The sequence below is a fragment of the Trachemys scripta genome, chromosome 2, assembly GCF_013100865.1.
Source record: "Trachemys scripta elegans isolate TJP31775 chromosome 2, CAS_Tse_1.0, whole genome shotgun sequence".
Lineage (NCBI taxonomy): Eukaryota > Metazoa > Chordata > Testudines > Emydidae > Trachemys > Trachemys scripta.
In genome coordinates, this window is record NC_048299.1 from 230531565 (window position 1) to 230675743 (window position 144179).

The following is a 144179-nucleotide window of genomic DNA, read 5'->3' on the forward strand; positions in this document are numbered from 1 at the left end:
AATTAACAAGGGAACATGGTGAATTAAAATCAAGGAAGACAATAACATATTTGTTTAAGTTGGATACATTTAGGAGAAGGAATGTAGATTTGGTAGGAGTGAAAGCTTCTCCAACTAAATTATCACACATAATCTTAACTATTTTATTTTTTAAGTTTAAAGACCATGAAAATGGCATAGCCAAACTGGAAGGAGAGATTGGCCAGACACAGGACAAATATCCCTGTGCACGGGAGGAGCTGTTGGAAGAGCAGTCTCGGCTCAAAATTCTCCAGCTGAACTTGGCTGCAGCATAAAAACAGATAAAACACCACATTGCTCGGGTAATAGTCACAGGTATAATAAGTGAACTATGATTTTAGTGTTTGGAGTTGCATAGTAGCTGTTTTTAAGGATTTTCCACTGGATAAAGAGATATAGTTTAAATAATATTAACTGTAAAATCCACATGAAATTCAGAATTCACCTTCAACACAAACATCAGAAATATTGCAGAAAATAAACACATTCAATAAAAAGGAATATTTCTTCTTTTTTTAATATGATCATCTGAATTAATGGTATTGGGTTTTTTAAAAAATCTACCTTCTCATTATGATTATACAAAGACTTATTTTCTAAAAAAGAATCATATTATGATGATTTATTTTATCATTCAAGAGTGTGCTTCACAAACATATAAAAGAGAGGTTCTTGCCCTGAACAGCTTAACATGTAAATAAAAATAAGTGATGTGTACAAAGGGAGAAATTAATAGCAAAGGAGGACAAAAAATGCAATAACAGTACAGGAGTTTGCTTTGGTGGTTTTGCATGTGTCTTGGTGGAGGGTTTGTTCTCTGGATTATAGTTAAGGAGTTTTTGTGCTTTTGTTTGGTGGGGTAGAAATGAGTCAAAGAGGGAAGAAGGCATGAAAAAGCGGGGGAAGGGATGAGTATGCTGGCGAGTGAGGGGACAGAAGTGAATAGAAAGAGAAGAAAAGCAGATGTGAGGGAGGAAGGGAATGTTTAAAAGGATAAGAGATGGAATGAGATGCATGGTGGCTTGGGAGGGTGAGGTTTGTCAGAAAATGGAGTTTGGGAATCTGAGATGTGACAGGAGAACACTCACTTCTCTCAAATAAAAAATGTAAATGTAAAGTCCAGAGTTCTGTTGACATCCGGACATTGCTAGGGTGTGCAAAAACCTCACTACCAGCTTCTTGCCGGCCGTGGTGCCAAAGCTGGTGGGTGCTACAGAAGCTGGAGCTTTAAGGCTACTGCAGATCTTTTCCTGACAAGTGTGAGGTTCTGGGCTCTGGGATCCCCAGAAGGCTTTTGGCTGATGGAGTGAGGGTGGAGCAGGGACCAATCATTGCAGGCTTTGACTCACTGTCGGTTTTGCTGGGGAGTGGAGATTCAGGGGCTGAGACTTTAAGATACTCCCTGAAAGTTCTGCTGCTGTTTCCGAGTGGCAGGAGTCTGCTGGGACCTTGTGCTGATCTCTCACTCTGCTTCCTGCTATGCTGCTGCCAGAAGGGGACCAATAATGACAGGTATCTGCTGTATTCTGACTAGCACAATGTGTAGATTTCTATGCATGAATATGTCTTATTTACAGTACTTATTTACAGTACTCCTTCAATCACAGGATGTGACTGCAGATTGATTAGACATACCAAGGATTCTGGGCATATTTATACAGCCTGTGTTGAAGCATGTGCTGGTGCAACTTCACTGATTAGGGATCTAGGTTAGCTGGATTAAAGCCAGCTCGGGTATTTCTACTCAAACCTCAGTCATGCCCCATGAATGCAATATAGACATACCTTTTTGTTCATTAAATTCAAATTTTATTCTGTTCTCGAGTGAACCTCACTTCTTGCCCAAGTAACCCTAGAAACACCAGGTGTATGCATTCAAAAAGTATTTGAACACTCAAATGAAACCTCGGCTATAAGTCAAGGAGAAGATATGCTTTTCATTGTAGTCTGCAAGTGGCAAAGGAACTTGTATCTTCATTTTTATTTAAGATTCATTATATACTGCTGCTCTAAAAATATAAATGAATACATGTCATCAAAACCTTTGAGTAAATACATTTTAACTTTAATTTCCTAATAAATATGTATGTTTTAATATTTATGATGTATTTTTGGTATAACTTTTGTGGTAATAAAAGTATCAGTAAATGCTTCCTATTATAATATTTGGCCTGTTTAGAAAAGTTTTTTAATGTTCGGGTTATTTTGTGTGTGTGTGGGGGGGGGGTGTTGTGGAATTTATCTAAACATAAATATTCAGTGAAAGCCATACTCCTGGACTATATGCAGTTGCACATTATAGTACTAAAACTATGAATGTACGATAGCATACCTACATTTATAAATATTGGATCCCCTTTTCTCTGAGACAAATCATGTTTCTTTTGCTGTTGGATGCAACCAGTCCCATTAAGCTTTTAGTCTAACCAACTTTGATCTTTCAGAAGCAACGCATCTTGGAGGTATAGATGGAAGAGTTTGTCATTTCTATGTCATCTTTCCTTCTTGCAAGGAGTTCAATAGAAAGGACTTTACAGTTTGAATATGAGAACTTTTGGTCCATTTGAATCCATTCAAATGGAACTTTTAACTGCCAGACGTAAATATTGCTTAGTTACAGAAGATCATAATAATTTATAGATTTTTAAGCCCAAAAGGAACCATTGTGATAACCTAGTCTGACCTTCTGCATAACAAAGGCCATAAGATTTCTTTGAATTAATTTTACTTCAAGTCCAATAGCTGTGGTTAATCTAGTGCATATCTTTTAGAAAAACATCCAATTTTGATTTCAAAATTTCTAGTGATGGAGAATCCATCACAGCCCTTGGTAAGACATCCCAATGGTTAGTTACTCTCACTATTAAAAAGTTGCACCTTATTTCTGGCCTGAATTTGTCTAGCTTCAGCTTCCAACCATCTTGTTTATACTGTAGTCTGATACATTGAAGAACCCTCTATTAACAATTTGTGGACCCCATATCAGTACTTCAGATAAACTTCTTAAGTTTCTCTTTGATTATCTAACTAGACTGAGCTCCTTGATACTCTCACCATAAGGTATGTTTTCCAATCCTTTAACCATCCCTGAGGTTCTTCTCTGAATCCTCTCCAGTTTTTTAACATCCTTCTAGAAGTATAAAATACAGCATGAAAGTGTACTGAATACAGGGGTAATATAACTTCTCTTCTCTGACTCTATATTCCTGTTTATACATCTAAGGATAGCATTAGACCTTACAGCCACAGTGTAGAACTTGGCGCTCATGTTCAGCTGATTATCAACTATGTCACCTAAATCCTTTTCAGAGTCACTGCTCTGAGGCTAGAGTCCCCCATCCTGTAAATACTTCACAAAGGAGGCAGACCCCAGATCCCTAGGATAAAGGGGAAGTTGGTTGCAGGACCTACTTTATGCTTTTCCACCCTTACCATTACTGAGGAATTTGATCCAGAAAATAAGATGAGAACAAATGACAGTAATAGTGATAATTCCTCATTGGTCAAGGAGACCTTAGTTCTCAGACCTTATAGAGATGACATGGGAGCCCCCACTTCAGCTTCTGTGAACACCAGACATCATCTCACACGGTCCTCTTCTTCATCTGGACCCAAAATGGCTTCAACTCATAGCCTGACTATTGAGAGGGAAGTGCTGAAAGGTCTCTCTCTGTCCTCAAGAGTCATCCAGACATAGCTTTGGTCTAGAAAGATATTGATACTAAAAGCATACTCCTCTCTCTCTCTCTTTCTCTCTGATCCAGATTCAACAAATGGTGCCAAGGGCAAAATGCAAATACCAGAGATCCTGGAATTCCATCCACTTTGGATTTTCTCCAAGAAAGCATAGACAGAGGTTTCTTTCTGCAGGATCCTCAGACTCCCTGGGAGAGAATCCACAATTAGCCTGATTCCTTTGAGCAGTTCAAGTGGAGGGGGGGGTATAGCTCAGTGGTTTGAGCATTGGCCTGCTAAACCCAGGGTTGTGAGTTCAATTCTTGAGGAGGCTGCTTAGGGATCTGTGGCAAAATCAGTACTTGGTCCTGCTAGTGAAAGCCAGGGACTATACACAATGACTTTTTGGGGTCCCTTCCTGCTCTATGAGATAGGTATATCACTCTTCCAAAAATGGGACCTTCTGCTAGTTTTGATGGCCCTGATAAGCCATCCCTTCAGTGTTGGCTTTTTATTTATCCATTAAGAGTGTTTCTTGGTAGCTGTCAGGTCTGCCAGGTGAGTGTCGGAGCTGGCAGCCCTATGTATATGAGAGCCTTACTGTGTGTGCCATGAAGACAAGTGGTGCTCAGGACACCAGAATCCTTTCTTCTTAAGGTAAGTTGCTCCTTCCACACTTTCCAAGAGGTTGTGCTTTCTTCACTCTGTCCAAAACTACAACATCCAACTGAAAAGGGGTGGCATGCCTTAGATGTCAGAATAGCATTGAAAATCTATTTCAAGTGTACAGACTCCACAAGAAGATTGAGCTCCCTATTTGTGTCCTTCCACCCAAAGAGACAGGGACTCAGAGCTTCCAAGTCCTCCATCACTACATGGATTAAACAATGTATCATGGGAGCCTACAAATCATCAGGAGTTCCTGTCCTGGAAGGGATCAAGGCACACTCCATGAGATCCTTAGCCACCTCAGGGGTGGAACAAGGAAGTGTGTCTACTTGAGAAGTTTGCAAAGCGGCCACTTGGTCTACAGCTAACACCTTTATTAAACCCTACAAGGTGGACCTTCTATCTTCTGTAGAGGTCTCCTTTGTCAGCAAGGTACTGCAGGTGGCATCCCAGAAATAATATAGTTCTTTGAGCGAGCTCATAAAAAGGGGGATATTTATTTACCAAACTCTTGTTTTCATAACTTTCCCTTTATTTGTTCACTGCTCACTATTTCCCAGATGTCCAGATTTGTGGGAGATGCTGGGCTCCAGAATAAGAACATTTCTTGATGATGATTTCCTTTCTTCTAGCAATGTCCCCCACAATTCTACCCACTCTAGATGGCTAATGAACACCAGAAATTAAGTGGAATCATTACCATCGGATCGGATTTCGTGGGTTATATGTACATAGTTATTTTATTGTCTCCGGAATATTTTGGTAATAGTGGTATGCAAGTTTTACAGCTGGGAATAACTCATTTGGCAGCAAGCTGGAGCAGAGAGGGTGTGGCCAGAGCGTGCAGAGCCAAAATGCTGATCTGTCTCCATGAAGCTGCAGAGAGGAGAGCAGCCCAGACTGTGGGAGATACTGCTAGCAGAAAGGAAATTATCAATAAGGAATTCTCTGTTTACACTATTTAGAATCTACATCTTCAAATATTTTATATGTCTACATTTCCCTTAAGAACTTTAGCATCTTAGCATTCCTCTAGAACCTTTTTCTTCCAGAATAGGTGAGGGGAATCTGTGGAAAGATACATGCAATTTCCTTATGTGTAAATGAAAGTTTCTAAAAGTACTGTTGCATAGATACATGTTCATACCTCCACTATTTCTCCTGTCATATTGAGTACCCTTTTTGCTTATCCTCTAGTTTAGAACTTAAGTCCATGTTAACTGGAACATGGAGAATCTGATGCATTTTGTAAATTTATGCATCTTGATTTTTGACTAGCGGTTCAAATGGAGTTTCCAGAAAAATCTAGAAGTTAAGAGAACACTCCTTACTTATACAACAGTAATCACAAAACCCAAGCATGTTGATTTATAAAGAATACTACCATGCAAAATCTGTACTTAGATATTTAATTTACCTAGTTGTGAGAGATGATGCAAGGATGTTAGAAGCCCCTTTGACAAAATTGTGTTTAGGCCCCCACAAAACTCAGGTGTGCACCATTCTGACCTTCTTCCCTTGTTCTAGGCCTGGAGATCTGGCCAGCATATGGGTGTAACTTACACATATCTTTGCAAACACCTCAGATCAAAGGTGAGATCTAGTGACCATACAGCTGAGGAAGTGGTTTCAGAAACCATCTGTATGAATTGTCTAATTGCTATACATAATTTTCATATTCCTAAAAACTTCTTGGATAAAAATAGATGGTGGTCAGTCTTTTCTTTGGAAAAAAGTCTCCTTCTTATAAAAACATAATGTAAATTGTTCTGCTGCTTCATTTTCTGACTTTGAAGAAATTCTCCAATACAATTTAGAACAACTGTGACAAAAATCTTCATAATTTTTCTGCTGGCTTTTGTTTTTTGGGGGAAAGAGAAAGTATTTTATACCTTTTGTCACATAAGAGAACACTGGAGTTGCATTGAGTCTGTACTGTTTGGTGATGAAGAGAGACATTGATGCTAGCTTAGTTTACTCTAAACCTAATATGTTAACGGAAAAGTCTGGAAAAATCTTGAAATATGGATAGCAAAATATTTGTATGCGCAACATTAAAGTACCTGAGCTATAAATGAAAACCCAACCTTTTATTCATCAATGTTCACATTTACTGCCAAAGGCAAGTTAGAATTTCTCAAATACATGTTTTTTTTATTAAAAACGGGAAAGAGGGTAACATAACTTATTAATATGTAAACACAGTTTTATATACAGAAGAAATTGTACATTTAAGGCATTAGATCAGAAATTACAAAGTATGATCTCATGTGCATTTTATTTTTTGGACTTATATTTTTGCTTTTGCTCATTAGGCAATAGGTAAATGGCCTTCCTTGAAGAAGAGCTGATAATGGCCACTGAGATTTGCTGCAAGCATTGATTTAATTTTTCTTCTTTTGTTCAAAGGTTGAGTTTTATGATGAAACATTAGCAAAGCTGCAGAAGGAGCTGAAGCAATCAAAAGAACAGCTCATACAATGTACTAAAAATCTGTATTCTACAGAACAGAATATTCAGGCTTTAAACATGGAAATAAATTTATAGGAAAGAAATCAGAGTCCATTGACAAGGTAATATTCTCTTATCAAACTGTATTTTTCATCCTGCAATATCTTATCTCTTTAAAATAGTAAATGCTGTACACTGTCAATATAAAATGTTTAAATAACTGCTAATTCTAGGCATCAGGAATAAAATATACATTTTGGTATAAAGAACAGTTAGTAAAAAATATTCTTCTTTTTCTGCTGGGAATGAATATCTATGAAGCAATTCACATTATTGGGTTACAGATCCTCACATTTGTGACCTCAGAAGCTGATTAAATATTTGATCAAATTAAAAACCTCTAATGATGTTTTTCTTTGGTTGGTGTCCCCACTTTAATGGATTTGCAGATAGGTGCCTGGCAGATCCAGTGTTCCAAATGTCATCTCTCCCTTTTCCTCTCCATTCTCTCTCTCTCTCGACCTCTTCTTTCTCTGATCATTTTTCTTCCTTATTTTTAATGTCTTGGGGGTTGGGGTGGATTGGTTGTTTTTTACTTTCTACTTTATTGTTTTGGGTTTAGATTTTATGTTTTTCTCCTTCTCCAGTGAATCCCACCCCTCAACAAGGCTACATGCTGTTCTATGTATCAGAGTGGAGTGGCTCTGTAGGGGCAAGCCACGTGTGTATCCAGGGTTGAATTACAGGAGGGGGGAGTTGAGAAGCTTGGATGATTAGTCTGCTTCTTGAGCCTTCAATCTGGTACATGTTAATTGCTCTCATGGCCAGCTGCATTAAGCAACAACATGAAAGTGGGTATGGCTATTGGTTTAGCTTTCACTGAACCACTTGTTGCTTTACCTACAGCTACAGGAATATATCTGTAGTTTGGGGTGGGCAGATTTGAGGTCTTGCTGTTTTCCCCTTTCTCCCCCACCCTATCTCTCATTACTGTATGGAATAGCTGACCATCCAAAGGAAAAGACCATCCCACTGGCTGGAAACACTGTCCTAATGAGACAGTTTTAGCATATTTCTTAAGATGTGTATATAGCTCACTGTCACCTCTTAACTAGTTTAATTAATTATTTAGGGTGAGTTCTTGGTCCTCCTCTTTCCCCACTCCTCTGTGCCTTTCATCAGCATCCTCCTCCCTGCCATGTGCTTCCCCTACCCGCAGTTGTCTTCTGTTGAGTTGTCTTCTTGCCAGGATGTTTAAAATACTTTTCTGCACTGGCTCACTCACATCACTGGCAGTGGTGTGGATGTGCACTGTACAAGCTTCTAGTCCATGTAAGATCTGGGCTGTTGGTCTGCCTCCAGAGGCAAAGAATAGAGTGGTTGTCTGACCGTGGGCCTATGTCTGTGAAAGCTGAACACTGCAAGAAAAAGAAAACTGTGTTGGACCACTGGTAGCATCTTTGTAGGTTAGACATCAGTGAAGAATGGAGAGAGAGAAGGTGGGAATAAAAGGAGGCAAGGGAAGAGAAGGCCTACTGTTTCTTCCACTGTAAACAAAGATCTCTGAATACTGTCACTATGGTGGCCTACCTGGCTCTCTTTTCAAAACAACTCAAGCCCAATGTCTTGCTTTGCACAGAGAAGATTAGACTTGTGCCCTCTTACTGCTTAGCCACAGTCTTCTGTGTAAGTACAAGTCAACCGGTCACCGACTCTTTTGTCTGAGGGCAGATCAGAGCAGTGGTATCAGAATGTGGACCACATGACACCAAAAATTTAGTAAGCCCCATTGCCATTACGTTTCTGCATAGCCTTCAAACACTTAATTCCATTTCTCTTAGATGGATGTAAAGAGTTTGCAAATTTTGTTGGCTGTTCAGCTTCAGAGAAATACTTTATGCATTCTGATAATTATTTTAATAATACTACAGCATTCTTGTTTGTGAAAATTGTGTCTCTCGTAAATTATAATACACATTTTATAATGTGTATGTTTATACTTTATCTCTTGTTTAAAGATGCCATTTCTTTTCTGAACATTCAAAGAATACATTCTGAACATTCAAAGAAAATAGAAGGAAGCCATCAGCAGAATGATCTAAGCCAGGATACTCTGTTCCTTATTTACAGAACCCCAGATCTTCTTTTTTATTTTTCCTCTGGTGTTGAGTTATCATCATCCTGGGATAAAAGTTTTGAAATAAAACTATTTAAAAAAAATCTCTCTTCAAATACAGTTTTGGGCATTTAAAAGGACCTTCTCCCATACAATTTTTATCTTCCTCTCATTATTATCATTATTCATTATGAATTTGCCACTCTTCATTCTGTACTCTGCCCTGATACCTGTTCTAGGTCCTAATATGTTGCTACATATTTGTAAGTTGAATAATTTAAGTAGTGTTAAAATAGATTTAATTGCTGTCAGAAAAAAAATCAAACCTCAGTTTTGCAGATGCCCGAGATGACTAAATGATTTTGTACGCCCACCTGTAAATCCCTCCCTCACAAAGTTCACAGCAAAGTTCCACTGGACTTTTTCAACTACACCACAGGAGAATCACAGCATATTCAAGAAAAGAAACTCTCAATTGGTCATAAAGGAAAATATATGTATTTATATTGGAATTCAGTTTTAATGATCACTGTTTACGTTTATTTCTCTGTATTGAACAAAAGGTACTTTAAAACCTTTTCCCCATTTATGCCAAGGTATTTGCCCCTCACTTAAACTAATCAGTAGGTATCTGATCATAAGGAACAGATCTGAAGTGATTTTTTTCATTATTTTCAGAGGAAGGAAAAATATTTTACATTTTGAGGGGTACTTGGTTGCAGGTAAAGAATGCACAGCTTGTTCAGAAAGTCAATTTTCTTACTTCCCTGCTTTGGCATTAAAATATTTAGTAGAATTTGTTATATCCTTGCAAGACTAAATTTTTTCTTATATTAATTGATCTGATTTTTAAAGTTTATGGTTTTATGGTAAAGTATATAGTGATCATTCAGGTGTATTGATCAAAACAAGGACTACACAAATTGTTCTTTACTGTAAAATTCCATTTGTATTTCTACAGTCTTTCTTGGGTCACTTCCCAAAAGCGTGTTCAATTTAAATGAAATGGAAATATTCCCTTTGAAAGACCATTTGACTCGTGACATATCTTACTATGCTAGTTTTGACCATTGTTAAAATGGCATAAAACTCACAGTGAAGGGTCTATAGCAACCTCCTTGATTCGGACTTCACATAAACATACCCAACATTCTGGCATTTTATTCAATGTCCAGAGGAACCTCATCTGATTTCAGGACTTTGAAATTTTCTCAACTCAATGGGTAAAAGTATTACACAATTTTAAATAACAAATAATATTCATTTCAGAATAACATATAATAATATGCAGTTTAATGAAGAGTTTCAGGAGCTAAGAATGAGGTCATAATATAGTCCTTTGGTCTGTTCTTGATCTAAAATTCTTGTTGTAACCTCTTCCTTCAGTTCCTGCAACTCTTCACTAGGCTGGTCAAAAAAACTCCAAACAATATATGTTGCATTTTCATCAAATATACTTTATAAAGCTAAATTAAAACTTAACAAATCTCTTAGGTGTATCAATTAACACAGTTTAAACAAGTTAGCCTTTTCAAAATAAAATGAAAATATTTGGTTCTAGAAAAAATAGCAAAGCTTTTGTAAACCATTGGGCATTTGGAGTTTTGAGAAGCTCTTTGTAACAGTGTTGTTTTTTTTCCCATTTGTTCCCTCTTTACTCAGCATCTCTTATTCTCCAGTTCTTCAGGCATCCTTTCTGGATTCTCAGATGAATCCGCTTTTTCCCTGGCCCTTCCTTGAATAGTTCTGATCCCTAGCCTCCTCCAGGTGAATCAATGGCAATGAAATCCCTAGAGTTTCCCATAGTTTCCAAGTTATCTGATCTCTTCTGTCATTGGCTTTATTTTGCTAGCTGGGTATTCACCATATCTCAGGTAGTCAATTGCTCTCCTATCTCTTCTTATCTCTTAATTGTTCCCCGATATATCCCTCCATTCACTGGTTCTTCTCAGCTTTCCTCTCTGGTCTGCAGCTCTGATAAATTCAGTTTTATTTTAAAAGATTGACTACAACTGGCATTTCTTATCCTAGTCTTGTTCTTGGGTCTGTTCTTGATTTAGAATTATAGCTGTAAACTCTTCCTTGGGATGTCAAATACATAGGTGTCACAAAAAGAAAGATAGAGGGGGCACAATTTGTTTCTTTTTCCCTTTTCCTCTATATATCTATAAATATTGATTCAATTTTTAAAGGGGCAGACATTCTTTACATCCATTACTTTTCATTTCAATTGAATTTGTGTTGACCTCTCTGTGAAAAGTGTGCTTACATCACACAATTCACCATATTCACACAATTCACCAATTATATAGCCATATGTGAATAAGATCACAAATTAACATGCAAATATCATTGATAGGTCAACATCCTGTACCCAATTGGGAAAAAAAAAACAAAAAACAGAATCCCTCCTCCTATGGAATTAAAACATTCAATGGAAAAATCATAAATGGGGGAGGGATAGCTCAATGGTTTGAGCATTGGCCTGATAAACCTAGGGTTGTGAGCTCAATCCTTCAGGGGGCCATTTAGGGAACTGGGGCAAAAAACTGTCTGGGGATTGGTCCTGCTTTGAGCAGGGGATTGAATTAGGTGACCTCCTGAGGTCCCTTCTAACCTTGGTATTCTAAATGGGGTCTCCTTAAATGAGTGGTAGCTATCTAAAAAATTTAATAAGTCGAAGAGCACTCAAGTACTGAGAACAACACCTCCCTAAATACCAGTAAAACTCAGTCTGTGTAAATGTGTGTGTGTCTGCATTCCACATACTGTATATAAGCAATTAGTATTATATTTATTACTTTTGGATGAATATAAATGAAATTCTGGAAAAACATTAGCCCATATGATACATCTGTCAAATATTCATTGTGAACAAATACTTCTTATTGTCAGAATCATGGAGGTACTTGGTCTGATGTAAGCATGATTGGTCTTTTTACCTCTTCCAATTTGGATAGCACTTTTCCTGCATTACTTGGCAATGTTTGTTCACCACATCTAGCCTTTTGAACATGGACTTCTGCAGGACTGATAGCGCTCATTTGTCATAGACTATTTTTGCACTGATAAGTAAATCTTGAGTGCCCTTTTCTGGATTGCTGAAGTTATAACCATTTATTTTGCACAATCACCACTTTATATAATCTATCTATTATTCTTGTAGGGTATCTATCATTGTGGTATCTAAGCACTATACAACAATTAGAGATAGCACTTATTGTGTCCTAAATGGCAATATTTTCACCTTCCTTTGTTCCTAGTGTACATGATTACATATTTATTATTTATTTTGTTTTCTCTTCTTCCTTTGGCTCTCCAATCTCCCCACTTTTTTTTAGAATTAGGATGTTCCATTACAGAGGGAAGACATAGTTAAGAGCTTATAGTCAGTTTAACTTCAGTACGCAGAAAGATAATGGAGCAAATAATTAAGCAATCCATTTGCAGATACCTAGAAGATAATAAGGTGATAAGTAACAGTCAACATGGATTTATTAAGAACAAATCCTGTCAAACCAACCTAATAGCTTTCTTTGACAGGGTCACAAGCCTTGTGAATGGGGGAAGCGGTAGATGTGGTATATATTGATTTTAGTAAGACTTTTGATACTGTCTAGCATGACCTTCTCATAAACAAATTAGGGAAAAACAACCTACATGGAGCTACTATAAGGTGAGTGCATAACTGGTTGGAAAACTGTTCCCAGAAAGTAGTTAAGAGTGGTTCACAGTCAAGCTGGAAGGACATATCAAGTGGGGTCTTACAGGGATCAATTCTGGGTTTGATCTGTTCAATATAATCATCAATGATTTAGTTAATGGCAAAGAGAGTACACTTTTAAAGTTTGCAGATGATACCAAGAAGAGTTGCAAGTGCTTTGGAGAATAGGATTATAATTCAGAATGATCTGGACAAACTGGAGAAATGGTCTGAAGTAAAAAGGATGAAATAAGGACAAATGCAAAATTCTCCACTTAGGTAGGAACAATCAGATGCACACATACAAAATGGGAAATGACTCCCTTGGAAGGAGAACTGCAGAAAAGGAGATGCACATCATAGTGGACCACAAGCTAAATATGAGTCAATAGTGTAACACTAGAGTTCAAGAGGGCGTGAAACCGTTAAGAGGTAAATGGGTGAGGTCCGCACCCGGTGCCGCTCTTGGGGGCCCAAGCCTGTGGACGGTGTGAGGCCGGTAGCGGCCCCCGGCGCACCAGGACCGGGTCTTCTTGGAGTCTTCTTGGAGTCGGGTTGCTCCAAGATGGTGGTAAACTCCATCTAAGGCTAAATACTGGCACGAGACCGATACTCAACAAGTACCGTAAAGGAAAGTTGAAAAGAATTTTGTAGTGTAACACTGTTGCAAAAAAAGCAAATATCATTCTGGGATGTATTAGAAAGAGCATTGTAAACAAGACACAAGAAGTTATTCTTCCAATTCACTCCATGCTGATTAGGCCTCAATTGTAGTATTCAGTTCTGGGTGCTACATTTCAGGAAAGATATGGAAAAATTTGAGACGAGCCAGCGAAGAGCAACAAAAATAAAGGTCTAGGAAACATGACATATGATTGGAAATTTAAAAAAAATGGTTTGTTTACTCTGGAGAAGGGAAGACTGAGGCAGGACATGATAACAGTTTTCAAGTATATAAAAGGTTGTTACAAAGAAGAGGGGGAGAAATTGTTCTTTTTAACCTCTGAGGATAGGACAAGAAGCAATGGGCTTAAATTGCAGCAAGGGATTTGACATTAGGAAAAACTGTCACTGTGGTTAGCCATTGGAATAAATTTCCTAGGGAGGTTGTGGAATCTCCATCATGGGAGATTTTAAATAACGGGTTAGACAAACACCTGTCAGGGATGGTCTAGATCAGTGGTTCTCAAACTTTAGCAACCCAAGAACCCCCATTTTGATTTAAATTTTTTGCGGATCCCCAACCCCCCATGCTCAGCCCCAGGCCCTACCCCCCCAGCCCCAGGCCCCACCCTCCTCCACCCCTTCCCCGAAGGCTCCACCCCACCTCTTTTCACCCCACTGCACCCCTACCCCTTCTCTTCCCTGCCTCTTTCTGCCCCCTCCCCAATGCTCCCCCAAATGCACCCCCCGCTCCTCCCCCTCCTTCCCAGCATGCCAATGAACAGTTGTTCCCCAGCGTGCAGGAGGCACTGGGAGGGTGGGGGAGGAGTTGATCAGTGGGGCTGGTGGTCCCAGACATGATTCCACCCCCTCCCCCGAGTGCACCCCATTCCCACTCCTCATCCGTCCCAGAGCCTCTGGCACACCGCTGAACAGCTGTTCAACAGCAGGATGCACTGGGCGGGGGGGAGGAGGAGTTGATCAGTGGGGCTGGCGGACCCCCTGCAGTACCCTCGCACACCCAGGGGTCTTCAGACCCCATTTTGAGGAATGCTGGTCTAGATAATACTTAGTCCTGCCTCAGTGCAGGGGACTGGACTAGAAGGCTCTCAATGTCCCTTCCAGTCCTATGATTCTATGATTTATAACAGAACAAAGTCCATCTGATCTCTTCTGTTAAGGTATTCTACAACAGGGGTCCTGCTGCAGAAAATACTCTACCACTTTCACCCCATTATCCTGGACCTAATTGAAAGCATTCCTGTAGTGAATATGTAGCTGTCTTGGAGAGTTGGACTGGATAGGTGTTCTCTGACGTAGCTCAGATCCAGTCTGTGACATATATTATAGGTTATGACTAGACTAGAATGTTACATTCAATCCAGTAAGGGTGAGCAATGCACGTAGAATGTAAGACTTTGTGTGTTCCATGTTGAAACTAAAGAACATATGGACAAACATTTTTTCGTGACAAAATGGACTCAACACATCTTAAAACAGTATGAGTAGAATTCTGAAATGGTGCATGCCTACTTAACTGTTTGTATGTTGACATAATATAGATTTGTAGTAGGCAGAGTTCACAATCCTAAACCAAATGTTGATGCACTAATCTACATGACAGGAACTGTGATAATTAGTTGCCATGCTTGAAAAAGATATGGACAGATTCAGTGTGGCTAGGTGCAATCAGTCTTGAAATTAATGCATAGATGGAAGAGACACTTTTTCATTATCACCTACTTTGGGGGAAACAGTGGGCACAGTCCTGTCAGAGTTCAGACTGATGGATATAGATACAAATCATTTTTATATGATCTGCCTATTTATTAGAATTGCTTTCCTGCTCTCTGTATGAAAGTCCATGATGCATTACATACTGAACTTCCCAATTTTCAGACTGCTGTTCTCATTGCAAGAAATAATGAAATGGATTCATTACTTTATTCTTGAAATATTCTGATTTATTTTTGGATATAATCTCATCACTGATTTCATGTACCCTTCTCCTGTCTGATTCACTTATTTTACAGCCTGGGGAACTTATATGTACTATACAGATTCATAAGAATGTTAAATAAACATTGTAAGAATATATACAGAAGACAGGAACAGTTGAAGTCCAAAGGTTTTATCAGCATTGGTGGGGACTCACAACTAATGAAGTCACAAGAAACCCAAATTAATCCCAGCTACAGGACACCACTGTTTCTGTATATGCCAAATATTGTGCAGAAACAAGATAGAAATGTTTTAGAGATTCTTTAAAAATAATCCTTCTATATAGACAGGTTCCTCAATTACCATGAATCCAACTGTCCAGACACCTGAGACAGAGCAAAATTATAACTAGTACTTTTACAAACCTCTAAAATAGCTTTTTTCAATTCATAATAATGCCATAAATGTAACAATTGATATGTGGGGAAATGTGAAGGCAAAAAAGAAAATGTTGTGACTTCTTTGGAAAGGTGAAAATTAACCCTACTTCAGTGATATAAATCACACATTTGTAGTTCTGATTAGTCACAATAGATCAGTCTAGGCATGAAGTGTCCATTCTGGACCTCAGGCCAGGGTGACTTGGGAGTGAAATTCTACTTTTTTTTTTTTTAGGAGAAAGCAGAAAATATCTCTACATCTGGTTGTTTAAAAAACAAAGCAAAACCTGTCTGAAGCCACCCAGAGGTTTAGTGTGACAGGAAAGCGAAGTGCAGGAGAGATGGACAAAGATGTATGATAAATGCAATTACACGTGGCTATCACCCTCCCATACATGAGGTCTATCATAGTACTTTTGTCCTTTACAGCTAGTTTTTCTTCCAAGATTGATGGGAATTTTGCCTTTTCCCATTCACCATACTTAACTGTTGTCAGTGGGGTGTCACTTCTTCTTTTGATTTTTCCCCATTTTTTTCCCATTGTGTTTCTTCTCCTGCTGCATTTAAGGCCTGCACTATTTGATTTTATGCTGCTCATCTTTCTTGATATTGGTATTAGTTGTTCTCCTATGAGGAATTTTCCCACTGGAGTTTTGTTGAGCTTTTTGACCCTTCTGTTTTGACTGGGTGCTGTGCCAGGGAGAGTGTGCATATCTAGATGCTGGGTGAAGGGCTGATTGAGTCCACTAAACAAACCCCTGCTTTTGCAGGCTCCTTCAGGGAATCAACCACAATGATCTGGAGTTCTTCTGCAATATGTTTTGGAACTAGACACATTCCGATGCTCTGTATGAGCTCCATACAGGAATAACTGGGTGAAATGTAATGGATTGTGATATACAGAAGGTCAGACTAGATGATCTAATGGTCCCTTTTGGCCTTAAAAAAGCTGTGAATTTACTCAGCCCCCCGCTGCCATTTCTGTGGCAACTACTAATTTCTGTTACTTGCTGCAAGAACTCATAGTTACAGGATAGCAGTACTTTATGTGTAACTACATATGATAAAGGTCCTTGGGAGGAGCTGTTGGGCCCTGTCTCAGTTCCTGCAGGACCTGGTTCCCTACATGCTGCATGGATAGCAGTCATAGGCAAACTGTCTTCCTGACCCTGTTCACAATGCAAGAATTCAGGCTTCTGCAGGTATAGGGCAGGAGACTGGCAACTGTATATGCTCTGCAATTCACCTATAGAACCAAACATCAGGACAGACAGGGAATAGAGTGTCCTCCACTGGTATTCACTGGCTAGTGGAGAGCCTCAGGAGGAAAAAGGAAGATAGAGTGTCAGAAAGACAAACACACCTATTATGGTGCAAAATCCTTCACCTCAGTCCTGTACATTCACCTTTAGACTATAGACTCTAGGGGTGGTGTCCTGTCCATTTAACCCATATAGGTCCTACAGCAGGATGATCAGATAATATGATGATGATGGCAGTATACGAATTAGAATAGCATAAACTCACCTGGGTGCCACTTTGCATTCAGCTTTCTTTTCTGGGTTATACAAGATAACCACTGCATTCTTGCAAAGTGTTCTCTACTTGTTTCTAAACCATTTTAAGCATATGTGTGCAGCAAGCCCAGACAGTTGGGTTTCAGTGGAGCTGGCAGTATTCTGGGCTGTCAAAGAGTAAGAAGGTGTGAATAAAAAAAGTAGGGGAGAAGGAGGAACAAGATTCAGTCATGGGGCAGACTAGAGTACTGGCATTCTGTTTCAAGTAATCATTGATTCTAGCTTTGATCTTCCTCCAAACTTCAAGTGGCATCCAGGCATATTTCTTCATGATCCAATCCTCCACAATAGAAATGACATTCTCTGGCAGTGGCTGTCAGTATCAGCCCCCTCCATATGACATCCTGTACATTTGATATTAATGTGAGCAGTTATCATTCGCTTGAACAGCTCCAGAGCAAATTTTGCAGGCTTTCAAAGCTATACTGAAGAGCATCTCTCTTTGGGAATGGGGATACTAATGACTGCAGGGAAACTTAATAACCTTGGGTTTTCTGATTGTCCAGTCTTATTAGGCAGCTGGGCTTTAAGGCCTGTCTAACAAACAGGCCTTATTTAGCCCATATCTCCCCCTATCTGCCAATCTAATAATTCATTGGACCAACTTCTATTGGTGGAAGAGACAAGCTTTTGAGCTTCACAGAGTTCTGTAGAGCTTGTATCTGCCACAAAAAGAACTTTTTCTCCAATAAATTATATGTCACCAAACTTGTCTCTTCCTCTAATAAAAAATACTACCTCATCCACCTTGTCTCTCTCATATCCTGGGAACACAGCTATGACAACACTTCAAACAAAATATAATCATGCAGCATAGAGCGTATGTATCACAATTGCCTGGCAGTGCTTCATCCTTCAGCACAGATTGGGTGTGCTTTCTACAACACTTCTCTAAGAGTTATGAGAAAATACTTTGGAAAAGACATCCGGAATATTCAATTAAATGTATCATACTTAAGCAGTGAATTAGAAGTCAGTCAAATTATTTCCAGATGCCTTCATATACTTACAACAACGCAGATGCAAAGTAAAAGAAAGTGTTATTTCATTGGTGTCTGTCATGGTTGCAAGAAACAACACTGAAAGAACCTGAGTGATTTATAAAGCACACACAACTTCCATTAACTCTTGAAATCTCAGCTATGCAAATACACACTGGTACCCCATTTGCTCAACATTCTTATTACACAATATCCAGTGCGAATAACTATGTGATTGGATTTCCAAAACAGACACATATTTAAAATCACCTATGGAAATGCTTACACTTATCTACCACAATGGACACAGAATGACTGAGTTTGGAAATCCAAGACAAAGACTTCAGCAACAGGTGATTCCCAATAAAAATAAAATATTGGGCTTACAAAAGAAGGCATATAAGACACTGCTATAAATTCAGTTTTTGTTTATGAGAAGGGGTCTTTTTAACAGCCTAACCAGTGAACTGTGGAATACTAGTGTTCTGACAGTTAACTGATCACATAGTTCTACCATCTAATGACTCAGCAAGTTGTGGTATCATCAGTCAAGCTGCTGATACTGCTGTTACACCTTGTTACAGCTCTTTACAAAATAAACTGGTGGAACTGTAAGAGTTCTAGAATGGTGTGAATGGGTGTTTTTCCTGTGTGAACAATAGCAGAAGGGTTATTTCAGTACAGAAAGTTGCCATCTTGAGTACTGGCAACTCCTGCCATTTCATTTCCTTCATTTGCCTCTCATAGAATTGTAGAAATGTAGGGCTGAAAGGGACCATCCTGTCCAGTCCCCTGTGCTAAGGCAGGACCAAGTAAACCTAGACCATCCTTAACTGGTGTTTGTCCAACCTATTCTTAACAACTTCCAATGATGGTGATTCCATAACCTTGTTTGGAATCCCGTTGCAGAGCTTAACTGCCTTTATAGTTGGAAAGTTTTCCTAATAGCTAACCTAAAGCTCCCGGGCTGCTGATTCAGCCTATTACTTCTTCTCTTACTTTCAGTGGACATGGAGAACAATTGATCATAGTCCTCTTTACAACAGCTCTTTACATAGTTGAAAACTGTTAGCCGGTCTCCCCTCAGTCTTCTTTTCTCAAGACTAAACATGCCCAGTTTTTTTTAACCTTTCCTCCACATCTTTCTGAAAGTGTGGTACCCAGAATTAGACACATTATTCCAGCTAAGGCCTCACCAGCACTAAGTAAAGTGGAACAATTACCTACAATGTCTTATATACAACACTCCTGTTAATATATCACAGAATCATATTAACCTTTTTCGCAATTGCATCACATTGTTGACTCATATTCAGTTTTTATATAGACCTATGACAGGGTGCTGTTGGCAGTTATAAGTTGAGCCTTGTGGAAGCCAGCATCCTGGTCACTTAGAACACCCAGGGCACTGGGTATAGTTAGAGTAGGTGGGCCTTAGTTAGTTTGTTTTGGAAGGGTGGAAGGGATCACTTGCACCTGTAGGGAGCATGATGAGCTAATGAGGTTATTCGCTCACCAATTGGATAACTCTGAGAAGAAAGCTAGCAGTATAAAAGGCTGAGACATTGAGCAGGAAGGGGTCTGCACATAACTGCTGCTATGTTGTGATGTACCTGAAGCATAAGCAATAATAGAGACACTTGGTGGAGATATTCTGGTGAACTGCGTGTGCTGCTTAATTCACAAAGATGGCATACCAGTCACGGTTTCCAGCAGTCAAATGGGGAAGCTCCACCCACCCCAGATCCTTTCAAGCAGTACAGCCACTTAGTCAGTTATTTCCCATTGTGTAGTTGTACATTTGATTTTTCCTTCCTAAGTGAAGTACTTTACACTTTATTGAATTTATTGTTAATTTCAGACCAATTCTCGAATTGATCAAGATCATTTTGAAGTCTAATCCTGTTCTGCAAAAGTGCTTGCAAATCCTCCTATCTTGGTGTCATCTGCAAATTTTATATGCATACTCTTTACTCCATTATCTAAGCCCTTCATGCAAATTTTGAAAAGTACCAAACCCATAACTGACTCCCAGGAGAACCCTTTAGATATGCCTTCTCAGTTTGACAATGAACCATTCATAACGATTCTTTGACTATAGTCTTTCAAACAGTTGTGCACCCACTTTATGTCATTTAATCTAGACCATATTTCTCTAGATTGCTTATGAGAATGTTACGTGGGACTATGTCAGAAACCTTATTAAAATCAAGATATATCAGATCTATTGCTTTCTCTCCCCCATCCAGTAGGCTAATAACCCTGTCAAGGAAGAGAGTGGATTGGATTGGCATAATTTGTTCTTGACAAATCCATGCTTGCTATCACTTTAATAAATTAGACATTTCCACAAATGACCTCCCCCTGTGACCGTGGTCGGCAGTAATCCCATGACTTTGAGTATGAGATTGTATACCATCACCAGTGAGCCATACGGAAGCTTTGAGCCAGCTATCATTACCTAGGGGTATCCTGATTACTTAGAAGAGGAACAATATTCTCCCTAAAAAGATCATGTGCTTGAGCTGCCAGAAATAACCAAACAAACTCCTAAAGAAGCACATCCTCTACTACAGCAAAGGTGTGCAAGATGCTTATCCAGGGTTGAGGTGGTGAGGTGTATTTATCAGAATTGAAAATATTTAAAAATAAATAGGGGACATTGAGAGTAACAGTGTCATATTGGATGGGACATGTGTAGGAGTACCTGTACTAGCCTGATAATAGGTATCAGGGAATTACATGTGGGACATATGGCTATATCAAAACTGAACATGTTTGCAAGGAGTTATTTTTGATTGTCTGAGAATGAATACAGATATATTGAAGTTGGTATTAAATTGTTTTCCATGTCCATTCATCTTCTTTGTCCCCCTCATTTCCCTTCCTACATGTATTTTCTCCCTCTTCCTTTTCAAACTGTTTACCTCTCTTCTTGTTCCCAACAACACCCGTACAGAACTTCTGTTTTCTAACTCATCCCATCTCTATGTCCCCACCCACCCCACTATACCTACATCACCTACTCACTCATCTCAGTGAACACACTTACTAACAATGATGGGTATTAACACAGCACCGGCTGCAGAGAACTAGGAATTGTGGAAGTGGGAAGAGGTATAGAAAAGAGCTTTTTCTACAGTCCGTATTTGGGGGTCTGGTTCTACCTCTTCTCTCACTAGATTCAGGGGCTGGTGCAACTTCTTAATTTTTCATTCCCTCTTCAGAGGATTGAACCTGGGGATGGTTGTCCCTCTTCTGATCTAGAGAATGGGGCTAGGTGTTTAGTCCAGCAGGAACAGCTAAAGGACCACGGGCTTTCCTAGTCCAGCAGGAACAGCTAAAGGACCACGGGCTTTCCTACGTGGTTAAGGAAACAGTAGCTGAACATATACAGTAAGGAGCAGCAGCCATTGGTGGCCTTGTTCCCTTGTCTCCTGTGTGAGAATGTCTCTGCTGCTGCACACTCAATAGCCCACAGAGGGACAGAAGTACTAATAATGCTAGTAATGTTGCTGAGGATTTATATAGCACTTTTCATCGGTGATCTTGATCCATGTCACAGAGGGTGGGCAAGGAAGTGAACTGATGGGAGTAGACTGATGGGAATAACACCCAGGTTCTCTGACTACCTATCCTTTTGACCCTACTTTCTCCTAGTAGAATGATTTTTGCCTGCCCTCATGAGGAGGGGAATTCATCAGCCTTGCTGCTTAGTTAGTATCCATTTCACCAACCAACACCTGATCCAGTCAGTGCTGTGATTGCTATGAGGCAGAGGTAGGATACAGCTCTTTCCTTCCTCGCTGCTGAAAAGCCAAAGGGGAGATATGAACCAAGCTCCTAAGAATATAAACCTTTTTGCTCAGCTGAACAAAAAAAAAACAATGGAAACTACCTCCCTCCACAGAGATATCTTGAGTCTCTATGAACAAAATGAAAAAGCAACTAAATCAGAGTCTGCCCATAAGATGAAGATGGAAAATTGTAACTCTGAACTGAAAAAAATACAAGGCATAAAGATGGTGACTAAGGAAGCAGTCAGGTACATACAGATGTTTATAACCTGATTATTGGAAATGCCTATGTTAATTCTTGCTCATTTGATTTTTTATAACACACCAGATAGGTTTCTTTTACGTGTATGATCTTCCCCACTCTCACTCAAACCTAAAGCCTTACTCCAGTGGAGGGGTGAAATAGTGATGCCCCCGTAAGGAGGAGCTCTAGATGAGTGTGGCTGCTGTGCCACATTTTCCACTGGAGCAGCATTTGCTCTCCTTTGTGCCCCAAATGCTCTGTTGGCTGGTTCTGATAGGAACAGTCCCATGACTCTCCTCCTTTCTACCCCTCTGAAGTCCAGTGTCAGCAGTTCTCCTGTTCTCTGAGAAACTGACTCCTGTGCAGGGCACAAAAGTAGCGAGGATTCTTTTAATTGTTCTTCCTGCCACTCCTTTTTTCACACCTACACAGGGAGTGGGCACAATCTTGAACTGATGTTCAGCCTCCAAAGTAATATTTGACCCATGTCACTCATAAGCAGTTAACTTTTCCCCTTGATCTATGCAATACATGTACCAGGGCTGGGTGCTTGTTTCTCATTCAGACCACTAGAAACAAAGCAGAAGAAGCTAAAATTAGGCATTAATAATTCATTACATTTTTTAGACATTTGTTTCAGTTAAAATAAAATAGAACTGCAGACATTTATTTTGTAGCCACATAAAATAAAAATCAATACAATCTTAAGTTGATTAGATCAATAAAGTATGATCTCACAAAGGATTTTACTAATCTTCTTCCCCAAGCTAACTGATTTCAAGAAAGCAGTTTTTGCATACATCTGTGTGCTGCACCACAGTATAGAAATTGTAATTAGACCTGGTTTCATAATAGCTACAATTCTGTGTAAGTAGCTCGCATTCTCACCCTGCTCTGTTGTGAACCTATACACAGTATTACTTTTGATCCAAACTTACTTAATTCTTAAGGTTTATCTTTATTGGTAATTCTAATAACAATGATAAAAACATAAACCTGTGACTCCGGCTATGTCTACACCAGTGGTTTTCAAACTGCGGGTCATGATCCAGTACTGGGTCATGGAATGTAAGGCACTGGCCGTTAGAAGTCAGATTGGTGGGGCTGCCCGGCTAATGCAAGCTAGTCCCTATCTGTTCTGAAACTGTGCTGCACCCTGGAAGTGACCAGCAGCTGGTCCAGCTCCTAGGCGGGGGGAGGAGGGAGTGCTGATCTCTGCGCGCTGTCCCTGCCCCGAGCACCAGGTCCGCACTCCCATTGGCTGGGAACCATGGCCAATGGGAGCTGGGGGGGGGGCGGTGCCTGCAGGCAAGAGCAGCGCACGGAGCCTCCTGACCCACCTCCCCACCTAGGAGCCGGACCTGCTGCTGGCCACTTCTGGCACCACAGACCGCGCTGCGCCCTGGGACAGGCAGGAAGAATGCCTTAGCACCCCTGCTCTGCTGCTGACCAGGAGCCGCCCGAGGTAAGCAAATGCCCCAACCCCGTGCCCCAATCTCCTTCCCCAGCCCTAAGCCACCCCCAAACCTAGTGCTAGATCAATGCCTCGCTCATACTGTTAGACGTAGATTGTGTTTCTCCCTAAGCTTGACTGGAGTTTTGGCATCTCTGTTAGAATTCAGCAAGCAATCAAGGTGTGAACTTTTTTCAGGCTGCCATCTTAAGCTCAGGATTTTCAGATTTCATTAAAAAAAAATCCAATACTTATGGATGCCACAAATAGATTTGGAAGTGTGCAAACCAATGCGGTGATGTTTTCCTGAGTCCACAGAAATCCAGAAACAGTTCTGAGAGGTGAGACCTGGCCCCTTCCTCTCAGGACCCAGCAACTCAAATGCCAAATGACAATAATATAAATGTGAGCATTTTATCTATTTCATTGCTGATCACAGCATGTAAGAAAGGATGAGAGTAAGCATATTATGCTGATCTTTACAATGTACTGGAACTGTTCATTCCCCAGGTGTATCTAAACATCTATCTCTGAGGGGGAGCCAAGTCTTAGGAATTTTGCAGAGTCCACATGCTCATATTTTGAGCATCTTCACAATCTGGTGTGAGTGGCATTTTATTTTGTCATCCCAAATTGGCTGAGCTTGGGAAAGTACCACCCCATTTTTTACAACTCAAATTAATAAGACTGTCACAGACTTTGGTAAGTTGGCTCAGGCAGGAGCAGATGGAGGCTGGAGTAGAGGCTGGCTCAAATGAAAAGAGGAACAGTTAGAGCAGGAGCAGGCTAGAGCAGGAGCAAGGGCTCTCTGTTGAAACTACTGGCAATGGGAGCGTTCCCTGCCAGGTAATGATGTTCAACCGAGGCTGTTTCCCTTAGGACCCTTGGGATCACCAGGGTGAGTTGTAACTTCTGGATTGGTGGAACCCTGATTGAATGGCCTGGGGCCTATAACAAGACCTGCAGGTAATTGCCTCTAATGAGTCATCGTATTCTCTGACTCATCAGGATTAAGCAGACTGAGACTCGGAGGTAACTCAGGTTTAGGCAGGCTCAGGCTCACAGGAATCACAAAGACACACCTGCTTCAGTGACTCAGCATCAATTTATCATCTCCCTGCTGGGTTTACAAAACCAACAGGGTGGCTCATCAGAAGATCTCTGTCACCTTGTTACATCCACAGTGTGGGATTCAGGATGAAAGAAACTAAGTTCATGAAGTTTGGCTTCATGGTAGTTTTGCTTTGTATTCAAAGTCTAGTAATGAGTTGGTTACACAGAATGAGCTATTGTATAGATAAATTTAATATATTCATGTTTGTACTGAAATTAAAGCCACATTTAATCAGATCATTTGAATATTAACAAAATCCACAAAGCCAAGATTTTTGAGATTTATAGTTCGGCAGAGTCACCACAGATCTTACAAGAATTTCTACAGCTGAACAATAGAAATTGCATATTGAAAAATTACCGTGCAGTGATATTACACCTATTTTTTTGTACTGAGTAAGAAAACAGGAAATTCGGTGTGTTCAAGTTCCACACCCACACTGACTACCTCAATAGGGAGTGGAGAGAAGAATCAATGTGGAAGGATACATCCTGGTTTAAGAAAATGTGTCCTATGACTTTGAATTTAATCTGTCCTAGAATTGTAGCCACTGTAGAATTGAAGTCGCAACCAATTTTCACATAGTTAATAAAAGCAACCCACAAATTGAAGCTGCAGCTACAAAAGATTATTTTTGATGCAGCATTAGTTGGAAGGCAGATTTATTTATTAGCAGTACCTCTTGTAGCTTCCTTTCCCTCTCATGAAGTGTAGAGGCTGCAATTTCAGTTACTCCGTTGTTAATTCTTCTATAACTCTCCCACAAATGCTTTAATGTTAATCAACCCTGTCTCTGTGTAGTGGCTGGCTGTCCCCCTAACACTGCAATTCTATTCATATTGAATTCTATTGCTGCATTTAAGGGGACAGTTGGCTAGCACGGGGAAGATAGGGTTGATTGATTACACTTCTGTGCAAGAATTACAGTAGAATTACAGCGGAGGTGCAGAAATTGCAGCCTGCTGCTCCGTGGAAGAGTTTGAATAGAAATGGTGCTGGGAAAATGGGAGTGCACCCGCTAGAGGTATTATTAATAGTTGTATAAAAAAAGTCTCCCTCAAATTAAACCTCATCCAAAAGCAATTTTTGAAAGGTATGTTGATACCAAAGTTTTGTTTTAAAGTAATATAGTATTTGTATAGAAAAATTTCATTAAAAGACTGCATTCTCCCTTAAAAATATCAAAAGAAATATTTTCTAAAGACAGTAGTAGTGTAATACTATTTTGGCAGTAGTACACTGCAACTTCGGTTATCTAAATATCATGGGGTACCATAAAATTGGGTAATTGAAGTTTTGTAAGCAGAAATGGTTAAAATGTGTCCATTAAAATGCACTTTAGCATACAGTTTTTCATTCCAGTGGCAATTTAAAAAACATCCATTCCTAGTTCCCTTAAGCTGTTTTTGCTGTTTATAAGTTTAAGCAGAAAATTAAAAAGCACATGTTTTTTGGGGGGTGGGGGAAGGAAGGAGAAGCTTTCACGTGTATTATTAATATTCACAGGCTAATTCACTGACTTCAAAAATGAAATATTGCAGGCAGTCCTTTGTTTCCTAATGTCTTTTGGTAGCAGTTTAAACAAAATGTTAATGCTTCTGGGTTAATAAGTTTGGAAAAATTGCTTCTGCAGCCCATATACTAATTTTCTTACTTTTCCACTATATATTGTCAATACATTATGCTGTAATGCACTGTAATGGCTCAAAAGTCTGTATTAACATAATCATGCTATATATTGATATATACATTGAAATTCACAGAGATATCATGTATGCTATGAAGTGAGATCCATTTAGTAAAGGAGTTATATTGTGTACCCATCAAATGTGTTCAAAGTGCAAAACTATTGCAGTGTGCTACTGTTTTCAGCCATTTCCATTTCATTTCATGTGGTAGTGAAGGTACATGATAACAAATATATCTGCAGCACATACTTCCAACCTAAGCACTTCATTGTCCTTGTTCCTGAGACTTCTTGCACTTCTGCCCAGCTGATTGCACTACTTTAGCAGTGTTTGTTCCTCCTTTATGTTATTTATATTATGTCTTCTCTGTTCGTTTCAGCCAGTTTTGCTCACTGACATAGAGGAGAGTCTGAGAGTACTCATGCTGCAACCTGTGCCTTGGACCCAGGGCCAGCAGTAAAGTATTAGGTTCATTCGTGATGAAGATTGTGGCTGCCTCTCTCAGAGAGAGCTGATCACCTACTGTTTTAAGGAAACAGTACTGCAGAGTTTGGTCACGACTCCATCGCTTGACATTGATGATCTGAAAAGCTATCATATAGTATCCCATCTTCCAGTTTTGAGTAGGCTGTGAAAAAGTTGTAGCAAAACAGACCTTGCAGCATCTAGATCAGGTGTTCTCAAACTTCATTGCACCGTGACTCCCTTCTGACAACAAAAATTACTACACGACCCCAGGAGCGGGACCAAAGCCTGAGCTCACCTGAGACCTGCCACCCTGGGTGGGGAGCCAAAGCCCAAGGACTTCAGCCCCAAGCAGGGGGCCTGTAACCTGAGCCCCACTGCTCTGGATTTGGCTTTGGCCCTGGGCCCCAGGAAGTCTAATGCCAGCCTGGCAACCCCATTAAAATAGGCTTGTGATCCACTTTCAGGTCCCAATCCACAGTTTGAGAATCGTGGTTTAGATGCTTCAGATCCCATTGACCATTGTTAGTCTCCACACAGATGTCTTCTTGGCACACAGACTATGATGGCTGCAAAGGCTGATTATATGCTTTGTGTATGAGAAAAATATCATGTGTCTAGTCTGATATTAAATGTATCAGATGCTCTGAATATTATTAATCATGAAGTGTTCAAGTTTAAGGCCAGGAGGGGCCATTAGATCATATAGTCTGACCTCCTGTATGTACAGACCATTACATTTCACGCAGTCACTCCTGTGTTGAGTTCAATAACTTGTGTTTGACTAAAGTATATCTTCCAGAAAGGCATCCAGTCTTGATTTGAAGACATCAAGCGATAAAGAATTTGACACTTCCATTGGAAGATTGTTCCAGTGGTTAGTTACCCTCACTGTTAAAAATTTGTGCCTTATTTCCAATTTCAATTTGTTTGTCTTCAGCTTCACCTATTGGTTCTTGTTATGCCTTTTTCAACTAGATTAAAGAACCCATTAGTACCCAGATATTTTCTGCAGCCCAATGTATTCCACAGTTCTGCTGTGCATGAGTTATTCCCATTCCGAGTGCAGTTCCATGTGCAGTTCAAAGCGGCAGCACAACCCGTGCTGGCTATGTCCACTTTTCTCTGGCTTGCTGCCAGATCTTCTGACTCTGCATCTGCCGTCCATCACATTTCTCCTTGCTCCCGACCTCTCCTTTTCCTATTTATTTTTTTCACTTTTTGAGTAGTAGTGAGCAGCTTTCTTTGTATTCTCTTCTCCTCCTTCTCCTGGACCAGGTATTCAGCAATGCAGTCACTGAAGCCACACAGATTCCCTGCTGCAGCTTCTCCTGACTCTGCCCCCTTTCAGGGATAACAGAGCAGCCAAGCAAGTCTACACCCAAAGGGTGCTCCAATTGCAAAGCAGCTTTAATAAGCTCCACAGAGGGTGAATTATGACCTGCTCTTTCTCAGCCAGCTGCCATAGCACTGATGGGGCACAGAGCTTTGAGTTGGACAGGCATATTGGCACCCCATCCTCCCAAGAAGCCACAACTCTACCACCAGGAGAGACATAACAGAACTGCAAAGCACACAGTTGGAAAAAATTCCAACAAGCCCAAAAAGTATGCAGATTCAGACTCAGATCCCTATTTTTCTAGCAATGAAAGAGAATTATCAGACTCAGACAAAATGCATGAAAGCTTTTTTTTTTCCCCTGAGAAGTTTGAAACCATGTGCAAAAAGGTCATAGCCATGTTACAGATACAACCAGAGCAGGCTTTGAGGACAAACCTCGGAACAAATACTTTCCTGCTACATTGTCTCCCAAAGTAGAAATCCCATTGATCTCAAGGTGGAGTGAGAAGCTCCTGAAAAGGGTAAATACATTAACAGGCACATTTTCAGATTCTACAAGCTCCGGAGCGAAAAATATCATCACTGATGTGCCTAAAATCAGTGCTGCTGTTGCATCTCTTGGAAGGGATATGGTGATTTCACCCAAAGTAGACTTCTTTCCAAGAATCCAATAGATAGGAAGGTGGACACCACCCTCAGAAGGGGTTTTGGTGCTTCTTCAGCCACTCTCAGAGCATCTCTGGAAGATACTTATATTGCTCAAGCCACAATGTCCTTAGAGCCCTTCAGGGCAAAAACCAAACGAACTTTAAGTCTATATTTAGGAAAATCACCCTAGCAACAGCATTCATGCCAGATGCTTCAATGGATACTATGAGGTTTTTGTTTTGTTTTGTTTTTTGCCAGGGCCACAGCAACTAGCTCTGGAGCCAGGAGACACACTTCATCCCTGGAAAATAGATACTCACTCCAAACAAGTCCTATGCTCCTCTCAATTCACAGGATCTCTCCCCCTTGAAGAAAAATGAGATACAATAAGATAAAATTTCATAAGATAGTGGCTGAAAATGTGGCTAAAACAAAACAGTCCCGCTTTTTTCCAGTTAATATTTTAAGAAGGCATCACAGACTCACTTTCAGACAGAGTGGCTCCTTTCTTCCAACTTCCTCCAAGAGGTTCCAGAGAAAAGACAACAGATATGTCAAGGGAAAACCTTGGAGCTGAGGAGTGAGTAGAAAACTTAGAGGAGCTCCTGCAGCCTCCAGAAGCCCTTTATGGAAATGAGTGAATGTGTCTCTGCCCAGACTAGAGCTTAGGAGACAGGATTTCTCATTTTCAAGATGAATGGTTTGCTTTAGCCACAGACAAGCGGGTGTGTGCGAGAGAGCTCAGGGATACAAGCTTCAGCCAAGGGCTCCACCACACCCCTTCTTCATCCAATCTCCAGTCAACACTGATCCCGCCAAGTACAAGCTAGTCCAGAATGAGGTCTCCTACCTAAGGACATGGGATTGAAAGAAGGGCTTCCTCCAGAAGAGCATTTCTCAGGGCTTTATTCCATCTTCTTCACTGTTCAGAAGCACACTGGAGGAGTCAGGGCTATCCTTGATGTTGAACGTCTCAACAAATGGATGAAAAAAAAAACAGTTCTATAGGTGTGATAATGACATCCCTGTCTGAAGGGGATTCCCTAATCACCGTGGATTTGGCAGACACTTACCTTTTAGTGCAGCCCTCCCACTGCAGGCTTTGATATTCGCTTATGGCACAGATCACTACCAGTACCAGACACTTCCATTCAGTCTCTTGTCAGCCCCCTGGGTATTTAGGAAGATTCTGGTGGTTATGATAACCAGACTCATGTCCCAGGATATTCGCCTGTATCCCTGTTGGGATGACATTTTAGTCAGAGTTGCATCCCAAGCTGCAGTACTACAGTGCCACAGATCAGACTCTGGATCTTCTGTAAGCACATGGATTTATAATAAACAACAAGAAAGTACCTTAAACCACTCAATAAGGATCATTCACCTGTGTGGGGAGATAGACACATCAACAATGCAGATCTTCCCATCATTAGACAGATTCCAGAAGATTCAGAATCTGATATCCATGCAGGAGCCCAACCATTATTGAATGCCTTCTGTTACTGGCCCTCCTGGTCTCATGCATGGGGGTGACCCCATGGACAAGATGATACATCACATGCCTTTAGGTTTTTCTTCTGAAAGTATGGGACCGCTGTCCAGAGCACATGTGACTCCAGGTCCTTGACTCCCTGAGATGGTGAACAGCCAGCAAAAACATCTGCAGGGATCTTTCCAGACCCTCAGGTTCTCATCACAAACACCAGTCTGAAGGGATGGTGACCACATTTGGGATGCAAAATGGGACAGGGCACCTGGATACTTGAAGAAAGGAACCCAGCATCAATCTCTTAGCACTCACGGTAGTCAAACTAGCTCTTCTGAAATTCCAGAGCACCTTGGTTGGAGGTCAATGGCCTTAACTAGTGACTCATGGAAAATGGGGCATAGATGAGAACTAGGTGGTTAAAGCTCATTCCAAACAATAGTGAAGTGATAATGGCAGGTTGAGGAAACAACCTGAAAAGAAAATAGATGAAATTATTCTTCCAGTACTTAAAGAACAAGCTGAAGCAATTTCAGAACCATTAGTAATGATTTGTGAACTCATAGAGGATGAATGAGTTCCCAGAGGAGTGAAGAAGAGCAAACATAATACCTATCTTCAAAAAGAGAAGGGGGAAGATACAGGGAATTACAGACCAGTGCACCTAACTTTGATACCCAGAAAGATACTGGAACAAATTATTAAACCATGAATTTGTTCAAACCTGGAGAATAATAAGGTGATAAATAATAGCTAACGTGGTTTGTCAAGAATAAATGATGCCAAATCAATGTAATTTATTTTTTTGACAGTGTAACCTAGCCTAGATGGGGGGAAGCAGTAGATGTGTTTAAAAATGCTTTTGACACTATATGACATGATACTCATAAACAAACTAGGGAAATATGGTCTAGATGAGTTCAAAACTGGTTGAAAAACTGTACTCAAAGAGGTAATTATCAATTGTTTGCTGTCAAACTGAGGGAATGTATGTAGTTGAGTTGGACAAATGTCTGTCTTCAATCCAGTAGTATTCAATATTATCATCAATGACTTGGATTATAGAGTGGAGAGGATCCTTATAAAATTTGTGGATGACACCAAGATGAGAGGGGTTGCAAGTACTATGGAAGACAGGATTAGAATTCAAAATGATCTTGATAAACTGGAGAATTGGTCTGAAATCAACAAGCTGCAATTCAATGAGTGCAAGGTAATATACTTTACAAATCTAATGCACAAATATGAAATGGAGGATATCTAGGCAGCAGTGCTGATGAAAAGGAACTGTGGGTTATAGTGGGTCACAAATTGAGCATGAGCCAACAATGTGATGCAGTTGTGGAAAAGGCTAATATTCTGGGGTGTATTAAAAGGAATCTTATATAAGATGAGAGATAATTGTCCAACTCTATTTGGCACTGGTGAGGCCTCAGCTGGAGGTCTATACCTACTTCTGGGCTCTACACTTTAGGAAAGATGTGGACAAATTGGAGAGATTCCAGAGGAGAGTAACAAAAATGATAAAAGGTTTAGAAAACCTGACCTAAGAGCCAAAATAAAAAAAAAAAAAGGGTATGTTTAGTCTTGAGGAAAGACTGAGGGGAGACCTGTTAACAGTCTTCAAATATATAAAGGTTTATTATAAAGAGACAGCGATCAATTGTTCTCCATGACTACTAAAGTTAGGACAAAAAGTAATGGGCTTAATGTGCAGCAAGGGTGATTTAGGTTAGCTATTAGGAAAAACTTTCTAACTATAAAGAGAGTTAAGCACTGGAGCACATTACCTAAGGAGATTGTGGAATCTCTGTCACTGGAGGTATTTAAGAACATTTTAGACACACCTATCAGAAATAGTCTAGGTATACGTAATCATGCCTCTGCACAGGGGGATATACTAGATTGTTTCCTGAAGTCCTTTCCAGCCCTACATTTCTTTGATTCTATATCCCTGTAAGTCGGGTATAGACTACCATTGGTTACATGAGAAACAAGGTGGGTTAGCTGATAGCTTTTATTGGACCAACTTATTGGTTACTTGAGGTGAGTTGATTACTTGAATTTACAACTTGGATTGTTCTAGACCTCCAGTTGTTGTTGGATTATCATATTACAACAATGACCAGAAATGTTTTTTTCCCCATCTGTACCAACTTAAGTAGTTGCAACCTTTTCTTTCCAAATGTGAACCTTGTTGCTGTTATCCATGTCTACATTACCTAAAGATTAGGCCACTGCAATGCACTCTGCACAAAGCAATACCTTGAATCTATTAGGAGTCTGAAACTGGTGGAGAATGCAGCAACCTGCTCATTATGCAGAATATGTTGCTGGAAGCTCATGACACCAGTACTCTGGAATCTGCCCCGGCTGACTCTTTCGGTTTCACTAAATAGACAGTTAATGTGCGACAAGGTGGGGTGTGAATCTACAGTGCACCAGCTTGTCGTGCACAAGGACCCTGCTACCATTAACTAAAAGTTCCCTAGTGCACATTGATCTATTGAGGTTTCAAATATCAGTAAATCAAAGTGCACTAGGGAACTTCTAGTGTATGGCAGAAGGGATCCACACAGCCAGTTAGTGCATGGCAAGCTGGTGTACTGTAAATTTACACCTCAGCTTGCCATGCACTAACTGTTTAGGTAAGCCCTTCATCTCCAGGTGAAATTTAAAGGTGTTGGGTTTGATTTTTAAAGCCATAAATGTCCTGCAACTTGCTTTAGTTAGGAGATTGCCTTAGTTTCTCCATATGCAAAAAGGGGATAATTTTACTTATCCTCCTTTGTAAAGTGTTTTGAGGATTTAGGGATAAAACATGCCATATAAGAGCTAAGTATTGTATATTTGTTTATTCTCTCACTGTCAGGAAGAATTCTCTGATATCCAGCTTAAATTTTTCCTTTGTTACTTTAATCCTATTAACTCCTACTTAAATCCCTGTTTACCACACTGAATAATTCTTCTCTAACATTGGATTTACACCCTCAGATTTTCATAGACTATTATCATATCCCCTAATTTAGCTATCAGTTAGCCAAGCTGTAATATACATATTTAGCATTTTAAATCTTTATGCAGACAGCTGTCCCTCCAGCCTCTGACAATTTTTATTGTTGGTCTCTGAAACCCTTCCAGTTGGTCAGTAGCTATTTAGTATTGAGATACATGGGAAAAATAGCATACATTCCAAGTCTGGTTGTTCCAGAACCATATAAAATCTCACAGAAGTCAATAATGGGTGCTGGACTGGGCCCAGAAAGAAGGAGTATTTACCTTCCTGTCCTATTATGGGATTCTTTCACTTAAACCAGCGGTTCTCAAACTTTTTTACTGGTGACCCCTTGCACATAGCAAGCCTCTGAGTGTGACCCCCACCACATATAAATTAAAAACCCTTTTTATATATCTAACACCATTATAAATGTTGGAGGCATAGCGGGGTTTGAGGTGGAGTCTGACAGCTCGCGACCCCCCCATGTAATAACCCAGTGACCCCCTGAAGGTTCCCGATCCCCATTTTGACACCCCCTGACTTAAACAGTACTAAATTCCATTGACCTTTTTTCACAGCTGTATGATATTACAATCTCCATGCCTAATTTGGCTGTTTATTATGACCAGGATAATGATTATTATTATTTTCTTAATGTATGTAGTACTTGTATTAATGTAGCACCTAGGAGACCATATTATGTACCAGAAGCCCGTTGTACTAGGCACTTTAGGAATACAGAACCAAAAGACTTCCCCTGCCCAAATTGCTCACAGTCTAAATACACTGGTCTACAATTTTTGAGAAGTCGTCTGCTTCAGAGATAAAATGTGCTATTTATTATGTATTTTGATGTGCTGAATTCAAATATGACAATTAAAACAACTGATTGGCTACTGTTTCTAAAATATTTAAGTTTTTACATTTTATGTCTATGTATATTGTGTAAATTGTAAACCTAGGTCTTTTCATGTGTTTATGGTTGCTTTACATGATAATATTTCACCTGTCCTGTTTATGTAACACTTTAAAAATCAGCAAAAGGGTTATAGAAATAAAATTTATTATGAAACAAAAGGCAAAAAACTATTATGTACATAGTTTAGTCCTATTCAGTGTCTACTCAGTGCTTCTTGGCTTGTCTCTTGTATTCATTAAATGGAGCATCTCTTGTCACTGTCCAGCAATAGTCTGCAAGCATTGATGGGCTCCATTTGTCCTGATAGCGTTTCTCCATTGTTGCAATGTCCTGGTGAAATCGCTCACCGTGCGCGTCGCTCACTGCTCCGCAGTTCGGTGGAAAAAAATCTAGATGAGAGTGCCAAAAATGTATCTTTAGTGACATGTTACAACCAAGGCTTTTGTATGCCTTGAGGAGGTTTTCCACCAACAACCTGTAGTTGTCTGCCTTGTTGTTTCCGAGAAAATTTATTGCCACTAACTGAAAGGCTTTCCATGATGTCTTTTCCTTGACATGCAGTGCATGGTCAAATGCATCATTTCGAAGAAGTTCACGAATCTGAGGACCAACAAAGATACCTTCCTTTATCTTAGCTTCACTTAATCTTGGAAATTTTCCACGGAGGTACTTGAAAGCTGCTTGTGTTTTGTCAATGGCCTTGACAAAATTCTTCATCAGACCCAGCTTGATGTTTCAGGGTGGTAACAAAATCTTCCTGGATTCAACAAGTGGTGGATGCTGAACACTTTTCCTCCCAGGCTCCAATGACTGTTGGAGTGGCCAATCTTTCTTGATGTAGTGGGAATCTCTTGCACGACTATCCCATTCGCAGAGAAAACAGCAGTACTTTGTGTATCCAGTCTGCAGACCAAACAAGAGAGCAACAACCTTCAAATCGCCACAAAGCTGCCACTGATCTTGGTCATAGTTTATGCACCTCAAAAGTTGTTTCATGTTGTCATAGGTTTCCTTCATATGGACTGCATGACCAACTGGAATTGATGGCAAAACATGGCCATTATGCAGTAAAACAGCTTTAAGACTCGTCTTCAATGAATCAATGAACAGTCTCCACTCATCTGGATCGTGAAAGATGTTGAGGGCTGCCATCACACCATCGATGTTGTTGCAGGCTACAAGATCACCTTCCATGAAGAAGAATGGGACAAGATCCTTTGGACGGTCACGGAACATGGAAACCCTAACATCACCTGCCAGGAGATTCCACTGCTGTAGTCTGGAGCCCAACAGCTCTACCTTACTCTTGGGTAGTTCCAAATCCCTGACAAGGTCATTCACTTCACCTTGTGTTATGAGGTGTGGTTCAGAGGAGGAGGATGGGAGAAAATGTGGGTCCTGTGACATTGATGGTTCAGGACCAGAAGTTTCATCCTCTTCCTATTCCTCGTCCGACCCAAGTGAGAATGATTCTGGTGCATCAGGAATCGGCAGTCCTTCTCCGTGGGGTACTGGGTGTATAGCTGATGGAATGTTTGGATAATGCACAGTTCACTTTTTCTTCTTTGACACACCTTTCCCAACTGGAGGCACCATGCAGAAGTAACAATTGCTGGTATGATCTGTTGGCTCTCTCCAAATCATTGGCACTGCAAAAGGCATAGATTTCCTTTTCCTGTTCAACCACTGGCGAAGATTTGTTGCACAAGTGTTGCAGAATATGTGTGGGGCCCACCTCTTGACCTGATCTCCAATTTTGCAGCCAAAATAAAGGTGATAGGCTTTCTTAACCATAGTGGTTATACTGTGCTTTTGTGATGCAAAAGTCACTTCACCACAAACATAGCAGAAGTTATCTGCACTGTTCACACAAGTACAAGACATCTCTGCTCACTTTGGCTAAACAGAAATGTGTCCCTTTGCAAAATCAAACACTGACAAATAAGAGAGCACGACACTGTATGATTTCTAGAGCTGATATAGGGCAATTTGTTCAGCAGAGTGGTGTAAGCTTCGTTATGATTGCATCATCCATGACTTCTAGGAATAACATGATGCAATTCATATCATGTATGACGCAATACCAGCTTCAAATTGCATCATTCATTGTTTTGCCTAAAAAGCAAGTACTGTCCAAACCCAGTCATCGATTTATTCATAGATCCAGTCAAAGATGTATTTTAGTCATTTCTGGTTTAAATTGAGATCCCTTCCCTTTATAACTCACTTATCCTCCGCCATTCCCAAGTCAAGGGTCGTATATATTGCCCCAATAGCATATCTTTAAAACTACAGCCAATCAACAATTTTAAGCATCATTTTCGTTCTCAGTGACCCAGAATTAGTAAAGTTTGACTACATTTATTTCGGAAGCATTTTGGCTGTAGTGCAGTGATATAAGACAAGCGACAACAGATGGATATAGACAGATGGGGGGAGTGTAAGAAAATGAGACAATATTGGTCAGCATGACAGGCAGTGGTTTCAGACACCAGCAGTCGTATATGCCTTTCTGTCTCCCACTGAATCTGTTTCAGATACTTTTCCTCCAACTGTATTAGCTTGCACTTTTAAATATTGAATCTCATTTCATTTTCTATGTTTCTAATCTTTCTAGATTTTTATTAATTCTCTGTCCTGATTGGTCGTCCTCTGGTTGCTGCATTCTCATTTCTCTCTGCCTATTTCTCCCATCTGTATTGCATTGTCTCTCTGCAGTATTCCTCTATCTATGTGTATAATCGAATGTACAAGTACAATAATACTTAGCACTTATATAGCATTATACAAACTCTAAGTATTCATCACAACAGCTCTTTGATGTAGAAATAAAGTGTTATTTTCTTTATTTTGCAAATGAAGAAACTAAAGCAGAAAATGGTGACTTGAACAAAGACACAAATGGCCGGTTCTTGGATTAGAAAACAGGAGTTCCTTGCTTCCAGAAGTGTAGTTGGCCAATTGCACCATGCTATCTTTCACATTACTGAGCTGCTCTCAATCATTATGGCCAGAAGTAACAGTGGAACTGCAGCAAAAGGCTTCAGTGTGTTCATAGGCTAGCAATGAGGAGGACGTTCCTGGCAACCCAAGAGGAACCACTCAGCCACAAATTGATCTTGGGTTCCCCCTTCAAAAAATGAAGAACCTGTGATTGTGGGGTTCATGGCCCCCAAATCCAACCTTACATAGAGAGGCTAAAAAACAAGCCTTTTGGGGGAATGAAAGTGGGTGGAAATGACAGTGTGTGGGGAAATGGCAGGAAATGATTTACAAAAGTACTTGTTAAAAAAAATTGAAGTTAAGAATAGGTTCAGTACTAAACAGAGTAGTGTCCTACAGCTTGTGCCCCAATGGCTGGATCTGTCAGGCAGCTTGTCAACAGTGATATTGGCAGGGGTCTGAAGGAGCTTGAGGGATGAATCCAGAGTACTTGCCACTCCATGGGTACCATGAGGACTTCAGCTGTTTGCAGGTGGCGGGAGATAGGATGGTGGAATCTCAGAGAAAGCGGTGAGGCAGTTATGGCTAGAAAGGTTCTAGCTATTGAGCAGGGCATGAGGACAGGAAGTCTTATCACGGGTAGAGTGATGTGTTATGAGAAAATGAAGGGAAAGGCAGACTGCCATAAATTTTCTTTTTGTTGAAAATTATTGATAACGTGTATAGGGAAAATATTTTGTAATGATATTCAGTAGAATTCTAATTGTAAGATTTTCATATCACTTAATTTACAAATGGCATTCCTGCTCTGTTGCCTTTAAGAGGAACGAAATGGTAACCATTGTAACATTATGACCAAGTTCCTCTCAGATGCCTTGTGGAAATATATACTGTGGTGGGTCCTTCTATGGAGTTTAAAAGATACTTACCCATTTTTCCACCAACCTTCTTACATACTTAACGCATCTTTTTGCTAATACTTGGGTCACTCACCAATTTTTGTAAAATATGAAGCAGATTTTCAGACATTTAATGTAAGCACATCTATTTTCATTTGAACATAGGCCTTTTGTATTTGTGTACAGGGTATTTGGGTATTTTTTTAACTGAATAGTTTTCATTGTTCCTGTAAATTTAGATGATAGTAATTCTGTTCTGTTCTATAAGCAAAATACCTTATTAATCTCGCTATAGCATAAGGTGCATGCTTTAGTGAAAACTAGATCAAAGCAATATATTTCTATTAACTAGACATTTCCAGTAAAGGTAAGTCAGCTCCTGCTCCCAGGAGAATTTCTGAGCATAATATAGAAAGGAAATTTTGAAATGTTGCTCTGTTTGAACTAGAATAAGAGTGCATCTAGTGTAAACACAATAGGAATTTTCTCTTGTGTTTCTTAGAATTGCAGTATGGGTTTTGTAGAGTGATATGCAGAGCTCTCTGCATGGTTTTATAATTGAAACATTGTTGTATGTTACAAGATTCAGTTTTTGATCTCTTCTTCATAATAGAGACTCTTTAATCTTTTTCTCTCTGTTGCCTCATTTTGCCTTCTCAGTGTATTACGCATGCTGAATACCATTATTGCTTTTGCTTATTAACTAGGGATGGATTTGGAAAAAGTAATTTTGTGCTGGCTTGATGTAGCAGAATAAGCTGTCAAACATCATACCAGGTGACAGTGTGATGTCCTTCTGTGGAGCTGCAGCACAGTGTGTGTTATAACTGGAAGGTTATAGGTAATCAGAGAGGATTACCAACGGCAGCTTTATTAAATATCTGTGGAGGTCTACTGTGGCTGTGGCCAGATAATATGAGCTTCTAGTATGAAAACAGGAAATTATTAATAAACTGGATTGGCTGTTCTGAATGCCCTTGCAAAAAGTTTATCTAATTTTATTTTCCTGGGAGATGAATGTCAAGTATTAGATTTATTATTATTTAAGGTGCAGGCCTTTTATTCTTTGAAGTGATTCCCTTTTAATTTGTTATATTTCCCTGGATGTTTGATGATATTAACATTGTTTAAACCAGAATGTTTCTATTCTCATTTTCTAGTAAGTAAATTTGGACAATTCAGAATTCACTGTTTTGGGTTTTTTTAAGTGTCTGATAAAATACTGTTCAGTGGTGGTTGAAGCAGCATTCACGTTCATGTAACTCTTTCTGCCCCGTGTTTGGTTTTATGTATTAAATGTACATTTTTATGTATATTATTCTTTCATCTTATCAATTTTGGACAGCTCTATTGTACATTTTCTTAAAGATTGAATAAGTAAAACCAGTTTAATCCAACATTTCCCCCCAAAATTAACATTGCTTAAAGTAGAAATTATAGATTTATTTGTGTTAAATTACTGAAACACTTCTGCATAGAATTGTAAATTACTCTTAAGAGTCTGAAGAAATCATATAGTCAATTTAGATACACCTTTATCTCTTCAGAAAGATTAAAAATGTAGCACCTTAGGTTTAGCACTGTGAAGTTTGACAAGCATTGAAACAAAAAAAGGAAGTGTAAATTTTACTAATCAAAACATCTGTACTATGCAGCCATTTACATTTTCCTATCAAGACATGAGAGAAATGTTAATTTTAGACGACTCTTTTTATGACCTATAATTACTGTCATTAAGAAAGCTCTGGAGACTTACAGGGAGCTTTGACTGAAATACAGTTTGACATGTTCTATAATTAATGCTGAATTAACGTGCTACAGTATGTGCCTCAGAAGAAAAGGTTTCTTTTACTCAAAGAGAAGTCAAAGAAATTGTATTCTAGTAATGCCTATTAGTACCGCTATATTTAAAGTTATGTCACTGGTTCCTATATAAAGCCTATTTCTCTGTAGCTTATCATTTGGTTATAAAAATGTACTTTGGGCTCAGACATGAGCATATAAGATCTTAACATATAGTTATTGTATTTAATTCTTTATTTATTTATTCATTCATTTATTTACTTTGCAAATTACGTTAAATATTGATTTGATATCATTTAGGTTATACTTGTGAATAAAATACAGATTTTTCAGGTTCCCTCTGTTGAACTTGCTACCAACAAAAATGGTAAACATTATGCTACAAACTTTCAGTTTATTAGTACTTAATATGACCCAGTCACTTTTGAGACCGAGGAAAAACATTGAAAATTGCTAAGATCTAATATTTACTTTTAAACAGATGATGGTGCGTGCATTGCAAACACTGCTCATAATAATTTGTACTATGAGAGGCCATAAGGGTTCTGAAGAATTCATTGCAATGTTTTGGTTGTGATAGATATAGATGTAGTGCATAGTGAATAATTCAGATCATGCTTTAACTGCTCTTCTTACTACCGTCTTATAGATGGAGTCACTGTGGATACTTCCAGAACCTAATGATTCTGGATATAGGGAAAGATTTTTTATGTTTTTTTTTTAATAAAAATGGCCATAAATTTCCTTTTAAAACACAAATCATAAACAATTCACAATGTAAGGGTTCAGTCTTCCAAGCCACACAACAAGTCCTTACTCATGTAAGTAGACGTATTGATTTAATGAGCTTAATACTCTGAGTAAGGGTGAGATTGAGCCATTATGGTTATAATACATACTATTAACCGAACAAATTACTGTTCTCCATACATTCCACACGAAACATGAGTCACTGGCAAATAAATAGTATTTTTTTTTAATATCCTTGGGAGGATTCAAAAAGGAAGAGACATTTATTCAAATAATAGTAATATCATTGACAGTTATATAGCCGGGACAAAAATTTATAAAGGATATCAACCCTCATACTTCAGGACATTATCCAGTCACTAGCTCCCACCATGGGTTAATGTCTTGAAGCATGAAGGGTTGATATCCTATATAAATTTTTGTGCTAGCTAATGTAACTGTGGTTGATAGGACTATTACTCAAATAAATCTCTTCCTTTTTAGAATCCTATGAAAGGAATTTTTGGAAAGTATTTATTTGCTATTAAGTAATATATTTGCTCAAGAATATATTGTGGCAATGAGTTCCACAGTTTAAAATATGTAAAAAGTCTTTCTTTTTATCAAATAGAGCCCAACTGATATTTCACTGTACCAACCATTATTTTATATACTTCTCTCATGTCATCTGTTATTAATCTTCTCTTTAAATAAAGCAGTTCTAATCTTTTAAATCTCTGTTCATATAAACGTCTCTCTCTCTCCGTGTTTCTGATAATTTTATTGATCTTCTCTGGACTTTTTTTATTTCTGTTATATCTACTCTTTTTGATGCAGTGACCAAAGCTGGACATGGTATTCATGGTGAGGACATATAATTGATTATCATAATGTTGTTACACTATTTTCAATATTATTTTATAATCCTTTCTTAATAGTCCTTAACATTTTGGACCAGATCCTCAATTAGTGTAAATCGATGTGGCCCTACTGAAGTCAGTGGAACTATTTTGTTTTTCATCAGCTGAGGATCTGGCCTTGTATGTGCTTTTTTGCCTTCAACTGCGCGTTGAGCAGATGTTTTCCCTGAGTCGTCCAGAATGACACCCAGCTGTTTTCCCTGTGTGATTATAGTTTATTTAGAACCCCAAAATGACAAAATATTTCTTCCCACATGCATTACTTTGAATTTGTTAACAATGAATTTGATCTGCCATTTTGCTGTCCAGTTGCCTAGTTTTGCTAGGGTTTTGTGGAAGTCTTCAGTCTTCTATGGTCTTGTCTAAATTTTTAACATCTGCCACATCACTGTTCACCCCAGATCATTAACTATATTAATAATATATTCATATGACACTAGTCTTAGTGAATCATTGAGGCACCCCACTATTAAATTCCTTTCATGTTGCATATTGACCATTTATTCCTAATTTTTGTTTCCTACCTCTTAACTTGTTGCTAATCCATTACAAGCCTTCCTCTCACTTTTTGACTATTTTGGTTTCCTTAACAGCTTCTGGTGAGGAACTATGACCACACTCTTCACGGTTCAAGACAAACCACCAGGCAAATCCAAGAAGGGTGCAAAAGTCCACAGAGTTTATTGAGGCAGTTCCCCATACACCCCTGGGCATGGTTCACTACAACAATCTCATGAGGCTCCTCAGGCCTGTCCCAAACAGCACAGACAGCCAATAGTCTTTATGTAGCAAAGCAAAGAAATAGTCCCATGAAGAAAACAAACTCAGTAATCCGGTGCCAAGCCTACTTTCCTCCACAGTCTGCAGTATCTGCAAAAGTTCTGGGCTGGTCCTTTCCCCAGAAAGGAAAAGATTGGAGATCTGTTCTCCTACCTACTCAGCTAGCTACTGAGCTATCCTCTTCCCTTGTTAACTGCCACTTCATTACTTGACCGCGAGTGCAGGTGTAGTGGGGCGGGGCTGAGTGGGCCCACAGCTGTTCATTAACCCTTGCTGGTTCAGTGTGGGATTGGTATATCTCATCATAGGAACTTTAGCAAAGGCTTTTTGAAAGTCCAAATAAATTATATCCACCAGTTCTTCTTTTATTCACTATTTTCTTGACTCACTCAAAGAATAATAATAGGTTGGATAGGCAAAATTTTCCTTTACAGAAGCTGGGATAGTTTGTCTGTCATATCATGTTCATCAAGGTGTTTATAACTCTTTAATATTTTTTCTCAGCTAATTTACCTAGTACTGTAAAAAAACGCACTGGTTTGTAAGTCTCAGGATTAACCCTAATGCCTTTTTTTAAAGACAGATATAATACTGACTACCTGCTAGTCTACTCAAACAGTGGCCAATTTTAATGATAACATTATTTATTTATTTTTATTAGCACTTATACATTAGTAGGTTCAAGATGCATGAAATAATATTGAACAGATTATGTATGTGCAACTATGTTAGACCTAGGCCCAGATTCTTAAAAGTGTTTAGGCGTTGCTGCGCTTGGCATTGCAACACTTAACTACTTTAGTAGCTTAAATTTCATTTTCAAAAGTCTCATTCCCAACTGTCAATGGGATTTTAGCGCCTAAATGCCTTTTGAAAATAAGATATAGGTTCTTAAGTTACTTGGGTGTGGCAACACTGAGCGCAGAAATGCTTAAATACCTTTAAAGTTTATTTATAGTCATTAAAATGCATCTTTAATTTTTGTGTCATCATTAAAGATGACACTAAATTACCTTACCCCCCCCCAAAAAAAACCCCATCCAGATCCAACAGCACATCACCTGAAACATAGCTTACCTCAGAGGCTGCCTCTCTCTGTGTGTGGTACCACAGGAGATTAGATGAGATGCTCAAGCTACAAGAGCCTCTTGGTTTAAGCCTAATGAGGCTTGATGTAGGGAATTTTCTCTGAAGGGTCCTCAAATGGAATTTGCTTCTCCCTTGGTCTGCCAAGGCTGAATTTGTTGACATTCTAGTCTCACTGCAAAGCTTATCTTTTTTCCAATTTTTGTATGTGCACACAGATATTTATATAGGCACATTTTTATATAAATTATAAATAAGTGAATGTCCAGTTGTTGCAAATGCAAGAGTAATGAGCCCACAGTCTATGCAATCTTCTTGTGGTGGAAAGTACAAGTTATATAGCATTGCAGATCCAATTCAGCAGCCGAAAAAGCTATTGGTGTCACAGATGCAAAATCACTATGAAAATAAGACAGTAGTTGAGGTGTTGTCTTATTTTGATCACCTTTGCCTCTCTAGCTTTTTCTGATCCCCAGAGAAGGCCTCTCCCTAGTGGTCAGCTCCCTCCTGTACCATGTGGTACAGAAAGACCTCAGCACCCTGTAGAGGAATAGACTGCAAAGCAGCAGTAGCAGGAAAAGCTTGGACACATCTTCAGACCCCCACTGATATTAGTAGTATCAACCTAGCTCATTGTTCATTCAGGTGAAAGTGGCATGGGCAGGAGGACAGGGAGAAGGTGATTGTCAGGAGGGATGTGTGTGAGGGGGAGCATGGCAGATAGGCAACAGTCACAATAACATGGTAAGAGGGGAGAAGGAAAGGAAGGATAGTAAGTCAGGGATAATTAAAGTAGGAATGGGCAAACCTGGATGTTTAGAAAACAAATCAGTATAAGCAAGAGTTAAAACAATGAGTAAATAGGTAAGGGTTACATTTTAAAAAGAGAAAAATAGATATATAAAAATTATTAATAATTAAACTAGATTATCAAGAAAAATAGGCAAGTGTTTAAAATGCCTGAGTTTTATAATAATAGCAATGCAAGTTATAAAGATTTGTAGAGGTTAGTAAGTCTGGGGTAAGGAGCAATGATAAAGGCAAATAGGTCAGGGTGAAATAAAATGAAAAGGAAAATGTTTTAAAACTAACTTTAGAAAATGGAACGTATGTTGCACCATTTTCCTCCTCTTGTCTATGTGTTGTCTGTTTATAGCCTGATCTTGAATAAATATATGCATGTGCTTAATGGGACTAATCCTGTATGAAAAGTGGCTGGTATGTAACTGTTTGCAGGACTGGATCCTGCCTACATGTGCATCTGTAAAACATCTATCACACTTCTGGGCTCTTTATTAATACCAATAATCAATACATTGCAGACAGCAGGGTTCTAATTCATTTTGCAAAAATAATTTACTGGTTTCTCTATCTGTAAAATGGGAGAATGAATTTGACTTTCTTCATAAAGTCTTTGAGATCTTTGGATAAAAGTGCTATAAAAGAGCTAAATGATACTATTTATTTATTTATTTATTTATTTATAATATCATCCACTATGTGTTAGTTGTTTCCAAACTCTTTAGAATCATAGAAGATTAGGTTTGGAAGAAACCTCAGGAGGTCATCTTAAGGACAGTCGCTTCTCTGAAAAATTTACAACATAAGGGCAGACAAGTAGACAGGGTTTACGCGAAGGGAAATAACAATAAGTATTAATATACAATTTATATACGAGTCAACTCAATTCACCATGAGCAACATGGCAGAAGTGGGTCTTCAAGAAAAACTTAAATGTGGACAGAGAAGGGGCTTTTTGCAGATGGGTGCATAGAATTTGAAGCACATAGAGAGGGCTGTGGAAGAAGGCATGGAGGTGATTGTGTTAGAAGCTGAGACCATTGGCAGAATGGTGGGGACAGAGCCAACATGAGGCTTGACAAGGGGAGGTTGAGTCAGGAGGGGCAGAGTTATGTCGAACTTTGAAAGTGGTGAAAAGAAGCTTAAATAAGATGCAAAAACACTTGGGGAGCCAGTGGACGGGGGATTCAGATAGGAGAATTATATGATCAAACCAATAGGCAAGGACGATGAGTTTAGTGGTTGCATTTTGTATGGATAGGGAAGTAATATACGTGTGTTTGGGAGGCCAGAGAGGAGGAGGATGCAACGGTTAAGTTAGCATATAATGAGGGCCTAAAGAAGAGATTTGGTTGTAGGTATGGAAAACAAAAAAACATGGATCTTGGACGCATTAAGGGAGGGAGAAGCAGCAAGATATGACCTGGATGTACGGATAAGAGATAGGTAGGAGTGAAGAATAACCCTGACATTGTGGGTCTTGGCATTGGCAAAGATGGTGGTGCTGCCAACAGTGCTAGAGAAGAAGGGAAGGTTTGAAAGGAAGATAAGGAGATCCATTTTGACCAAGTTACATTTTAAATGAATGACTAAGTATCCAAGAAGTGATGTCAGAGAGAGAAGCTGAGATGAGCGATTGGATGGAAGGAGAAAAGTTAGCTGTGGAAAGCATGATCTGTAAGTCATCAACATTGAGATGACTGCTAGTACCTGCCCAACTGATACCATTACTAGTATGTGCAGAGTTTATGTCCATATTCCAGTTTACAGAGTCCCTTGCATTAATTTCTTAGTAAGAGGCCAGTCAGATTCTGTAAAAGACACTGAGGACCACTGTCTCTGTTCATGGGAAAACAAGTACAGAGATGAGTCCAGGTACCTTTTTATTTCTTTAACTTGTATACAAAGATTATGTTGTAGTGAATGTACATATAGCACTAAGAAATATTCTATATCCATTTTAACTGCATGTATCCCAGTTCTAGATTTAGAGATTGGGAAATTTAAATGTGTGCATGAACTGCAAGGAAGAAAGTGTTCACTTTTCAGGGTTGTGAAATTAGTTATAAGTTTTTTATTCCAAATGAAATTGAAATGCTCTAGCAGAGGGCATAGATGTTGCTAGTGAAAAAAGATGATTTGACCTGCCATCCTTTTATGCTACATGGTCTAAAAGCTATTCAGAGGCCACCTTTCTTCTTGTGAATTATTACATATTTTTTCCTGTACGAGTCTGGCTACCAGTTCAATTTTCCCTCAGTTTCATCCTCTTTGTCTGGCTATACCAAAAGAAGGACAGGAGACATTTGACATGGGTTTAATCAGGTCGCAACTTTATTATTAGATGTCTGGGACTACCCAGCCGATAAAAGTGTACAGTGCAGGTAACCCCATGTATATTCCATAATTACCTAGGGGGCTTTTACCAGCATAATACCCACAACGGATCTAGACCAAACCTGGTCTGTTACCACCTAAAGGGGAGGGAGGGTGGGTGCTGCCTCAGCCTGCTCCATGCAAAAGAGAGGGTTAAGGCACAGGATGCCCCTTTTAAAACCCTCATTTCCAGGGGATGAATCAGCGACCACACTGACCCTTTTGCAGCAGTTTTCATCTCCTCCCAACCCCCAAGCCATAAAGCACAGTTCCCTTCATTCGGCCAGCCAGCCAAATACTCCCTCCCCCCCTCTGCCCCCTCTTCCCGTCCTGCTTAAAGATGCAGGGCAGTTATTTTGCCATTTCCTCAATTAGACCTGCCTCTAAGAAGCATGCAATATGCAGACAAATGCACCACACCTATATTTCTCTACCATCTTATTTCAGAGAAGAATGTATGTTAATGAACAATGCACACATTGCTCCGAGTGTATTATGAAAATATTTTAAATGAAAATTTATTCTGCATCAGTGTTCATGGAAGGAAAAAGAGAGAAAGAGAGAAAGAAAACCAACCAACCAACCAAACCTTAGTTTTGTGACTAAACAGAGAAATAAAGGTTACACAAACTGTATACATATATAGTTGCTTACTGCTGTACTAAAGTTTAATAAATCATATATTCTTTTTAAAAAATATTTTCATTTTTTTTTTGCTGAATAACATGCATTTCTGACTAAATTATCCTCACAATACAATATTTGTTTCTTCTTGGATAGAACACCCAATCAGGAATGCAATAGTTAGAGCAGCTATAATATGTTGCTTGCTCTGTTAAAATCATTTTAAAACTAACCTTATGTCACAAGTCCATATTTTTTCCTAGACTCTTGTTCAGTATAGAGTAGAACCTTCTTGTGAGTGAAACTATCACTAATCACAGATGAACAAAGATGTGTCCAAACATATTAAGAGCAGAAGCAGAGATATCCCAATGCTCAGATAATGAATTTTAGCCCTCTCTAGAGGAAAAGTTTTCCTGTCTATATTCTGGCAATGTTCCAAGACTGGAGAGAAAATAGTAACTCCATATGGGTACTGAAAATAAGCTAGTGATGATTTAAACCAACTAGAAAAGAGAGACAGTTCATTTCTTTTTCTTTGTGCCAAAAAATGTGAAGTGCAGCATTTAGATTTCTGCAAGATTGTTGATATTTATAAAATACAACGTGGTAAAGCATTTGTAAGAATTTTTAACAATATTTAGAGGGTGGGCTTTACATTTAAAAAAATAATAATCTACAGTTAGAAGACTAAGCAATTTAGAATGTTTTTTTTTGCCTTTCCTGAGACAAAATAAATAAAGATTGTATTTTTGAAGATTGTGAATTTATGTTGCATGACAACCCAAATAAATTTTAAAATAGAGATTACTGGATAAAGCAAAATAAGTCACATTTCTCAATATTTATTTTTCTGTCCATGTTTTTCACAGGTGCTTTTGTACCCTGGAGAGCCATTTAGGTTGCCAAAAGAATATGAGGTTTGGTATTCTTATGGCATACTATAGCTCTGGCATCCATAAATTGAAATACCATTAGAAAACCAGATCTCACATTATTTCTCTCCAATGAATGGCTCACCAAGACATTAAAAAAGCCTGTGAGGATCATAAACGCCAGTATATTAGACCTTGTACACCTCCTTGCATTTTCATGATATTATAGCTGTGAGTGTTTTAATCTAGATTATAATATGATAAATAGGTGTGGTGTTGTAAATCACTTTTAAACATGTAAATATATATTATAATATAGCTAAGGACTTTGGCCTCTGAGTCACAGTTTTTTGTACGGATACTCAGTCTTTCATGCATGTTTTTTAAGTAGGGAAAACTTCAGAGGCCGGATGTGTATGAAAATATTCAACTAGAGTCCTAAATAAAATTTTCAGTATTGTTATTTATATTGACACAGCACCCCAAGTGTACTAAATTATTTCCATGCTATGGTGCATTACCGTGTACTGCAGACACGGCCTAGACTGACAGAAGGGGTTTTTCCATTGGTGTAGGAACACACCTCTGACCAACATAGGTTTCAGAGTAGCAGCCGTGTTAGTCTGTATCCGCAAAAAGAAGAACAGGAGTACTTGTGGCACCTTAGAGACTAACAAATTTATTAGAGCATAAGCTTTCGTGGACTAAAGCCCACTTCTTTGGATTTGTTAGTCTCTAAGGTGCCACAAGTACTCCTGTTCTTCTTTTTGCTGACCAACATAGTTAGCTTGACCTAAATTTTAAGTGTAGACCATGCCACAGCAAAGTCACAGCTTCTGCTCTGCAGAATATACCTTCTAAAAATTTATCTTCATTTTTATGAGTGGGCTTGATTTGGTTGAATCAACTGATCTGAAAGATTTTCTTCCCCTTATTACAGAGGTCACTTCTAAAATCTTTCAGTTGGTCTTTGCAACTAAATCACATTGCCACCATATTTGCACACAGTACAGGGAATACTGAGAATAACACAGTAATGATCTCTGGTTATGCTTTTCAAGGGGAAAACTGGAACATTAAGGGCAACCAACTGTATCTTAGAAGTAACTAATTTTCCTTCTGTAAGAAAGGAATCCCTGATATGCTTGATGCTTCTTACATATAGGATGGTGGTTTCTTTTGGATATATTGCTCTCGATTACATTTTAGGAGATCAAAATCAGTTAAATAATAAATGTGCCCAGTACACAACATAACATATTGTAAGTAAAATTTATAGCATGCTGCTGCTTATTTGATACAGATTTGTGACAAGAGACAAATCATATCATGTAGAGAGCCAGTATAGTGCTATATTATAGTATGATTCCAATTACAAAGTAAATTGTAACTCTGCAGTGGCCATTTTATTCTGCTGGTGCACTGGATGTGTGAGGGGGTGGGACAAATCTCTGCCTTGTCCCCAGCCCCACTCACCCAGCTGCTGTGAGGGATTGGGACAGCCGATTGGCCAATTGGGTGGTATGAACTCACCAGTCAGAGATGCCATCTGCCATTGTGGGATCTGATCAAAGCTGATTCTCTCCTCTGTCAAGCAGAGACAAGCATTTCTGTCCCAAAAGAAGAAACTATTGCTTTCGTTCAATCTGCAATCCTGATAGAGTTTTGGCCCATTGGCATCTAAAAGCATTGAGATATTTGCTGGTGTGGGACTAGATTTTTGCTGGACTTTCTGATATCCACTGAGTTACAGCTAAGTTTTTCTTGGGGTTGAGAAGTAATTTTTCCTTGACCCTTGTGGCTAGGGTTTTGTGTTTTTTTTTTAAATTTTGTTTTGTTTTGTTGTTGGTTGACTTCTCTAGAGCATTTGGCATGTACTGCTAGAATAATAGGCCAAAGGGTGCCATAGTGGGTGTTTCAGTAGATGTTGCACTGCTTAACTTGTGGGCAGCATTCAACTTTGAAGGAGTCCTGAAGTGGTAATGGTGTAAGATGTGGCCACAGTTTATGCCAAAAACAGAGTACAAACTTGGGGGATGGAAGGATGCAGAAGGACCTTCCGTACCAGGCATAGGATGGCGTATCCTTACTTTGTGCCAAATTCTTCAATGGAGGAAGAGACTGAGGGATTTTATTTACAAGTCTTATCTCATTGCATTCAGCCCATCTGAGATCGTTGCTCGTTGTATGGATGTGTTATGGAGAGCATTGTGAGGAGGTAACTACATTGGACTAGTCTAACTATTGGGGAAATGGGTGTTGAAATTTTGTTTTTGTTTAAATAGATAATAAAAGTTACAGTCAGCTACTTATCTCATAATCTGTGTCGAGTATTTATTTGCTGATGTCAGCTAATACATTAAAATTGACCCAGAAAAATAGCCATGAATGTATTAAAGACCTTTTGAGTAAAGAAGAGCAGCTGGTATTATCACAAACAGAATTATGAACTCTCTGAGGCAAGATGAGACACAGCACCAAAAGAGGTGCGATATTGCTAAAACTGTTAAAACCACCAGATAGCTATGAATGCATAAAACCTAGGAAAGGATTCTAGTGAACCAGACTGCTAACTGCCTACCTCCTATTCTTTCACTTTTTAATTTAAATGTAGAACCTCACCTAGGCAAAAATGAAGAGAGAGAAAAGACTTTGCCTTAAAAGAAGTTTTTTTTCCCTATAACAGAAATTGGAGTAGATACCATGGGAAAGAAATGCAAGAAACAGCAGATGCTATGTGTCACTTTTACAGTTGTTGACATAAAGTAGCAGTTTGAGTTCACTGAAATTCAGTATTGTATGTTTATGTGTTTATTTAAATGGCTATAATGGTATATTTTTGTTTCTTTAAATATTTTATTATTTATGGCATTTATGTTTTAGAATTTCTGCTCCTATGTCTTTTGTAATGTTCGATTTTCAATAGATTTATTTATTTTAAGTTGAACACAAATTGCACCTTTATACCACAGTTGACAGAAGGAAAAAATAATGGAGGAAGGAAGAGTAAAATATGTTTCCGAGATGAGTAAATGCTGACTGCCAGTGCCCTTTGGAGGAAGGTAGGCCTGGCACATATCTACTCACTTAGTTTTCTTCATGGGACTATTTTTTTGCTTTGCTACATAAAAGCTATTGGATTGTCCGTGCTGCCTCGGACAGGCCTGCAGGGCCTAATGAGACTGTTGCAGTGACCCCTGCCCAGCGGTGTGGGGGAACTGCCTCAATAAATTCTGTGGACTTCTGCACCTATCGTTTGTCTTGGAACCTGAACAGTGTGGTCACAGTGAGTATGACTTAATGAGATCTTACTTTTTCCTATTATTGCAGCATATTCTATTATAGGCCAAGTATGGAAAGCTATGCCATGTCTAATGGCAGACCAACATAATTTTTATGTCACTTTTCATAAATTAGGTGAGAGATTTTATTTACAGCGTTTTTTGTAAATTAAAAATACATTTTTTTAACCAGTGCGAGAATGAATTCTGCTCTGACAGGGTTCCAGTTGGGTGCCATAGAACTCAGAACCAGTTTCAGCTTCCCTGGGTATCCTAAGAATTCTTTGGGAAGTAGGGCAGGTGAACACTACAGTGTAGAGCTGAACAGCTAACCAAACAGGATGAATCTAATAAACTATGAAAAAATTGTGCTCTAATTTGTAGTGCTCTAACATTGCCTCCATGACAGCATCCCCTAGTGGTGAATTGCCATATGGCAGTCTGGAAGGGCACAGTCATGGCCTCCATCCCTGGGCAGGGATTGGACTGTTGAATACCAGTAACTGTTACCTGACTACCTTAGCGGGGAATCTTGTAGATTACATGAGGATCCTCAGGATTCATGTTAGTTTTTCCAGCTACAGAGCCTAGATGTGCTATGAAGGTTCTGGGGGCTCAGCCACAGATATAAGCTAAGTCAGCATTTGCTTCATAATAACTCACTTAACATAACTTTTAATATGAGATATTGGATGCTTTAACACTACATTAATATAGTAAAACACCACTACTTTCCCTTTATTCACATGAGAGTACTATTTTCAAAGAACTCCAACAATTTAACTAAGCATATTTTTAATATGCATGTCATACTACTTGATGTAATACTAGGATTGCCAACTTTCCAATCACAAAAAACCTTGCCCCACCTCCTGTCCCTCCCCTTCCTGAGGACCTTCCCCTGCCCTGCCCCTTCTCTGAGGCCCCGCCCCCACTCCCTCCATCCCCCCTCCCTCCATCGCTTGCTCTACCACACCCACCCTCACTGGACTGGGGCAGGGGGTTGGGGTGCAGGAGAGAGTGAGGGCTCTGGCTGGGGGTGTGGGCTCTGGGGTGGGGTTGGGGATGAGGGGTTTAGGGTGCAGGAGGAGAGTGAGGGAGTTGGTGTGTGGGAGGGGGTGATGGCTCTAGCTGGGGGTGTGGACTCTGGGGTGAGGCTGAGGATGAGGGGTTTGTGGTGCAGGAGGGGGGTTCTGGGCTGGGGCTAAGGGATTTGGAGTGCAGTAGTGGGCAGGGGTTGGGAAGGGGGTTAGGGTGTGGGAAGGAGTGTGGGCTTTGGGAGTGGTTAGGCTTGGGGCTGAGGGGTTTGGAGTGTGGGAGTGAGCTCAGCGCTGGGGCAGGGGGTTGGGGTTCAGGAGTAGGTGCTGGCTCCGAGAGGGAGTTTCAGTGTCAGATGGGGCTCAGGGCTGGGGCAGGAGTTTGGGGTGTAGGAAGGACTGAGGGCTCCAGATGGGGGTGTGGGGTCTGGGGTGGGGCTGGGGATGAGGGTTTCGAGGTGCAGGAGGGGGCTCTGGGCTGGGGAAAGGATGAAGGCTCTGGCTTGGGGTGTGGACTCTGGGGTGAGGCCTCATATGAGGGGCTTGGTGTGCAGGAGGGGTCTTCGGGAGGGAGTGGGGGCTCAAGGCTGGGGCAGGGGTTTGAGGTGTGGGAGGGGATGCAGGCTCTGTCTGGGGGTGTGGACTCTGGGGTGAGGTTGCAGATGAGGGTTGGGGATTCCAGAGGGAGCTCTGGGCTGGGACCAAGAGGTTTGGAGTGCAGAAGTGGGTTAGGGTGTTTGGAGGGGTGCGGGCTCCAGGAGGGAGTTTGGGTGTGGGATGGGGCTCAGGGCTGGGGTAGAGAGTTGAGGTGTGGGAGGGGCTGCGGGCTCCAGGAGGGGACTCAGGGCTGGGCAAGGGGTTGGGGTGCAGACTCTGGGAGGGAGTTTTGGTGCAGGATGGGGCTGGGGTAGGGGGTTGAGATGCGTGAGGGGGAGGAGGAGCAGGCTCCAGGAGGGGGTTCTGACCTGGGGAAGGGGGGTTGGGTTGTGGGTGGGGGTTTGGGATCCAGTCGGGTGGTGCTTACCTCAGGCAGCTCCCAGTCGGTGGTGCAGCGGGGTGAAGGCAGGCTCCCTGCCTGCCCTGGCTTCGCATGGCTTCCAGAAGTGGCCGGCATGTCCAGCTCCTAGGCGCAGGGGTGGCCAGGTGGCTCTGTGCAGTGCACTCTTCCCGGGCCTACAGGTAACACACCCGCAGTTCCCATTGGCCATGATTCCCAGCCAATGGGAGCTGTGGAGCTGGCGTTCAGAGTTGGGGCAGCATGCGGAGCTTCCATGAGTGCATCTGTCCCTAGGGGCCACAAGGACATGCTGGCCACTTCTGTGAGCCATGCGGAGCATGAGCAGGAAGCGAGCCTGCCTTAGCCTTGCTGCACCGCTGACCGGACATTTAACGGCCTGGTCAACAGTGCTGACCAGAGCCACCAGGGTTCCTTTTCGACCAGGCATTCCGGTCAAAAAACGAACACCTGGCAATCCTATGTAATAGGGAGTGGAGACTGGTAATTTACTAATGTCTTATCTCCATTTTTGTGGCAGAACATACAGTGCTTGTTTGGTTTTAATACAATATGGGGTTAACGTGTTAGTAAATGATCAGTGAAGGCAATAGAAACAAGTTAAATAATAATCATATACAGTGTTTGTGCTTGAAATGGTTCTGCTGGTTTAAAAGCTTTTGCTATTTTGAGAAAGAAAGAGAATTTTTCTATATGTATAATGGGGAATATTGGTAAAAACTCTCAAAATGGAAGAAACATTTTAAGTCCATCCACATAAAATATATACCAAGAAAAAAGGTTTCAACCAGCCCTACAGAAAAGTAAGCATCCTACTTCTCAACAATTCTCTCTTTCAGGACCAATGCTGTCTATACCGGATGTGAGCTCCGACCCTAACTGACATATATTTACTTGCTGCGTAATATAGCTCTCAACTGAACAATAAATGTATGTTCACCATTTTCTTATCCTCTACAACTTGTCATAAAAATACTCCTAAAAATCATTTTGCTCATTTCTTTTTTTATTTGGACTTCACAATTCCTTAATATATTTTGCACTGTATAGACTCTGTACTTGGTCTGCCTTAAATGTACTATCTTCTTTTACATAATGGTGAACTCTTACTCTTCCATACCGGAGGACATGACCCTTGACCTAAGAAGTTCAACTATAAGTGATTTAGCTTCCTACAGGAACTTCTGGGTGAAACTGGAAGGTCAGACTACATTATCACACTGGCCCCTTTTGGCCTAGCAATCTATGACTCCATAAAACATCACCATCTTTTAGGAATTTTTTTTTAACACACTTGCTATTTCTTTATCCTCTAATTCTATACTAATACCGCTTAAGGGTCAAATCTTTCTTTTAACATATTTCTACTATGGTCATCTTTTATCAGCTCTTTTAAGTTAATTGAACTATCCTCTCCAGTTAAGCCTAAAAGTGCCTTTTCTTCTACTAATTATTCTTTTCACTTGGCGAATCTTATAGTATTGCTATTTGTTTTCAACTCATCCTCCTCAGCCAAATCTCATTTTAAAAGACTTCTGTATATTGCTCCTTTATATCCTTACTTAGTCACATTGATCTCTCTTGTCATTTTACTTATATAGTCTTAATGCACATGAATATTAAATATCGTCTTCAATTGTTTCTTGAATATTTTCTTCTTTTCAGAAGTAAATGTCTCAAACAGAATAAAAGCTATCAAAATTCCTTAGATCAAATGCTTTGAATTAACACAAACTAGCTGTCCTTAAGTAAAAAACTACTTGATTTCATTAATACTGGCTGCCATTTCTACTGCAGATTTCATTCTAGTATGATGACTACATCCTAACATGATTCCCAAGTTTCGTTTTGTATTATCACATTTCTGAGGCGTAGGTCTGAAATAGATTCTGGAAAAGTCAGCTGTTTAACAAACCATATAATCAAGAAATCTAATTTACTGTTAGAAATGTTGTGTTTCCCTTTTCAGTTTTCATACATTTATCTAATTCATTATTATTGAAGTTAAAATTTTCCGATGACAAGAGTACTGGCCCACTTCCAGATTTCTGATAAATGTAAGATATGTATTGATTTATTTTCTATATCTTTGCAGTTCATTGAGCTCTATTATGTGGTTCAAAGCCATCCTTTTCTTCATTACAAGGGTGCAGCCTTTAAAGTTCCAATCCTGCAAACTGCTCCATGTGGGAGGGAGGACCTAAGTGACCACAGGTCACTGCATACAATTCCCCATCTTGATTCAGATGACCTGACCCATAGGCTGTGTGGGCCACATGTCTGTATTAAGGATGAGGGAGGCTGTGAATTGTTCCATTACACGCAAAATATATGAAATCCTTCTGCTCCTGGCAAATTTCTAATGCGGACCTTAGGTGGGCAAATATCGGGCATCCCACGCTGCATCAAAACTAAACAATACATCTTGGATCCTTTTATTGTTTTAGCTACTAGCCATAGTGTCTGTGCTGTGGTAGCCAAAGCATTTATTAAATTTCTGTTTGCAGACTCAAAATGATGGCTTATTAGTATTCCCTGATGTGTTCTGTCTTTCTTTAGTCTCACCATGTGGTAAACTCTGGATCTATAGAATATACAGTATGTTTATTACTTGCAGGAACATTTTGAACTTTTGAAACATTTCCAATGCTGTTTGTTTTACTTATTAACTCCCCTTATTTCTCTGTATGGTAAGTAAATAGATGCAATCCACCTGTTTTAGGTGTTAACTTAGTTGTAGTGTTAGTTTTTTTAAAGGTATATTTTGGAGCTGGGAAACAGTGTTCCTATCCAGATTTCAAAAAAAAATCCTGTCTAGAATTGGTGTGATAAGTAGAAACTGCAAAAATTTGCATGAACTGAAAATCCAGGAAAAAAATGGACCAGGCCAATAAAACATTTGTTTCAATATTTTCAAAATGTTTTATTTCTATTTTCACATATTTTATCTATTTTCAACCTTTATTAAAACTATAAATCAACTTAAATTTCAAAACAAAAAGGAGGGGCTGTTCTGAAATCAAAACTTTAAAAAAAATGTTTTTAATATCCTGCAAACAGTTTTGATTTTTACAAATTTGCATTTTTTTAACAAAGTTTAGTCAGAAAACTCCCAACATGTTCTGGTATATGACTGCTGAATGTTTTCTCTAGATATATTTGTTATACATACTGAAGCAATATTTGATTTAAAATTTTCTCACTTTTTGCTGATGCAGGTTTATAAAAAATAATTCTAGTATTCCTCCACTTATCAGTGGTGATGTGCATCTATAATTCTTGTGTTTTGCACACACAGCATGGCTTTATTCCCCAAAGCACAGCAGCAAAGAAAAACTTCAATAATTAAGGGGAAAATATACAATATGGGTTTGTACAAGCAACATACTAACCCCCTTTCCAAATGTCCCTTCTCAGTTCCCATAGTTCTTCTTCGAGTGATTGCACATGTCCATTCCAATGTAGGTGTGTGCAGACCTCATGCACAGTTGTTGGAGATTTTTTTCCTCAGCAGTACCCATTGGGGCAATGTGAGTGCCCTCTGGTGCCTTGCACCGCTGCACACCATTGTCCCTGAACCCCCTCACTTCCTTTCTACTGCCAGTGACAGTTGGAGCTGCAATGTCTATATTTACATATCTTCCCTCCATTAGTGTACATAGTACCTGTAATGTTAGTTTTTAGTCTTGTACAGTATATTTGTAAATAGTTAGAAGAATAAGTTTTAGAATAGTATTTTTTTGTGTAGGGTAATCGGTGCCTGGTTGGGTACCAGTCTCGATACTGGTCTAATGTCTCATTCTTCTGACTTCAAGGCCTGTCGTTCATGTAACAGGTCTATGCCAGTGAGTGAGCCACATCCCAGCTGCCTTAAGTGTCTGGGAGAGGTGTCACAGTTGTAGCGTGTTCAAACCCTGCTAAGAAAGGGACAGGGCTGCCAGACTCAAGTGCGTGCTTATGGAGTCTGTGCTTCATCCACCATTGGAACCTTTCCACTCTGAACGGGTACCAAGCACCCGTTGGTTAAGAGTGCTCCCCCTGTTATGATTGAGTCCACAGGCAGGTCCACGTCAGTGGTGCTTAAGAAGAGACTGCATAAATCTCTTAAAGATTCAATACTGGGCACTGAGTGGACGCAAGGACTCGGAGAGATGCTCAAAGAAATCTCACCAGGAGCTGCGGGTGGCCATGCCTGCGGATGGTCTATGTAAACAACCTGTCTCGTGGCCTGCCAGCGGATTACCCTGACAGGACGCGTGCGGCCCACCACTGCATTATAGTCTTTAAAAAATGGCACAGTCTTTAAAAGTGATAAATTTGAGCTAGTCTTTGAAAAAATATCACTTCAGTGAGTAATGAATTACTAATTCCACAATTACTTTATGTGGGACTAGTAATACATTGCTTGTGATTTAAAGTAAGTAATTACTTCAGTCAAAATTCATTACTAAGTTATGTAATTCTTTACAAGCCATATTTTAAAATTCAAATCATTTTGTTTTGTTCACTGTAATAAAGTAATTCTGGAATTGGTTATATATTTGTCACTCCTAAAAGTAGCTATTTTTATTACAAGTACTTTTAAAAAAATATATTTTTGGCCAATTTTTTCAAAACTGATCAGTGATTATTTGGGTGTCCACTCTGAGCCTCTTGAAAGGGGAAGGGCAGGAGATAAACATCTGAAAGCTGCCCTTTGGGATACATCAAGTTGAGCAACTAAAAACTGAGGCACCCAAAATCACTAGTGACTTTTCAAAATCTTGTCCTTTTTTAGTATATTTGGTATGAGAGGGGAAGAGACACCCTTAAGGCCAGATGGCATCTGGCTCTAACAGGGCGATGCAGTGGAATAAGAGGGAGTAAGGGCTCATTTATACAGAGACTTAGTGCACAGCAAGCCAGGGTGTAAATCTACAGCAACCTAGTCTGTCATGCTATAGCTGGCAATGTGGACCCTGCTGCCACACAGGAGAAGTTCCATCATGTTCTTTGACATATTTCTATTTCAAACAGCAGTAAGTCAGAGCGCACTACAGAACTTTCAGTGCAGAGCAGCAAGGTCCACAATGGCTTGTTACAGCAGAGCAGGCTAGTGTAGATTTACACCCCAGTTTCCCATGTGCTAAGTCTCCATATAGACAAGCCCTAAGATTCCCCATCATAGAATTTCCCACATCTTGGTTTGGAGCCCTCAATTCCTCTATCCAGTGTAGTAACCAAATATATAAAGAAAAGTGTTGGTAAATTGCAATGCTGCCTCTTCATGGCCCTTTCCCTTTGGTGCATTGCTTAATAGGGTTATAATAGAGGGACACTTACTTCCTTTAGCTAAAAGGATTACATTACCACACTTTTTTTCTCATCTAATATATTGACTAATATACCATTTTATAACCTCCATTGGCTCTTCATCTTTGTAAGATAGTATGCTCTCCACCTACAGGAAATTGGAAAGGAAAGAGAAGAATCCTCCATAGCACACCATAGGCCTTGGTGGCTGCAGACCATCTATGCTTTCTCTAGCATAGTGTAAATGAGATGAGTGGTGTCATGTGCATCTCCAGATGACATTTTAGGGTAAATGTTTTTCTCTTCTCTAAAGATACCTATCATCATAACTGAGGCCCAGTCTTATAAATGAAAGAGCTCTAGTTTCTCTGTAAAAACCAAAACACAAAACTAGATCAGTGAGAAACATAGGCAAGGATACTATACTTTAACAATAAAAATATATTTTTTTAATTGAAGGCAGGGCAGGATTAAGGCTTAAGCACCCTTGTCTCGGATCCTAGCTCCTTGAGTCATGTGATTATACCAGAATCTAAGCTTTCCTCTAAAAAAGTAGATTTATTGCAAATAAAAGGGCTCAACTACATGGGAAAGTTATATTGATATAACTGATTAAACTTTCCTATGTAAATAAGCCCTGAGTATAATCAAAGCAGCAATATCTGCCTGAATCTGTAGACAGCCTGAAACAATAGCTCTGAGATGTGTGAACTGCCCTGTATCTGAAAATGTACTGCTCCAGGAGGTCTTGCTAACACACTCCCATAAAGGACTCTGTGGAGAAGAGTGCAGTGGGCCCAGCCCACTCAAGCAGATACACCTTAACTGCTGAGTTAACTATTGTGGGGGAGGAGGCAGCTGCCATCCCCACCTTTCTGGGGCCCCTATTTTTCCTGAGGAAGACACTGCCACCCTGGCAGAGTTAGGAGGGCTCCCTGCCACTAGAACGCCAAGTGTGGGGTGACTCATTGTGTGGGCGCAGGGCTGAAGGGTAAAACCAAGAAGGGCCCTGTGTCGTGGTGTTCCTAGGACTCTTTTTACCTTAATGAGTGGATACAATTTAACTCTTAATTATTCATAGATACATAGCTTTTTTTGGCCAAAATGGATCTGTGTGGCATCTGGTCTGATCTCTTGCATAACCCTGGCCATAGAACTTAAACCAGTGATTCCTACATTCAGCGTGTTGAATTCTAGATGAGTTAGACTATATTTTTGAAAGACATCCAGTGAGATTTAAAGATTTCAAGGGATAGAGAACCTACCACTTATTGTTCTCTGAAGATGTACATCACAACAGATCATCACTCCCCTCCTCACCACAGATTTGAAGATTCTGTAATTTTCAAATCTCTCTATAATTACATTTCTTTTTATTTGTATGTTAGAGATTTTATCTTAATCTTTGAAAGGATTTGGCTGTTGAAGTACATCTGTGGCATGGGTTAGGATGCAACTGTCTGCTTGAACAAATGATTTTGACAATATTTAAGCTAGGTGGTTTTTCCTCCATTACATTCAGTGGTGTAAGCGTGGATGGTGGTCTTTTGTGATTTCTAGCTACAGAGAACATCAATTACAGGTAATTGATTCTTATTCTTTCTGCTAAATGTATTGATTTTGTTTATCTCATGAGCAGTAAAGTGTTAATTCAACTGTAATGTCAGCAGAAAGGTTGCAATGTCATAGAATCATAGAATGATAGAAGATTAGGGTTGGAAGAGACCTCAGGAGATCATCTAGTCCAACCCCCTGCTCAACGCAGGACCAACACCACCTAAATCATCCCAGCCAGGGCTTTGTCAAGTCAGGCCATAAAAACCTCTAAGGATGGAGATACCACCATCTCCCTAGGTAACCCATTCCAGTGCTTTATCACTCCCAAAACCAGTGCTCCACATGAGGCTTGAACTCTCAACCTCAGCACATCTGTCCAGGTACTCCTTCTCCATTGAACTGCAACTCTTCTGTACTGAAGAATCCTGCTCTTCTATAATCAATCCTCAGTCATAAATAGATAACTTGTTAGAGACACAAGTGCTACTTCATTATTGTGACTAAATATAAAAAAATATACTTTAAGGAAAAATCCTACATTGAAAGGAGAGGAGTTGAACAAAATGACCCAATACAGGTTTTTCCATCTGCTGTTTCTATAATTATCTTATTTAGTAAGCTACTTCTGCAGTTGTGTCACTATCACTTTTTCTACAACTATTTTTTTCAAAGGAAAGGTTTAAGAAGAAAGATCAGAGATCAAACAGGATTTTTGAATGGTGTATGGTTACATGTTTGGAGTCAAAATTTTTAGGGGAATTAGAGCACCATAAGTTAATGTCCACACTCACCCTTTTTCTAGGGTTTGACTTTATTGGTAACTCAAAACAGTAATACAACATTTCAGCCTAAGCTTCCTCTCTCAGTGTGGCTGTCATTAGGATTTCCCACCCTGTCCAACCTCCTTAGTTGTACCTACATTTCTTACATCCCAGCTAAAGTTAACAAACTACCTCTGCCATCATAAATCTGCAGAACATCAGGATTCTAACACCCACTGACAGAGTAGATCAACAGAAGAGGGCCCAGCCACCCTGTTGCAATGTAGTAACTATCACCAGTACTAATGTTAATGCCCCCTGGAATTTAAGAACTATCCAGGAAAGACTTAGTTTCTACCCTAATGGAGTATAACACAGGAATTAACCTGCACTATTCAGTTTGAATACTTCTAGTTGTAATTCATCCCAAGTAGGCACAGAGTCACAGCAGAAGACAACATAATTTCTGTAATTAAATTGTGGAGGATAGTCCATCAATCTTCAATAAGAAAACAAGTTAAAAAATAACTTTTAATTTTGCTGCTCATCTTTTCCACATTGGGCAGACACATTATAGATATAGAAGCCTCAACAACCATAAGGGGAAGTTTATTTCCAAAAGCCATGATTCTGGGAGGTGCCGAAATGCCATAGAGTTCAAAACTTTGGAATAATACAAAATCAAGCCTACTGGAAATAATGGCAACTCATATCAAAGCTGCATCAAAACTCAATGGTGAATTCTGGAAGACATGTAAAAATGTAAGTTGCAGTTAGGTGACCGATAAAGCAGTGTATCTTGCACCAATGTGACATTCAGTAGGTATGCAAAACAGTACCATCCCCCTCCAATTAGTTGGTTTTCCTAGTACTCACACTTTCTGCCATCTCATCAGGCAAGTTTGCGTTCTTTTGGCACATCCATTGAATACCATCTTTGTGGAAGTTATGCTGCATTACCAGCTATACACATCTTCCAATGTACTTAGATTGATTATGCAACTTATCCCACCATGGATACCACTGAATTTGGCCAGATATGTTGTCTTTGGACTAGTCTGTCAGTCTCTAGATGGGAAGGCCTTTGTTAATGCCCTAGCTTTCTATTCTGTTACTTTGATTGAATAAGTCAACTTTCAATCATGGCAACTATTGTGAGTCAAGAACTGAGTGGTGATGAGAGTTTACTACATTGGTCCACAAACCTGTATAATCATTAAATGCCATATCTGCTCTTCAGCCACAAGTAGCCTATCCTTCAGGAAAGCAAAAACCTTAAAATCTGACAGGAGTCTAAATGTATAGTATTGAACAGTTCAGTAGTCGTGGGAACCCAGGCGTCAGTCCCTGCAATGAAATGGCTAGAGTATTTGAAATCACTGCCAAAATATTTGAAATGTGAAGCACCACATGTGGCAGAATGGGAGCCTTAGATTCTGCATGAACAGTTGTCAACTAAGATTCAGCCTTCTTTTTTCTAATCAAACTTGAATACCATGGAAGGAGAGAGGACCTATGTGCAGTGGACTAATTAACTAATGTCTCTTTTATTCAGAACTAAGTTCAAATTCTCTCTGAGGACATAAGTGAAAATGAATTTGATGTTTTAATCTTACTCCTCAGTTTATGTACATCACAAGGGAATAGACTCTGTGTTCTTTTTTAGTATTATATATCTTTGAAATAGGCTGTGTGTAGCTGAACTGGTCCAGGAGCAGTCCAGAGGAGTAAATATAACAGTTCCTTCTCTGTTCCACCTTGTTCCAGGGGGAAGTAATGTGCATTTTGTCTGTATAGATTGCTGAGCTCCTCCTACATCAGCTCAACTCCACTGGCAAGTTAGGGGCGGTGCAATCGGGACTCCACTTATTCTACCTCCCCCTATCCACTCACTTGCTCACAGTTGGGAGAGGTGGCCTTGAGGAGCTTGATCTCTGCTGCACACCCCGAGTGACAATCCAGGGAGGTCACATGCCAAGGGGTAGGGAAAGGTGTTAACTCTCAATTACATCCCTACATGGTACAGTTTGGTCCAAAGTTACTACACAATACCACGGAATTTGTAATCTCTGCTCTAATAACCCAACAGATTAGGATTGAGGTACAATGACAAAGAGAAGCTCGTACTCATGTCTTGTGGTATGGTTTACTCAAATCTCTATTATAAATCCTTCATTTTTGAGCTCCAAATTTACTCACAATTTTTTAGCAAAGAAAACACGAGAGCATTGCCAATGATTGCATTTCAAAAGTCTAAGAACAAATGTTTAAAATCATGCAACCCCTAAGTCTACTCCCATGGAGAATTATTTTGTTTTCCATATCAGTTGGTTTTCTCTCTCTTTTTAGGCAGAACACCTCCAAAGTGAACTAAATATATTTACAATAATGTTTGACACAGCAAGTAGAGAGGTAAGTATATTCTACATTAAACTAGTTTCCCTTGTACATTTTAAAAACTTGTATTTGTAACCATTTTCCAACCTAGCAAATCACTGTATTTGTGTCAACATCAGTTTGACATATATTATCTCCTTTGTCAGTACCTCAGGTAATCATAACTTGTCAGATACTAAGCCCTCTTTTTAAATTTCTCATAATTATGAAAGCAACTAGAAATAAATTGTGTGGTTTAATAATACATGATAATGTTTTAAAGATCTTTAAATAAATAAGTAAATGGCTTCTGCAGCATTAGTGTAATCTATTATATAGCATTAATATGCATAACAGCTCTCAGAAGAGTAAGAGGATATTATTTTGATTTGATTTTAATTAGATATATATTGTTTCTTCCATTATATATTACCCACACTAATACTGTAAGAGGCTTTTATGCATATTTAGAGATTTATTGCACTCAATACTTTTAAACATCACTGGTGTCATACTAGTATTTTGAACAATGTTCACAAAGCCATCCTAATTTTGGAGGAAATTTGTGTTGGTTTTAAAAATGATAAAACTATATTCCCACTTGAAGAAAGCCGTGGCTTTAAGTGTGTACTGTCATTTGAAAAATATGAGTAAGTTTATTGTTCTTAAAGATCTGCAGATGGTTTGGTATCGAAACCATTTCGTTATATGGCTAATATGAATGACTAATTCTATTACAGCCAACTAGATTGTAAGGACCAATACTTTCTATCACTTATTCTTCATATAAGCTTTAATATAGTGATCTGATGTACAATATGTTTCTTAACGAAGAATTTTATTTCTAAACTAGATTTTTTTAAGATGATTTTTGTCTTCAGGACTAAAGGTTCAATTCTGCACCATTGAAATCATTGGGAGTTTAGCCATTAACTTCAATAGCAGTTGGATCAGACCCTAAATTCTCTACCTCTAGGAGTGAGAGAGACAGTAGACAAATTTGATAGCTGGCCCTTTCAAGAGTCTGCCAACAAGGATACCAGTAGTGGTGTTTCTGTGATCTGAATACATAGCCATTAGGAACTGAACTGAGGTTACCAAATCCTTTTCAGTGGCTTCAAATATCTAGCAGATGGTCATGACTTTTGGTCACTACTGACCTGAGTTTAATTCAAACTGATGATATAAAGGGAAATGGCTTGACATCCTGTTTCCAATCGCTGAGCCATCCAGTCCCCTAGTATTCTAGATTTTATGTTCTGCTGAACTGTGCTAAAATACTTCTCTGCTTTGACATTCTTTGTTATCTAAATGCTATGAACTAGCTATAAAGAAATACGTAATAAAATATATAAAAAGTAAAAAGAATACAGTATTTAAACTGAAACATAACAAGCTGTAAACTTTCCATTCTTATAAAATAAACCTGATTTCAATTAAAACAACCTCTGGAGGTAGACTAATGTATGTTATAATAAACGGGTAAATGTAAGGCGTGGGAAAAGTTCAGACATTCCTTCCAGCATATTGAATCAATTAATAGCATGTACAAGGAAACCCTGATTATTTGAAGGAGTGGAGAAAAATGACTTGATTCTTTACAACTAGTACAGACTATTATTAGTATTCCAGATAGAGTGTGTTCTAGGGAGTCCATCATAAGCTTTGATCTGTCTGCATCCACAGCTGGAAACTTTGCACCAGGCTCTGGAAGCAGCACGAACTGACAACAGTCGCCTCCATCAGGAAAGTGAGTTAGTGGTTGCAAATGTTAATCAGTGGATCAAAGAACAAAAGTGAGTAAAATTGGGCCTTTTTTAAAAATCTGATTTCATTTCCTATGGCCCCAAACAATTAAAGCATTCATAAGAACACGCTTCTCAACTTACTCTTATACCTTTTATCTGGAGCTGTGCAATAGTTCTTTATATGTGTGCTACCATTTTTTTTCATCATGACTTTTATGTGCTTTAAAATTAACATAAATGGTCAAAAAACAAATAAATTATCTTAAAACGGACCCAAATTTTCAATGTTGTTAATAACAAATGACAAAGTATAATAGAAATCTGTAGATAAGAAAAATCTATATATTCTTAGGTTTTAGGAGCTTCTCACAGATTTTGCTCATCTCCAGAATTGAAGCTTTCATTTTTTTAAAGTGAATTTTCTATCATTTATGCTTCTGAAGTTATCTTTTACAATGCAAACTGATGTACTGTTGTCTTAAGTCTGCAAACAAATGAAAAAATGGTATAAAATAGAAGTATAAACGTCACACATCAGTTTCATAGATATTTATGTGGCTGTAATTCCGAATATGCATAACCGTTTAAAATTAGACTGAGTATTCTTTTGATTATTTGAATAATTTAAATATTTGCCACTGTCTTCAAAAGTAAATTTAAAAGGCATCTGTAGTGCATATTTGTCAGGTATAATATACAGTGTTGTTGTAGCCTTATCGGGCCCAGGATATTAGAGAGACAAGGTGGGTGAGGTAATATCTTTTATTGGACCAACTTCTGTTAGTGAGAGAGACAAGCTTTCAAGCAACTTAGAACTCTTCCTATGGTCGGGAAGAGTACTCAGAGTGGCACAACTAAATAACTAAATAATGGGCCACTTCACCTTGAATGGTCCCTTAGAATGTGTGCTAACTATTTATGCTATCCTATCAGTTGGATCTTGTATTTAGCTGACGCTCTGGCCATGTCTACACTTACTGGGGATCGATTCTGCTGCAATCGATGCAGTGGGGGTCGATTTAGCGGATCAACCACAGAGTGCTCTCCCGTCGACACAGTGTGGTGTAGACACCGCAGTAAATCAACCTAAGTTATGTAGCTGGAGTAGTGTAACTTAGGTCGACCTACCCTGATAGTGTAGACAAGGCCTCTGATTACCTTTCCCAGACTTAAACAAGAGCTCTGTTAGCTTTAAAGCTTGCCTCTTTCACCAACAGAAGTTGGCCCAGTAAAAGATATTACTTCACCCACCTTGTCTCAGATAAAACATAACCAGTTACTTTAGTGCAGCTCATGGCTTATTGTAAGTTTCCATGCAAGTTTGTCCAGAAACAGGAATACTGATCACTTTAACAAGCTAATTGAATAACCCTAGTTTTGTCTCAAAATGACATCTAGTACTTGAATGGATGAATAAGCCCATATAAGGAATAGAACACCCTATAGAAATTTCACATATTTGGAGAATTTTTTTTGGAAAATCTTGTCTGTGTTAACGCCTTGCCCACAAAAATTGGAAGATATTATATGAGCACTGTTGCAGTTTTGGGAGGATTCTTGACATAATAGTAACTCTTGATATGTGGCATCAGGATTTGTCATACCCCTAGCAGTCACCAACTACCACACTGTAGTATCTGTAGTATTTAAGAAATGTACTACCTTTTAAGTAAGAAAATGGAAAAATACTATTTTCCAGCAAGTAGTCTAAAATGGCATTTCATTTAATATCCTGTAAAATTTAGTGCTTCACTTTCACTAAACTTTTTTTAAGCTGAATTTGAGTGTGTTCTAAGTATAGAAAAGGCCACCAACAATTATCTTCTGCTTCCACCTCCCATGTTTATTGAGTATTTGAAATAAACTTCTCAGAGTAATACTACTATTAAGCAAAAACAGCAACCATTTCAAGGCATCATTAATACTACCCTAGTATCTTTACTAGTGTCAATCTCTCAACTCCATCCAGCTAGTCCAAAACTTCTTATGATCCATTCCTCACATGATTCCTTTTAGACTTATTCATGCTACACATTATAATCCAAATACATGCTCAGAAAGGGACGATTTCAAAAGTAATTTTTCAAACAGACAAAGAGTCAAACTCTTCAGCATGCTGTGGCTGCTTCACACTTTCCCAGTGATGCAAAGTAGTCTCAAGATGCAAAGCAGTTGAAACAGACTTGTGCATTTGGTCCATAATCTTGGTGCACTTTCTTATGCTAGGAAAGGAGTCCTCTGCTTTCCTTATTCTTGTTTTCCCTTTTGATTGAGATTTTGCCTCTCCCATTTCTCCCAAAACTAGATTCTTTGTGTTTAAAAATAAAACCGATACTTCATCTTTGAATACTGGTCCCTATGCATATTCCACATGTGGGTACACATGCCCACCATGCACCTGAGATCAGAGATTTATATCAAATAGTGTCTGTTGGTCCGTGTCCTCACAATTATTCTCCTTGTGCTCTGAACCAAAGGTATAAAGGGCAGTTCCTTCTTACCGCTGCATGGCCTGAGTCAGAACCCTCTGTGTCCAGAGATTTTCTCTGTGCTTCCTTCTTCTTCAGACTTGTAAATAGTTTTTAGTATTTTAGTATAGTTAGAGTTTTTAATCTTAGTATAGTATAGCATATAACTTAGGGCAGGTCTACACTAAGGCTAAGTCGACCTAAGTTACTCAACTCCAGCTACGTGAATAACCTTAGCTACGTGAATAACCATACCTTGGGTCGACTTACTGCGGTATCTACACCATGCTGGGTCAATAGGAGAAACTCTCCTGTCAACTTACCTTATGTTTTTCGTTCCAGTGCACTACTGGAGTTGATGGGAGAGCGATTGGCCTGGTGGATCAATCGCTGCGCGTCGATCCCCCTGGTAAGTGGAGACAAGCCTTTAGTTTTTGACCACCTCAGGGAGTGACACCTTGTGGACATATACTATGCCCAGAGATAGATACTATGCCCAGAGGCCATGGTATAATATTTATATATCCTGCATCCTCTCCACAGTGACAAGCACCAAAGCTGCCTCTATTGTCTGGGAGTATTTGTTGCTCATTTCCCCCTCAAACCCTTAAATCGTGAGAGCGCCGGCTGAGAAAATATCGTATGGAGAAGGTTATGAGTCTGATCGGGGCCAGAGAGACCTCTCTGTATATCAGCCTTAACTGAGGAGCAATGCCCCTGGAAGAAGCTCAGGAGTGCAAGCCAGAGCTGCTAAGCCCAAGGAATTGTCATTCAGGTCTTTTCATGAGAGTAAGGGGCACTCTGAGACACATAAGGACAGATGTCAATCCAGGTCTGTTTCCAAAAGAAGGCATCCCTCCCCAACTGCATCCACGTTGGGTGAGTCCTCATATTCAGGACACAAGGACTATGGCTCACTTAAATCCTTCCATCATGAGGACAAGGTGCAAAGGATAAAGAATCTGCCATTATTGACATCAACTCTAATTCATAAGTCTATGTATTGATGCCTACCAACATCTTCTATGAATGCATCTGACTCTTCCCAGATCTATTAACTCAGGTAATATCAAGACTAGACAACCCAACTCAGACACCCTTCACCTCATGGCCTGGTTTTTGGAAAGACAACTGATCTAGAACATTCATAATTAAAGGCTGTTCAGCCTATTCTAAATCGAAGTAGGAAAGCCTCCATCAGAAAATGTTATCTGGCTTAATGCAGGCACTAGTTTCACTATCTGCAACATAACTGGTCATCTCCAGAATTTGTGGTAATTCCTGCTATGTTAGACTATCTCCTGTTACTGAAAACTTCAGGGATTTCCATTAGTTCCGTGCGGGTCTGTCTAGCAGTAATCAGTGCCTTCCATCCTCTGGTAGAAGGACACTCCATTTTTACTCACCAACAATGATTAGATTCTCAAAGGGTCTATTTAGGACCTTCCCACTGACGGTGACACCTGCACTACAAAGAGACCTCATCGTGATACTATCAATACTTACCAGACCACTATTTGAACCACTGACCACATGTTCTATGACCCATCTTCACATGAAAGTCACTTTTTTAGCTGCCATTACATCACCTAGAAGGGTGATTGAACTGGGAGCACTCATGAGGACCCGCATTATCCTATTATACATAAGAAGAAGGTTTCCCTTTGCCTTCGCCTGAAATTCATCCCAAAAGTAATTTTTGAGTTTCACAAAAAAGCAACCTATCCACTTACAGGTCTTCTTACTAAAACCTCATGCTTCCAATGAGGAGAGGATGTTAGATAAACTCTGGCATTCTACCTACAAAGGATGAACTTGATTAGAAAATAACCCTGATTATTTGCCTCTATAATGGATTGGTCGTGATGACATGCATTATCTGCTCAAAGACACTCTAAGAGTATCTACAGCTGCATTTTTCTGAGTTACCAATTGGCGCATATTCCTCCCCTGGCTAGGGTGAAAACCCATTCCACTACAGCACAAGCTATCTCAATGACATCTCTTCAAAACTAGCTATACTGGGTATCTATAGAGAGGCTACACCGCGCTCCATACACATGTTCAAAAAACATTACTCATTTGCATATATGGCTATTGGGACTGCAATATTACAGGAATTACAGGCCACCCCCCCACACACACACCTGTTTAAATACTGCTTATAAATCATGCATGTGTTGAATACCACCTAAGGACCCACCCTCAAAGAAGAAATTGAGGTTCTTCAGTGAATGGAGGTTCTTCAGTGCCCATCTGTATTACACTACCCACCCTCCTTCTCCTCTGCTTCAGATTCTTCTGATTTGCAGTGAGAGAGGAACTGGAGAAGTATTGGTCCCCACTGTCCCTTATATCCTTGTTTCAAAGCACGAGGGAAAATATCTATGCAGGCATAGACCAATGCAAACTACTTGCTAGAAATCTTTGATATCGGGTGCATAGTATACACATGTACCCATGTGTGGAATACCACATATTTCAAAGAACCTCCAGTTACACGTCAGTAATCTCCATATATCTGTGATCCACTAATAATGGCTCTAATTACTCAGAGTACACCTGCCTGACATGCATGTATGCAATGGTCAATACATTATGAAATTCAATCCTTCTGAATTTTCCCATAGTTCTTTTTATATTTTTTAACTAGACTATTTTTGTATCACTGGAAGATTTCACCATTTATTGTCCACTTCCTTCTAAAAAAAAAAATCAATAAAACAAATAGTGATTCTGATACAGATCCCTGCAATATTCTACAGGGAACTTCTCTTCATTCTTGGGAGCAGTCATTTGGGAGCTTCTTGTTGCTTAACTAGTTTTTAATCCACAACAAGTCTGTATCTCTTTTGCTATGGTTATTTATTTTCCTTAATAGATACTAGTCAATAGCCCTTAGAAAATATAAGAAAATTATATCCATTGGGTCCTCTTCTAGCCCCAATTGTATTAACTCATTCGAATAAATGATACAGGTTAAAGAGGCACAAAGCTGTGTTGGTGTCTGCCTTATCAATTTATACTTATCCAAGTGTCCTATTAGGGCCTGCAACTCCCAGCAAAGCCAGTCAGTGTAGAGAATACATTAAGTTAACAATGTGACACTGTTTCAAAAAAAGCTAATGATATACTCTGCTGTAAAACAAAGAGACTGTCCAGATCTGTGCAGTGGGAACCCACAGTACTTCTCAGGCACCACAGAAAGTGCTTTAAGGGTTTGGGGTGCACACACAAATATGGGAGGAGACTGAATGAGCCAAGGAAAGATATAGGGAAGTGGTTCTCAAACTTCATTGAACCATGACCCCTTTCTGACAGCAAAAAATGCTACATGACTTGGGCAGAAGGGTGGAGAGAAGGGTGCGGAGCCAGAGCCAGTGTCCCACCTCCCCAGACAGGTAGGAAGGGCCAGATCCTGAGCCCTGCCGCCCCGGGGTTAAAACCCTCAGGCTTCAGTTTCAGGCTGGGACGGCAGGGCTTCAGCTTCAACCCCAGGCCCCAGCGAGTCTAATCCTGGCCCTGGCAACCCCATTTGGGGGTCCTGACCCACAGTTTGAGAACCACTGATGTAGGGAATATGGGAGGGACATACTTTCCACCCTTCCCCACTCCAAACCTGCAGGAGTTCCCTTGAAAAGATCAGGCATCTTATCTTTCCCACAAAGCCCTCCCCAATGGGGGTTGGCACAACCAGAAGAATGGCTTCAATAGAGCACAGGTCAGCAGTTATGTAATCTTACAATCATATATTTTAGCAGCATACTGGCACACATGCAAGACAATACATTAAAATAATACTGAACAGGAACAAGTCAGGTTTTATTAATACATTGATAAAGCTTTTTAAGATAATAGATACAATTTCTAAGAGAAAATGTTGGGGCCTGCATTAAGGGAATGTTGGATTTTTTCCAAACTGTTTGGGGCAGAAACCCAAAAACATGCATCAGTTTCAGATTCAGGCATCTAAAGCAATAGACTAGATGAAATGAGGGGGCGTGACTGCAGTTTGTTTTTATAAACATGAATATAACTTCATCAGCATATTTATGTAATTAATGTTACCAACTTCATTAATTAATTGATTGCAGATTTTAAAAGGACGGTTCTAATATGTTTTAAAAGTACAGATCTACAGAATTTGTTTTTGAAAATGAATCCAACCTCTACTGTACTCCAGGAGTGGTATTTAAATATCCACTATGGTTATATGTCGAAGTCAATTTCGGGTATTGCAGAGTTCATTACGTCTACAATGTAAGCTGGGCTCAGATTCAAGCTTGAACCCCCTTCCTACACACAAATCTCTTGGACTTGGGCTTGGACTTGGACTTAGGATCCTAGGATCCAGCAGGTATGGAGGGGCCAAGTCTGAGTCAAGTTGTGACCCAGGGTTTGAGCCCTATTGCTTTGTAGTGTAGACACAGTACCCCCTCCCCCGACTGTGGTCCTGAGAGTCCACCAAAAGTATCCCACAATTGCACAGGATCAACTTCCTTTGTCTTCTCTATTCCAAGAATCTCCAATCAACGCCAGTGAAAAGGGAAGCAACCCACCTTGGTGTACTGCAGCAGCTCAGTGAGTCAGCATTGAGCCTTCCATTGTCTTTCTGACCACCATCCTGGAAACACACTGAGTTTGCAATGAAGACTGAACAGAATAAGCATTTTGCAAAGAGTGTTGCTTCATGGGTCACAGCAGCACAGCCAAATTTTGGTAAACCTCTGGTGCAACACCAGCAAAACAGTGGATATCATTAACAGTACCAGGAATGACCACGCATACCAACAAATAGTGAAGAATCTATCAGCGTAGCAAATATACTGGTCCGGTGACCAGTGCAAGGAGCGGATTAAGCATCTCACAACTGAGTACAGGAAAATCAGAGACCAGAACTGTAGCTCAGGCAACGCTCTGATATTGTGCCCCAGTACTGCACTGAGCATGAAGACAATGGTGGTGTATGATGATGTGTCAAGCCAGGATGGCATCCTGCTAGCCCCAGAATCCAACCTTGGGGTGATGGGAGCCAGCAGCAGGTGCACAGTGAGGTCAGCAAAGTGATTCTGTTGCTGAAATCTTTCCCACAGGAGCATCAGCAGCACATTCTGGGCCATACTTGGAGGAGCTGTTTGATACCTGATGAGGAATGGCCCACCATGGAACCTGCAGCAGATAGGACAGAAGCCACCCTGGAGCCTGGTAAGATTCTGGCTGTATTATAATGTTTACTAATATAGGAATGGGAGAGATTTCCATTCTATGAACCAATGTAAAACTTATTAGAAGCCCTGGCTAGCAGTGTGTATCCATTAATGGCAGATTGTATCCTAGTGGCAGGAATCTACCATGTGGGATTCAAAGTGACGACCAGGAAATGCAAACAGTAAAAATGCCTTGAAAGTGATTTTGTGTGTGTGTGTGTGTGTGTGTGTGTGTGTGTGTGTGTGTGTGTGTGTGTGTGTAAAGGCACAGATTTTTGGTAGGTCATTCCTGTTTCTTAAAAGTAATAACCTTACATTGCCATACTTGTAAGCATTGCAGCCGGATGCAGCCCTGTCCATGGCTTGGCCTCTGCCAGGCAGGAGCAGCTACTGCTCCATGGGGAGGAGGGGCAGCCCATTGCCCCCCAACATCTGCTTTTTCGAGTGCAGTCTGTCTGTGTCTGTGTAGACTTCCTGTTATGCCAGCTTCAGCTTGCTTTTGAAGTGCAGTTTGCAGAGTTTCCTGTCTGAACCACAAACAGCCGCGGAAGTTCTTGCTGATGTGAAGGGCTTGCTTAAAGCTATATTACCAATTGTATTCATGCTTATGAATATGTAATCAATATGTAAGGAGTGAGTGAGATAGTGTGAGCGTAAGGGTATGTCTACACTACGGGATTACTCCAAATTTACAGAATTTGATTTTGGGCAACCGATTGTATAAAGTAGAGTGCATGCGGCCACACTAAGCACATTAATTAGGCGGTGTGCGTCCATGTACCGAGGCTAGCATCGACTTCTGGAGCGTTGCACTATGGGTAGCTATCCCATAGCTATCCCATAGTTCCTGCAGTCTCCCCCGCCCATTGGAATTCTGGGTTGAGATCCCAATGCCTGATGGGGCAAAAAACATTGTTGCTAGTGGTTCTGGGTACAGCCTCAGCCTTCCCTCCATGAAAGCAATGGCAGACAACCGTTTTGTGCCTTTTTTCCTGGGTGAACTGTGCAGACGCCATACCATAGCATGGAGCCCGCTCAGCTCAAGACAGCAGTCATGAACATTGTAAACACCTCGCGCATTTTCATGCAGTTTATGCTGAACCAGAACCTGGAAAACCAAGCGAGGAGGAGGCTGCGACTGCAGCGTGGTGACGAGAGTGATGAGGACATGGACACAGAATTCTCTCAAACCGTTGGCCCAAGCCCTTTGGACATCATGCTGTTAATGAAGCAGGTTATAGCCGTGGAATGCCGATTCTGGGCCCGGGAAACAAGCACAGACTGGTGGGACCGCATAGTGTGGGACGATTCCCCAGTGGCTGCGAAACTTTCGCTTGTGTAAGGGCACTTTCATGGAACTTTGTGACTTGCTTTCCCCTGCCGAAGCGCAAGAATACCAAGATGAGAGCAGCCCTCACAGTTGAGAAGCGAGTGGTGATAGCCCTGTGGAAGCTTGCAATGCCAGACAGCTACCAGTCAGTCAGGAATCAATTTGGAGTGGGCAAATCTACTGTGGGGGCTGCTGTGATGCAAGTAGTCAGAGCAATCACTGAGCTGTTGCTACCAAAGGTAGTGACTCTGGGAAATGTGCAGGACATAGTGGTTGGCTTTGCTGCAATGGGATTCCCTAACTGTGGTGAGGCGATAGATGGAACCCATATCCCTATCTTGGCACCGGAGCACCAGGGCAGCCAGTACATAAACCGAAAGGGGTACTTTTCAATGATGCTGCAAGCACTGGTGGATCACAAGGGACGTTTCACCAACATCAATGTGGGATGGCCAGGAAGGTTTCATGACGCTCGCGTCTTCAGGAACACTACTCTGTTTAAATGGTTGCAGCAAGGGATTTACTTCCCAGACCAGAAAATAACCATTGGGGATGTTGAAATGTCAATAGTTATCCTTGGGGACCCAGCCTAACCCTTAATGCTATGGCTCATGAAGCCATACACAGGCAGCCTGGCAGTAGTCGGGAGCTGTTCAACTACAGGCTGAGCAAGTGCAGAATGGTGGTAGAATGTGAATTTGGACGTCTAAAGGGTCGTTGGCGCACGTTACTGACTCGCTCAGACCTCAGCCAAACCAATATTCCCATTGTTATTGCTGCTTGCTGTGTGCTTCACAATCTGTGTGAGAGTAAGGGGGAGACCTCTATGGAGGGGTGGGAGACTGAGGCAAATCGCCTGTCCACTGATTACGTGCAGCCAGACACCAGGGCGATTAGAAGAGTACACCAGGAAGCACTGCGCATCAGAGAAGCTTTGAAAACCAGTTTCATGACTGGCCAGGCTACCGTGTGAAAGTTCTGTTTGTTTTTCCTTGGTGAAAACCCGCTCCCTTGATTGACTCCTTCTCTGTAAGCAACCCATCCTCCCCCTTTGATCACAGCTTGCTTGCAAAGGAAATAAAGTCACTATCATTTAAAAATCATGTATTCTTTATTAATTGATTATAAAAAGGAAGAGAACTGACAAGGTAGCCCGGGTGGGGTTTGGGAGCAGGATAGGAGGGAAGGAAAAGGCCACTAAAAAAGTTCAATATAATGACAGCCTTTTGGTTGGGCTGTCCACTGGGGAGGAGTGAGAGGGTGCATGGAGCCTTTCACCCCCCCCCCCGCGTTCTTACATGTCTGGGTGAAGAGTCTATGGAACATGGTGAGGGGGGAGGGCAGTTATACAAGGGCTGCAGTGGCACTCTGTGATCCTGCTGCCATTCCTGAAGCTCCACCAGACGGAACATGTCCATTTGCTCACGCAGCAGCCCCAGCATTGCATCCTGCCTCCTCTGATCTTCCTGCCGCCACCTCTCATCTCGAGCATCCCTCATGGCCTCACGTTCACTGGCATCTTTCCTGTACTGTGATACTGCGTCCTTCCACTCATTCAGATGAGCTCTTTCATTATGGGTCGATTCCATGATTTCAGAGAACATTTCATCTCACGTCCTTTTTTTCTGCCGCCTTATCTGAGATAGCCTTTGGGACGGAGGAGGGAGTCTTGAAAAATTTGCAGCTGCGGGAGGGAGGGAAAAAAAGGGAGAGAAGTATTTAAAAAGATACATTTTACAGAATAATGCTTATACTCTTTCACAGTGAACAACACTATTCACATTACATAGCATATGTGATTTCAGTACAAGGTCGCATTTTGCATCTTAATATTGAGTGCCTGTGGATTTGGTGTTAGAGATCACAGACGCAGATCCGGGCAACAGAATTCGGCTTGCATGCGGCCACGGTAAGCCATTGTCTTTCGGCTTCTGCAGCCTTCAGAAAACCAGCGCCTTCCTTTCCCACAAACCAAGCAAAGCCCGTTGGTTGAGTGCTGCGGTTTTCCTGTTAACGTGCAGCATCAGGAACCAAACTAACCTCCCCCCATCCAATTTTCTGGGATGATTGCTTTATCCCTCCCTCCACTGCATGGCTGGTATCAGCGAAGATCCCTCCAGAAACCAAACTAACCCGCCCCACCATTCAATTCTCTGGCATGATCGCTTTATCCCTCCCCCCACCACGTGACTGGTATCAGGGAAGATCCCTGCTAGCCAAACGCGAAAAGCTCAGCACCAATCCCCCTCCATCCCTCGCTTGGCTAACTGCAGGGAAGGATTTCTTTTCAGCCACAGGCAAACAGCCCAGTAGGAACAGCCACCTCTGTCCCCTTAATTAAATTCCCATATTTCAACCAGGTTACCATGAGCGATATCACTCTCCTGAGGATAACACAGCGAGATAAAGAACGGATGATGCTTGAATGCCAGCAAACACCGGGACCATACGCTGCCAGGCTTTGTCATGCAATGATATCAGATTACTTGCTACTAGCATGGTGTGGTCAAGTGTCCTACCATGGAGGACGGAATAAGGCTGCACTGCCCAGAAACCTTCTGGAAAGGCTTTTGGAGTACCTCCAGGAGAGCTTCATGGAGATGTCCCTGGAGGATTTCCGATCCATCCCAGAAACATTGGGGAGGAGTTCAGAAATCGATTTTAAGAGCCCTTTATGTCAAATTTCAGAGTAGCAGCCGTGTTAGTCTGTATCCGCAAAAAGAAGAACAGGAGTACTTGTGGCACCTTAGAGACTAACAAATTTATTAGAGCTAATAATACTCCTGTTCTTCTTTATGTCAAAGTAAATGGCTTCGTTGTGTGGACGGGTGCAGGGTTAATTCGATTTAACGCTGCTAAATTCGAACTAAACTCATAGTGTAGACCAGGCCTTAGAAACCAATCGCAAATCTTGAACCAAAATATTACCATGTAAGGGTAATCAAGGTGTATATGGGACTGTATATAAACCTATGGCAGTAGCGGCCAGAGAGAGATGTAACCCACAATAGCAAAAAATCAGGATCGACTGGAAGCAGTAGGGCCCTCCCATAGATCCGAAGGGACATCGAGGACTCTCATCACGTCGCGGTTCGATCTCTGGGAAGCTGAAACCTGGCCAGTCTCAGTAACCTAGGACAAAAGCAACATCCGCATCTGTAGCCTGTCGCCAGTATGAATGGGATGTGTGTGAGAGTATAATTGTGCAAATAAGGGAAGCAAGCAATAAATCAACCCTCAGTACTGCTTCAGTTCAACCTTTGTGATTATTTCTTGGCTGGTTCCAAGAACGGGCAACAAGCATGCCAATCTGTAACCATTCAGTGGTGTAATGAGTTGCCTGGAACAGTGAACTTTGTGCAGGGGGGAAGCGGGAGGTGGAAATGGGTTCCATTCACAAATCTACTCCATTTCAGGGAAAGTTGTCCATGCAGTCCATAGGTGACAAAATAATTTGTCCCAAATTCGACCGGTATTTGAAAATGTGCCAGGTTGAAGGGGAGGGTATGACTGTGGAGTTCTGTGTGTTTGCATACAATCATAACCAGCTAAGCTGTGTAGAACCTAGCACAGCGTCCTGTTGATTCCCTCATGAATTCTGACCCAATCCTGGGTGATAAAAGATGCAAACTTTTCCTGAAGCAGGAACTCCAGGTAGATAGTTGCATTTTGGGGAAGGGCGTATTTTCCAGGGCCACCTCAGTAGCTGACCAGGCCACTCCACGCCTAGAAGTGCTGTTCAGTCACTGTACATTTGAATATTTTGGGTGTACACTCTGCAGGATTCCCACCATCATCTTGGAATGACATCTCCCTTTGCCAGTCAGGCACCACAATAACTGTTATGTCCTTCAAAAGGTGTAAGGCCTGACATGATCGAAAAAGCTTTTGTAGCAAGGCCACTGACAGCCTCCCACAATGAAAGTGTTAGAAAATAAAAAAACAGCTTTGAATTTTTAACTTATCTTTGTCTCTGCACTTCTTTCATTGCAATTCACCAGGCTATGTCCAAGTAGCTTCTATGGTCTGAAGCATCCCTCTCACAATATACTAAAGTTCAGCTTGTAAAAGTAACATTTTATGTCTTGGAAATCCCACAAGGGTTTTTTCTGTGCTCCTGCCCTGAGCAATTTGAGACAATAACCCTCTGTGACTTTTCTATTCTAGATCCCTCACCCTCTACTGACTACAGTATCTCCACAGCACACTGCAATACAAACCTAGACCAAATATACCTTCATGGACCATTCCAAGATGGAGCTTTTGCATGATGAACTTATGGTTGAAGTTCTGGATAGGGCCAACAAGCAGTCCAGTATCTAAAACAGGAGGACTTATGGCTAGAGAAAAGACATGGCAAGAGGTAAGGCTGAGACTGGCTGCACAGCCTGAGAACAGGGTTCAGTGTGGGAGCAGGCAGTTGCTCCACAGTTCCTAGAACAGGAAAGGCGGCTAAGGAAGAAGGACAGAGCTCAGCAGAAAGAACTGTTTGAGTGGCTGATATCAATAATGGATTACCCACTCCTGCTGCATCACCCAAAACACGGCCTGAGTCCCCTGCATTGTACTCTGAGATTCAGTCCAGAAACAGCTTGGAAAACTCCATGGCTGGGTAGCCCATTCAATCGGCCCCCACGACTGGCTGGGGAGAGCAACTTTGCCCTATGCTGTCCTCCATATTTACCTCCTATTCTGTGGATGCTTCTACCCCTCTCCCATCATGTCAAGTGCACAACAAATGGAGAAAGAAGGGAAAGGAGAATGGGGAGGGGAGGCAAAGAATGTGCAATGATAGGAGGCTTCCATCTTGTACTTGGTTTCACTGTTTACACTTGTTCAGGCACTTTTATGTTTGTTTTGTTTTTTCTGTTAGGTTCTGTTGTTACTGGTGTTTTGGTGTGCTAATCACAGATGGCCTGCCTGGCCATGGTTGAATGTTGTACTTTTTCTAATACTTATTTATAAATAAAGCTTTTTATGTCATCAAGAAAATTTATTGCTATCACTACCTCATATCATAAGTGTATTTAAAATAATAAAGGTTAACAAATGATCTGGGACAATTAGGAATTAGTATGCAAACACTATTCCTCTGTACAGTTAGGTACCTCAGTCCACACATCAATCACTTCTTTATATGAATCCATACTGTGAATCCCCCCCAACCACCACATATTTCATAAATGGCCATATCATTCATAAGTATATTGCTTGGCAATCAAGCCCATCCCCCCAATGCACTGAGCCTGCTTCCCAAATTAATGATCCCCAGCCCCAGTTCCCACAGGTACATTCATAAAGATATTAGTTCCCCTCTTTCATTGGGACATGCAAGTCCATAATGTGGTGGCACAAAGCATCTCTGACTTCTGTGGCCCAGGTGCATCCAGCGCCATTTACGGTAGGTGCACTTTCTGACTGAGTGTATCTATTCAGTGGCCCCTCACTGTCATAGGTCCATTCAGGGGAAAATGGCTCACTTCTGGCTTCACACAGATTGTGAAGAGCACAGCAAGCTGCAGTAATTCAAACAGCAGTGATGACACAGCATCCAAACATGTCAGTAAACATCTCAAATGAGATTTCAGTCTATCAAAAGCACATTTAACAACCAGTCCACACCTGCTGAGAGCATAATTAAACCGTCTTTTGCCAGGGCCTCTGAAATCAAGTTTCACAAGCCAAGGCAAAAGGGAATACATGGGATCCCCTAGAAGAATGCTGGGGACAGTAACTCCATGTATGACAATTTAATTTGGTCAGAGTAGTGTCCCAGCCTGTCCATGAATGTAGACATCTGCTCCGTGAAAAACCCTGGCACCATGAATTTTCCCAGTGCAGTCCATATTGATATTCATAAATGGATCTCTGTGGTTTACGAGGGCCAGCATAAGTATGGAGTAGTACCTTTTGCAGTTTATGTACTATGTGTTCCTTGAAGAGGGCAAACAATGGGCACATGAGTGCCATCAAGGGTCCTGGCACAGTTTGGAAACTATTCTCGCAAAGCTAGCAGTTACTTCAGGAATATCTTTTATGCCTCCCATCTTGGGGTAAACTGCACCCCTAATTGCCTCAGAAACCTCCAGTACCACTTTACCCACAGGCAACTTCTCAACCCCAAATTGATTAGCAACAGATCCATAGAAGTCAAGGGCAGCCAGCTTCCAGACACCTATAGCAGCCCACTTCTGGACTGGCAAGGGTGTCCTCATGCATGTGGTTGTTATGCTGGAGGGTCGGGGCAAGCTGCTCAGAAAGCTTCAGAAATGTAACTTTATTCCTATGAACGTTCTGGATGTACTGCTGATCATCTCAGGTCTATGTGATGATGTGATCCCACCAATCTGTGCTTCTGGCCCTGCACCATATCAATTTGCAGCGTTAGTGCTTGCTTAGTGGCGGTTTGATGGAGTAGTACCATTCTATTTACTTATTCACTCATCTGTTCATTCTTCCTGTTTTGTTTTATTTAATATATCTTTTTGTTCTGTTTACTATTCTTTTACTCTGTGATCTGTGGAGGTAATTACAAAAAATTAAGAATGCTAAATCAATATTACCATCATGGTTGAATTTTGCTTATGATATTAACTTTTAAAGACATATACATTGTTGTCTTTTTATTTGAAAGGTCATTAAATGTCTTCGAAGAACTGCTGAATTGTTTATTGATCTCATAATTATATATTTCTTGGTACTTGTGATGTCTGTCTCTTTGTGTAACATTATTTTAAAATAATGTAATAAAATATTAAAGAAAAAATGAAAACAGAGGCCTAAGAATAGATCCCTGAGGTACCTCCATTTGAAAAGCTCCTATATCAGAGCTGTTGTGTACAATTCCTCAAATAATCTGCAAACCTCTTTATGGAGTCACCTATGAGCCTACAGTATCTCAGTTGTTGGAGTATTTATGGTTGATAAAAATTGCTCCTGCAACTATGTTCCTCATCTATTGAATTAGAGATGTCATTGGTGATGTTAAGTCAAGAGCTGTATTGGTAAAATAATAATCTCTCAAGTTTGACTATGTTGTAGTCAGAAGAGTCTACTACTGCGGGCATTTGAGATCTGTGAACATGACCTTTTTCAAGTACTTTTTGTCAAACCAGAATGTGTGTCTATCAATACTGTTCTTTTACTTTTTCCTTTAGATCAGGAACTATTCTGGCACTCTTCCAAACAGATGAAAGATCTTGCTTGAAAATGGGAGCAATAATTTAATAAATCAGTTAATGACTTCATTATTGATAATGAAGGCAGTTTAAAGAACTTCAGAACTCTAATAATATGTGTGGCCCTTCTGTGTGGCTTTTTGTATTTTGCTGTCTCTTTTAAAGATGAGGAGATACAAACTGTTGCAGTATTCAAGATGAGGACATACAGTGCCTTTGTTTTATTCCTTTCTCAATACAACCTAATATTGTTCTTGACTGCTTCAGTTCTTTGAGTGAGTTATTCACTGACACCTTGTTCTGTTTTTGAAAAGTTTTAACTAATTTAGAGCCCATCAGTGTGCATGAGTAATTTAACTGGTTCCCTCTAATGTGATTTACTTTGCTCTTGACTATGAAGAATTGCATTTGCCATGTGTATTTGCCCAAATACTTAAATTTGTTAGGTCCTCTTAAATTTCCTCACTAACTTCTCTAATCTTGATTACTTTTCTTTTTGGATGTGGTGTTCACTGAAATTCTGAAAGTGCTGTGAGAAGTTAATTTCACAATGTATGGTTTGGTTCCATATATTTTTTGGCTTCTGAAGACCTGAGAGGAAGTACTGGGTCTGTTGCTAACCCAGATAATGCAATGAAGCACTTTCGAAGATTTCTGCTTGACACTGGGATGTGAAGGAAAGCTAGGTAGTTGAGGCTCAGTTCAGGTGAAGCTGAAGTGATGCTAGAAGTCTGGGAGAAGCACCAGACATCAATTCCTTGATTATGGGTGTGCACTTGCCTTCAGTTACAAGGGTTTTGTTAGGTCTTCACAATATCTGAAGGTCTGTTAGTCTGAACAGGACTAATTTTTTCCCCAATTTGTGGTTGGCTAAATGACTGCAATGATTTCGTATATGGATCTCACTCTCATTACCCATACTTTGGTCAACCTGAGATTAGCCTACAAACTGTTTAGCTATCACCTCGGTTTGTATTCACCAATATCATAAACTCATTTGGAAACTTAAGGTAGTGCATGACTGCCTCTTTAAGTGCGGTATCCTGTGACAATATAACACCATTTGCACTACTAGTTTCTGGGTGGAGTTTTACATTTGTTTTTTAACCTATAAATTCCAAGCAGACTGGGATCTGCCTACTAATAAAAAAAAAACAGGGCAATGATGACTAGGGAGCACTAAGAATTTAGAATTTCTGCATCCCAGCATCTCCCACATTTATGTTATGTCTGGGCTGCTCGGACCACTCTACAGTTTCCAGAGGTTGTTCAAAGCTATGGCACTGTGTGTGCTGACCATGCCACCTCCTCCTCCTGCTTGCCACCATATCTCCCCGGCAGTAGTGAAGTGGTGGTGCATTTGCTCCCATCTTTTTCTTTTGCTTTCATTATCTTTTAGCCATTTCGGTGCAGTAGTGAGTTTGTTTCTTTGTTCCAAGTCTCCTCCTTGCTTCCTGGTTCACGGTTCATGATGTGTCATGGCCACCTTCATGGACCTTCACTAAAGCATCTTCCTTCTAATCTCTGCTGTCCTTTTTAAGACATGGCAGAACAGATGTGCAAGCTCTGGGCAAAGTCCAAAAGGTGCTTCATATTTAAGGGAACTTTCCCAGGCTCAGCAGAGGGCAAATTATGCCCAGCCTGCTCCCAGCCAGCTGACCTCAGCTAGGGCACAGAGTTTTGAGTCAGACAGGCATATTGGGTTCCCAACCCCCAAAAGCACCCATGACTCTTCCACAGAAAAACATGACAAGGATACACAGAGCAGAACAGGGAGAGGCTCTTCTGAGAATTCATCCAAATGACCCAGTGGATGGTGACATGAGTCCTGGGGTGACATGAGGCTGCAGACCCCTGTGGGGCTACCAGTCCCTCCTCCCAAGTCTTGAAATCAGTCTTGAGAACCTTTGGAAGAAAAGCAGAGTTCATCGCCTGCCCCACTTCCCTCCTAATTTGAGTCAAGGAACTTTGATCATGAGACCCTGTCCTCCCCCACTCAGGTGGAGTGGGACCCTGAAGGGGAGGACTCAGAGGGAGAAGTTTCTAGAGGGCTCTAGGCTCTGTACAAGGCAAGCTGCAAAAGACTGCACTCTTGATCACAACAGGGCAGTAACACCCACAAAGTGCTCCAAAATGCCAAAAAAGCCCAAAAGGTATAAAAGGGGGAAGAAATAGTACAATAAATCCAGGAAGCAATTGTCCTCTGACTCTGACTTCTCCTCCTCTACTGAGGAAGAAGAGCTTTCAAGGACTTGGAAAAAATGCAACAAAATTTTCGCCCTCAGAAGTTTGAGCCCACATGCAAAAAGGTTGTGTCCACAATCCAAATCTACTCTGAGCAGGATCCTGAGGATAAGCCTCAAAGTAAATACTTTCCCTCAAAATCATCCCACGAGACAGCAATTCCCCTGAACTCCTCCTCTGAGGAAGTGATCAGGGAGGAATGGGAAAAACCTGACAGATAAATATATCAGCAAGCATGACCTTACATTCTACAAACTGCAAGAACCAAAGAATGCTGTTAATGAAGTCCCAAAAGTTGATGCAGCAGTAAGCATCCCTGGTGGAGGACATGGTTTTCCTTCAGAAGAGGAATTCTTACTTAAAGATCTGACAGGAAAGTGGAATTCAGAAGGGATTTTGAAGCTTCCTCAGAGTGCCCCTCATAAGCATGTACTTTGCAAGAATTTTATTGTTATGGCTGGAGGACTCTAGGGCCATGAAGGTCAGAGTCCACCCAGATACCAGCTCCATACTTAAGAAAATTTCCCTGGCAAGAGCATTCATGGCTGACACCTCAACATACTCAATGAGATTCTCAGCCAAGGTCTAGGGCATCCATCTCAGGAGCCAGGAGGTATATATGGCTCCACCCCTGGAAGGTAGATGCTCACTCCAAGCAAGTTATGTGCTGCTGTAAGTTCACAGACTCTCTCCTTTTTGGAGAAAAGCTAGAAAAAATAGTGACAGAAAATGCTGCAAAATTAAAGCAGACTCTCCCTTCTCTGCTGAGTGCTCTAAGAAGGGAGTACAAACCCACTTTCAGACAGAGATGTTCTTTTTGCCCATCCTCCTCACAGAAAAATCAGAGGAAGGATACCCGACACCTCAAGGGCAAGTCTCCCATATCCGCAACTCTGCCAAGTGTGAGCTGATCCAGAATGAGATCTGCCATCTCCTGGACTTAGGGAGTTCCTTCTATTGCTTCTTAGAAGAAAGATTATCAGATTTCCACTCCATCTTCTTTATTGCTCAGAAGTGCACCAGAGGAGTCCCTGACCTCAACAAGAGGCTGAACAAGTAGATGAAGAAGAAAACGTTCCAGATGGAGACACTAGCTTCCACAGTGTCATCCCTATTGCAAGAGGATATTCTAACCTCAATGGATCTGGTACATACATCTCCATATGCCACCTTGGCCATCACAATATTCTGGGATTTGTTTATAGCACAGATCATTACCAGTACTGAATGCTCCCATTTGACCTCTTATAAGCCTTCAGCGTCTTTAGAAAGATGCTGGTGGTGATCATAGCCAGATTCAGATTGCAGGGTACTCATCTTTACCCATTTCAGTGCATTCTGATTAGAGCTCCGACCCAGACTACGGATCTGTGCACACCACGATTCAGACACTGAATCTCCTTCAGATGCATGACTTCATAATAAACATCAAGAAAAGTTTCTTGATTCTCTCAACAAAGCACCTGGGAGTGGACATAGACACCTCAATGGAGAAACTCTATCCATCACTCAAAAGATTCCAGAAGAGCCATGATCTTACATCCATATGGCAAGAGTGCATGAGACCAACCATAGCTCAGCATCTTCAGCTATTTACTGGGTCTCCTAGGATATGTCTACACTCCATCTGGGAGCGAGCATCCCAGCACAGGTTGACAGACTTGCACTAGCATGCTAAAAATAGCTGTGTAGACATTTCTTTGACATTGGGACTCATCAGTAACATTGGAGTTTCAGGATCTTCGGGCTCTCTGGTAGAGAATACCCAAGTACCAGACCCCTCAGAGCAGTCAGATTGGCCAGACTGGCTGGCAGACCAATTTCCAACTTTTGACTTCAATTTCAGCATTGAATCTCTCTATCCAAACCTGTTTTCTGGTTGCCATTATGTCTGCTACACCGGTGTCAGAGCTGGCAGCCTTATCTATGCAGGCGCTTTACTGCATGTGTGAGATAGCTTAGTGACTTGAGCATTGGCCTGCTAAACCCAGGGTTGTGAGTTCAATCCTTGAGGGGGCCATTTAGGGATTTGGGGCAAAAATCTGTCTGGGGATTGGTCCTGCTTTGAGCAGGGGGTTAGACTTGATGACCTCCTGTGGTCCCTTTTAACCCTGATATTCTATGATGACAAGGTGGTGCTAAGAACTCTGCAGTCATGTCTCCCCAAAATGAACTATTCTATCCAGGCTTCTGAGGAGACTTCATTCTGTTCAAGGCATCTGACCAAGAAGCTGTGGCAACCTTTGACATCAGAAGAGCACTAGCAATTTACACTTAGTGTACAGAATCCATGAGATTAGACACATTGTTTCCTTCCACCCAAAGTATCAAGCACTCAGAACTTCCAGGCTTTCCATTGCATTGTGCAGGCCTATAAAGTATCAGGCAACCCTATTCCCGAAGGCATCTCCTCAATTCTACCCATCCTGGCTTGTTAGCCATGGGATCAGCTTTTATTTTGACAGTTACTGCATACGGTTGCCTGCTGTGCATATGTAATGAGTTAGCATTTGATGTTGTTAATATCCTTTTTCAAGTTCTACATGGCATTGGATTAACTCCTCTGGCAACAAGTAATAGAAGGAGGCATGGTCAGTACACGCTGTGCTGCAGCTTTGAACTGCCTCTGGAAACTGAAGAGTGGAGAGGGAGCAGCCCAGACATAAGGGAATTCTGGGAGACCCTGCTAGCAGAAAGGAAATTATTTGGTAAGAAATTTTCCATTCAATCTAGCCAGACTGAAAGTGAGTGATATAGAGAGATATGAATGAATGTGCATCCCAGAAAAGGTTATAAATGAATAGCATGAATGGGTTAAAAATGAACAGCATGAATGTTTGGTGGTGTGAGAGGGCACTTGTTTGGCCCATAGGGCATACTTTTCAGAAGGTTACACAGCGGCATGTGTGTGAGAGGCAAAACTCAAATAACCACAGCTACTGTAGCAACTAACCTGTTTTTTTTTTTTAATTGCAACAGGCAGGGCCGGCTCCAGGCACAAGCTTAACAAGCAGGCGCTTGGGGCGGCCAAGGGAGAGGGGCAGCACCTATGACAATTCGGGGGCGGCAGGTCCCTCACTCCCTCTAGGAGCGAAGGACCTGCTGCTGAACTGCCGCCGCCGATTGCGGCTTTTTTTTTTTCCAGTTGCCGCTGCTGATCACAGCTTTTTTTTTTTTTGCTTGGGGCAGCAGAAATGCTGGAGCCGGCCTTGGCAACAGGCCAGCAGAGGGAAACTACCATATAAAGTACTTTTCTGCATGTGCTCAATAAATGGCAGATTGCTAGCATTCATGTCTACATGGTTCTCTGAGAAAGCATTGTAAACATAGTGATGGTTTTTATTGACTGAAAAGTGGACTACTGAGATTACCTTGTAACTTTCTATTGATAACATCTCATTTAAACAAGACTTGGGGACATGCATGCTTTTGGTCATTTGGAAATTGGTTGGCTGTTTAAAAAACTTCTTTCGTTATTGTTTCCAAACACCACAGGTTACCAGGTGCACTGGCTCTGTGAACTAGCTTTCCAGGATAGAGAACAATGTGGAAATTCACTTATTACATGCGGCAATAACTGCTGGAGAATGAATGCATTTTTTTGTATACACTGAAAGTGAAAATCAGTTCACTGACTAAGGCACAATGGTTTCTGTCAGAGACTACCATCTACATATTTAAGCCCTTGGAAGAGTTTGTCCATGAGATTAGTTCTGGAGATGTTGGCATATTTGTCATGGTGCCAGCTGCCAGGATATGGAACTGATGAGCTAGGCCATGAAAAAGACAACTTTATATTCTGCTTCTGAGCAGTTTACCGAAGTGAAAAGTAGGGAAAAAATATGGTCGCTTGAATGCTCACTCTTGAATTCAGCTTCTGAAACTCACCACAGTAATGCCAGGGCTTCTGCACTTAAGACTGGCTGAAGAAAAGTAGAAAAGAACCACCAAATCAAACACTAGGAAAAAATGCAACATAGAAAAGAAAGAAACTCCAGTCATCCAGCAACCTAATAAATAAAGCCTGCTTTGAAACTTTAAATGTGTGGAGCTTCTAAGAAAAGACCATGATCAATTCTCAGACCCCGATAACTAAAAAGTGCTTCCTAGACTGAACTTGCACTACACCTCACAGAGCCAATTATGCTCCGGAAACCCAGCTGACTGGTAGATGTATAATGCTATCAGACTTCCACATCTTGTAAACCTGGCTTTGTCTTTTCTCAGAGCTCTACCCCAGCAGTGTTCCCTCTGAAAGGCTCTTCAGCTATTTAGAGAATGTTACATCTGACAACAGATGCCAGCACCTGCCAGAAAATGAAGGAAGGCTTGTCTTTTTGAAATGTGATCTACCCATACTCAGTTTTAAATACTATTAATGGCTATTATTTGTAATTCTTTGCCAGATTATTCAGTTTTTCTGTCTACTTTATTGCACCATAAATTTAGTCTTCTAGAAAGCTTTCTGCTTATTACTGATTACTGAAGCATTTACAAAATATACTGCTGTATGTTTTAAACCAAGCTGCTACCACTTTTAAAATTACTTTCTTTACAAGCTTTTTCTACAATTTATAAGCTATGTTCATCTCAACTGTGCCATGTGGTGATATATTGTATTAAACGGATATTTAAATTTACATAAGTAAATATTTAATATAAATATTCTTCACAAACTGCATGATATTTTATTACATGAATTTTGAGTAATTTACAAAACCGTTATCAAAATATTTAGTATCAGACAATTCTAAAGAAGTTGGTCACACTTTTAACTCAGTTACACTATGGTCTCTTTAAGGAAAAAAGCCTGACCTTTCCTATATCGTATTTAAAACTATTTTGGGTTTGGTTAGGAACTCCTTTTGATGTAGGAAGGGTCTGCATGTTGGGACAGACTTTTCAGCAGGTACAAGAAACTCATTTTACAAATAGGCTGTCAGACTAAATTTAACTGGAAGAAAAATGAAAATAAAAACACTTTGCAGTTATATATTGTCTTTCATCCCCAAATACAATTAATATTTTTTCCTATTTACCAGCACACTGATGCACACACTGCACATCCTGAATATAATTTTCAAGTGTATTTTTTCAGTTGTGTCGCAGGATTTACCTGCATGACTCACATTGGCAGTAATAGGAGTTGTGACACTAAATCCTGGCACAGCGTGCTGAAAATTTATCTGTGTTACATGTCTGATTTAGGGCCTGATCCAGCTCTAATGAAGTCATTGGGACTCTTTCCATTGACTTCACTGGGAGTTGGAATAAACCCTTAACACATTAAAAAGAAAAGTAGAAACTTCATTGACAAAGTGTAGAATTTTTTTAAGTAAAAATAAAAGGTATCTCTTAAAGGAAATGTAGCCTATTCTGAATTATGCTAATAGAATGGAACAAACACTGATCTAAGAAAATCTGTAAAACAAAAAGGCAAAGTTATTTAGTAAAGACAAGTTATTTTAGTACATCAGAAGTAAGAATCCAGTGGGAGAGTCGATATGTCTACTTCATCTCTAGGATGTAAAGGGGACAATCAAAGACCCTTATGAAAGGCAGGGCCTTAGAGAATAAAGAGATTACAGAAAAGCTGAAGGATTTCTTTGCATTGGCCTTCATAGAGGATGAAGGGGAAATACCTACTTAATTGGTCGATTTTTAGATGTATTGAAGGTATCAGATGATGGAACAACTCAAGAAATTAAATTGCAATAAATCATCAGGACCAGATGGTATTCAAATAAGATTTTTAAAGACACTAATGACTAAAATAGCTACACTGACTAACAAAATTGTTATTTATATCTATATGTACCATAAGCCTGAAGGTTGACCAATATGCATCATCTCTTTAAAAAGATACCAAGAGTGAACCCAAGAAGGATAGAATCCCTATTTAACTGCTGCTAATCAGAGTCTGTGAGGGGTTTAGATATTTGTTTGGAGTCACATTGCATTTGTTTTTGTCACCCGTTCATTGCCACAATAAGCTTTATTCTTATTTATTAATTGGCGTGCATTGATTTGTCTATGGCAGTCATCACCACAATGTCTGAGCACCTCACAATACTGAACTTACTTCTAGAATTCAGAGTTCCCTACCTTTATTATTTGAAACCAGTTTGTTACAGTGAAAGTGTATGTAGTTAACTCCTTCTGTGCTGGTTGTTAACACTACATGCTTGTTTGAAAAAATGCTAATTTAAAGAGGCATAGCTTTCATCACTCTTTGAAGGTAGTGAGATTCATGCTCACCTTGATCTCAAGAAGTATCTTCCATAATTAGCACAACTACTGTAAACTACACACCACATCCATTGCTATGGGGCTGTCAGCCATCCAGCATCCCCTTCTGCCAAATTCTCCCTAGCCCACCTCATGAAATGAAACACCAACATTCCATAACTAATATTGTTTGTAGTAGATCGGCATATGGGGTACTGGCCTTCCAAGTGAAGGTACAATTAAGGTTGTGTATGCAGTGTGCACTATGGTAGATGGGATAGCAGGAAAGTATGTGCTTGTGGATGGAGAGAAAAAGTAGGTATCATTAGATGACTTCACTTTTCATTACCTTTCTTTTGCAGTTTTGTGTCAGCTATTTTATTACACTTTGAAAAATCGGTGCCCATAGATATCGGCTAGTTAGCCACTCACTAGCTGTAAGACAGGTTTACCTGATCCTGAGATTTTTTTTTTTTTGCCTTAGTATATGGTAATTCTAATGTTGCAGCACATTTAAGGGAAAAAGATATAATATTTTAGACATATACCCAATAAATGGCATATGCCCATATATGTTCCAGAGAGGAATTGCTCTTCTGTACCCTAAGGCATTGAAACATTGTTCTTAAAGTTACATGAGAATTCTTTATAGATGTCCATAATATGGTATTTTTACCTTTACTTTTACTTTATTGTAGTATGTTTTACAATAGTTACGATTTTAATAAGGTTCTGAATAACCAGTTGTTAAAGCTTCATTTTAATTAGATTTAAAATCTTTCCACAATGTGCCTAAAATATCCACTATTTCATCTCATATAGAATGTTTAATATAGCTTGAGTAAGCTTAGGAATAATAAAAGCCCATTCTCCATGTTCTTTTTTCAAAATTATGGCAAAAATTTGTGATTGGTCATTTTTTTCATCATCGTAGAGAAGACTACAATACAGTGTTCTGCCATACCAGTAGATTGCAGGCTTGTTGTGGTTTTTTTCCTCCAGTGATATGATCCAATGGTGTTTTGTTTGTTTTTTCTTTATTTAAAAGAGCTAGCATACAACTATTTCTAGGAAGCTTAAAGAGTGCCCTCTTCCATATTTGCCGTTGTAAAAGACAGTACTATAAATCTATTCAGAGCATTTATGCCTTTTTGTTTTGTCAGGTTTTATAACAGCAAATTATCCATTTATCTGTAATAAATGTTGGGTTTTATATTTGATTAAGCTAAAGGCATTTTTTCCAAATCTTCTATAGAAATATAGAATATAAATTGGTTAGCATGGATTGCCTATAGCAACAGATCTTTCTAATGAAAATGTTCATTGAAGACAAAGTCAATGGGTTTTATACACAGCTTTGAGATTGTTCAAATCACCAGCAGTCAATATTTAGTTGTCCTAATGTTTATACCGAAGAGCCTAATTCATATGCAATCATTAGATGTGTTTTCATAGGTTTCCCATAATAACTAAATGGAAAGACTGCAGAATATACAGTAGGTGTCCATATTACAATCACATACAATCACATGAGATTAAAAAAACTTCTTTTCATGATTTATACAATACAAGGTTGTGTAACCCTTAAAACAGATATCCAACTGAAAGGAGATTTTGAGTCTCCCAACAGAACATACTATACGTGGAGTCATGAAAAATATAATTAAAAATTCAGCATTTGTACATTTCTCAGCACCAGTGTTGCTATAAAACCCATGCACTATTTATCCATTTAGCACAATTATTTACTGTTCAACAGATATACAGTTACCATAGCAACAACTACATTTACGGCTCCAGAATAAATGGAAGGCCTAATCTGTCCCACCAGTAATAGAAAAAGCTTTTTAAAATTCAGTTTATCTGCTGACTCTGTAATAGAGATTAGTGGTACTCAAATTACGAACCATGATCTGGTTGCAGCCTGTCAACTTTGGTCTTGTAGGCCACTCTGACACTCAGGCCATTGCCTGACTGCATATTCAGTTACTCCTTCAATCAAGGGTAGTGCTCTAGATCCGTGTCTAGGTTTAGTCTTTGAAATGGTAATTGATGAAGCCTTGAAAACCAGTCTGAATCAGTGGTACCTAAGTTTAAAATGAGAGACTCTACAGCCAGCTATTTCTGACTGTTGGAATTGGCAAAGTCATTCAGTGTTGAAGAGGGGAGTCCCACCACATGCACCTGGTAGTAATCACAATGGAATGCTACTTCAAAATATTATGATTTTATTATTATTAAAATTACAAAAATAGTTAATTTTTAAAATTAAAATTAAGAGAAGATGTTGGTTTTCCTTGAAAAGAAATAGATTACAATTTTTTCAAAGCAATTTAATATAGAACTATGTTGCATTCCACTTACAGCATTTCTGCTTAAGGACTTATCTATATGGGAAGATACAGACCATTTGGACACACTGTTCTGTAATAAAAGTCACTTATTCTGGAATAATTAGTGCATTTCCAACGCAGAATAATTATTCTGAAATAAAATAACTTTTATTTTGAAATAGAATATCCACATGGGAGCTACAGCTGTTGCAGAATACTTTATTCCATAGTAGTTATTTTGGTCAATTCCCCTGTGCAGACAAGCCCTTATTCCCTTTTCTGGGTCTTATCACTGCAATAGCAAGCAGTTCATCTGGCTGTTGCACGGGTGTATTTTTATTTATTTTTTTGGTCAAGATCCTTCCCTTAGTAGCACTTTGAAGAGTTGTGCAGGTTGAATCCCTCCATTTGGAAAACAGCACCACTCCAACCTAATCAATATCCCTGCAGTAATTACAATGATCTGATTGTGCATTCACTTAAGTCAATGGCACTTTCATAGGAAAAGATTCAGGCCCTTAATAAATGTATGTGTGCATGCACAAGTGTAGCTTTCTGCTCTAGGGTTGCTTTCTCTATTATTGTTACAAATGGCCGAACACAACATTCATCTTCTAAGCAAGAGTGAAACCCACAGTAGAAGCAAATGGTAGACTCCATCACAAGATGCCCAGATCATATATTTGAAAGGGCATTGTCTGATGATGTGATAGCTCCACTGACTTTTTACATCAACAGAGATATATTCATGAAGGACATTATAGATCTCTGAGCAACCCAAATATACCAGAATGTTTGCAAATCGACAGTTATGCTATGCAGCCACCTCTTAAGCCAACAATAAATCTGTTCTTGTGTGAACCTACATGTTTTTCAAAATTCTTTCCTTATCTCTCATGGTTGTTTTGGATTTTGAAGATATGATCCTAGGATGTTGTAGTATTAGGACTTTTCTGTACACAAATATTGCACTGCTTTAAGTAAACTGATATAGTTAAAGCAGTACAGCCACCCTAATGTGGACATAGTTATAAAAGGTGACTATATCAATATAAATTATTCCCAAAAGGGAAGGGAAATAAGCTATATTGGTGTAAGGCACATTTATACATATTTAACTGCATTCACATTAGGAGTAGTACCAATTTAAGTATTATGGCAGAAAATTGCACCCCAGAATAGTTAGATCAGTACAAAAACTGGGTGTAGACCCAGCCTTTACCTTATCATATATATTAAAGCCTCCTTACTAAGTTGATGCAGGTCTGATTTATTTGAAATTAAAAAGACTTCCAGATAATATATCTTGGATTACATATTTTAATTTTAAAGGGTGCTTTAAAGAATACATTTCAAAGCTAATATTTATTAATTCTCTTAGAGTGATGACTAGAGGTCGTGATCAAGGATCAGGACTCCATTATGCTAGGTATTGTACAAACATATAGTAAAGAGACAGGTTATGTCTTAAAGAATTTACAGTTTGATAATGACAAGATGCAACAAGTAAATGAAAAAGAGAAACAGGTAGGGGCTGGGGATCAGTTAATCAAAAATTTAACTTGGCTGCCTAATTAGACTCCTAAATCTGTACATAGGTTTCTGAATAAACATGGCAAGACTTTCAAAGGTGCTGAGTCCCTGCAGATCCTATGATGCATCCGAAGAAGTGAGGTTTTTACTCACGAAAGCTTATGCCCAAATAAATCTGTTAGTCTTTAAGGTGCCACCAGACTCCTTGTTGTTTTTGTAGATACAGACTAACACGGCTACCCCCTGATGCAGATCCTATTGACTTCAGTGGGAATTGCTGGTGTTCATCACCTCTGAAAACCAGTCCACTTTTCTTTAGAAACCTAAATATGGATTTAGATGCCTAACAGTAAGACACAAAGGTTTGACAATTTTGATCATGAATGCTAAAATGTCACTAGAGGTTTCTTCTAATATTCGTGTTTCTTCTTCAGTGTATAGCTCTAATCCAAATAGTTAGACCGAGAATTCACCTCTCAATTGCTTCTTAGGCCAACAACAGTAAAATACTTTCTCAATCCTCAAAACTCAGACAATTATTTAGATTCTATGTCAGATAATTGTCCATCTAGAGCAGGGGTAGGCAACCTATCGCATGCGTGCTGAAGGCGGTACGCGTGCTGATTTTCAGTGGCCCTCACACTGCCCGGGTCCTGGCCACCGGTCCGGGGGACTCTGCATTTTAATTTAATTTTACATGAAACTTCTTAAACATTTTAAAAACCTTATTTTCTTTACATACAATAGTTTAGTTATATATTATAGACTTATAGAAAGACACCTTCTAAAAACGTTAAAATGTATTACTGGCACGCGAAACCTTAAATTAGAGTGAATAAATGAAGACTCGGCACACTACTTCTGAAAGGTTGCCGATCCCTGATGTAGACTAGTGCTGCCTCCACTAATACCTTATATTTCAGTAGAGGCGTCAAAAAGCCACAATTCATCTTGCCAATTGTAGAAGTGCTATATAGAGAATAAATGTCTTCCTGATCAAGCAATCAATTTCCACTCTGCTTGATAACAAATGAGATATGATAACCCTTATTTTCTTATTTTACAGTATTAATAGTGATCACAAAATAATCCACCCTTTTAAAATTTGGCCATTAAACTACCACTGAATATTGTAATTTTGAGTATTACTTTTTATTCAGGACTTCAAAATCCTGTTCTTTCAATAGCGCAGTCCACCTTTTACGACTAGATTTTGTTAACCTAGAAGTTGATCACTTTTAACTTTTACACAAGATTCTTCAACAATTCTAGCAATATTTTGACAGTTTGTACCATTCAGCACCAAGTTAGTAAACTAGCCCCAGTCCAAACTCTTGTGCACCTCTTTAACTTTAAGCACATGAATACTCCCTTTGACATCAATAGGGCTATTCATGTGGTTAAAGTTAAACACAGGCATAAGTATTTGTAGGATTGGGACTTACTCTATGTGAAGAGAATAGTTTACATGGATTTACATATTTTATATATTTTTAAAAATTTTTAAATAGGTTTCATCTTCATAAGCGTTAAAGTAACTTCTGTATCAAGATGTAGATTTCAGAAGATAATCTCTTAAACTATAGCTAGCCTTGGCAGAATTTGATTTTCTTTTTTATACAACAGTTTATTTTAAGCATTTGTTTTCAATTTTTATCAATTTAAATTTTCACAGCTGGGGAAAATTATGTGGGGTCAGACTGTAATTATTTCATGACAGTAGATACTGAGATTCAAAAAGTTAAAGCTTGATAACTGTTAAAACACAAATTGTCAACATCACGTCAAAATATAACAAATAAATATCCTTCAACTCTAAGTTCTCAAACAGGTCTTTTTTTTTTACTTTGCCTATTTGTAAATTTTGTTTATTACTGATNAAGTATTGGGAGCATAAGCTTTCGTGGGTAAGAACCTCACTTCTTGCATCTGAAGAAGTGAGGTTCTTACCCACGAAAGCTTATGCTCCCAATACTTCTGTTAGTCTCAAAGGTGCCACAGGACCCTCTGTTGCTTTTTACAGATTCAGACTAACACGGCTACTCCTCTGATACTTGACTATATATCTGTATTTCAAATGTAATTACACCGGGGTAACCCCCAGCAGACAAGATGTTTTCATTCTGGATAGTGGGTGGGGAAGGGCCAATTCAGGGCAATGAGCCATTAGAGAAAACAAAAGGCCTTAGGAGAAGCTTATCTCCCACCTGCTGAGCCTTCCTGAGAATTCTACAGACAGTCTCTGAGTAATGGCTGCTATGACTCTACAAAGACTTGTGATGTGACCATGTCTCTAGAGTATCAGAGGGGTAGCTGTGTTAGTCCGGATCTGTAAAAAGCAACAAAGAGTCCTGTGGCACCTTATAGATTAAAAGAAGTATTGGAGCATAAGCTTTCATGGGTGAATACCCACATGTCTCTAGACTTCATCTTGGGATGTCAATATTTTTCCACAGACTGGTCTGGGAACCAAGCTTTGAAACAAAGGGTTCCCGCCATATGCAAAAGCTATATAAGGTGGGAAGTGATCTCATCTGGTGTTCATAGAATCATAGAATATCAGGGTTGGAAGGGACCTCAGGAGGTCATCTAGTCCAACCCCCTGCTCAAAGCAGGACCAACTAAATCATCCCAGCTAGGGTTTTGTCAAGCCTGACCCTAAAAATCTCTAAGGAAGGAGATTCCACCACCTCCCTAGGTAACCCGTTCCAGTGCTTCACCATCCTCCTAGTGAAAATGTTTTTCCTAACATCCAACCTAAACTTCCCCCACGGCAACTCGAGACCATTACTCCTTGTTCTGTCATCTGGTACCACTGAGAACAGTCTAGATCCATCCTCTTTGGAACCCCCTTTCAGGTAGTTGAAAGCAGCTATCAAATCCCACCTCATTCTTCTCTTCTGCAGACTAAACAATCCCAGTTCCCTCAGCCTCTCCTCATAAGTCATGTGCTCCAGCCCCCTAATCATTTTTGTTGCCCTCCGCTGGACTCTTTCCAATTTTTCCACATCCTTCTTGTTGTGTGGGGCCCAAAACCGGACACTGTACTCCAGATGAGGCCTCATCAATGTTGAATAGAGGGGAATGATCACGTTCCTCAATCTGCTGGCAATGCCCCTACTTATACAGCCCCAAAAGCCATTAGCCTTCTTGGCAACAAGGGCACACTGTCGCCTCATATACAGCTTCTCATCCACAGTAACCCCTAGGTCCTTTTCTGGCAGAACTGCTTCCTAGCAATTAGGTCCCTAGTCTGTAGCAGTGCATGGGATTCTTCTGTCCTAAGTGCAGGACTCTGCACTTGTCCTTGTTGAACCTCATCAGATTTCTTTTGGCCCAATCCTCTAATTTGTCTAGGTCCCTCTGTATCCTATCCCTACCCTACAGCGTATCTACCACTCCTCCCAGTTTGGTGTCATCTGTAAACTTGCTGAGGGTGCAGTCCACGCCATCCTCCAGATCATTAATGAAGATATTGAACAAAATCGGCCCCAGGACCGACCCTTGGGCACTCCACTTGATACCGGCTGCCAACTAGACATGGAGCCATTGATTGCTATCCGTTGAGCCTAATGATCTAGCCAGCTTTCTATCCACCTTATAGTCCATTCATCCAGCCCATACTTCTTTAACTTGCCAGCAAGTATACTGTGGAAGACCGTATCGAAAGCTTTGCTAAAGTCAAGGAATAACACATCCACTGCTTTCCCCTCATCCACAGAGCCAGTTATCTCGTCATAGAAGGCAATTAAGTTAGTCAGGCATGATTTGCCATGTGGACTGTTCCTGATCACTTTCCTCTCCTCTAAGATTCCTTAAGACCCTGATCCCTGATTTTTCCAGGGATTGAGGTGAGGCTGACTGGCCTGTAGTCCCCCAGATCCTCCTCCTTCCCTTTTTTAAAGATGGGCACTACATTAGCCTTTTTCCAGTCATCTGGGACCTCCCCCGATCACCATGATTTTTCAAAGATAATGGCCAATGGCTCTGCAATCACATCTGCCAACTCCTTTAGCACTCTCAGATGCAGCACATCCGGCCCCATGGACTTGTGCTCGTCCAGCTTTTTCTAAATAGTCCTGCACCACTTCTTTCTGAACCACTTCTTTTTGTTCTTCGCTCCCCACACAAAAAGACTCCTGGAAACACTTGAGGAACAAAGACTGAACTAGGGGGAAGTGCTATACTCAGGCTAAAGGGATTTTTAGCCTGTGAATGGAACATTTGGGGATTCCAAGCTGTAAGCAAGTGCAGCTTGGCATTGAAGAATCTGCTGCCTGCTTGTATCATCTCTTAGGGTGAGAATCTGCTATTCATAACCAATCTATTTAGTATATTAAATTTAGTTTTCATTTTTGTTTATTTGCTAGGTAATCTGCTTTGATCTGTTTGCCATCACTTATAATCACTTCAAATCTATCTTTTGTAGTTAAAAAACTTGTTTTTGCTTTATCTAAACCAGTGTGTGGGAATTATAACTCAGGGGCAAAAGGCTGTTGCATATTCCTCTCCACATTGAGGGAGGGGGCAAATGTTATGAAATTACGCTGTACAGTTCCTTGTGCAGTGCAAGATGGTATAATTTTGGGTTTATACTCCAGAGGGGTGCGTGCCTAAGGAGCTGGGAGTAGCTTTCCAATGCAGGGGCTGGTCAGAGAACCTGCTTGAAACTACAGCGGGGTGAAAGTGCAGGCTGGAGGGCTTTGTAGCTTGTCACAGCAATACAGTGTGAAAGGGAGCCCAGGCTGTGGGTCTGGGGGCTCAGTGGAACCCTGGTTCCAGCTGGCACCCCAGCGGATATAAGTTGGATATAAGATTTAAAAAAAACAGGAAGTAAATAAAGAACTTAAATCTTAACACCATCTGCTTTTGTGACTCCCACAAAATGTGTTTTTTTAAACTGTGTAGCTTTTTTAATGGCAAGATGTATCAAACTTGATGAATTTAGTACCTTGTTCCTATAATACAGATCTAAATCTTTCAGATTTCCTATTTTTCTGTTTCAGGAGCCATATTCTCCAGTCCCTTATCAAGCAAAACACATTAACTTTAATGGGAGTTTTGTTCAATTAAGGACTATGGAGATCTGTCTCTTTGTTCTTGGTCATTGTTTATTTTCACTCTCTGAAATTCACTCATTTATATCTAGATATATAGTTGGGTCAGGTATGCTCTGAATTTCATCAAGTAATTTCTCTCTCAAACTTGGTTGTCATACATAAAGTAAAACACTTACTTATAGAATTTTTATCTTCATCTCTTTCCCTTTCTCAGTATAACTCTTGTTAGTCCCTAACTGTCAATTTTGATTTCTATTATTGCTTTGAGGAAAAACACCATAATTATCTAGACCACTGAATATGTATTGGTTAGGTTAACATTTACATTTAGTATCACAGACATTAATATTAATAAAGGTTGTCTCAATTTAAAAAGTTTAAATTATTTTTAAATATGCTGATCTTATGTTTGAACTTCTTGCAAAGATTCCAGCAAAATGATTCATGATCAGAGATATAAAACAATCTTATTACAATCAAGATTTATAATACAAAAAAGAAAATGGCTACTGATTTCTCAACAACAGCAGTAAGACAGCATTCAATAATAATTAATGTAACAGAAAGATTATTCCTTTGTGTAAACCTTGGATTAATTTAGTGATTCAAGTTATTAACAAGCAGATACAGGGTCATCCTAGCATATTCAAGATAATGCCTCTTCCTTCTTTCTAGTGATACTTTTTCAGAGGAGCAAGCACGTGGTTAGCTTTTTCTGTTTTGGTCTTTAGGACCCAGCCAAATTACCATAACTTCCTAGACTGACAGACGTGTGGAGCAAAAAGGGACCCTAAGAGGTCATCTGGTTCATCTCCCAGTCCCAGGGAGGACCAAGAATACTTAGATCATCCCTGAGAGGTATTTGTCTAACCTGTTCTTAAAAACCTTCAATGATTGGGATTCCACAAGCTCCCTTGGAAACCTATTCCAAGATTCAACTATCCTTAAAATTAGAAAGTTTTTCCTAATACCTAATTTAAATCTCCTTTACTGCAGATTATGGGCTGGTCTACACTGAAACGTAATATTGGCATAACTATGTCTCACAGAGGTTTGAAAAATTCCACACTCCTAAGATATAGTTACGATGACCTAACCCCCAATGTAGACAGTGCTAGGCCAATGGAAAAATTCTGTCAACCTAGTTACTACCTTTCAGGAAGGTAGATTATCTACTATGACAGGAGAACTGCTCCCATCGCTATAGTAATGTCTACACTGAAGCACTGCAGTGGTGCTGCTGTAGCGTTTTAAGTGTAGACATAGTCAATTACTTTCTGTCCTTCATTCAGTGGACATGGAAAACTATTGATCACTATCCTCTTTCTAACAGCCCTTAACATATTTGAGATTGTTATCAGATCTCTCCTTAGTCTTCTTTTCTCAAGACTAAATATTCCCAGTTTTTTTAACCTTTCCTCATAGGTCAATGTTTCTAAATCTTTTATCATTTTTGTTTCCCTCCTTTGGACTTTCTCCAGTTTGTCCACATCTTTCTTAAAGTGTGGCACCCAGAATTGGACACAGTTCTCCAGAGGAGACCTCACCAGTGCCAAGTAGAGCAGAACAATTTTCTGCCTTGTCTTACATGTGACACTTCTGTTAATATACCTCAGAATGATATTAGCCTATTTCACAACTCTGTCACATTGTTGGTTCATGTTCAATTTGTGATCCACTATACTCCAGATCCTTTCAGCAGCCTACCACCTAGGTAGTTATTCCCCATTTTGTAGCTTTGCAATTGTTTTTTCCTTGCTAAGTGTAGTACTTTGCACTTGTCTTCATTGAATTTCATTCTGTTGATTTCAGATCAATTCTCTAATTTTTGAAGGTCATTTGAATTCTAATCCTGTCCTCCAAAATGCTTGCCATCCCTCTCAGCTTGATGCTATCCACACATTTTATAAATATACTATCCAATCAATTATCCATGTCATTAATTAAAATATTAAATAGCACTGGATCCAGGACAGACCCCTGGGGTATCCCACTAGATATGCCACCCCAGTTTGACAGCAAACCACTGATAATAACTCTTTGACTATCTTTTTTTCAACCAGTTATGTACCCACCTTGCACTAATTTAATCTAGACTACAGTTCCCTAATATGCTTATGAGTATGTCATGTGGGAATATATCAAAAGCCTTATTAAAATCACATCATGTCTACTGCTTCCCCTGATCCACTAGTAACCTTGTCAATAAAAGAAATTAGGTTGGTTTGGGCTGATTTGTTCTTGACCAATCTTTGTTGAATATTACATATCACCCTACTATCCTCTAGGTGCTTACAAAATGATTGTTTAATAATTTTGCTCAAGGATATTTCCATGTATTGAAGTTAGGCTGAGTAGTCTATTGTTCCCTGGGTCCTCTTTATTCCCCTTTTTAAACATAGGTATTATGTTTGTTCTTCTACAGTCCTCTGGGACCTTAACTGTCCTCCATGAGGTCTTGAAGATAATCACTAATGGTTCAGACATTGCTTCAACTAATTCTTTAAGTACCCTTGGAGGATTTCCTCAGGTCCTGCTGACTTGAACCAATACTTTCCCTGTTCAGGCTTGATTTCCTTCTCCTTTGTGATTAATATTAATTGTGTTAAGCATCCAGTCAAAATTAACTTGTTTAGAAAAGACTGAAGCAAAATAAGTATTAAAAACCCAGACTTCGGTCTTCCATTATTAGCTGTCCTTTCCCACTAAGTAGTGGAGTTATACATTCCTTTTGCCTTTCTCTTGCTCCTAATGTATTTAGGGAATCTCTTCTTAGTGCTTCTTATGTCCCTTGCTAGGAGTAACTCATGTGCCTTTAGCCTTTCTGACTTTGTCCCTACATATTTGTGCTAGGGCTGTCAATTAATCGCAGGTAACTCACGCGATTGACTAAAAAAAAAAAATCATGATTAATTGCAGTTTTAATCGCATGGTTAAACAATAGAATACCAATTGAAATTTATTAAATATTTTTGGATGTTTTTCTACATTTTCAAATATATTGATTTTAATTACAACACAGAATACAAAGTGTACATTGATCCCTTTATATTATTATTTTTGATTACAAATATTTGCACTGTAAAATGATAAACAAAAGAAACAGTATTTTTCAATTCACCTTATACAAGGACTGTAGTGCAATCTCTTTATTGTGGAAGTGCAACTTACAAATGTAGATTTTTTTTTGTTACATAGCTGCACTCAAAAACAAAACAATGCAAAACTTTAGAGACTACAAGTCCATTCAGTCCTACTTCTCATTCAGCCAATAACTAAGACAAACAAGTTTGTTTATATTTATGGGAGATAATGCTGCCCACTTCTTATTTACAGTGTCACCAGAAAGTGAGAACAGGCATTTGCATGGCACTTTTGTAGCCAGCATTGCAAGGTATTTACGTGCCAGATATGCTAAACATTCATATGCCCCTTCGTGCTTTGGCCACCATTCCAGAGGACATGCTTCCATGCTGATGACAATCATTAAAATATAATGTGTTAATTGAATTTGTGACTGAGCTCCTTGGGGGAGAATTGTATGTCTCCGGCTCTGTTTATAGTAGTCTCAGATGAAGACTCAGCACATGTTGTTCATTTTAAGACCACTTTCACTGCAGATTTGACAAAACACAAAGAAGGTACCAATGTGAGATTTCTAAAAATAGTTACAGCACTAAACCCAAGGTTTGAAAATCTGACGTGCCTTCCAAAATCTGAGAGGGACGAGGTGTGGAGCATGCTTTCAGAAGTCTTAAAAGAGCAACACTCCAGTGCGGAAACTATAGAACCTGTACCACCAAAAAAGAAAATCAACCTTCTGTTGAGTGGACTTGGAGGCTCTAAAATTTTACATTGTTTTATTTTTGAATGTAGGTTTTTTGTACATAAGTCTGCATTTGTAAGTTCAACTTTCATGATAAAGAGATTGCACTACAGTACTTGTATTAGGTGAATGAAAAATACTATTTCCTTTGTTTTTTTACAGTGCAAATATTTGTAATCAAAATAAATATGAAGTGAGCACTGTACACTTTGTATTCTGTGTTATAATTGAAATCAATATATTTGAAAATGTAAAAAACATCCAAAATCTTTAAATAAATGGTATTCTATTATTGTTTAATAGTGTGATTAATCACATGATTAATTTGTTTTAATCGCTTGACAGCACTAGTTTGTGCTTTTTTTTTTTTGTATGCATCCTTAACAAATTCTTCGTTTTCACTTTTTTGTAGGATTCCTTTTGATTTTTCAGTGACTGAAGAGTCCTGATACAGTTGTTTTATTATATTGCATCTTATTATTATCTTACTATTCTTCTTGTCTTTCCTTTGCATGGGGATAGTTTGTTATGTCTTTAATATTGTCTCTTTGAGAAACCACATCTCTTGTGAATTCCTTTTATCCTTAGCTTTTCTTCCAACAGAACCTTACCTACTAGTTCTCTGAGTCTGCTTTTTTGAAGTCCATTGTCCTTATTTTGCTGCTATCACTCTTTCCTTTCCAGAGCATAGTAAGCCTATCATTTCATAATCACTTTCACTCCAGTTGTTTTCCTCCTTCAGATTCATGACTGGTTTCTCCCGTTAGTCAGAACTACTTGCTTTAAAACTAAAAGCAAGAGTTTTTGAAATGAGAGCTTCAAATCCACTGCTTTAACATATTTTATACTTTTGAAAAAGAAACTTCATACTCAAGAAGACATTGATATAAATAATACTTAATATCATGATGATTATAATAATTATGATAGTTAAGGATTGATTTTCCTGTGTTATTTCATAGTGTTGCTTTCTGTGGTTGCTAAACTACCAAGCTTTCTGTTTTTAAACAAAAACTTTTTCCCCATAATAGTCTACTTTTTCCTAGTTGTGCCTGTAGTGAAGTTATATAATGCTAAATTTGTAATACCACAGTTTTTATGACCACAGACCAACACATACAGAAATGTGAATTCTCTGAAGGAGTGAAAAGAGGGAACCTTGACTTTCTCAGCAAAATGTGACAATAACAAAGCACAATGTGTCATGAGGAAAATCCCTGAGAACAGGAAGGAGCGACTAGATAACATATTGGGTCTTTTTAAAAATCTTCAATGTTTATGATTCTGTGAAAATAATAAATGGAGAAGTAGATTTTAAGAAATATTCTCAAAGACAAAATCATTATACTTATGGGGTCAAATCTGTTTCACAGTGGATGAGTTCAAAAATAAAGTGTTTTTTTAAACTCACTGAGAACCAGATTTATTGAAATTTAAATGATAAAGAATGGAATAGATAGGTAAGAGTTAATAACATGTAATGACAATAATAATATGGAATAAAGATTCCTTCACTAGCAAGGAATGTTATGAATAAAATAATGTAAATTTATGGTTATTTTTCTTTTTCTGAAACTTCCAAATCCATATTTTTATAGTCAAATTCTGATCCTGTTACAGTCAATAGCAAGGATTTGGTCCTTAACTCTTAGAGATTGTCCCCAGTATATGCAAGTGCATTGTCTTCTACAATTCTGGGGATCTGATATGTAGTTGCAATGCAGCTACTTATAAATGCAACCATCTTATAATTTCTCTGTTAGCATCCATTTTTAATGTAAAAAAAAAAAACCAACAGTTCCTCTAAGTGTAGCTATATTTTCCAAATAGCTATATACTGAATGTAACAGAAAATAGAAGAACCCTTCCTAATTAATCACATCAAATATTTTTTATTTGAATTTTCTTCAATTCTAGATGCAAGTTTAAAAATATAAAAATAAAAAATCTGTCAATTTGGTGAAGGGTGATTGTGAGATTTGTCAAGTAAGCAAAGGAATCCTGCTCTTTCTCAGTGAGATGTGTTGGATCACCCGTGGCTTCTTTCTAATAAACTTGCTTCCTTTAGGAAAAAGGACTGGGTCACCAGTGGCTTCTCCTCCCACTGTTGTTTCCAGCCAGTTAAGGGTAGCTACTGGCAAACTTTCACTTAAAAAATGTCTACTGCAGTAGAACCTGGTGACATGTACCATCATACTTGAATGTGACTCATTTTTTGTACTCTGTTATCATTATGCTACTCACAAATGCAATCATATTATTCAGTTACTGTCTCATTTTAAAGTAACCTTAATATATGCACATACTGGACACTGTCAAATTTACTGACTCTGTCCAGCAGAATGAACACACTTTGTTGCTGGCTTTATCTGGTTCATACTGATATTGTATTGATTTCAATAGGTCATCAATACAGCAGGACTGGAGAGTGGATGACCAGTGACAAAAGATAATATGGGACTCATTATTTATGTTATTTAATAGAGTATTATATTTTTAGATTTAAACACTGTCAATATTAGTATATAAAGAATCAATTCTCCCCTTGAGCCACAGAGGATTTTGGCATGTAACTCCCAACCTTTGATGGGAGAACAGATCCATTAGTCTTTGAGAGAGTGCACTGTAAGAATAGCTTTAGATGATTCTTGCAATAGAATCACAGAAATGTAGGACTGGAAGGAACCTCGATAGGTCATCCAGTCCCATCCCCTGCACTGAGGCAGGACTACTTTACCTCTTTCAGGAGCCTGATTTGTTGTGTATATCCCAAGTTTCACCTCACTTAAAAATTACTTGCATATAAAATCAGGCATAAAAATACGTGTCACACTGCACTATTACTGAAAAATTGCTTACTTTCTCATTTTTACTATATAATTATGAAATTAATCAATTTGAATATAAGTGTACTTTTCAGTGTATAGTATATAGAGCAATATAAACAAGTCATTGTGTGTATGCAATTTTAGTTTGTACTGACTTCATTAGTGCTTTTTATGTATCCTGTTGTAAAACTTGGCAAATATCTAGATGAGTTGCTGTACCCCCTGGAAGACCTCTGTGTACTCCCAGGGTCCGCTTACCTTGAGAACCACTGATCTAGACTAGCCTGGCAGGTGTTTGTCTTCCTCCTTTTCTTTTGGGCATCTGCTGTGCTTCTATGTAATTCAGTAATTTTTGTAATGAATTAAAAATATTTTCAAGTGTAGTGATTGTGGCTGATGGTTGCCTTGATATCTATGTAAAAGAGAGAAGGAACTGGACTGAGACCTTCAACTCAGATCACAATAGACTACTGAACAGCCATCAGCTGAGGCAAATTTCAATTACTAGCAACCAGAAATGCAACTGAATCAGTGACAGAGGTGAAAGGCTCAGTATGCCCATACCAATACCCTAAAGCATTCAATGTATTTCCTTTATTCTTTTTAAAACAAAATATCTATTGTGAAGACAAAACCACCACTTCAGTCTCTTGGTCATTTAACTTAAATTGTCGAGTTTCATTACCATTTGTCTCAAGCTGCATCATTCTCCAGTGATTCAGATAAAGCACTATAATTATGATATCATATGTGAAGGCTACATAATTATAGCTTTTCTACTGAAATCACTGAAATAACACATACTTTTTCCTCACTAAATATTAACTTATTTTGAGATGTTATTATGTTATGCTGCTTAAGGAACTAGTTTCTAAGCAGACCTCTATTTCACTGCTATAGTTTAAAACTATAAAAACTTTTGGGGAGACATTACAAAAGTAGCTATTCCTATAGTTTCTCCTATAAATGTCCTTCAGTTTTAAAAAAAATACTTTCTTTCCTGTTTTTCTGTAATTTTTAATGAGTATGAAAATAGGACTTGTTGTACCAGTCCCAGTATTGGTCCATTTGGTTTAGAGTTTTAGCAGTTCACCAGTACTGAATGATTCAGAGGAAGGCCACAATTACCTAAGTATCATGAGATATGGGGGGATTCCTTCTCATGCAATCAACCATTTTACACCCTCAAGAATGAAATCCAATTTCCTAAATCATTATCTTACTTTGCACAGCTAAATGTTGTTCCCAAATTATCCTGTCCTTTCAGATTCCAGCAATGTTCTTTGACTTGATCTCAGGCAATAGTAAGCACCATACAGAGGCTATTCGATGCATAAGACCTCAGTTCAGGAAAACACTTAGGCCCCAATCCACAAAGGGATTTAGTCATTGCCACTAGCCACTCAGTGGAATCCACACATGCTGCCTGGGCTCCCTATACAATACATGAGAGAGATGGGTGCCTAGGAATGGGATTCACAATAAACAGCAGGTGAGGCAGGGAGCCATCTAAGCTAGCTAATAATAGTTGAGGAGAGGGGTGTGTCCTATGTCCCTTCCTTCTCAGAGAGTTAGAGGCCTGTCTCCCCAGAGAATCCACAGCCAGGCAGGAACTCTCTCCTGGAAACAGGCAGTTAAGTCATTCTTGCTACAGCTATAACTTAAATAAATCAGTATATTTCACAGGTGAATCTCTATTTCTCTTTTTTTAAATGAATTTGTCTGAGTTTTAGATCAAGATAGAAATACATCACTTATAGCCATGCCCTATATGGGTTGCATTAAATATATACCAATCTATGTTTATGCATGTACAGGCTACAGAATTAAATGAGAAAATCCCTCTCCCAACCAAAACAGAACAAACAATAAGGGGGAAGTCGCAAATAATAATCTGAGACAGGTTGTCACCCCCAGGGTGCAGTCTGGGAGCCGTAGGAACTGTTTTGCCCCCTAACCATACAGGTGGGCTAGTCTTACTCACACTGCTTTGCTGGTGATTCAGCCAGTCTCTTCAGGGCCTTTTCTCACCCAACACAATAACAGGTGGTGCCACACACCCAACTGAGCAACCTGAGCAACTGTGCTTTACCTAAGCCATTCAAGGATGATAGAAGACAACTGTTAATTTCCCAGCTCCCCAGCCTTACATCCTTGCTGAAGTATAAACCCAGAATTATAACATCTTGCACTGCACAGGGATCTGTACAATGCAAGCTCATTAATATATTCGCTTCTCCCCCAATGTGGGAAAGATATGCAACAGCCTTTGTTTACAGAGCTGAGATTTTTCCAGACACTTCACTCAAAACACATTGGTTAAGATAAAACAAGTTTATTAACTACAGAAAGCTAGATTTTAAATAATTATAAGTGATAGCAAACAGATCAAAGCGGATTACCTAGCAAATAAAGAAAAATGCAAACTAAGCCTAATGTAAGATAGATAGGATGCGAATTAGCAATTTCTTACCCTGACTGATGATACAAGCAAGCTTGAAAATTCTTAAGGCACAGACTGCAATTGCTGTGCAGCCTGGGTTTCCCTACCCCCTTCCAAGTCCCTTGTCTTTCAGAGCTTCCTTCAGTTGTTGACTTGTGGAGGAATGAAGACAAATCATGATGTCACTCCCCACATTATATAGTCTCTCCCTATGGCCAGAACCCTTTGTTTCCAGCTAAGTTCCCAACCCAGTTCACAATGTCACCTGAAAGTGTTACCAGACTTTTGCATGGCACTGTCGTAGCTGGCGTCACAAGATATTTACGTGTCAGATGCACTAAAGATTTATATGTCACTTCATACTTCACCCACCATACCAGAGGACATTCATCCATGCTGATGACAGGTTCTGCTCGATAACAATCCAAAGCAGTGCAGACCGACACGTGTTCATTTACATCATCTGAGTCAGATGACACCAGCAGATTTTCTTTTTTGGTGTCTCGGGTTCTGTAGTTTCCTCATCCGAATGTTGCTCTTTTAAGACTTACAAAAGTATGCTCCGCATCTCATCCCTCTCAGATTTTGGAAGGCACTTCAGATTCTTAAAACTTGGGTTGAGTGTTGTAGCTATCTTTAGAAACCTCACATTGGTTCCCTCATTACGTTTTGTCAAATCAGCAGTGAAAGTATTCTTAAAATGAACATGTGCTGGGTCATCATGTATAACATGTTATATATGTTATGCTATAACACGAAATATATAGCAAAATGTGGGTAAAACAGAACTGTAGACATACAATTCTCCCCCAAGGAGTTCAGTCACAAATTTAATTAACACATTATTTTTTTAACGGGCGTCATCAGCATGGAAACATGTCCTCTGAAATGGTGGGCGAAGCATAAAGGGGCATATGAATGTTTAGCATATCTGGGATGTAAATATATTGCAATACCTGCTACAAAAGTGCCATGTGAATGCCTGCTCTCACTTTCAGGTGACATTGTAAATAAGAAGCGGGACACATTATCTCCCGTAAATGTAAACAAACTTGTTCGTCTTGGTGATTGGCTGAGCAAGAAGTAGGATCGAGTGAACTCAGTAGGACAGAGTGTAGGCTCTAATGTTTTACATTGTTTTGTTTTTGAGTGCAGTTATGTAACAAAAAAAAATCTACATATGTAAATTGCACTTTCACAATAAAGAGATTGCACTACAGTCCTTGTATGAGGTAAATTGAAAAATACTGTTTCTTTTTTTTTTACAGTGCAAATATTGGTACATACATGCTAGAGAATTAAATGAGCAGACCCCTCTCCCAACTAAAACAAAACAGAAAAAACAAAAAGGGGGAAGTCATATAATAATTATTAATTTTTCATCCCTTTTGGTTTACTGTATAAAGTTTTATAAGGAAACTTATGTTTTGTTCTGTAAAGGAACACCATTCATTTAAGAAACTTACTTTTGTATGAAAATTTGTGCCTACTTGTTATAAGAAATGTCTAAGAGTGCTATAACTGAAAGCTAGGAAAACACTATTCTCTAGCTTTAAAGGTCTTTTACTTTTTGTCATATGAATATACTTGGTATACAGTTAGTTTCACTATTTCCCTATGTAATCAGTCAAGTCCAGATTCAGAAAAAAAAACCACTTGTGCATGATGAAGCACAAGAGAAAAAGTAGTGTTTTGATTTATGCTCCAGGAATGAAGTGCTATATTATGAACAAATGTACAGAGACTTTGTGCTTTGGTATAAATGTTTTAAAGAACCAGTAACCAAATAGCGACATCTCTAAAGTGCACTGTTATTGCACTAAGTCTATACCCTTGCCTGCAGTGTAAGCAGAGATGTCAGGAATTAATAGGCATGGACAATTAACTGCTCTCTCATTATTAGAAGTGGTCCCTTGAGAACAGGATTGAGGGAGAGGTGGTAAAGTATTGGTAAACTTGCACAGCCACTGTCTGCACTGCATCTACTCTGTAGATTAATAAAAGACTTTATTCTCAACCCAGTCTCTTAATCTGGGCTGTTTCATGAGCACTAAATTCACCTTTTTTAAAAAAGCACCTTCAATTAGACTTCAAGTTTATAAAAGGGTTCCATTATTTGTAAAGTTGCAATAAAAATAGCAGGCACCACAAAATGGAAAAGGAAAAAGAAAAATATATCCCACCCAAAAGATGTATTTCTTATAACAGTCATTCAATCAATGAAACAAACATTACTGAAATTACAACCCAAGAAGTTTTAATTTGCCAGACGTTTTAAATATCCATGCTTGTGTATGAGCAGCAGAGTTGGGGAAGGAGTGAGGGGGTCCTGGCCCATAATGTTGAAAAAATAAAACGCAACCTGGCCGCATTTTAGATCCAAAATTTTCGACAGCCTGCTTTCCCCACACCTGTGCCCTCCCTTTTACTTATTCAAATGGACTATGAAAGTGCCAGTGCTTGTACAAATATTAAAATATAAAGAACAAATGACAAACCTCTAATAAAAGACTTGCTTGCCATTCCCATCTCTCTGTGCACAAATTGTCCATTTAACTATAGATCACTAATAATTATCTCTCTCGTCTGATAATCCACTACCCCCAAAGCCATTCCTTCCTGAAGGAAGATGGATAAGCCTCCCAATCCCTTTTAGTGCTTTCAGGATCTCTGTTTCCCCTTTGATTTACACCCTATGCCCTTTAAGTCCTATGTCACAGCTACCATCCTCTTGGTCAAGAAGAACTGGACAGGAGTGTTCTTGAAAACCAGAAAGCTAATAATTAATTGGCTGAAAGGTCACTACAGTGGAATACATGCAAAGCCTGTACAAGGCTCTTTGTCTATGGATGAGAAGTGCTATTTTTGGCAGGGTGGAGTTGATCTCTTTGCTTACTATTACCTCTCCCTCAGCTTGGATTCCTCTCCTATTAAGTATTGCCCTCTTCCCCTTACCCCCTTTGCCTGTTTTTTTCTTCCATTTTCTATTGTGTTATCTCTTTATTCCCTGACCTCTCTACTTGGAACTGTTTTTCTATGGCCTGGTTCTATCAGTGAAGATGAAAGGGAACAGTCCCCCCTTGTATGTATACATATTAGGTAGTTGGCAACCAATGTCCTGCAGCTCAGACTAGCTCCTCCACTTTCTCTCTGTACAGCTACAGGGTGCTCCCTATCTGAGAAAGAGCAAGTCAGACAAGGAACTATTCTCACTGGATCAGAGTGTTCTTGCATTCCTTTTTGTTGGGCTGAGCCATTTCTTTAGAAGGCAGCCTTATTTTATTTTAGAAGTCCTTTCTTATTTTTCTCAGTATGTTAGCTGTAATTGACTGCAAAAATCATGTATCAAAAGGAGATCATGTCTGTTACTATCCAATGCTGACCCATTCGGCAGGGACTATAAGCAGGCACATATGTATGTTAGTGACAGGGGTGTGGCCTTCTCCAAAGCTCATTGAAGTCAGTGGAATCATTGCCACTGACTTTAGATTGGTCTCTTTATCTTTGGGAATCTTCCTCTATTTTTTGTCCTGTGCTTTACATTGTTATGAAAGTGATAATGAGCTAAGGAGTTTAGATTGATGTACTGATATACTGATATACTGATGTACCGTATAAGTAACATCCATTGTAGGTGACCTAGGTCTCCTTGTGTGTGTGTCTGTGTATATATAAAAATCAATCAAAAATTAAACAAAAAGGAATATATATATATATATATTTGTTTAACTTTGATTGATTTGTATCCCTTTTAGATCCATTAGACAAATATTTTGGTGCTAAGCTTTAATGCAGAAAACAATCTATTCAAGATACAGGACTGCAGTCTGATTTCATATATATAGCATATATTCCTACACAATTTCCAACATGATCTATTGCACATGTATATGCAAGCACAATAGCTGCTTATACACATTACACAATGATATTCATGCCAACTCCTAGGAATGGATTACTCTCCCAAAGAACTAATCTGGCAAGAATTTGTGCTGGGTATGTGAAAGATTTTGTGTGTGTGTGTAATACAAAAGATGTATTTTTAACTATTAAGATGGTCACATGGCAAATCTAATTTATGACATCAAATATATGTAACCCTGTTTTGTCCCTCACTGCCTTAATTTCCCTTCACTTGTTGTTTATGTCTTAACCAAGACACTTTGCACTAAAAAAAAAACTATTACTTGTAGCCAGCGCAGCTGAACAGAGCTTAACTGCAAGGGTAAACAATAGCAAACTGCATTCAGCTCTGCTTCAGTAAACTTAGCATACATTTGGTGTATGCTACATAATTGATAATGCTACAGGATATATATCTGAACTCTGAATCTGGCCCATAGGTTCTCAGACAAATTCTTATTAACCCATTTATTTTGACATTACTGAACTGTTCACTAAGCTGTTCCAGTTGTAAGTCCCTTGGGGTTTCCTACATACTGGTATACGTGTCATCTCTTGTCTTTGGTCTTCTGGACAACCACCAATGGCCTGATGATTTTCAGAGATACTGAGTTTTTGCAGCTCCCATTGTCTTCAATGAAAGCTGCAGGTATTCTGAACGTCAAGCCATAAGTGCTTCATAAATGCCCAGGTAATTTAGTGAAGTGTTTTCCAACTTCAGCTGCTCAACACTCAAATTGCATCATCAGAAAGTTGAATTGCTCTTGAGTATCTATAAGATATAAACTATATTTCCAATTCCTTCCACTTGATCAAGTCCTCTCAGTGATATATACTATCTGGCACAGAAATTATTTTCCAACCCGATTTACAAAAAAACCTGTGCTACATTTATCTAACTTGTTTTAATTACCTTCTATAAGTTGATACTGTCCTACTTGCGTGAGTTTCTTGCCATTTTCAGTCAAACAGTCATTGATAGTATTATTTTAATTGTAGGATACAAAGCTGTGATAGGTTTTTTTCTGTTAGTTGGAAAATGAACAAGGTGGAAGGTTATTGAATTGCGTTGTAGAAATGGAAAAATAGTTAGGGATGTCTTGAGTTTCAGAGGCTGTTGTTTTGCTATGAGGGGAAATGATAGATAAAATTTGAGTTGTTCGGAGCACTTCCATATCATTAGAAGGCAACTCCTTAAGATTTGACCTTACTCTTCATTTTTATGACATACTGTATCATTATTTTATTGTCACCTTGATTTTAAGACCGCCCTTTAGCTGTTTTGTTGTCTGTCTCATAGCCCCAAGTAGCATACTGCCACATTGCTTTCAGTGGTTTGTTGCAATTTAATTAGTATGCTGCTGTGCAGCTTTTAGTGGCGTGCCGCTATGGTACCTTTAATTGAAATCTTTCTCTTGTGACTATGATCATTATACCACCTTGAAGCCTTTCATCTGCCATCTTTATATAGTATGTGCAAATACTGCATTAACCCTTTGATGTTAATTGTTTGGATTAGCACTAAGGAGTAACTAGCAGTAAGGGAAACATTGGCTTCCTATTTGCTGGAAAATTTTCTTTTCTCAATGTATGTGGACTCTCTGTTGATGCAAAATGTTCTTAGTTATACCATCCGGCCAGTTTACAAAATAATATATAATTAGTAGAGGAAATGATAAAATCTCTATGTGTTGCTCTGAGGTTATCTGCAGTGATTTTTTTAATATGCATTTCAAAAGCTGTGTGTGTTTGGTTGTGTGTGTGTGTGTGGAGGGGAGGAATCTAGGGTCCATAAGGAAAAGGTGGTTCTTCAACAAAACTCCAAGTTACTAGAGATTAGAGGTAGAAAGTGACCTAAATGTGACTCATAACTTTTTTTATGTAAAGGAAGCAGCTTGACCCTCTAGTTTCATACATTAAGTGCATGCTGCATGTAATGAACATACACTCCTAGCCCAAATCCTCCAGGCTCTATCCCTCTCATTCAAACCACTCTTTAAAGTGTCACTTGTTCTGCAAAAATACTAAGCTCTGTCAGTCAAAGAAGAAGACTGAAGTGAGAGAGGAAAGAGGAAAATATTAATAATAAAAGCATTCATAGAACCATAGAGGCATGTACATAACAAACCTCCATAAGCATGTAGTCCTGTTTTGTAACAGTTTACCCCCCTTTCCTTTATCCATCCTGTCCCCATTCTTAATCCCCATAATTTCTGCTTTTGCTTCTTGCATCATGTATATATAAGATAAACAAGGCAAGGTCCATTTCTTTTATTTGTTCTAAAGAGCACTTGCTGCACTTAAAGAGTAAATAATAAACTAATATAATCATAGAAATGTAAGACTGGAAAGGACCTTAATTGGTTATCTAGTCCAGTCCCCTGCACTGAGGCAGGACTAAATATTATGTAGACCATCCCTCACAGGTGTTTGTCTAACCTGTTCTTTAAAACGGCCAGTGATGAAGATTCTACAACCTCCCTAAGTAATTTGTTCCAATGCTTAACTACCCCTTACAGTTATGAAGTTTTTCCTAATGTCTAACATCAATCTCCCTTGCTGCAGTTTAGCCCATCAGTTCTTGTCTTGTCCTCAGTGGTTAAGAAAAACAATTTATCATACATCTGTTTATAAACAACCATTTACATACTTGAAGACTGTTATCATGCCAGCCCCCCTCTAGTCTTCCTTCTCCAGACTAAACAAACTCTTTTTTTTTTTTTTTTTTCAATTTTTCCTAGTAGGTCATTTGTAGATCTTTAATCATTTTTGTTGATCTTCTTTGGACTTTCTCCAGTTTGTCTACATCTTTCCCAAAATGTGGTGCCCGGAACTGGACACAGTACTCCAGTTAAGGTCTTATCAGTGCTGAGTAGTGGAATAATTACTACTCATGTCTTCCTTACAACATTGCTGCTAATACATCCCAGAATGATGTTCGCTTTTTTTGAAACAGCATTACATTGTTGGCTTATATTTAAATTGTGATCCACTAAAATGCCCAGATTATTTTCTGCAGTACTCCTTCCTAGGCCCATTTTGTACTTATGTAATTGATTATTCCTTCCTAAGTGTAGATTTGTCCTTATTGAATTTCATCCTATTTAGTTCAGACCATTTCTCCAGTTTGTCAAGATCATTTTGAATTCTAAACCTGTCCTCCAAAACACCTGCAACCCCTCCCTGTTTGGTATCGTCTGCAAACTTTATAAGTGTACTCTCTGTGCCATTATCCAAATCTTATGAAAACATTGAATAGAATTGGACCCAGGACAGACCTCTGTGAGACCCCACTCGATACTACCTTCCAGCTTGATTGTGAACCATTGTTAACTACTTTCTGAATATGATTTTTCAACAAGTTGTACACCCACTTTAAAGTAGGTTCATCTAGGCTTTATTTCCCTGGTTGGTTTATGAGTCACATGAGACAAAAAACTTACTAAAGTCGAGATATATCACATCCACTGCCCCCCCACCCTCCATCCACAAGACTTGTTACCCTATCACAGAAGGATATTAGGATATTGATGTGACATGATTTGTTCTTGGCAAATCCATATTGTCTGTTACTTATCACCATATTATCTTCTAGGTGCTTGCAAATTGATTGTTTATTTGCTCCATTATCTTTCCAGGTACCCAAGTTAAGTTGACGGGTCAATAATTCCATGTGTTGTCCTTATTCCCCTTTTTATAGATAGGTACTATATTTGCCATTTTACAGTCCTCTGGGATCTCTCCCATCCTCCACAAGTTCTCAAAGATAACAACTAATAACTCAGAGATCTCTTCAGCCACTTCATTAAATTCAATAAGTATTCTAGGGCCCTGTCTACACTGGCAAGTTTCTGTGCAGTAAAGCAGCTTTCTGCGCTGTAACTCCTGAGGTGTACACTGCCAAGCCACTCAGTATGCAGAAACTGCACAGTTGTAGCGCTTTAAAAAAATCTCCCCAATGAGAGGCGAACAGCTTTCTGTGCCACGGCTACAGCACTGTGTTGCCAGTGTAGACACCGGGGCAATTACAGCGCTGTGATTGGCCTCCGGGAGGTGTCCCACAATGCCTGTTTTCACCTCTCTGGTCATCGGTTTGAACTCTACTGCCCTGCCCTTAGGTGACCAACTGTCATGCCCACCCCGTAAATTCCTTTGGAAATTTGAAAGTCCCCTTCCTGTTTACTTGGTGATGTGTGCAGTGGTCTCAGCGCATCTTTCCTGGCCATGCCTGCTCCACGCACCAGGTGATCCCCCACTTGGAGCAATGCCGAGCTGATGGACCTCATAAGCATTTGGGGAGAGGAGGCTGTCCAATCGCAGCTGCGCACCAGCCATAGAAATTATGATACCTATGAAGAAATTTCATGATGCATGACAGAAAGGGGCCATGACTGGAACAAATTGCAGTGCAGGGTCAAAGTAAAGGAGCTGCGGAATGCCTACCACAAGGTGTGGGAGGAAAACCGCCACTCCAGTGCTGCACCCACGAGCTGCCAGTTCTACAAAGAGCTGGATGCGATACTCGGCGGCGACTCCACCTCCACTGCAGAGAGCCCTGTGGATACTTCAGTGGCTCACATGCCAGACAATAGTGGACTGAGCCAGGAGAAGGAAATCTTGGACGAGGATGTGGAGCGGGAGGGGGACCCAGAGGCAGAGGATGACTTGGAGGCTAGAGATGCATGCAGCCAGGAGCTCTTTTCTACCCTGGAGGAGACAGAGGATGTCAAGGCAGTCAGATTTTAGTGAAGTGCTAACAGGAGAGGAGGCCCCTGGTAAGTGGATCTGATTTTGAGAATCGCTGAAGTGAGTTGTTGGGGGCAGGAGGGTTGCAGAAAGCAGGCTTGTCTCTCACCGCATGCCTAGTCTGAGCAGTGGAACAGGCTGTTGATTGACTCCCTCACTTCACGGGAATCTCCCTCAGAGATCTCCAGGAAACTTTAGTGGAGATACTGGGCAATCTGCTGCCACAAGTTCTTCAGCAGAGCTGCTTTGTTTCTTCCCCCATTAATGGTAACTTTTCTGTGCCACTATGCCATCACGGGGGGTGGGGTGGGGATACCATTGCTGCACACAGGTGAGCTGCATAGGAGCCAGGGTGGAAGCCGCAGGTTTGGAGAAGACCCTCCCTTGATTTCCTGCTCACCCTCAGCAGCAAGATATCTTCCATCATGATCACATCTTGTGGAAAGTGTGGGGACAGGAATGATTATCAGGCCTTCCCTACAGTGCTGGCTCTCCCCAAGAGCCACATGCGCAGTATACAGCAGGGTCCGAGAAGAGTGATTTACCCTGCGGCTACTCACCATTTTGGGGGTCTTGTGGCTCATGTGTGCTTGCCTGGGGTCAGCCAGTTAGTGACAGGAGTGTGAGTACTGGCTGTGTTTTAAGTCACTGAATCAGTGTTGTCTGTGTTGCAAACAATACTGCTTCTGTAAAATGTTGCATTTAAACTTCACGGGGATGACCTTGGGAGCCCAACCTCCCTCTTTGTTATTGGCAGCTGAACTGCTGCGCAGAATTAGAAAGCGGCCAAGAAAAAGTAAGGAGGACTTTCTGCATGATGTTATGAAGCACTACACCACTGAGAAACAGGAATTGAAGGAGTGGTGGGACAGCGAGAAGAGGGACTGAAAGGAGAATGCGGCGCGGCAGAATGAAGCCATGGAGCAGCTCTTAAAGGTTATGGAGCACCAAGCAGACACACTCCAGGTGATACTAGCTCTTCAAACTGAGCAGCTCCGCACTCGCCCTCCCCTGTAGTCACAAAACTCTTTCCTATGCATCCCCCAGACACCACCAACACACTCTTATCAAGCTCCTGGCTCCAGTCTATACCCGTGGCATTCCACTCCTCCTGCCTCACAGTCCAGCACTGCGGACTCCCACTACCCACTGCACTCAACACCCATCCCTCTACAGTTTGGCTCTGCTGAAGTACAGCAACCGCTGCAGTGCACTCCAAAGGAGAAGGTTGGATATGATCCCTGGACATACACAAATCTTTAGCCATCCAGGGACTCTTCCTCCTCCTGGGACCTTCCCTTCCCTATCTCCCTCCCTGCTGATAGTTTTTTTTTTTTGTTTGACTCTCTCCTCCAGTTGTTGTCTTTTAATAAAAGAATTATGTTGATTTGAAAGCAATCTTTATTCTATTAATGGAAAGCAAAAAGAGCCCTGCAAAGCAACATACAATTATGTTAATCCCCCTTATTGCATCATGTGCACCAATCACCTCCCAGCATTACAAGCACTGCATTCCCGAGCATAGCAACAAATATTAGTGGCTTTCAGCTTCAAATTGCTGCCTCAAGGCATCCCTGATCCTTATGGCCCCGCGCTGCGCCCCTCTAATAGCCCTGGTCTCTGGCTGTTCAAACTCAGCCTCCAGGTGCTGAGCCTCTGCAGTCCAGCCCTGAGTGACGCTTTCACCCTTCCCGTCACAATATTATGGAGCGAACATCACATGGCTATAAGCATAGGAATATTGTCATCGGCCGGGTACAGCTTCCCATAGAGGCAGTGCCAGCAGGCTTTTAAATGGCCAAGAGCACACTCAACAGTCATTCTGCACTTGCTCAGCCTGTTATTGAACCGCTCCTTGCTGCTGTCAAGTTGCCCCATGCATGGCTTCATAAGCCATGGCATTAAGGGGTAGGCGGGGTCTCCCAGGATCACAATGGGCATTTCAATTTCCCCTACGGTGATCTTCTGGTCTGGGAAGAAAGTCCCTGCTTGCAGCTTCCTGAACAGGCAAGTGTTCTGAAAGATGGGTGTGTCATGCACTTTTCCAGACCAGCCTGTGTTAATGTCTGTGAAATCATCGCCCACGGTGATCCACAAGCACCTGGAGAAACATTGAGAAATACCCCTTGCGATTAATGTACTTGGGGGATAGGTGGTCAGGTGCCAGAATTAAAATACGCGTGCCATCTATCGCCCCTCCACAGTTAGAGAAGCCCATTTGTGCAAAGCTATCCACAATGTCACACACGTTGCCAAGAGTTGCGATCTTTCAGAGCAGGATGCGATTAATGGCCCTGCACACTTCCATCAACTCGAGTCCAACGGTCGACTTTCCCATTCCAAACTGGTTAGTGACTGATCGGTAGCAGTCTACAGTAGCCAGCTTCCACAATGCAATCTCCACGCATTGCTCGAACGACAGGGCAGCTCTTATTCTCGTGTCCTTGGGCTGCAGGGCTGGGGCAAGGTCATCACACAGTCCCATGAATGCGGCTTTCCTTATCCGAAAGTTCTGCAGCCACTGCTCGTCATCCCAGATATGACAATGTGATCCCACCACTCAGTGCTTGTTTCCTGAGCCCAAAAGTGGCGTTCCACTGTGGTCAGCACCTCCGTGAATGCCACAAGCAATCTCGTGTCATAGCTACTACACATGGCAAGATCAATGTCACACTCCTCTTGCCTTTGTAGGTTAAGGAATAACTCCACTGCCACTCATGACGTGTTGGTCAGAGCGAGCAGCATACTGGTCAACAGTTCAGGATCCATTCCTGCAGACTGAAGAGGCAGAGCACACAGTATACAAACCGTTGAAAGATAGTGCCAAATGCAGACGGAAGCACAGGGATTTCTGGGATGCGAAGTAATGCATCACGGGACAGCATCCAGGGTGCCCAACGACCCCCTCTGCCTTCCCACAACTCTTAGCGGCAGAAGAGAAAGAGGTGCTCTGTGGGATAACTGCCCAGAGTGCACCACTCCAAATACCGCTGCAAATAGCGCGAATGTGAACACGCTATTGACAGTATGAACACACAACAGCGGTTTCCCTTCAGCACTCTCTGAGCGGTGCTGTAACTGCCAGCACTGTAACTTTGCTAGTGTACACATGCCCTAAGATATATTTCATCAAGCCCTGCAGCCTTGAAGACATCTACCTTGTCTAAGTAATTCTCAACTTGTTTTTTCCCTATTTTAGCCTAAGGTCCTAGCCTATTTACACTGATGTTCACTATGTTAGTCGTCCAATCACTGCTAATCTTTTTGGTGAAAACTGAAACAAAAAAGGCATTTAATACTTCAGCCATTGCTGTGTTTCTGTTATTGTCTTTCCCTCCTCATTGAGTAATGGGAGAATCCTGCCTTCCTCTTGCTTCTAATGTATTTGTAAAATGTTTTCTTGCTACTCTCTATGTCCCTAGCTAGTTTAATTTCATTTTGTGCCTTGGCCTTTCTAATTTTGTCCCTAAAAGCTTATGGGTTTTTTTAATTCATCCTTCACAATTTAACCTAGTTTCCACTTTTTGTATGACTCTTTTTTGAGTTTCATATCATTGAAAATCTCTTAGTTAAGTCAGGATGGTCTCTTACTATACTTCCTATCTTTCCTATGCACTGGGATAGTTTGCTCTTGTGCCCTAATAATGTCTCTTAAAAAAAAACCTGCCAACTCTCCTGAACTCCTTTTCCCCATAGACTTACTTCCCAAGGGATCTTACCTTCCAATTCTCTGAGTTTGCTAAAGTCTGTCTTCCTGAAGTCCATTATCTTTATTCTTCTGTTTTCCTTCCTACCATTCCTTAAAATCATGAACTCTTTCAATTTCATGATCACTTTCACCTAAGCTGCCTCCACTTTCAAATTCTCAAGCAGTTCCTCCCTATTTGTCAGGATCAAATCTCAGACAGCCTCTCCCCAATCACTTTCTCCACCATCTGCAATAAAAATTGTCTTTGGATAACTTGGATAATCTGTATCAGAGGGGTAGCCGTATTAATCTGGATCTGTAAAAAGCAACAGAGAGTCCAGTGGCACCTTTAAGACTGACAGATGTATTGGAGCATAAGCTTTTGTGAGTGAATGCCCACTTCATCAGGCACATGTATAACCTGTGCTCTGCTTTATTATTTTCCCAACAGATGTCTGGGCAGTTGAAGTCTCCCCTCACCACCAAGTCCTGAGCTTTGGATGATTTTGTTAGTTGTTTAGAGAAAGCCTCATCCACCTCTTCTTCTTGGTTAGGTGGTCTATAGTAGACCCTTCTCATGACATTGCCCTTGGTTTTTTACCCCTTGTATTCTTATCCATTGACTTTCAACATGTCTGCCTCTTACTTCTATTTCAATCTCTGTGCAAGTGTATACATCATTGATATACAAGGCACCACCTCCTCTGTTTTTAACCTGCCTAACCTTCCTGAAGAAGTATGTGTCCTTGTATACCAATATTCCAGTGATGGGAATTATCTTACCTCTGTGATGTCAATTATGTTGTAACTGTGATTATTCACTAGAATTTCTAGTTCTTCCTGTTTATTCCCCATACTTCTTGCATTAGTATACAAACATCTAAAATGTTCATTAGCTTTCCCCTTTATATTCTCTCTTGACACTCCTTTGTCCCTGCTGTGATTGCCCATGTTCCCCCAGACTCTGACGATCACCCAGGTTTCCATATTTTGGAATTAACTGTGGGCTTTTGCCTCCCATCCCTATTGAACCTAGTTTAACGCTCACCTCACTAGATTAGCCTGTCTGTATCTGAAGATACTTTTCCCCTTCCTTGATAGTTGGACTCCATCTCTGCTCAGCAGTCCTTCTTCTTGGAATTGCATCCCTTGGTCAAGGAAGCAGAAGCCCTCCTGAAACACCATCCGTGCAGCCAGGCATTAACCTCAGGATGAGTCTGTCTCTGCCTGGGCCCCTACCCTAGATGAGATGGATCAATGAGAACATGACCTGCACCCCCAACTCCTTCACCCTCCCTTCTAGAGCCTTGTAGTTACTTCAAATCTGGTGAGGATCATACCTTGTAGTAACATTAGTGCCCACATAGATGAGCAGCAATCAGAGGACAAGATGATCCTCAGCAATCCTTCTGTAATGTCTTGGATATGTGCCCCTGGCAGGCAGCATACCTCCTGGGATGCCATGTTGGTCCGAGAGATGGATGCCTCCATCCTCCTTGGAAGGCAGTCACTGACCACTACCATCTTTCATTTACTCCTGGGAGTGTGGCCACAATTCTCTTAACCTTCAGGGTACATGACTTCTCCTCCACCTTTGGGGGACAATCCTCATCCCTTGGTGCCAGGGCAGCATATCAGGTTTTTTAATCTTTATCTAACACAGATGCTTGAGTTGGATAAGGGTCTTCTTTGACTGAATAACCCACTTAATTTCCATTTTACTATTGAGATAGCCTGGCCCCTGGCAAAGGAGAATGATCAACTATCTATGATGTTATAATTAGATCTACCATCAGCCTTTGATCATTAGATGCTGTTGTCTCTCCTGTAGTGACTAGTGGGAGTGGGTGGTGCTGCTGTTGGATGCTTGTGTTCTTTCCTTATTCCATTAGCATGCTGTGGGGCACTTGCTCCTCCTCCTCCCTAAGAACACTGTCACTGGGGTTCCATTGGGTTCTGTTTTCACTCCCTTCCTGTTCAATGAGTGCATTTAATCACTAGGAGGATTAATGAGGAAATATGGTCTGTAATGCTTCAGTCTGCTGCTGACTCTCATCTTTGAATTTCCATTTTAGTTAATCAGCCTGATGCTGGGGCATACCAAGCCAATAGACTTCAGCATGGATGAAATCTAGCTTGGTGAAAGTCAATCTCAGTAAGGCTGAGGATGATGCTCATAAGTTGGTGGAAGTAAACAAAAAGTATGGCAGGCTGATATATCCTGCTTTGAGAATGTTTGCCCACCATTTTTTTACTCAGGTGCAAAATATGGAGTTTGTGTTGGTCTCCAATTGCAAAAAAAATTGCAACAGTGTCAGGAATGCTTTTTACCACCAGTGCTTAGCCAGCAGATTGCTAAATTCCTTTCACTGGGGACCTTGCTACTGTTATCCAGGCCTATTTAACCTTCAGGTTGATTACTGTAATGCATTCTATGCGGGGCTACAAGTTAAATCCATCTGAATACTTAAATTAGGCCTTGGCTACACTTACCAGCTAGTTCGACGGCTGGAAATCGAAGTTCTGGGTTCGACTTATCGCGTCTAGTCTGGACGCGATAAGTCGAACCCGGAAGTGCTTGCCGTCGACTGCGGTACTCCAGCTCGGCGAGAGGAGTACCGCGGAGGCGACGGGGGAGCCTGCCTGCCGCGTGTGGACCAAGGTAAGTTCGAACTAAGGTACTTCGACTTCAGCTACGTTATTCACGTAGCTGAAGTTGCGTACCTTAGTTCGAATTGGGGGGGGTAGTGTAGACCAAGCCTTAGTGTCGGACATGGCAGTCCACTATTTCAGTGGTGCCTCTCCGTGGCAACATATGTTGTCAATGTTCTGAGACCTGCACTGGCTTCCTGTTGGTTTTCAGATGGAGTTTAAGGTCTGAGTTTTGACTTATAAAGCTCTAAACAACCTGGGACTTGTCTAAATGAGATACCACCTCTGACGGTGATATACTGTCAGAACTGGAATCAGCAGGTACCCTAGAGATTGATCCCCCTCATTTTAATAGAGAGCTGAGTACTGGCAAAGTGTTTCCTGTATGAAACCCACACCTTTGAAATGCTCTCCATTTACCCCACATTCTTAAATAGCTCACATTTGTTGCCCTTCCATGCACACAGCAAATCCTATCTATCTGAATGGGCATTAGTGGAGATCTGAGGCACTTGAGGGTAGGCTTTCTGTCTGGTGGTAAAGAGCAGCAGTTGTTATAATCTGTATTAGTAACATGGCTGGTGATAAAATGATGTGCTGTAGGGTGAGATAAAATAGAATGATGATATTTCAGACTACTTATATTCTGTAACACCTATATTATTGTGTTTTTCAAATGTATGAAAGGGGAGCCCAGTACTTCGGATGGGTGTCCGTTGGTGTGGAGTTTCTTTTAGACCAAATTTAAAGGAACAAATAAAGGATCATGCGGTTAGCCCAATAATCATTGCTTTTCAGAGAGTTCCAACTACATGATAAAGATGCATGAAGATACCATGATAATACTAATAGGAGAACACCTAGTATGCCGGGCAGTACATCATTACTTCTTTGGCAGGTAACACTAGTCTATAATTTTTGAGAAGTTGTCTGCTTCAGAGATAAAATGTGCTATTTCTTATGTATTTTGATGTGCTGAATTCAAATATGACAATTAAAACAACTGATTGGCTACTGTTTCTAAGATATTTAAGTTTTTACATTTTATGTCTATGTATATTGTGTAGATAGTAGAGTTTTAACCATAAATTGTAAACCTAGGTCTTTTCATGTGTTTATGGTTGCTTTACATGATAATATTTCACCTGTCCTGTTTATGTAACACTTTAAAAATCAGCAAAAGGGTTATACACATAAAATTTATTATGAAACAAAAGGCAAAAAACTATTATGTACATAGTTTAGTCCTAGTCAGTGTCTACTCGGCGCTTCTTGGCTTGTCTCTTGTATTCATTAAATGGAGCATCTCTTGTCACTGTCCAGCAATAGTCTGCAAGCATTGATGGGCTCCATTTGCCCTGATAGCGTCTCTCCATTGTTGCAATGTCCTGGTAAAATCGTTCACCGTGCTCGTCGCTCACTGCTCCACAGTTTGGTGGAAAAAAATCTAGATGAGAGTGCAAAAAATGTATCTTTAGTCAGGACATGTTGCAACCAAGGCTTTTGTATGCCTTGAGGAGGTTTTCCACCAACAACCTGTAGTTATCTGCCTTGTTGTTTCTGAGAAAATTTATTGCCACTAACTGGGAGGCTTTCCATGCCGTCTTTTCCTTGCCATGCAGTGCATGGTCAAATGCATCATCTCGAAGGTCATGAATCTGAGAACCAACAAAGACACCTTCCTTTATGTTAGCTTCACTTAACCTTGGAAATTTTCCACAGAGGTACTTGAAAGCTGCTTGTGTTTTGTCAATGGCCTTGACAAAGTTCTTCATCAAACCCAGCTTGATGTGTAAGGGTGGTAAGAAAATCTTCCTTGATTCAACAAGTGGTGGATGCTGAACACTTTTCCTCCCAGGCCCCAATGACTGTCAGAGTGGCCAATCTTTCTTGATGTAGTGGGAATCTCTTGCACGACTATCCCATTAGCAGAGAAAACAGCAGTACTTTGTGTATCCAGTCTGCAGACCAAGCAAGAGAGCAACAACCTTCAAATTGCCACAAAGCTGCCACTGATGTTGGTCATAGATTATGCACCTCAAAAGTTGTTTCATGTTGTCATAGGTTTCCTTCATATGGACTGCATGACCAACTGGAATTGATGGCAAAACATTGCCATTATGCAGTAAAACAACTTTAAGACTTGTCTTCGATGAATCAATGAACAGTCTCCACTCATCTGGATCGTGAACGATGTTGAGGGCTGCCATCACACCATCGATGTTGTTGCAGGCTACAAGATCACCTTCCATGAAGAAGAATGGGACAAGATCCTTTGGATGGTCACGGAACATGGAAACCCTAACATCACCTGCCAGGAGATTCCACTGCTGTAGTCTGGAGCCCAACAGCTCAGCCTTACTCTTGGGTAGTTCCAAATCCCTGACAAGGTCATTCAGTTCATCTTGTGTTATGAGGTGTGGTTCAGAGGAGGAGGATGGGAGAAAATGTGGGTCCTGTGACATTGATGGTTCAGGACCAGAAGTTTCATCCTCTTCCTCTTCCTCGTCTGACTCAAGTGAGAATGATTCTGGTGCATCAGGAACCGGCAGTCCTTCTCCGTGGGGTACTGGGCGTATAGCTGATGGAATGTTTGCATCATTCCACAGCTGATGGAATGTTTGCATCAATGCAAAGTCCACTTTTTCTTCTTTGACACACCTTTCCCAACTGGAGGCACCATGCAGAAGTAACAATTGCTGGTATGATCTGTTGGCTCTCTCCAAATCATTGGCACTGCAAAAGGCATAGTTTTCCTTTTCCTGTTCAACCACTGGCAAAGATTTGTTGCACAAATGTTGCAGCATATGTGTGGGACCACCTCTTGTCCTGATCTCCAATTTTGCAGCCAAAATAAAGGTGATATGCTTTCTTAACCGTAGTGGTTATACTGCGCTTTTGTGATGCTAAAGTCACTTCACCACAAACATAGCAGAAGTTATCTGCACTGTTCACGCAAGTACGAGGCATCTCTGCTCACTTTGGCTAAACAGAAATGTGTCCCTTTGCAAAATCAAACACTGACAAATAAGACAGCAAGACACTGTATGATTTCTAGAGCCGATATAGGGCAATTTGTTCAGCAGAGTGATGTAAGCTTCGTTATGATTGCATCATCCATGACTTCTAGGAATAACATGATGCAATTCATATCATGTATGACGCAATACCAGCTTCAGATTGCATCATTCATTATTTTGCCTAAAAAGCAAGTACTGTCCAAACCCAGTCATCGATTTATTCATAGATCCAGTCAAAGATGTATTTTAGTCATTTCTGGTTTAAATTGATATCCCTTCCCTTTATAACTCACTTATCCTCTGCCATTCCCAAGTCAAGGGTCGTATATAGTGACCCAATAGCATATCTTGAAAACTAAAGCCAATCTACAATTTTAAGCATCATTTTCGTTCTCAGTGACCCAGAATTAGTAAAGTTTGACTACATTTATTTCAGAAGCACTTTGGCTGTAGAGCAATGTAACAAGTGATGAGAGGGAGAGTCTATGAAAGTCTTCTTCCAGTTCCTGTGAGGGTACCTGACAATGGTTCCTCCTTTCCCTCCTCTCTCTTGCACATGTTTTTAGGTGCTGGGTTATATGGGCCTGTGGGGCCTGGGCTGCAGCAATATTCTGTAAAGAGGGCTCAGCCCCACCAATGTTTGAGCCAGGAGTGCAACCAGAAGAGGGGGCCCAGGTTACCTGACCGGCTGCCCCAAATTTAAGTGGCATTGCAACCTGGCGCTCAGGGTCATAACACCTCTCAAATGTGGCCTGACCTCACCTCAGTCATGGTGACCAGGGAGGTGGCTGGGCCAAATTTCAGTGGTGGTGTGACCCCATGCACCAGATATGATGGATATATGGCAGGTATGCAAGGTATCTGTTTCCTACCTGCAGGACATCACCTCCCAGACTCCCAAGCTTCAGGGACTCTGCCCCTTACACTCCCCAACCTCTGGGCCCCACCAAAAAATTTACAAATGCAGGGCCTATGCACAGATATGATTGCTTTAGGTTGGTCAGCAAGGGATCCTATTTGTCCCTTGCCAGAGTAGGCTGGTAGGGACTCTATCTTCCATCGTGGTAGCACTTAGACAGCTGGCGGGGGCTACAAGTTGTCCTATGACTTCAGAGGCATTTTTTTTTGCATAACCCCCAAAATAGGGAGTGGACATTGAATACAGTGTCTGTGCCAGCCTTCCACAACTTTCCCATAGCCTGAACCACTGTAGGAGAGATTGGTCCAGGGAGGAATTCTTCTCAAAGCTTGGAATTTAATGAGTGATCACAGGAGATGTTCTTTTGAAGTGTTTAGCAGTAACAAAGATAATTTTAAGAAAAAAATATTTTAACTATGGTTTTCAGGTTGGTCATGAGGTTTAAATGCAATGAAGATAAAAGCCATAAGAAATCTTGTAAAATATTGTTTTTGATACATATGGTTAAATTAGTGTAGCAGTTATATTCTTTCTGCAGTTCTATTAATTCTGACAGGTTATTTAGAGTCACTATACATTCCTTATATGTTTTTGAATATTTTTAAAAATAAACATCTAATTAATAGTCAATGAGTCTTAGATTTAAACATGTAAAAGTTTGCATTCCACTTAGGCAGATAAAACTTGTCTGGTCCTTATTTCTTTCCCCTTCTCCTTCCCTTAGTTCCCTCTCCTATGTTCAGCAGCAATGAAGTGGTTAATTTAATTTGGTCCAATGTTAATGATGCAGCTTAGATACAGGCCTGTGTTTTTATAGGTTTTCTAATTGTTTTTGTAATTATTGTTTAATTGTTTTCATGTGCTTGGGCTAGGGATCTGCTATTAAGCCTGGCTGTTTTAGTACTAAAGTAGATCTGGTCAGTGTTACGATTAGTTGGAACATTTCCCACATACAATGGAACCCACTTACAGTGAATTTGGATATAGTGCCAAATAGATTACTGTATTTGATTTCAAATACAGCTAAAATGACTCCATTTATTTAAGAAATAAAGATATAGACCCCAGTCTTCCACTGTAGAATAAGTGACTGACCCATTCTTGTTCTTACATATCAGTGTTCACCGTCTCCTTTAAATTATATCAGGTAAGGCTGAGCAAATCTTAACATTTAAAAGCATCTTGTTGGATTCCCTAATATATGGCTTACTTTCTCCTATAAAGAGATTTTGAACCAGATACCATAAGTAAGACTAGGATACCTTTTAATGTAACACATTTTTAATATCCTCCAAATACCAACTATATAAAGCATGTATATATCAATACCTAAATATGCAATTATATTAATATATTATTTTATATGTATGTTTTGATCATGGCACCCACCTGCCTTGAAAGACAATAGTGTAAGCACCAAAGCAGTTTAGTTGTATGCTGTATATGCCTTATATATGTATAAATATGTGCACACATAATGTATTTAACAATCTGAACTAAAAAAAAAAAACAGTAAGAGATCATTCAGTTTGCTTGTGTAAGCTCCAAAAGGAGAAAATGACCTGCAACTGCATCCCCAAACTCATGCCTGTAAAACCCTTATACATCATTTATTTCAAATATATTCGATTAATGTACATTCTCTCTCTGTCTCTCTCTCTCTTGCAGTACCACTGGCTTCTGGAATTGTGGTCCTTTCTTCAGAGCATAGTCCTGACTGGGTTATCAATCTTTATGTGCTGCTATCAGCAACAGCCCAGAAAGATGCGGATTAACTATACAAACTGAACAAATGATCGCTACCTACAAGTTCTTTTAAATACAACCTATGACCAGCTTTTAATAAAACCATTCATGCTCATAGAGAAAAGTGTGGACTGGACAAGACTATCATCATCTTGTCTTTTTTCCGGGTACTGGTGTATTCCTTCAGAAATTCCAGTACATATCTTTGCCTGCTATGTAATCTCATGGAATTTGCAATCTCTACAGAAAAGGAGTCATCAGTAGCTCTTCTCAGTATTACAACTAATCCACATTTATGAGAAGTAAATTTCTGCTTTGAAGTTCTGTTTGGTTTGAGATGACTCTGTTTAGTCTCTCCCCCGAACAACTGCAATGGAAATGCAATTGTTCTCGCAACTGCATGTTGTCATAAAACCCCAGCTACCTGAGCTAAACAAATGCAGCTGAGAGCTGTTAGATGTGTTTACCCAGAGCTTTTCAAACATCAAAGAGAAAAAAAATCTGTATATTGAATCAAACCTTTTATTTTATTTGAAAAATAATAAAAAAGAACATTATTTCTTCCTCATGAAGTTTTCTCCAGGGAGCCCCACTCTTGGAGTATGCATAAAACACATGTCTATTTAAAACACTTAGCCCTTGGAGGGGGCCACATCCCACTATGCATACACAGCTGGGCACCAAGATTTATGTTAAATAGAGGCATACACCCTCTCTTTCTTTAGTTCCTGCTTTTTGTCCTGTCAAAAGACTTTGAAACTTCTGGTCTCTGATCACTCTGATGTCACTTTTCCTAAAATGTTACCACCTGTGGGCTACTGTCATAGTATTTTTTTGAAAGTTCAAAAAACCTGAAGATAGGTTTCCTCAATTTTTACTTTAGTTATAGGTGGAAGACTGGTGGTTTTATGTCTAAGAAAGAAAGTGTTAATTTTTTCCTGAGGCACTGCTAAAAGCCGAAGGCAGCTGGAAGTCTGGTTTTAGACGGTACACTTCACAAGCACACGTGATGCCACTAACAGACCAGCATGTTTTGTGTTTAGAGTGCCATAAGGTATATAGTTCACCTATGGCAGAGGTGGGCAAACTAAAGCCCGCGGGCTGGATCCGGGAACAGAGAACTGCGGCCCATGGGAGCTTCAAGGGAGGTATCTGCAGGTGAGGGCAGTGCGCAGAGCCTTCTGCCTCCCCCAAACCCCTCCTGCACCCCGCACCCCATCTCCCTGCCCTGAGCCCCCTGCCACACCCTGCCTGCACCCCAACCCCCTGCCGCGAGCCCCCTGCTGCACCCCGTGCCCCTCCTGCACCCCAAACCCCTTCCCTGAGCCCCCTCGTACACCCCTCCTCTGCGCCAACCTATTGCCCTGAGCGCCTTCCTGCACACCGCACTCCCTCCCATACCCCAACATCCTGCCCTAGCCCTACATTCATGGCCCTGCCTGCAATTTCCCCACCCAGACGTGGCCCTCAGGACAAAAAGTTTGCCCACACCAACATATGGGGCATTCTGCTTGTGCATACATTAGGACTAGAGGACAGGGTGAGATGTCTCAAAGTCCTCCTTTAGGAAGAACTCTTCTCTCCTCAACATGTGGCACAAAGGCAGAAAGTTTCAGTACTCTGTCCTATATAATATTTCATAGTATAGGAACAGCTAAATGTAATTACTAAATTGAAGCTCACATACAGGACAATTTGTGATACTACAATATGTAAAACTTTCAGGCATAACTGAGTGATGTGCATTCTTCACATCCTACTTTTTAATAGAATTTAAAACCTGCATCTTTTAGAAAACAAATGAATATAGATTTGAGAGCAGTATAGATTGTAGGTGAATTTGTGATGCACTAATTTTGAAAATTAAGTCTGTCATAAAATTATGTTTAATACAAAAAACTTTTTGTTGTTCCCTATTTGGGTGCATGAAGAGAACGTGTTACCTAAATTTATACTCATTTTATGCCTAGATTAGCAAAGGAAAGTCTGAGTGCAAATATCAGAGGACTGCATAAACTTGTCATTACTACAGAAAAAGAGTAAGTAATAATTTATATTTTAAGATATAAGAGATTTTTCTTTCAAATTTGTGTCATACTCTACAACACTGCAACATTTGTTATTCTGTGAAACTAGGATTTATTTCCTGGGAAAAATTCTGATATTCACACGATAGATCTTTGCTCAGATATTCTGGTCTCTCTACATGCATCAATGGGAACCAGTGAACATGAGTGAGTGCCATATATGTAAGGAGAAACGGATATCAGAGTTCAGATCCTCTTTGAGGCTATCAGAGTAGAATATTGCCCACTGTTTTTAAGTATCCAGTTTGATAAATCCTTCTGTACACACATTCTTTACAAGCTTGTATGTGATATTTTTATGCCTTGCTAGGCATAGCTGAATTGTATATATGTCTCATTTGTCACCCCTTCACAGTATGAAGCTTATGTGTGATATACAGAATGCCACTAATTTCACCCCAGTAAAAATAACTTTTCAACTGTCCCTAAAAATAACTTTTCAAATTAAGTTTGGCTAGACTGGCAGGGGAATGGCCAGCCCCTGCCGTGCTAAGGAAAGTGCTCCTGTTAAGCCATATCAGAGCTTTTCTCCTCCTTGTCCCTTCCTGGTGCATCAGAACACATATGGAGAACATGGTTTGGGGAGGAGAAATTTCTCCACACCTCTCTGTCTCCCACTGGCCAGCCAGGGCTCGATTAACTCTCATTCCCCTTCAGTTCTTAAAGCTCCTCTTGGGTGTCCAGGAGCCATTTTACTAGAATTGCTGCCCCACCCTTCCTCTCTGTAGCTGAGGCATTGCCAGCTGCAATCCCAGGATGCCGTGGGACTGTGAACCAATTTAGGAATCAGGAAGGAATTTTTTTTCCCTCTGGGCCTTGGGAGGAGAGAAATGTATCACTTTTCTCATAGCATCTTAGGGGCTCAACTTTTGGGTTAAAAGGAGTAAGAAATAGGAATATTAATATTAGGAAATAATATGGAAATGTCTAGTTCATTACAACTAGACATTGTGGCCATGTCCAGTGTAGATAAAAAGACTGAAAGAGCCAGCTCCAGGAGGAAAGATGAGGAAGAGACCCAGGATATGTCTGGTGAACACAGTAGCTTGTAGGAAAGGAGACACTTTAATCTTGGCAGAACAAGGTACCCCTCAGACCTACCCTCATTCTCCCTGAGAAGCGGAAGGTTGACAAAATTCAGAAATGGTATGAGTCCTAGTTGAGTTGGTTTGAAGGGGATCAACCACTATTCATTGGTTATTTGGTCAATACTTATCAGATTATGAATAACATTTAGACATTTTTCACATGCTAAATGTTTTTTAGTGTTAGATTAAATGGGCACCATCTACTTAAAAGCTAGTCTGTTCAAAATAAGGAGTTACAGGTAATAGACTTGCCCCTTGAGGCTTGAGTTCTGCTGCTAGTTTTTGTGGTTTTGTAATCACTTCCCCTATTTTCCTAAATGTGTTTCTTTCCCTTATTCCTGTGTAAGAGACCAAGGTAAACAACAAAAGAAACTGACTATATGACTGCCTGTGCAGGAGAAACAGTGAAACTGACTATTCATCAAGTGCTGTTAGAAGCATAAAATAAAAGAGAGAAAATACATTTTTCTTCTAATCTCCTTCACGTATAAATAACCTTCTGTGTTACTTGTAACAGTGATAGGTAAACATTTTCTGGAAGAAGTGTGACTTTTAAATCGATTGTGTCTCTAAGTATAATAAAAGGCTTCGTTTTGAAAAAGAGTATGGGCCTCCTATGAAACAAAATGTCTTTGGCATGTTTGAAGAAATTTGATTCAGAAATAATTGCTATAAATGTTTGAAATAGCCTCAGAGCAGGTAATATATTACTTCCTGTAGCTTCTAAAAGATGGGCCAAGAGGCAGCTCTCATAGTAAAATCATATATAAAATTCCTCATTCATAAAAATAATTTTGTAGCCTTCCTGTTAACTCCTATATTTGTCCCATCCATTGTTGGCAGCAGATTTCCTAAAACCACAAAGGGAATATGGCCAAAGTGACCAACACTATCTGTGACAAAACTTGTTTGAAAAGAAGTTAGTACTCCTTTGTTTTAAGGACAGGTAGCTCTCATGCCTCTGAAGAAATCATTCCCAACCAAGTAAACTTAAATAATTTGAGGCATGCCCCATTAGTTGGCTCCACAAGCACATCAATAGAGCGAGCTGACTCCAAAGCATGTTTCACACTCCATGCCAGCATAACCTAACTTGTGTGACTATAAGACAAAGCTGTGATCCAAGCCTCCAGCTTGATACACATTTGTGTGTTCAGTGAACCAAACTGTGATTACAAATCCAGATGTAGAAGGACTACTAATTCATCATGCCCACTAAATTTTAACAACATTAGAAACAAAACAAAAAAGACCCTTAAAAACAACATAACCCACAGTACTAATCCTGTTCCATTTTACTGGACCTTAAAATATTCACAGAATCATAGATTCACAGATTGTTATGGTCAGAAGGGACTATTAATGATCATGTAGGCTGACCTCCTGTATAACAGAGGCCATACAATTTCACCAAGTAATCCCTGCCTCAGCTGTATAACTTCTGGTTGAGCTACAGCATATCTTTTTGAAAGGCATCCAGTCTTGATTTAAAAAAATTCACGTGATGGGGAATCGACCATATCCCTCAGTAAGTTGTTCCACTGGTCAGTTACCCTAGCTGTTAAAAAAAATTATATCTTATTTCTACTCTGCATTGGTCCAACTTCAGCTTCCAGTGTGGGATCTCGCTTTGCTTTGTCTGCTTGATTTAAGAGCCATTTACTGTCAGAAATCTTCTCTCCGTGTAGGTACTTACAGATAGTATAAGAACTTAGCCTTCTCTTTAGTAAACTAAAGAAATTGAGCTTCTTTTGTCTTTCTCTGAAGGCAGATTTTCCAAACCTTATATCATTTGTATAGCTGTTTTAGAATGCTGTCTAATTTTTCAACATCATAGAATCATAGAAGATTAGGGTTGGAAGAGACCTCAGGAGGTCATCCAGTCCAATCCCCTACTCAAAGCAGGACCAATACCAACTAAATCACCCCAGCCAGGGCTTTGTCAATATGGGCCTTAAAAACTTCTAAGGAAGGAGATTCCACCACCTCCCTAGGTAACTCCAGTGTTTCAGTGAAACAGTGTTTCCTAATATCCAACCTAGACCTCTCCCACTGCAACTTGAGACCATTTCTCCTTGTTCTGTCATCTGCCACCACTGAGAACAGCCGAGCTCCATCCTCCACAAAGGTTCAGTAGGTTTAGGATGACGTGAGTGGGGAAAAGTACTTTTCTCATTTAAAAGAAATTAAAACCTTTTTGCACAGATCTGAGTGGTGTGAGGTAGCGTAAAATTTTCCAAAGTGATTTAGGAGCTTATCTGCACAGGGAAATTGACCAGACTAACTATTGTTGAATGGTAATAGTTATTCTGGTATAATCTATAATCTATTCCTCAAAAGCTATTCCAGTCAATTTTCCTGTGTAGACAAGCCTGAGTGCCATTGACTTTCAATGAGACTTAGGCTCCTATATGTCTAAAATTAGTTTTGAAAATGAGACTTGGTTCCTAAATCACCTAGGCACTTCTGAAAAATTTTCCCGGAAACTTTATGTTTGCATAGAAATAATTCGTGACTTGCAGATGTGCCTTTTATTGGTGTAGGGAAATTAGTGATGATCTGTGAATGGTATGTAAGGGATTTAAGTGGATGCACACAAACTTTTGTAATTGATGTCATATCTGTCTACTTTATGTTCCACTGGTTTTGCACATGTGTATGTAGTTTAGAAAAAAATCACAGGGAGTCCTTCCATGAGTCACAGGGCACAGAAAATAAGGCAGAGCCTTCTTCTGTAATATATGTGGGAATGCATACGGGAGAAGGCAGGTCTTAAACCAAAGCATACATGGAAGGAGGCAAGGGATCTTGCCTCACAATGACATACTGCACAGAACAAACCATTCTACTGTTGCCTAGCAAAGAGTTGAACCTATTGGAATTTCTTTATTTCTTCATTTTGCTTTTAAAACCTTTCAACGTTTCCACAGAAGGCCCTACAAGAATGTTAAATGTGGTGCTCAGTGCAAAGTGAAGCACTCAAAAATCAGGAAATTGCAAAGATAAGGTTACCTGTGCTCCTGAAATCTGCTGCCTTGTACATACACATTACTGTGTAGTTTTTTATTACTTAATTGCATTTTTTTGTTTTTTGTTTTTATGAACCCTATCTCATTCAAGGCCTGATCCAAACCCCATGTCTGATTACTTCATTGGAGTTAGGATCAGAGAATGAGGCAGACTTATGTAGTGAATCAATCTGGGATTGAATGCTCCTCTGCTTTATTAACTGGAGAAGTTGAGTGGTGGGTACTGGTGAGACACTGGAAGAAGATGAATAATTTTGGGCAAAAGGCAATGGCCTAGTAGCCAACAAACCTGGATCCTATATCTATCTCTGGAGTAGATTTTCTTTGTGATTTTGGACAAGTCACTTGATCTCTCAGGGCCTCACTAGTTGTGCCATTGTAAATATGGTGATATTGCTTCCTGCTCTGACAGTCGTATTCTGAAGATTCATTACTGTTTGTGAAGCACTGAGATATTATATGATGATCTTCATAGAAAACCTGTAAAAAATCCATATCCATTTAAGGGCTTGGATGCTTCACAATAAATAAAATGTTGAGGGCCACCCTTTGGATGGTGAAATATCAAAGAGCTCCTTCAATTATCAAGCACCATCTAGGAGTTCCTTAGCAACTTGTAAGATGGGGCCCTTCAGGGAAAAAAGTAGTGTGTTCTCATGAAATGAAAGATTAAATCATAATGTATATGCACTGGGGGTCAGAGTTAAGGTTGGGTATGTCATTAGTAACTCTACAGTTATGGCTGCACTGAGATTTACACTTAAACAGAATTAAAATCTTTCTATTTTAAACTAGCTACCCTCCATTTGAGCAAATCCCTTTGGAACCAACTGGTCCATGGAGGTGTAAATTTATAATGTCCTGGGCCAGCAATAATGAATTTGGTCCTGTACATATATATCATATAAGCATAAATATGTTTACAGAATATTTGTGCATATATCATGAACACTCTACATTGGCACGTAAATATTTTCAAATATTGCAATTGATTATATAAAGATTAAGGTTCTGTAATACTTTAAACTATTTCCCCCCTTTTTGATAGTAGCTGAAATAAAGAAAATGGCTTACAGATTTAGCTGTGTATGTAGGTTGAAAGTAACAACTGAAAAATGATGTTCATAATCGGAATTGCAATGAAACCAATTATCTGTGCTGTGGTGTTTCACTTGGGAATATTCCTAAAGGTTTAGTGTTTCTTAAAAGAAATTAAAAACAGCTGTAAAAATACCATAAAACAAAAATAGCAGCTGCAAAAGAGATTAACATTCCTAAATTTCATTTGAACCTGATACGTTATTTTTCCAACAGCAACATATATAATATATATATTTTTTTTTTTTCTGATTTTTAAAAAAGCTATTCTTTATTGAACTGTATTTAAGGGGGGAAGCATTGAATACATTTTTATATTACCAGACTTTAATATTACAATTAGTTTCATGAATATGTTTCTCCTAGAATTTTTTTTTTTTTTGTTAGAGTTTCTCCTTTAGTTACTACTAAGGATAAACTACCATTGTTAAAAACAAAAGAATTATTTAAATATAACTGATTAAGAATTAAAGATCTACGCAATAAACAATTTATAGCAATCCCTGCACCTTTGTTACTTACAGCTGTCAAATGGCTTTCAAACTGAGCCCAATTCACCCTAGTGCCTGTTTTAAAATTTTATATAGCATCTGTTTTCCAATTAAGCAGCCAGTCATAGATGAGACCTTTCCTAATCTTTTTCATATATATAATAAACCTGAATGTAATTTATAAAACAGAACTGGAGGTGGTGACAGTATAAAACAGTTTGTTTTGCAGTGTTGGTCAAAACATATGGCAGCAACTTTTCTAGACCTCTGCCAGATGGCGGGTCCTAATCGATTTTGTCTGTTGTGCCGTACGTTAATTCTCTGAAACGTGTTTCCTCATAGTCAATTTATATATAAAATAAATTACTTTTATTTTCATAGTGAGCAATTAATACTAAAATTGCAATCTAGAAAACTAGGTTTGACTCAGTCTTAAAAATAACAAAATATTTGCACAACGGTTAAAAGTGGACTCAAATGGCTTTGAAAGCAGGGATTGTTATTCCTCAGGACAAGTCTCATTTCAGATTATTCTGAATAAACATACATTCAAAAGAACGTCCTTTATCTTGTTGGTTTTTTTTTTTCTTGTTTTGTTGTTAACAACTGACAACATTTTGCTTTGCAAATGAAAGTAATTTTGGGCAAATTAAAATTTGAGATTATCAATCACAGAGCAATAAACACATTAAGCTGGAAAAAGAGCATAGCTTTAATTTCCATATCCTAATAAAGTTTATAATACAGTAAATATTGTAAGATGTAACTACTGTTCTGTGGAGCTCATTTCTATGTATATCATACACCTCCCATATTAATAATAGTGTTATATTTTATGTGAACATCGTACACTTAGTAACTGGTGAACAAAGGGGAGTTTCCAAAGTCATTTTAATAGGCAACGGTTATATTGATAACTATGAAATTCCCCCTTATCTAGTAAATAACGAGGCATGAATTTTTGATAAAGATATTGCTTGACAAACTAATTTAGTGGACACACAATCATTAAATTCTACAGACCAAACTATAACAATTATAAGTTTTTAAATCTGTGAGTTAATGGGGAATATATAAATATTTAAATATTTTGAACTACTTTGCTGCCATTGTTCCTTTGTTACACATATTATTTGTAACATAGGTTCAGACAAATAAGATGTGTGCATAACAGAAATCAAATGAAAGGAACTAGCCTCTAGAGAAATATGCCGTTCTTTTGTAGAACCTAGCTTTAATGTGAACCAGTACTTTACATATTCACAACTTATAACACATGAAATGGGTGATGTTGAAACAAAATATCACCCAGATCTATTCTCTTTAGCATGTTTATTTTATGACTACATCCTTTTGAAATAAAGCAGGAGTAATGTGTGCACAGACTAAATAGGTTGTGTTTCCCTGAGCAGTAATCCCATACAGGTACAAGACAGAAAAACTGTATTTTTCCAATATAATCCAGCAAGGGCAAATGACAGCTTTACCTGATGGCTGATATCTTTTATAGTACAGCTGTGACATATTTTATGCATCACAAAGAATGATCAGAGATGTCTCCGAAACCTGTCTGTCATGGAATGTGGCCCCATGGCCGATCTGTGTCTTCAAACCAGGCAGTAATACACCTTAAAACTAAGCTAGGTGTTTTTTTTTTTCTCCATTCTGGTGATTATTTTGGAATTAAAATGTTTTTGGGAGTAATATATTTATTTTGGGTTCTGTATTTTTAAAAATTCTGTGGTTTTTTATTAGGTGGTCATGAAATATAAAACAATTTCAAGATAAACAATATGTCTATTTGGGATTAAAAAAATCTGGAGTACAGTTTCATATGTTCAGATTGATCCTGTGATAGTATGTTGGAAAAGAAAATTGCATAAACTACTGCAACAAATGTTGAAAGGTTTGCTTTTCTTTGAAGACGCTTATTAGTATTAGCACACATTATTAGTAGTATTTTTACTCATTCCAATTCTAACAACTTTAGTTTTGATGCATTAAAAAGGAACTAGGTGTCTTATACATATCCTGTGAATCACTGTACTATTTTAGCACCACTTTAAGGGATGTACAAGCAAATATCCCTGGTCTATTACAGATTTATTACAAATAACGTGGATTGCACTCTTTGCTGAACTCCTGATGTCTAGATACAATTGGAGGGAAACCTCATCCTAAATCAGGAGGCCAATGGGCTTTAAAAATGAGGGAATCTTGTTGAGATATGAGCTCCTCTCACCTGGCATAATGCTTATCCAACCATGTTCTGAGGGGAAGGCACTACTCCTTGAAGCCACCCCAAAGAACTAGTTGTGTTGCTTGAGGGAACTATGGCCTGTGACCTGGACCTGCGACTGCTAGACTGGACCACTACTACTGCTTAAAGACACTTTTGCTTTCTGGAGGTGTGGTCTTAACCCTATTACTGAAACATCCTTCACAGTGTGTGTGGAGTTGTGCCTCAAGAGGGCCCTGTTGAGATCAAGAAGCCACTCACAGAATTTAGTTGTGCCTATAGAAAATAGGAAGCAGAGGCACTTCTCGTGGAAAGGAGGAGAGATGCTGATCCATGCAGCTCCTCTCTTGGTGAGAAAGAGGAATCTATAGAGAACATGGGCCAGATCTGAGTTTTGGCCTGGATAATTTTAGTCAAATGTTAAATAAAGTTTAGTAAGAATAAGGAATGATAAAGCAGCTCTGATTTTAGATAAAAGGGCACCAAAGTAGGAAATGAACACACCTGGGGCATGGCCCCTCTCTGAGTCCTTTTTCCCTGGCCATGCTTATTAACTATCACAAAAAATGAATCTTCAGCTATCCCTCGATGTGAGGATGATGTCTGTCAAAGGGGTTCATGTGACACTGCACCCCATATTCTTCATAGTGATATTATTATGATATCATTATGACATAATTATGATGCATTTTGTACAAAGATAAGTCATGTGAGGTGTCATTGAAAAAGTTATGATTTGCTGAATATGATTATCCTACGTGTATGCATGTATCATTTTTGTGTCTGAAGTTATAAATACTGACTGTGTATCCGTACTTCAAATGTAGTTACACCTGAGTAACGCCCACTAAACAAGATGCTTTCAGTGTAGATAGCTGGCCTATTGCCTATTCAGGGCAATGAGCCATTAGGGAAAACAATAGGCCTTAGGAGAAGCTTCCCACCTGGGAAGCCTTCCTGAGAACCCTACAGACAGCTTGTAAGTAATGGCTGCTATGACTCTACAAGGACATGTGATCAGGTCACATGATGCTGGACTCCATCTTGGGATGTCTGTATTTTTCCACTAACTGGTCTAGGAACCAAGCTTTGAAACAAAGTGTTCCTGCCATATGAACAAGCTATATAAGGCAGGGAGTGACCTCATCTGTGGTTCTTCACTGCTCACACAAGAAGACTCCTGGAAATACCTGAGGAACAAAGACAGGACTCGGGGAAGTGTTAGACCCAGACTAAAGTGATTTCTAGCGTGTGTATGAAATACCCGGGGATTCTAAGCTGCAAAGCAAGTGTAGCTTGTGCCTTAAGAATCTACAAGTCTGCCAGTACCATCAGTTTGGATATGAATAGCAGATTCTTACCCTATCGATCTAGTATTTTAAGCTTAGTTTGTGGTTTTTTTGTATTTGCTAGGTAATCTGCTTTGATCGGTTTGTTATCACTTATGATCACTTAAACGCTAACTTTTATAGTTAATAAACTTATTTTTGTTCGTCAGTGATCTTTGACTGTAGTGCTTGGGGAAACTCTGATTGGTTACCACGAGTATGCATTGTCCTCTTCACATTGAGGGAGAGGCGGACCCCATATACTGGCCAGATTTGACCAGGGAAGGATGCTAATGCTCTGGGGTCCTAGGCTGGGAAGTTGGTGATTAGAAAGCCTATGTGTAAATGCAGCTAGGTGTGTCCCTACCTGTGAAAGTGCAGGCTGGAGGGCTTTGCAGCTTGTCACAGCAGTACAGTGTGAAAGGGAGCCCAGGACAGTGGGTCAGAGGGCTCAGTGGTACCACAGTTCCAGGTGGTATCTGGGGGAGGGGGAACCTGTCACAGTTCATTGGTGGGTTTTTAAGTGGTTGAGGAACCCAATTCGTGGCCAGCAGATTTTCCCACAGAAATGGCAGGTATAATCTTGGAGAAGACATAGTTGTTGGCTGGACTGTTGTGCCCTTTCTTTCACTTTTGTCGCTTCTCTGTCTCATGAGCACATCTGTTCTCCTCAAAGTGACTTGTGGCTTGGTGTATGGTGAGGCACCACTGTGTTCTGTTCTGCACTGAGTCCTCCCATTTTGTTGGGTTGCTGCCTCCCTTTTTAAGATGTACTTTCAGTATGTCTTTGAAGCAATTCCACTGCCCTCCATGAGCCCTTCTTCCCTCACTTAACTGAGAGAAGAGTACTTGCTTTGGGAGGTGAGTGTCGGGCATACGTACACAGTGGCCAGCCCAGTGGAGTTGGTGTTTCATGACCTGCACTTCTATACTGCTGGTATTGGCTGCAGAGAGAAGGCTGATGTTAGTGCTTCATTCTTCCCAGCTCATCCTGAAAATCCTCCTGAGGCAGCGCTGTTGGAACCACTCCAGCCATTTGAGATATTGCCTATAGGTTATCCAGGTACACCTATAGAGATGGGTGAGGATGACAACTGCCTCGTAAACGAAGATCTTGGAGCCTGTTTGCAGATCCCAGTCATTGAAGACACGTTTGAATAGTCTTCCAAAGATGTGATGGCACAGTGGATCCTGAATTCATTTCTGTGTCAGTGCTGGCTGTTTGGGAGAGGTGGCTGCCAAAGTATGGAAAATGGAGAATGAAGAGTAGTTTGTGCAGGTAAGGGCTGGTAGAGTACTTTGGTTTTCCCGATGTTGAGAGAGAGACCCAGGCTGTGATAGGCATCAGCAAAAAGATTTAGGGTACTTTTCAGGTCAGCCTCTGTGTGTGCAAGAATGGTGCAGTCATCTGCATACTGAAAGTCAGTGATGCTGAAACAGAACTAGTGCTGATGGAGGCAGTTGCTGAATTTGGCTTTGAATATCCTTATTTCTTATTTTGTTCTGCAACTTGATATAAAGCAGCTGATGAAGATGACAAGAATCGGAAAAATCAGTCTGGTGTTCTTCAGCTTTCCTCTACATCCATGTGTCACTTCCATAAAACAGAGTCAGCATAACTGTGGTTCTATAAATCCGCAGCTTTGTAGCAAGCTTGATGTTACATTGCCTCCACAGAAGCCACTGAAGAGCCCAAAACATGGCAGCAGCTGCCGCTATCTGCGTGTCCATATCTTTCTAGCTTCCTCTAACACTGTCTATGACTCTGCCCAAATATTTGGCAGCTGCCACCTGCTTGATGTCCCATCTAGTTAATACTGAGCTTGTTGTAATCTGGAGCAGAAAGCTGCTTGATGGTAATGGCCAGGAACTTAATTTTATCTGTATTAATAACCACACCAATGTGTAATGCCTCTTGCCCTACCAGGTCATCCATCAGCTGCAGCAATTCACCAAACTGAGTCAAGAAAACAATTGGTGTATTCAGGATCTCAAAGCAGAATGTTGTTCAGCTCAATGCGATCAACAGTTGCTTCCTCAAGCTTATCCATTAATCAATCAATGCCAATGTTGAACAATGATGGTGGCAGAACACTGCCTGGCCACCCTCCCATGATATAGGAAAATATACCATGTGTCTGTCTTTGACTCAAACACAGCTTTCCATTCCATTATAGAGCTTTTCTCTCAATGATGCTATCTTCTCTGGGACTCAGGTCACCTCATCAGATCCCACAGATTTGCTTGATGCACTGAATCAATGGTCTGCGAGAAGTATATAAAAAGTGCTGTACATTGCTTATTAAACTCAGCCATCTTCTCAAAAAGCTGCCTTAAGATGAAAATCTAGTCAAGAGTGGAATGACCAGGTCTGAAGCTGCATTGCATATCCCAGCCTTTGCCATGAAGTGCACCGTTGATTTGAGACATTAACACAGAAGTGAAGATTTTCCTTGGGACTGAACAATGTAATGGTTACATTCAACCTTATCATCAGTTTTGAATAAAGGTAGAATAACCCCTTTCTTCCAGTCATTGACAATGATATTAGTATGCCAGATGGTCTGGAAGAGCCTTTGCAGTGATGGTACAAGAATACTTTCACCTGTCTTCAGCAACTCAGGGGTAATGCTACAAATCCCATGCTTCTTCCCAGACTGCAGCTTATGGACCATGATTCGGATCTGTTCTTGGTTTTAAGGATGGGGGCTCTATTGAAACTTTCTGCCTTCTTCAAATTAAAGCGACAATTAAGGAGCACTTTGAAATGATCTGCCCGTCGATGTAAGTGATCCTGCAGACTTTGGCTGCTGCTGCCATCCCAGTTCTTTCCTGGACAAGCTGGTGCCACCTTTCCCTGCAAACATCGCAAAGCTAATAAATGGTGCAGCTACCATGTTGGTAGCAGCCTGTTCCAAACTGGCTTCATGAGTCAACCACCAGTATTCCTTATCTTTCTTACCCTATGGCTTGACAACTTTCCACGAGTTGAATCCATTTAGCCTTTGCTTTTGTTCTCAACAAACATATCTTTGAAGACTAAAATTGTAGCCTCACTTTCTTCTTATCTCCAACTGCTCTTGGCATCTCCTCACTGATCCAAGGGTGACTTTTGAAGGGCTGAGGCCCCAGCACTGAGCTGGCAGCAGTCAGCACTGATGATTTGAAATAATGTCATTCCTCATCAGATGACATAGGGAGTGAGACTTCAGTCTCTAATGCTTCGATGATCTTCAGAACAGAAAGCTGTCTGACAGCTTAGTTGTAATATGAACCTTTGGTTGAAATAGGACTAATTTTGGCCCATCTGTCTTCTAAGTCAGATGTGCACTTCTGTCAACAGAAGCCAAACGGTCAGTCTCAAGGTCAACACATCTACTAACTCTTACATCCATGACTGTTGACCACCAATGACTATTAATGAAGACATGACCATTTTTCCAAGTAGACACTAAAAATCCCCAAGTCTGTCTGTTATCTAATTAGTAACTGATTATTTTGGCTTAAAAACATGTTATCCAAAAGCTTCTAAGTGACTGACTTCCGCATCTGTGTAAGAATGTGAGAAAGATACACACACTATATTAATGTGGGAAGGGGCATAAGGTAATTACATAGGTCTTGTCTACGCTTTAAAATGCTGCAGCACGCAGCTACACCGCTGCAGCTGTGCCGCTGTAGTGCTTCAGTGAAGACACTTATCTATGCCAACAGGAGGAATTCTCCCATTGGCCTAGGTAATCCACCTTCCTGAGAGGCGGTACCTAGGTCAATGGGAGAATTCTCCCATTGACTTAGCACTGTCTACATAAGGGGTTTTGTTGGTACACTGCATTGCTCAGGGTTGTGGATTTTTCAGACTTAATTTCATAGTGTAGTCCAGGCCATGGAGTCTAACATAAGTTGTATGTTCAGAGAAACTTAAGGCAGAACACCAGTGGAAAGTTATAAAGAAATCATTCTAGAGTTATATTTCCTTAAAACAAAGACAAGAGTCAGCTTCTGCTTTTAGCAAACTATTAGCCCAGTTGATTAGGTTGAAAGAAAGGTGTTTTTCCTTAACTTTCCTGTGAAGTTTTGAAGTAATTCTTGTGTTAACTTTATAAATTGATTTAATTGCTCATGTAGTAATTGGCAAGCCAGATAAATTGAACCCTTAATATATTAATCAAATT